The 121,896-nt window shown below is 41.1% G+C and overlaps 5 protein-coding genes across 5 annotated transcripts; 2 read left to right on the top strand and 3 right to left on the bottom strand.

Annotated features, from left to right (window-relative positions):
• Positions 1-763: 763 nt before the first annotated feature.
• ube3c (ubiquitin protein ligase E3C) lies at positions 764-34,087 on the bottom strand. The gene is given in 25 exon segments (XM_061666181.1): positions 764-2,331; positions 5,187-5,317; positions 5,538-5,604; positions 5,685-5,744; positions 5,746-5,874; positions 8,043-8,255; positions 14,931-15,178; positions 16,190-16,322; positions 17,157-17,254; positions 19,253-19,340; positions 19,424-19,528; positions 22,194-22,420; positions 22,850-23,007; positions 23,278-23,364; positions 27,068-27,255; positions 27,344-27,495; positions 27,623-27,843; positions 28,403-28,556; positions 28,924-29,081; positions 29,341-29,456; positions 29,545-29,676; positions 30,310-30,384; positions 30,505-30,558; positions 32,652-32,762; positions 33,996-34,087. Coding segments are annotated over 24 exon segments (3,231 nt in total). The 5' UTR covers positions 32,718-32,762; positions 33,996-34,087; the 3' UTR covers positions 764-2,160.
• Positions 34,088-38,860: 4,773 nt separating this feature from the next.
• On the top strand, positions 38,861-43,580 carry mnx1 (motor neuron and pancreas homeobox 1). Its single transcript, XM_061666775.1, has 3 exons — positions 38,861-39,362; positions 42,609-42,769; positions 43,278-43,580. Exons 1-3 carry the CDS (start codon positions 38,864-38,866, stop codon positions 43,578-43,580), a joined length of 963 nt encoding a protein of 320 aa, XP_061522759.1. The 5' UTR covers positions 38,861-38,863.
• Positions 43,581-45,133: 1,553 nt separating this feature from the next.
• nom1 (nucleolar protein with MIF4G domain 1) lies at positions 45,134-53,101 on the bottom strand. Its single transcript, XM_061665748.1, is given in 12 exon segments — positions 45,134-46,471; positions 46,839-46,948; positions 47,430-47,561; positions 48,207-48,339; positions 48,420-48,541; positions 48,800-48,958; positions 49,343-49,453; positions 50,086-50,385; positions 50,387-50,410; positions 50,549-50,744; positions 51,858-51,970; positions 52,046-53,101. Coding segments are annotated over 12 exon segments (2,385 nt in total). The 5' UTR covers positions 52,868-53,101; the 3' UTR covers positions 45,134-46,308.
• A 69-nt stretch (positions 53,102-53,170) lies between these two features.
• lmbr1 (limb development membrane protein 1) lies at positions 53,171-100,095 on the top strand. The gene is made up of 17 exons (XM_061665749.1): positions 53,171-53,394; positions 55,697-55,769; positions 56,131-56,170; positions 58,431-58,570; positions 60,932-61,035; positions 73,095-73,221; positions 73,996-74,064; positions 74,172-74,236; positions 74,701-74,773; positions 78,499-78,588; positions 80,872-80,948; positions 82,584-82,661; positions 91,934-92,010; positions 92,957-93,047; positions 93,749-93,815; positions 96,690-96,851; positions 97,509-100,095. The coding sequence occupies exons 1-17, from the start codon at positions 53,332-53,334 to the stop codon at positions 97,592-97,594; spliced, it is 1,482 nt and encodes a 493-aa protein (XP_061521733.1). The 5' UTR covers positions 53,171-53,331; the 3' UTR covers positions 97,595-100,095.
• On the bottom strand, positions 81,630-109,784 carry rnf32 (ring finger protein 32). Its single transcript, XM_061665750.1, has 8 exons — positions 109,770-109,784; positions 108,002-108,233; positions 107,782-107,924; positions 106,625-106,782; positions 105,694-105,802; positions 101,900-102,070; positions 101,090-101,328; positions 81,630-81,737 (listed from the first exon to the last, which is right to left on the bottom strand). The coding sequence occupies exons 1-7, from the start codon at positions 109,782-109,784 to the stop codon at positions 101,095-101,097; spliced, it is 1,062 nt and encodes a 353-aa protein (XP_061521734.1). The 3' UTR covers positions 81,630-81,737; positions 101,090-101,094.
• Positions 109,785-121,896: the final 12,112 nt, after the last annotated feature.

Here is a 121,896-nt window from a genome sequence, read left to right as displayed (position 1 = left end):
TAATTACAGCACTTTTCATTTTACTTCTTCCAGCCTGTTTTTTGTGAGGTTGTCCTGTCTCATGCAAATGAGCCAGTGCTCACCCCGCCCATTTCTCCTGCAGGCCCAATGAGAGCGTGGGTTTCGTTACCATGCTGAAATTTGCGACCAGTGGGAAGGATGAAGAACTTCCAACAGTGGATTAAAAAAGAAAGTTTGTGAAGTTTTGCGTAAAGACAAACAAAGACTAAGAGCTTTAATTTGCCCTTAAAAGGCTTTTACAGGCGGGCTAAAGTGTATTAGATGCCGAGGATGATTCACAGCATCCTGCGTTAACATTGTCAGTTATAATCCATCACCAGGTAATAGTTCGGAATAAATCTCGGGGTAATTGAGATGAATCCCTCATTTCAATGACAAGTCGGCTTTTTTAAGACCCAATTACTACTTTTGAGTCGCACGCAGTGAAGGTTTGGGGGCTCCTGAGATATGAGATGTTCCGAGAGAGGAGGAGGAGATGGCGTGGGTCCAAAAAAGCGATGGATGGCTGCGTTTGGATTTATGACAAACGCACACAAGCTTAATTTGCACCCAGCCCGGTAATGCATCTCAAGGCCAGAATAGTTCTGCTCGGTGATTCTTAACTGGATGTTTCTTTAATTATATGTCAGAGGCCATAAAAAGCCAGGACGAATCTCTCCCCCCCCCCTCCCCACACACACTTTATGTTGCCACCCTTACTTGCCAAGCAACAAGGAGAGAGCTGAAAAAAGAAAGTGGATTTATTCATTTCCATACGCTCTGTTGTTGTTACACTGAACTTTTGTAACCACGACACAATCTCGCTCTCAAACACATAGGAAGGAAAACTGTACAAATACTAAAGAAATCATGAATCGCACAAGAGAAAATGTCCATATTCACAAATCCATCAGCCTATTGAATAAACCCGCAAATCAGTCTTAACAAAAACCTTGCACGCGTCAGTTGCCACGGGTAAGAAACGATAAACATATTTGAAGAAATCATAAAATCAATGTTGTCGTGGCGCCCATTTCACAGTCACTCTATTCTTGTATTGCCTTTTTTAATATAATATATATGATGCCACATCATCTTTGGTGAAAAAAAAACAAAAAACAATATACACAACAAAGCACTACTGCTGCTTTTCCACTGCAGGGCACTACTCGCCTTGGTTTTGATTCACCGGCCAATTTTCCATCACAGGGACACTGCGAAGGACACGTAAATTAGCCATACTGTTACGTCACAATTTGGCTAAATTGACAGCAGCTCGCTCAGAGGCGAGGCCAGGCGGGGTAATGTGCTATTTGTATACATACATTTTCTATTTGTCCCCTTTAAACTTTTTTTTTCCCTTTTTAACTTGATTGTTTTAGGACTAGAATTGTGTCTAAAAGTGGGCATATATGTGTACGCATGTGTCTTTGATGTCCATCTCGCTTCTTCCACACTACACATTGTAAACCCATCAAAAAGTTAAATAAAATTGCCCAAAATATACAGTGCTGCCTTCAGATACGACTAACAGAGTTTTTCGAGATACGAGACGTTATTAGGCAAATTTCTTTGCTTTGACTTGCGAGCGTGAATTTTGCTGCATGCTTTGAATGTGGGGAAAGTGGTGCCATTTGGGGGACAAATATAATAATCTAATTCCGACACAATGGGTCCTTGGCTTATCCTGCCTGACATTTGATTGTTTATATTTATGGCCTGGGAATGTTTTTTATGCAAATATTTACTGTAATTATGACTACTGTGTTAGCATACGGTAGCGATAAGACTACGGCGCATTCCGACTTACAAATGTGTGTTTCGTCGCCATCAAAGGAATGGAACTCCGTCGTAAACTGAGGACCCCCTGTACTAGAGACAGTACCTCGTAATACCATTGGAAAAGCGTAATTTGCGAGTAGGTGTCATACAGTGGAAAATGGCTATTCATTTGTTTCCTGACGACCTAATTCTATATTAACTAAAAGCAACAGCAAGAAAAAAAATGGTGAAAAATGGTGACTACGCCCTCTTAATGCGAGGCTGGTCATCCCCTGGTGCTCAACACACACACACACACACACACACACACACACACACACACACACACAAAGCAGGAAATTCAGTGCGTGTCGTTCCCGAGATTCCGCCGCCGTAGCCTCAGCTCAACTCGAAGCCGGACGACGACTCGATGGCGTAGAGCAGCTTGATCCTCATCTGGTGCTGACTGTAGAACTCGGGCAGCTTGAGCAGGTTCATGCAGGTGCTGGCCGTGGGCAGCCGGTCCAGGTCGGTGCCGCCGTTGTGGACGCAGAAGGCCGGGTACAGCTCCTGGAAAAAGTAATTCGGCTGTGATAAAATGTGATAAATGTCAAATTCCACAAGGGAATAAATCTTAAACGTGGGGGACATTAAGCTAATACAGTGAATCCCCATCTTTTTTTTAAGTTTGGTATTACCAAATTCACTGATTTGTGGGTTCTTTTGTGCTTTCTAGAAGATGCCACAAAATTGCACCAAAACCATGTCTAAAAGTGAACTAGTAATTGGTGTAAAAGACATACAGTGTTCCCCCACTATATCAAGGTTCATCATTCGTGCCCCTGTTAAATCGTGTTCAGGGCGAGGGGGGGGAAGGGGGTTAGAGTACAGCGCAAGGATACATTTAGGAAGCAGACCGCACTTTGACCTAGCAGGGAATGCTCATTTCATGTCGTCTATCTGCCATTTTCCCCCCGCCACCTCATCTGCCGACTGTGACATTGAAACTTTCCATCACGAGCCGCTCCGATTTCCTCCCCGCTATTTCAAGTCAGCAAATACCCCATCAACCCGATTAAATGGCTCTTTGGGGGCTCAGCCGCAATGACCCCATTTTTCCGACAATTACCGTATTAAACTATCGTTGCTTATTGAGAAGGCATCGTTACGGCGGATATCGTTCCAGAGGAGAGAGAAGGAAAAAAAAAAGTGCAGTTTCCATCATCTTTTTTAAATGGCTCTGCCTGACAGCGCCTATTTCTCCGCTAATGAATCCCGGGCTCCTTTCACGACAGCTAATTAAGGCGGAGCTGGCACGAGCCGGGGGGCCGGGTCAGGGAGGCCGCCCCCGCCGGCCACAAATTAACGCCCGGAGAGGGAGGACCTCCCACGCGTGCCGGCCAAAGTCAAATGGATTAAAAAAGGAGGAGGCGACCGGAGGTAACAGCAGGGATTTTTAAAGAGTTTGGATCCTTCGTGCTACCACAGGACAACCATAAACTTTTAGAAAGCTAACGACGCTAATAAAAAGATACAGTCCCAATGGACGTCTTTGATACATCTCAAACCTTTTTAGCTCAAGGACCAAATTAGAAATGCGGTCTTGTAAAGTGCTTAACACACATGATTAGACCACCACCACATATTTAGTCTCAAAGACCATCCAGCGTCATTAAGTACTTTAATGTGAATTATTTCAATTTCAGTGAGCTCTGGATTTTTGACCACCAAAAAAAGTATGTATTTTTAAGACTCGTTCTTAATCCATAAATCAGCAAAAAGGATTTTTTATTTTTTTCCCCCCCAAGACAAAATACAAATACAGTGGTGGCTTGATTTAGGAGTTTAATTTTTTCTGTGACCATGTTTGTAACGCAAACTTCTTCCATCTCAAATCATCTTTCCCCATTGAAATGAACAGAAAGGCTATTAATCCAGTCTCTGTGTGCCTTTGCCACCAGAGGGCAGTGTAATATAGACACACAAGAATAAGAGTTTCACAACTGACTAAGCTGCAGTTATATGAGTTGTTTAATGCAGAGGATAAAGAATATATGCAGTATTGCTATATTGTCTGTCTACATGTGTGGCTGCACCGTCTTTGGTTAAATATCTGTTGCTTAAAGCATTGAATGATCATATTCAAGCTCATTTGGGTTCAAGATCCCTTATGGTGTATTAACCATTACATAAATATAAAACAATGATTTGGGAAATTACCAATGATGTTGAAGTAAGGCAGCGGTGCCATTGACCTTGCAGTACATTGTGTGGCGGTCTCATAAATGCCTTAAGCACTATATGTCACATACTGCTGTAACAACATACTGTATAGAAACTCATGTTTGAGACGAGAACACAAATGTTGCCTGCGTACCTGCTTGATGAGCAATAAAATAAGAGTTGAAAATCGGTGACCACGAAAAAAGAAACAAAAACTCCCAATGACCCAAAAATGTCATACTGTATATTCATCAAAATTGAAGGAGGATAAGACATTTTGGTCCCATGTTCCACTGCTATAAACATGCTCTTTTCCTTGTATGCTGCAGTATAAATCATCAACCAGCTTCCAATTGAGGCTCTCCTAATGCTGTGATTCAGCAACAATGCAGGAAATGATGTCACACAAAAAGTTCAAAAGTTCAGTCTGTTACTGACTTTTAAAAAAATTGCAATATTTGTCCAGACCAAGCAGAGCAAGGTCATGAACGGGGGCTGATAAGCCTATCACACCCGTCTTATCAGTGGCTGCTTTAAAGCAGTGATCTCCTTATTTGCATCACATACACATCAAACCCACGTTTTCACTTAATAGGACACTTCAGGTTGGTGCGCTACACATTGTATGCATTCTGTTACATTTCCTTTCAGATACTGTAAGCTTCTTTTACATACCTGTAAAAGCTGAGATTTTTTTTCTGCATATTATTATTAACAGTCAACTGTATATATTATTGAATATTTTATGTTTTTGGACTAGTATTGAGGAATAAAAGAGTAATGAAAAAGGTTAAATATTTGTTTTGATTTGTTTATATTTGTTTAACAGACCGTTTTATCACCTCATCATTATTCAAGTATTTTCTTGACATTTTATTATTTCAATTTGATGACTGATTTTATTTGTTGTTGAAACGAACACATTATTTTTTAAATTGCTTTTACTGTTATTTGAAATTAAAAATAAATCAGATGCAACTTTTACAGTGAATGCAATGACTTTAATTGGATGAGTTTCAGTGTCCAACCACTAACTGCTTTATCAACCTCACATAAGTGTATGATAGGTATATGAATGATCAACAATCAATATTGTTGTTGTGCTGTTTTGTATTGAATGGAACAGAACAAGAGGGCAAAATTGACCCGGCAATTTTCAATCTGAGCCGCAACATGAAATGATGCAGAAGATGGGGTCAAACCTTGAAGCCGAGCAGAGGAGGTCTGGAGCAGCTGGTGACGAATTTGAGCAGCTTGCGCTTCTCCTCGTCTGTGAAGCCCTCCACCACCTCCCAGAAGATCTGGATGACGGGGTGCGTGGCCGTGTAACCACCTAAGGAGACTCAAAAGACGGAGCACCGTCAGCCGTCGGCATACACTGACAGACACAGGGGTCAAACTTGAGCCTGAATCAGCGTCTCTGATGGTTGCAACCAAGTAGTGCTCAATTGCTTCAATACACTATTAATCAACCATCAATATCACACAATTAACAGAATTCTTTGTAATTTTCAACTAATCGACAACATTCATGGGGTAACATTATTTCTTACCTGAGTAGTTTGTGAACTTTTTCAGGTCATCAAGACAAATTGGCACATGAGCGCCGGATATCAGCACCTGTTTAAAAAAAACAATTGTTTAATTTGCCGAGTTGCATGGCGGGATTGACACAAGGTGTCCTTTCACATGCCAGCCACCTGGATCTCCTGCTGGTCAAACATGCGCAGCCACTCCAGGTTGACCACGTTGGCGAGGCCCCTGCCTGAAGGCCAGGCAGTGCGGCCGGATCTGTTTGTTGAGCCGGTAGTCGGCCACCAGGTGGATGTATGCGATGCGGTTGGCCGTGGTGACGGGAATGTCCTTCCCGTCCGGCTTCAGCTCCACCACCTGTGCAGACATTTTATGACGTACATCAGCTCCAAAGCAAACTCCCCAAATGGTGAAAAACCCACAAGTAATTGAGGCTAAGTTTTACAAGTTACAAATTGTCCTGTGTATGCTTCTGGTTTGGTCACACAGGGCATACACAAAGAGTCTGTGAACCTGTTGTTACCAGACTCTCTGTATTCTCTGGGCACTGGCATGATCATTTGAACAATATTTTAGAAAGTGCAGGTTCAAACGATCATGACAGCGACCCGCAAGCATACAAATGGAGTCTGCGAACCTAGAAAGAACACAAAAAACAACAAACAGATGAACTCATGAGTAGTGAACCGCAAACAGGCGGGGGTTTACTGTAATTGTGCGAGTTGGATGGAACTCAATCACAACGAGGTAATTAAAATGTTATCCCGGCGCACTCTGATTAAAGGTGCGTCTCCCCTGGTGAGTGCCCGCGGCTAAGTGCTTGGCTAAATATAGCACGCCAATGAACATCTGCTCCAATACAATTTGGCCCCGAGCTCTCTTTTCATTAGCTTTAGAGCAGTTAGCGCTTGATAAAATGTGCTCATCGCGGTTCATAAAGTCGGGTTTATGATGACATCATAATGTCTGCGGATAGGACAAGAAAGGCCGACAGCAGCCGGTGCGCTTAACAAAAGTCGTTTGCTGCTAAATACAAGATCACGTTTGTCAAATCTGACGTCCATTGTAATAGGCGCAGGTTTAAATGCAACAATTAAACACGAGGGGAAATTGAGCGGTATGGAGTTAAGTTGCTTGAAACGTTTAGAAAAGGTGCAGGTTTAAATGCAACAATTAAACACGGTAAACAAGGTAAGTAGAACATTGGATGAGTCTGATTTGAGAATGAAGTGTATGAATCATTTAGAAAATATATTTTTATAAAAATCCTCTTAACACGACATCTCATAATCTTTTGATACTTTCCAGGTGTCATTTCCATCTAAAAGATACACTTAAACTCAAAATGTTGACATCTGTATGATTAATCCCAGGTTTAAGTAGATATATAAATGCCCAAAGTGGTCATTTGGAAAGTAGGATTAAAGCTACATCCTGAAATTTTCTTATTTCTCCTGTGACCGAGACACACTGGCCAATTTATTTACTCAACAGTCAGATATTACACCAGAGTTGGATCAGGGCCTGTCTGACGTGGTCCAACAAAAACCCGATAGTGATAAGCTTCACAAGACTGTTGAGTCAGATTATACTGGAATGAAAGTTGTCGCTCATATTTTTTGGACTTCGGCACGGCGAAGAGTGCGATTATGTGCTAATGTACGAGAATTACAGTGCTTATCTGGCCATTCGCTATCTCGCTTGGGGGCAAACGGAGGGCAGGCTGCTCCCGGGTGTGTGCCTAATCTCCCGCAAATTGTTTTCCCCCCTATCGTGTTTGCCGAGGCAGCATTGCGACTCTGCCATTTTCAGGCGCTGTTTGACGAGAGCTAATAAGACGCATTAAGGCCCTGAGTAAACAGCTCTGGCTCTAGCTCGGAGCTTCGGGGCCGAGACGTGCCTAAGAGATGCCGGTTGCTTCTGTCAGGCGTGCTGAGATCATCTTGAGAGGAGAAGGTGGTGCGAGGTGGGGGTAGATGAGGGGCTGTCAACAGTATGGCTGTGCGTGTTCTCGCCACAGACGCTGAAAAATTGAGGAAAATGAATTTTTAACGCCATTGAAATGCTAGCTATGCCTACACGCAGGAAATATGCATCTTCCCGTTGGGAAATCCGCTGGCAAGGCCGCTTTAGAGCGCCGCAATGTCGGTCGTAAGGGCACGTACGTCACACAGACAAAGGAGGATGAGACAGAAGGGTAGGGCGGGGGTGGGTGTGTTCAAAATTGACAGACAGCGTGTGGACTGGGGCTTTGGGCTGGCATGGCCGCTCTAGAGCGCCTCGTTGTCGCTGCATGGAAAACATTTTAACAATTTTATAGAGGGAAAACTCATTTTGTAACTTTTATTCTGTTTTTATGATTTAATGTGTTTACTTTATGAGTAGTAAATAAATATTAGTATATGTTGCTGTTGTTTTAGTTGTAATATGGACAGTATAGGTCCTTCAGAACATTTTGATTGACTAAGATTTTTGCCACGTGCAATTCATGTAATTTATAGATCAAGGGAATGCATCCTTGTCACCTGAGCCTCTCCCAGATCATTGTTGACCACCGTGAAGTTAAGGCCCAGCTCCTCCACATCGCCCTCGTAGCTCTTGAGAAAGAGAAGGTTCCGGTACATCTCTGGGTCCAGAGAGGCCAGGTGGTGGATGTCCACGTCGGCGCTGGTGCCCAGCAGCTTCGACAGGAAGAAACTGGCAAAGGGCAACTCTACCAGCATGTTCTCGTACAAAGCCTAGGGAATCAAATCACACCCTGCCTTAGAAACACAAACACTGACTCGTTCTTAAATATGAAACCACTATTCTTTTTTGTTTTTGTTTTTTTTCTTTTAGAAGTAATGCATGTATTTAACCTTTTTATTTTGCAAATAAATAAATAAATAAAATAAAACGGGGGGGAAGAGAAAAAAATGTGACATTACACTTTTAATCTCACACAGCCCCTGGAAGAAACGTGCGCACCACCACTTTTTGGGAAAACGTGACCTACAGTACTCAGATGTGATTTTCTTTTTAAGCCACCAACTCGTTTCAACGTCCCAACGAAAATGCCGCAGTCCCTTCATCTGCACACGAGGGGGGGGGGAAATCCCCCAAAGCCTGTATTGGAGTTGGAAATTTCATTTGATCATGACGAATCCCTGATAGAGGGTAGCCTTTCCGAAATTTTAAAACCACGGAACATCACAACTAAATTGTTACACCCCCAACCACACAGAAAATGCAAAAAAAAAGTCTACTTTGGAGTTAAAAACAACATTACTGATCATTACGAGTCCCTGATCGAGTGCAGCCTTTCACAATTTTTTTTAAAGCCCTGTCAAGTGCACCCCCTGTCCCACGCACACACCCTAAAAAATAACAACTCTTTTTGAGTTGCTGGCAGAAAAGAGGTTTGGTGACGTGCATTATATAAAAAAAATAATTAAAAAAATACCTTTGGGCGTTCGAACATCAAGGTCCCACTGAATTAAAACAGATGGTGCAATACATCAAATCTCAGCGACTTTTTCCGCGATAAGATCGTAAATCCGCTCGTGCAACAGCCTGACTGAGAGCAAAACACAATCCATCTAAAGCGCACCCGGCATCTGCTCGGGCCGTCTCAAACTTTTATAAATGCCAATTCTCACCTTGACCTGAGACGCCATTAAGAAGCGGCGGCAAGCAGGTGACTCATAAAACCCCAAAGCTAATGCAGTGGAATAGTCCGAAAAAGGATCCCATTGGAGGCGCTAAAATATGCGGCGCTTTATAAATGATAGCGCTAAAAACCCTGACCGCATCAGCTAAATGGATTATAAATCTAGAGGATTTCCATAATGCATGCATCTTAAACACACACGCGTGGAGTCGTAAATCACAGCCATTTTCTAAACACGGGTTAATTGCGCAACTTCAAACATTGTCTATTTTTTATGCAAAATAATCCACTTAGTATTTCGGCAGTAGCCAGTGGTCATAGGGGACCATATGTGCCACGTGGCCCCTTGAAACCTATCAATAAAGCTCATGCCGGGAAGAAGCTAAGTTTATGGACGGGAAAGAAGGTGGGGTAAACTCCCCTCTTGTTTCTTTTTTCCAATGCCACTTACTTTATTTATGAGTGTTTATTGCCAGAAATTGTGCCAAAATGACTTGGGGACGTTAAGAATTAATTATTATGGCCCCCGGGCGTTTTAATATAAGTGAGTGCAGTGGTTGCGCAATTAAAGCAGATCGAGGCGCCATCAGGTGGAATAAATGCCAACAACATTGCAGGTGCATTCTGTTGGCTGCCAAATAAATCCCTTAATTTACAACATTAGCGATCAATAAAATTATAATGCCTTTAAAAGGCATCACCATCTATCAAAGGGGGGCCACCCACACAGCTGGGTGCACTCACCTTCATAGGGAGCAAAAAAATGAGGTTGAAGAAGCACATTCTGTGTCTTTAGATGTCATTAGAAATTCATTTATTAAGATGAAAACACAGTGTCGGGGATAGCTTTGGTAGGTTTGAGGGCAGCATTAGGAAAATACTGTGTCCTCTATATCACGGTTCATCATTCACGCCCTCACTATATCGCATATTTTTAAGCGATCGTTTTGACGGAATTTTCCAGTATAAAGGCAAATCCGAATTTAGAGTTGCATGCTGTGGGTGTAGCACCACGTTGTGCCGCGCAATGCCGGGCAGCACTGAGCTCTACTGCAAAAGACTTGCAGCGTAATTAAGAGCAAAAAGAAGAAGACATCCCCTCAGTGTAACACAGTACCGTGTTTTGCTTCGTTTTAATATCATTGCTCTCACACAGAATATGTCTTGAGTATTGTTGTATGTCTGTTTGTATGTATCGCTTCTCCGTGTGTGTTAAAGTAGCAGTTGTTTGAAGGTTTAGAATTACAGTGATAGGGACAGACCCCTGTGGTGAAAAGTGAAAATCTGTGTGTAATTGACGCACCACTCGGAAAGGTTTATAATCGCCTAGACACTTTGGCCTGAGCACAAAAGCACAAAATAGCTGACTTTTGCAGCGAATAACAGAGGATAGGTTCTAAAAAAAAATTTGCGAATGCCTAAACATGAATATGCGAGGGCTTACTGTATGGCAACTAACATCTATGCTAATTTCGTTACCGTCTACGGCACAGATGTCAAACTCAAGGCCGGGGGCCAGATCCGGCCCACTACATGATTTTATGTGACCTGCGAAGGCAAATCATGTGTGTCAACTTCCATGATTCTTGTTAAAATGTGTAACCAAGATTTCAAATTGTCATATTTCGTAAATAACATTGAGATATTGTAAGCATTTTTGTGTTACCAAAGTTGTGTTACCAAATGAACAATAATTGAAAAGCCCTTTAGCCTTGATTTCTGATTCCAAAACCAGTTTATAAATTTCGGGTGTAATAATATGATGAGGTGATGAGGCTGTTACAGCCGAACAGGACACACAAAAGAAATGATGAGGTGATTAAATATTTTTATGGTTTCACAGTCATAACGACCCTCTGAGGGAAACCGTAACTACAATGTGGCCCGCGACAAAAATGAGTTTGACACCCCTGGTCTATGGTATTTCACATGACCTAACCTACAATTCCATTACAACATGCTGGCAATTGTTTGACTTGAGTTCGTTGTCACATTTCTGTGGGGCCAATTATATATTACTCGTGCACTTACTGTAGTAGTCTCGCCACGCTGCACTATTTGCATATCTGTTGTTGACCAATACTGGCCACTCATGCCAGAGTAGCATCTGCTCCATTTGCACACTGATTGAGGAGGATCTGCAACATTTGCACAATCAACATTGTCCCAGATTATCCCGCTACTCGTCACTTTAAACCGCATACACTGCTTGAAGTCTCGGCACCCTTTGCACAATGGTCACTGCACCGGACTATTGCAATATTAGTCATTCGAACTGCTCTAAGTGCTAGAGGACTCTGCATCTTTTGCACAATTGTCAAAAATATTTAATAAAAATGTACCAGCATTATCAGACAACTAGCAACCCTTTATTGCTCAGTGACTGTTTTTTTTTTTTTTTGTCAATGTCTTTATGTCTCAAAAGTGTTCTCTGTCAATTGACTGTCTGTTGTCGTACTAGAGCGGCTCCAACTACCGGAGACAAATTCCTTGTGTGTGTTTTTTGGACATACTTGGCAAATAAAGATGTTTCTGATTCTGATGACATGTTAGCATGAAGCTAGCAGACTTTATGGTTCGACAAAATTATATGGTTTGGCTGAACATTTTGGTGTTTAAATATACGATAACTTCTCTTTTGTTTTATGTATCTGTTTTACAGTTAACTTCAACTAGGAGTGAAGAACATTCTGAGAACTGTGCGAGTCAGTCTTCTTTTGTTTCCTCAAAGTGATGTTATATGACAGTCTCCCAATTCTTGACAGAGTGAGAACAGGCACTAAAGTTAAAAGTTTGTCTTAACAATTAATTTTCTGTTTAAGTTTGAAGTGTATGGGAGCGATAAAACTATGAAATTTTTGATATGGTCTCTATATGCAGATTTTCACCTATTGCGGGATGGTATATAATTTATCCCCCAGGATACACAGGATTTCACTGTAACCCGTTTTCATGCTTGCGCCTTAAATCTTCTCACGTGTCACTTGGTATACAAGTGAGCGAGAAGGATGACGAGCGGCCGCTGCTTCTGATGCGCAATCCCATTTGGGTGAGTACTCCCACCAGACAAGCCACTCACACCTGTAATGCATCACCCTCCGCAACAATGGCACGCCTCCGACATTAATTAACTATATTAATCGCTCGTGTCCTTTGAGCCGCGCCGGTGATGCAATCCCAATCTATATAAAGGCTTTGCCTTTTATCCCGCCAACTAAACAAATACCGACGGGGCCGCTCAAAATGGCTGCTCAAAAGTCCATTTTTATGGAGAGAGGGAGGAACTTGAGGTAGGGTTAATTGAAAGTCAAACTCACATTTATTTCCCCAACCATTAGCGTTGGAGTATGAGAAGAATGGGGGTGTTGTTGTAGAGAATACACAAAATTGATGCTCTGATAAGTGGACTTTATGTTCGTCTAAACCAATAATTGGGCATAATTTGACCATTTTCCTCTGCTCAAAAGTCAACAAAAGCCAGATAACCGAACCGGATATCTCTGAAAGATTATCCTGCGGTGTACGGTGTGCTCAGGGTGAATTTTCATCACGATATACTAAGAAAATAGTCGGGCAATCATAAATGTGAAACCTGTTCAACATACACAGCACAGCTCTGTGAATGTGCACTTCCTCATGCACCCACTGGAGGATGCTCACACAGCCCCACAAGTGCAGCCACCAGAATCCCTGATGTAGAGCTGCTTTTTCCAAACCTTTTAAGGCAACCACTCCCTCATAATAATAAGGGAACCAAATTAATCCCTCATAATGCCACATAAATTGTTACCCTATTGGATAACAATTTACGTGGCATTATTAAACAACAAAATGTTCATGTGAGGTGAAGGTGTTCCTGATGTTTACTTGGGGTTGCCATCCTCATGTTCTGCAGTCCACACTATAGTACTCGTGACTTTGAGTGTGTTTGGCTTTAAAAGGTGGGGCCTGGCCTGGTGAGTGACATGGGAGCCAGCAAATGAGAGTGTAAAGTTGGCTGTTCTGCACTCAGGTTAGTGCCTGGCTGTTACACGGCTAAGTGTTAGCCAGTCTTCGTGTTGTTAAACGCCTGGGCGTCAGTTGTGGCCATAGCTGCTTCTGTATGAATGCGCCCATTTCGTGTGTATTTTGTTACTGTTTGATCAATAAAGTGATGAAAGTGCACCGGTGTCTATTCTTAACCACTTGTGGGGGCAATACAATACAATCATAGATGTGCTGTTGTGTAAGCCAGTTCTGCTTTGTAGACACATTGCACTTTACAGTACATATAAGTGTGAAATGATCCCAAACTCTGGACTTCTCTTTTTTTTTGGACTCTTTTCTCATCACCATTGCGCCAACTTATTTCTAAATGGAGTGGCGTGTGAGTGGTGAGTCTGCAGTAACATTATCGTAGTCCTTGTGGAAAAATGATCAGTCCGAAGCTTCGAAGCAGAGATTTAGTAGAAGCGGAGATTTTTTTTTTTTGTAATCGAATTATTCATGTTCAATTCATCATTTCAGCCTTGGTACATCATTTAGACAAAATGTTCATTTTATATCATTTAAACATTTTAAGAGCACACTAGGAAAACTTCGCACACCTCCTGTAGTATTCTTGCACACACCCAGTGGTACACCGCCATATTTTGGTAACCCCTGTTCGAGAGCGGCTTTTCACAAACATTTTAAGCCACGCGCACTTTAGGTTACTGAGCGAGCACACCACCTATCCACCGCACCTCCCCTAAAAAAAGCCTGTTTTTGACATTTATTCGTTGACATTTTATAAAGGAGGTTCTCATCGTAATATATTTCCATGACAACATAACTGCAATACATGATCGTCACTTGGGGTACCAGGAAGAAACCACTTTTCAAAAGCTTGATGTAAAAGTGAAAGCCGGATGTCATGACTGTAAAACAGATCAAAACACAATTAGCACATGGTTTGAACGCTTATTTATGTGCAGTCTGGGTGGGCGCTGATTTAGGGCCAACCAAACGACGATGACTACACAAACAAGAGGATAGGAATCATCAGCTAATGGAAGCCCTAATTGAGAAGCGACCACTTGTCATGAGGTAATTCGTCTCCGTTGGATATGATAGCCTTTCACTTTCACAAGGAAGCTATCCTGATCATCTAGCACATGCATTAAGGATGATTTAGAATTAGGCTAGTATAGCCCACATCAGGGGCAGAAAAACAATGCAGCAAACATTTATGATGAAGCATTGAGCTGATTCAACTTCTCTCCGACTTTGTTTTTTAAAGATATAAATTACAGGAAGTTCTCTAAACACTGCAGTTTCTAGAACAAACAGCAAGGGCAGCCTTGGCAATGATTTAAACTTCACCATGGCTCTTAAATCAAGCCTCTGCAGTTCTCCGGATAGAGAAACAGCACATTCACCCCGTTACAAATTATTACGCAACGGATATTTCTCTCAGATTTTCCTAAATATTCAAAATAATGCCGACTGTCATTTGCATCACAAAATTAGGCAAAAGCAACGAAAAATATCATTTGCATAATAATTTGGAGCATGCATCTTCATTTAGTCTATAGTACATGCCTTGACCACATTTTTGAAGCCACGCACCACCTTCAACATCCCAACTGAGTTGCCGCATTCCCTCCCTTCACACCACAGTTTGGGAATCCCTGATCTAAAGCAGACCTTTCCCAAGCATTTGAAGCCACGCATCCTAGTTCAGGCATCGCGTCGCAAATAAAAGTGCATTACGCTCCAAACATAAGGGTGCTTGAGAACTCACTTTTCCCAGGATCCTGCCAAGGAAGTAGTAGTGTCGCGTAAAGGACTCCCCCACCAGTGTCTCGGCAGCGGGGTTGGGGTACAGCAGGCCCTCGTTGGTGGTCTTGAACACACCCTGGTTTGGGTTGAAACCACACTTGAGGAGCTCGTTGAGGAACTCGCGGAAGATGCCGCCGCCGTCGATGCCCGCCTCATCCAGACCGTGGGCGTTCAGCAGGTGCACCCGAATCCTTTTCTTCAAGTCCGGTTCTAATAAAAAAAAAATATTACAACATCTGTACATGCGGCGAAGGCTCTCCGTAACTTGCACTAACAAAACTTATCTCCTCATCCTGGACTGGTCGCCAGCCAATTGAAGCGCACATATAGACAAACGCCTATGGATAATTTAATCTTCCATTAAACTATCATGCATGTTTCTGGAAAGTGAGAGAAAGCCAGAGTAACCAATTTCCAAACAGAAAGATTCAAACCCTCAAAACTGTGAGGCAGAGGCATTAACCACAAGTTCACCATGCTCTATTACAATGTACTATATAAAATAAGTTAAAAAAACAAAAAAAACATAAAACATTTTACAAGGGTGTTTTTGTTCAATTTGTTCACTTTTATTTTTATTTTTTGCACAAACCCTTTCAGCACCAGAACAATGTGCTACATAATAAAATAAGTAAACAAAAAATTAAAAAAAAAACATTTTTACATGGGTACTTTTGTTCATTTTTTTTACATCTTTTTTTGCACAAACCCTTTCGGCGCCAGAACACTGTGTTGACCCACGGAATACTCTAATCAACTTCCACAAAAGGTCATCTTTCAGAATAATTAATGCGTGGGGGTAAATCAGGCAGCTATAACTTATAGACACATAAATGATATAGATCTTGTCTTCAGCCTACTACTCTTTTTAATCAGTGGGCCCCCACTCGGGTGGCCTTTCTTATTCAAAACACAAAAGAGGTGCCTTAAAATAATTGATTCCGCCTTTTATGCCTTCCATTATAATAATCGGAAGCACGATTATGCGCATCATGCTTAAAATCCAATACACGGCGCAGTGCAGGGGGCGAGGCTAACCTTGATTTTTACCTTGATCCTCCATATAAAGATTTTATAGGGCCGAACAAGAGTTTTAGAAAGTGTGTGAATGTTTACAGCCCTGCGGTTGCACTGTCCTGCCAAGCGGGAGTCAAAGGGACAGTTTCTACCTCATTATAAGGGACTAGGGGAAAAAAAATAAGCATTCGAACATGGCCGTACCATTTTCTGGTGAGAGTTTGTCATAGGCGTCTTCGTAGATGTAGTTACGCCGGATGGTGACGACGATGCCGTTGGAGAAGGGCCCATCCCCCTGCACGTCCCGCTTGTCGGCATAGATTAACCTCTGGAATATCTAACACACCATATTGGAACATTAGATGGACAAATATAGAACTGAAACAAAGTAAAAATAAAACATTTTCAAATATGCAAAAGAATCTCAGTCCATTAAGATATTGATGAAAAGCTCTTTATTTCTGCAGATTCTTTAAACGCCAGAAAATACTTTTTCAGAAGGCCAATTCCTACCTCATTTCTTTATGAAAAATCTTTTGAATTGTTTGTATGTAATATTCAAACGACTTCAGATGGTGAATTTAGCATTTTCACTTAGTGTAAGCTATAATCATCAAAATAAAAAAATTAAAACTGTATTATGAAATATTTCACTCTGTCATGAATCTTTTGAGTTTCACTTTTTGAATTGAACTACAGAAATAAATTAACTTTTGAACAATATTCAAATTTATTGAGATGCACCTATACATAATAATAATCATATACATTAATATAGAACAAATAATATGTTTAATTACTAAATAAAAAATAGTGGAAAAACAGCAACTGAACAGAAAAGGGTTTCTACCGGTTTAAGGACGATGCATTTTAAGAGCTTTTTAAGGCAACTTTGTTGTTATGTTGCAATGACAGTTCAATTCAAACAATTTTTTTCTTGTCAGCTGGTTCGACACAACGGGACACTTAAAGAAAAACCTTTGAATTGTAGATTTCAGGATGAATTTGTCTCTTATTTTCTTGTCAGTTTTCTTTAAGCCAGTTTTTGTCTTTGTTAGTTTCTAGCACCTTTTGCACTGCCTGAACAAGCTGCAGTTTTATGCCTTTTTTTCCCCATGTCGCTGTAAAAACAGCACCAATATTACATTTTTTGTGATAGCGCGGGTATTACCTTGACTCGCTCTTCGAAGGGAACAACAAAAGGGAGCTCAGTAAGGATGGCCAGATGTCTCTCTTCGGACACGGACAGCTGCGGAGGCTCCGAGCCCACTGCAGAGGGAAGATACAGAAATGAAATGTGAATGTCTCGGTTACTTAAAGAAACTTCCCTCCAGCCCCTTAAATCACCCTTTTCCTTTGAGTTTTAGAAAGAATCCAAGTAAATCAGGGATCTCAAAATCAATTTATCTGAAGGCTGCTCACCCTTCCCCACCCCTGACTGAAGAATTAGTCTGGAAATTATTCATATTCTTTCTGTAAAAAGAGTTAACACAGCAAAACAAAAAATACAGTAATTTTAAAAAATGAGGGGGGGGGGGGTGAAATAGATACAATTTTTATACAAAAACAATTATGTTTAGTAAAAAAAAAATTAAATGAGAAAATACAGCGCCATGTGCTGTAGGTTCTCCACCCCTGACATAAGCAATATTAGGGAAACGATTCAGAAGTAAAAAAGAGACAACACAGCAAAACAAAAATACTGTACAAAAAAACATAACAAATAGGTAAAAGAATTCCAAATTATGTCAAATTTCATATATATATATATATTTACATTAATCACAAAAAATAAATACAGGACTGCACACCGCTGACTAAAGCATTAGTAGAAAAAGGATTGAGATTGTCTAAAGTAATAAGAGTCAACACGGCAAAACAGCAATGCCAGAAAATATTTTAAAACTATCACCAAACCAATGTTCATCAATATATTATGAGCCTTTGTGGACTAAATGTTTTTTTCCCCCAAATAACAACTCATCTGAGGTTTATGTACAGAGTACAGTATATGTATATGGCCCACGTGCCGCAGGTTGCCCACGTCTGCATTAAATCGAGCTGTCCATCCGCCTGCCGGGCATTCATCCATTAAACTGACGTTTGTTTTCTATTAAACTCCAGATTTAGACTGTTAAGCCCAAATAGGAAGGGGGAAGAAAACGCCGCAATAGCAAAAGTCCTCACTTAGCCTCCACTCCAGCTCAATTAATCTGCTCAATTAGTCAGTCTGATCTGCATTTTGCCATCAGGTTTCCATCTTTGAGGAGAAATATGGGCTGGTCAATACGTCGCTCGTTCATCAACTCGCAGGAGGAGGACGAGAGGTGGCGGGGGGGGGGGGGGGGGGGGGGGGGATGTCCATTTACGGAAATGAGAAAACGAGCGAGCAAACAGCGGGAGCAGATGTGGCCGAGTTCAGCAGGTACTTTCAGGCTAATTGAATGGAGGCCATACAGCCTGGGAGTGACATTAGGCAGCTCATACACACATTGTTATCAGCTTGTTTTCACACCACGCATTCACACACACACACACACACACACACACACACACACATAAACACACACGTCTGGGGAGGCCTCTTTTCTTACTATTAGAGAGAAACCTCGCTAATGTTTTCATGACCTTATTTAGCTAAAGGAGACTCAATAAGATACATTACAATAATATATTATTGTAGATTAACACAAAGAGAGGAAAACAAGAGAAGGAAAATGAATTTTAAATTTCTTATGTTGTTCCGCTCCGCGCCAGTAGATGGAAATAATGCTCATTTAGTTTATAAGTGAATGGTAACTGCTAAACAGCAATCCTTTCCCAAACCTTTTAAGAGATGCATGCCCATTTAACATTCCAACAGAATTGGTGCGCCTCCACCTTCCCCTGCACTCCGCCCATCGCATCAAACAAAGTCAACACGTCCTGTTAAGAGACCTAATACAGGCATTATATTTATTCATACAAATGCGATGAACTATTTGCTGAAAAATTGACTTATTCGTGTTTTTATGAGGTTTCGATTATGCTCAAAGATGCCACATGAAGGCGCAAAAGCCCCATCAAAATAGGAAATGGTCTCCAAGAAGTATGTTGATGTGGTACATCCCAACTTCGAGATGAGAAAGTTTAGCATGGGGCTGTTAGTGGAAGTTAGGAGAGTCTTTGCCACATGTACAATATAATTACATTTTAAACTCCAACATAGTCTTTATTATAAGTAAAAAAAATTCACATTAAAAAAAAAAAAAAGAAAAAAGAAAGTACCATCCAGTGTTGACTGAAGGGGTCCGATGCGGCCCATCCTTCGCGTTCGCCACATATGCCGGGCAGACGGCACGTAGAGCTGAGTGACCTAAAGATGCGAACAAGCATTAGCCACCGCTGGGATTTTTCAAACTCAATGAATGAAACAACTTTTTATTTAACAAACAGTACCTTATCGGCTCGGATGTTGACCTCTTGAGAGAGCCAGTGACCCGAGGGGCAGAAGGGTCGTCGGATGTCGCGAGCTTTCAACATCTTCACCAAATTCGTGATGACCTGTTAGGTGGATCGCACCCACAAGTTGGGGGTTAAAAAAACAACAACAAATTGCAGTATTTTTCAGAGCAAATGATATATAAGTGAAAGGGGAGGGAGATTAGGGGGAGAGAAGCAATTTGAGAATGAAGACATTAGTGCGTCGTTTATGAGGAGTGGAGAAGAAAAACGGCCCAGCCCCGCCTCTTAGACCTTGTTAGATACCAACGGGGGCTGCTGACATCAGCCGTCGGCCTGAGAATGCAAGACTGACTCACACGATCAACGGGCTTCCTGAAAGACCTGAACTAGACCATTTTATTTGTCGCTTTAGGGTGTACTCAAAATAGGTCATTTTCATCGCGCTTGAGCCCACTTGACACCTAAGTTCTGGTACATTTGGCTTGCGTGAGCACTTTGATGCATAGGCTACTCAAACTCAGCAACTTAGACATGTCACACTGCTAGCATTCCTTGTCAGTTATTCATGATACTTTTCATAATAGAAATATACAATGACTGGAAATAAACCAAAGAGTAAAAAAAAAAAAAAAGTCCACTGCACGTTCAATCACACATGGGCACATCTACGTGTGCAATCTATGTGTGAAATAATCAATGCTCCTGTTGTCAGTTATTCATGATAACTACCTCCGTGCACAATAGAAATAAACTGAACGACTAGAACTAACTCGTAAGCTGTAAATCGATGAACGACTGCACTAGAAATAATCCATAGACTCAACACAGAAATGTTCACGGCTCTATCTGTCATGCACAGCTACTTGCAATCGCTCCGCTTGCCAGTTATTCACCGTAACGCTCATCTTGCACAGTAGAAATCAACACATAACTTGGAACTAATTCACAGAGTCCGGAAAGTTGCAGTAATTCAGAGCTATAATGACGGCAAACCTAAATGCTTAAACATTGAGAAGGGACAGAGAGAGAAGGGGAATCTGTCAAATTTGGCATGGTTCCAAGGGCCTAGTGCAAGTACCCCTTTACTCGACCAAACTACAAATCCCAAGAACTAAAGGTTGCTGGAACTTTAGGTGGAAACGACAGCTGCGGTTTCACCTCACTTCCGAAATGAGTTCTTATGTCCAGCCATAACAGTTACGCCGGGACAATTTCCATATCACGCCCCAGCCGGATGGTCCAAATCGAAGAGTTCTCCCCTAAAGCACGTCATTTAAATAGGACGCCAATCAATGGCACGGCGTCGGGCAATAATGGCGAGTGCAAAACGCTGTAAATGGAGCGTGGCAATGAGTTCGGAGCATGGCTAGCCCCTGACTCACAGAATGAATAAGCATTCCTTAATTAGCCCATCGGGTTAAGTGCGAGCCTTAATGGGCCTTTCCCAAACTCCGGCGTGGCATGGTTCTCCAAACACGGCCAAGAAGAAAGTTCCATTAGCAATATTAATACAAGCTTAGTTGATCATTTTCATTCAATTAGCTTCTTTCAATTAAATAGATAGCTCGACAATGGGGGCGATAAAAGATGGGGAGGGACAGCTGATGACACGAAGCAAACATTAGCGTGTTAGGGGTCAGCGGCGTTAAAGCGACTGTAAATCCCACCGCTCAATTTGGAAAATGCACTTTCCCTGCTCCCCACTTCTTTAATGGGTCGTTTTAGCTGACAAGAGGCCTTTGAGCGGATCTTTTATGAAAATCAACCCCGGTCGGCTTTTCAGGTATTCGCCCACCATCCGCAAAAGAATGGTCACTTTCTACGCTGGCAGCGATAGCTACAAGGTCGCGTAATCACTTTTTTGCGCCATTACAGAAAGAGACGTGGAATGAGAGGGAAAGGGATGCATTTTCCGTCTCATTTCCTTTGGGTAAATAGCCAGCGGACGACCTCCACATCTGCTCCTCCTTGTATTTGCCCATTCATTCGTATACGCTTGATTTCCACCAAAGCACGGGTCACTATGCATGGAGGGCAGCACTGACAAAGCACTCATGCTAATGTGCTTCCTAATAAATCTACCACTGCTTATTTTTACTGTGTGTAATAACTTCCCACACGAAATATATCCGGAGTATAGTAATCCTTTGCACAGTTACAGTTCAATATATACATGAATTCACCTATTTGCGTTTTTTTCTGAGGAACCTAACCCCAGCTCCACAGAGAGGTAAACTCGACCATGGGTCAGTTTTGGATTCATGGATATTCCCCATGCATGGCCTGAATTAAGACAATTGTTCGGCTCCAAGAATGATTTGTGACGAATGCGCTGTGACTTGTGCCAACCTAAAAAACACCTGCTTCTGGCATTCAAAAATTCTCTAATCTAATCGGAAAGAATTTTTTTTTTTCCAGTTGTCATCATTACCTAATTTATTATTTTTTTGTTAGTCCATTCACAACATTAGTAAAGCTATGGGAACATGCTGTTTTGATAACATAAGTCAGAGCCAACGCTAGCTAGCTAACTACCTTCTTTTTTGACGTTTTTTTCCCCACTACTGCTACTACTGCTGCTAATGGTTTTGCAATGTGCACTAAATTAGCTTACAAGTCAGGACAAAGAGCATACTAGTAAACAGATAATTCAATGCACTAGTAGGAGAGTGAATAAATGCTCGAGTGGCTATCCATAAAGAGTGTGAGTACTTTAGCCACCTGTGTCTGTGTTCAAGGGTATCCCGCGAGGACACGCACTGACCTTAAAGAGCTGCACCCAGCGTTTCTGCTCGGCCTGGATGCGCTGTTGCACCTCCATGTTGGTCTTGACGCCAACGCTGCGGAAGGCCGCCATGTACTCCTCGCGGTGCTCCGTCTTGGTCTCGGGGTAGGCCAGCTTGATGATGCCGAGGCACGCATCCCTCAGGCAGCGGGACAGAGTCACCAGCTCCAACAGGGTGAAAGGCATCATGGACGACTGCGTCTGACCTGGTGAAAGGGGGGCACATGCTCGTTGAGAATGATGGCTGACAATAATTTGCTAAACCGGTGATTCCATACCACTGTGTTGATTAGGTTGACTGAAACAAGTTTCAATTTCTTCTTCAGTTATCGCAATATAGTGATGTAACATCATTGGTTGTCTTCCAATATATTGACGATCGCATTATCACTATAGCGTGATATTATCGTCCCATTGACAACTTTAAAAGGATGTAAATAAGAAATGTATGAAACGTTGAATGTGAGACTTTGACAACAGATGTTTGTATTATATGATAGAGGTACATTTGTTATAAATAAATAAATAAATAAATCATTGATTTGGGAATTTTCTCCTGGAAAATATGCACCTATTAAAAACGTTTTTGGAACGTTGAACATTTTCAGCTTCGAAAGATTTGTGAAAACTACTACCTTCCATTTCGTGTCCAAAGAACTCGCTGTCGTGCACGGAGATAAGCGAGTGGCTAAAGAGGGAACTGAAGAGGTAGAAGAGCGGAATGATGCGGTTGGAGTCTTCGTAGGACATGGGCGAGCCTCTGGAGATCAGCTGCAGCAGCGGAACCATGGAGCTGACGAACAAGAGGATATTTGTTTTGTGGCATTCCACTTGGCTGCACCGCTTCCAGTACATGTATATGTGGATGTTAGATTTTTGTTTTTGTTAAATCAGATTTCAGCCTCTGTATGCTGCCATGTAAATTTAATCTGCCCAGGGCCTTCAGAATCAGTAATGCAGTGCGATCGCTTAACAATACGGCTGTTTCTTTAACCAATCAGATTTCAAATTTGTCATTCACACAAAAAGCCAACAAGCAAGAGTTTAATCCACAAATGCTCACCCGGTAATCATTTTGGTCGTCATGGAGGTGATCAGGTGCCAGAGATGCCGCAGGAAACGTGCGTTGAAGGCTAAACTGTACAGAAGTCTGCAGGAGAGCAAAAGAGGAAGGGAGGGGAGGCTGCGTTCAATGTCAACATTCATCATTCAGCACTTTAACATCCCGCCGAGAAAAATTATAAAACGACTCTCCGCCGATGTGGCTGCTTGTGCGCCCTGTTAACCAAGCGAGGACACCCAAGAAATAAATGACACTGTTCACTAACGTGGAATCTTCTTGGCCTCCCCTCTCAAAAAGGAGATTAAATGAGCCATTAAGCTTTATTTAGGCGAGGCACCTACCATTAGTAAACTAGTTGCTGCTGCGAAGGGGGTCATAAACAGCCTCCGCGGCTTCCTGCTGCAGCCCCATTTAACTTAATGGCCAAAAGGGGAGATCAAGACAATGGAGGCCAGAGGAGGAGGAGGGGAGGTCCTGGCTGTGACCTCACACTGCCAAACGTGCTTGCACACTCACACGGAATTACGTGATAACACTGAGGAGGGCCCCGCATACCTCGCCTTTAGTGGTACGGCTGTGGCGTCGAGGTGCGAAGCGGCTCTTTGTTCATGATCTGTGTGTGTTTGTGAAAGCTCATACAATGCATCGGTCACACGGTGCGCAAGAGCAGGTGACAATAATGTGCTAAGTATGCCAGCAGGCCCTGCATATAATATAAAATAACTGCAGACCTCTCATTCACTAAGTACGAACGCAACGACTGGGAGTTTCACACCTGACACTCAATTCTCCTGCCCTGTTGTATTGAAAGCATTTATCTGAAGCATTTTACACATTTCACTGGCCATTTTTTGCCTTTGGAGGTAGTACTAGAGGCAATACAAAGGCAGGACGATGGCTGTGCGTCGGGGAATAACGGAAAGACGGGACAGAAGTGTGACGTTTTAACACTTGTCCCATCCTGTTGTGTTGAAAGCACTTGTCAAATACTAATATAATTGATGTTTTCCATTACTTAGAGACAAACTTCAATGTGATTGGTTCACTATTTATGATAGAAAGGTTTTGGAATGATTAATCTTGGTCTATTATTTTTCTATCACAAAAACCTGACATTTGAACAGGGGTGTGTAGACCTTTTATACCTACTGTATAAGGATGATTTTGTTTTGAAAGCGCATCAAGTGTTGAGGGAGCAAGAATGTGTTAATCTCAATGGCGCTGCTCAAATTCCGCCTCTCCAATCAACCGATTCAAAGGTCCCCCACGCCCCTGCCACGTGGAGCTAGCCCGAGGGTCGATAAGGAGGGCTTGAAAAATGGTCCGCGGCCCGCCACGCGCCATCTGCCAGCGCTACAAAGCTCTGGAGAGAAGCTCGGGGAGGACACCGGTGCAGTGGGCTCATAACAAGCCGTGTGGGTGTTTGATTGAAATGGGAAACAAAGCACTAAATGCCAGCTGACACGCTGATTTACAGCCCGCCAGAACCCCCAAACCCTTTTTCAATCACGGAATGAGCCGCTAATAAACAAAGTCAAAAGGGGTTGGGAGAAAGAAGGAAAAAAAAAAAAAAAAAAAAAGCAGCATGATGAATCATAGTCAGGATCATTTCATTTCAAGAGGTCTGAAGAGAAGATCCTGCCTCTGTGTTTTTTGTTGTTGTTGTTTTTTCCCCTCTCAACTCTTGCTTACAAACCTGATCAAAATCACAGCAGACGCCCAAAAGTGAACGAGAGGCTCGAGCACATCTGTGCATACTGTTTTTACAGCCCGGCTCCATGTTGCGGCGTGTAGCTAAACGACAGCAAATATCCAATGCTAAGTTATGCTAACCATCAAAATGGCATTACAAGGCAGGAGAGGGGATAATTAGAAAACCAATTAAAATCTATTTGAGGTACCGAGTCGGGTTTTAATCACGCTCCGACTTCAAGGATATTTATGAAAAACGTAGTGTTGGCAAGATAAACCCGGAAAGCCACTTTTTTTTCCCCTTCAGCAGATCAGAACAGTAAATCAAGGCCGGGATGAAATTTGCTCCCCTTAGCCTCTTGTAAAGCTATCCCGTCCACTCCTGCAGTGATTAATCTTCCTCGGCGAGCTAATTATTTTGTACAGATATCCAATAATGATGGAAGACGAAGGGCGGGATTTATGGGAAAAGTGGCGGGAAGGAAGGAGGAATGCCGTAAAAATATTAAGGCCATTAACTGAGCGCACTTGAGATCCTTCCGGAGAGGCAAAATGTACAATTATGAGTCAACCGTCTTGTTCGTGTTGTAAATTTTAAGCGCAGAGAACTAATAAGACACGAGGGGTTAGTCATGCTTAAGAATTTGGTCGATTGCGTCAAATAAGGAACAATCGGTCCAAATATGAGCATTTTCCCTCCTTTGCAATCATAGAAAAGGCCCGATTCTGATGTTTCTGAATTAGAGATAACAAATATAAAGAAATAATTGATCATTTTTCATTATTTCATATCTCCCAATGTGCGTCTCACTGCACACTTGTCCTCGCTTGGACTGTTTTTTGTTGTTTTGTTTTTTTAAATCAGTTTATTTGAAAGGGGACAATGCAATTTCACAAAACACATGAAATACACATGGTTAAAAAAGCCAGAATTAGCCAGAAGGCTAGTTTTCATCTGTAGTCCCCTGGCCATGATGTAAAAAAGCAGTAAAATACATCTACAAGACAATATAATACAGGATACATAATCAAACTATACTATTAAGAGAGAATAAAACCATCATTTTTTTTTATCATAACAAAAAAACAACATAACATACTTGTCTTTTAGTGTTGGCAGCTATAGGTGTTAACTAGCCACATTTTCAGTTTTTTTGTGAAGCACTGTTTAAGGAGGCCTTTTTAAGCACTGTTTAAGGAGGCCTCACATATACAAATCATGGGGCTTTTACTAATAACTAACTGGAGCAGTTGACCGAGCACGGAGCCTCAAACACAGGCAGGCAATCAGCACCTCCGACATCCTGGCCCTAATGTAATCAGCCTCCCGAGAAGAGGTAATTGCCCTCATCCAGCGCTGACAGCTTCACTGACATCTTCTGCTTCCTCTCACCGGTTGTAAATGCCAGCGAACTGCGCACCGCCGACAGCTGTCCCACCTACTCGCTCTTTGCGCCGTTATTTACATTACTGCTTACTGCACGGAAACCTGTCAGGATGCGCTTTTGCTGTCAGTGAGACCGCTGTGCAAGGCTGAGACCCTTTCGAGATACACACAGTGTTGTGTATGAAGTGCTGCCTCCACAAGTGAAAATGCTTTCATTGTCTTTACGAGTGCTTGCTTATTTTCTCACACTGCCGCAACTAGAAGCTATTGGCTTGCCTTAGATCCACCAGCGTCATCATGGTAACGGAATTTGTACTCGCCATTGACCCAGCGATAGATGCGCCAATATCCTAATTGACACCAACCGCCTGCATATGGCTGAATTATGTCATTAAGATTCAGCATTTTTCTCTTTATAAAATCGGAGAGAAACTGATGGAAATTGCCCTCTTTACTAATATAAACAAAAGTGAGAAAAAAACTGCACCTTAGCCAGTACTACTCTGCACCAGAATTTTATGGGTTCTTTGTTGGCCGCCCTACACAAAAAAAGTTATTTTATTAGATACTGCAAAGTCACAAACTTGGCAAACGTTAATCATTTGATGCTGATGCAAATAAAGTCTACCAAGGTAAGTGGCTTTCTTACCAAAAATTAGTGTACAGAATAGAATAGTTAAGTTGTTTTTTTTCGTCGCTGTTGTTGCTCACCTGACTTTGGGAACCAGGAGACGATGCTGCACCATGAGCGTATGACAGATGGACGCCATCATGGTGAACACCTCCTCGCTGGCCGAGTCCCTCCACACCAGGTTGAGCAGCGTGTTGGTCTGCTGTTTGGTGTCCAGCTTGCGCACGCATTCGTCGGTGATCAGCTGCACAGAGATGCGACTGTCATCCTAATCGGCGACAAGGAAAAAAATAATAAAAACGACGTTAGGTCAATGAACGTTCTCTATATATGTGGTGTGCGTAATCGTGCGGTACCTTCATGGGTGGCGGGTGGACGTTGGCGTCGTCTTCGTCCTCGGAGTCGCTGCCCAACTCGGGCCGGCTGCAGCTCTCGGTCACCGGCAGCAGAGGCAGCAAAGTCTGCAGGGCGCTTAAATACAGCAGCAGGCCTTCCTCTGAAAGTGAACCTGTCAACATAACACCAGTCGCGTATTATGCTCAGATTTTAAGTTGTGGGTAGGTTACGTACATGTGATGACAGCTAACAGAATCCATCAATAAATTTAATAGGTCGATGGTTCGATAATTACCCACCTAAGCAATTCTCTCCTGCAGAGAGGACAAAGTAAAATATCCAGGGCGCGCAGCTCTGCGCAACGGGAGAAGACGTGACGGTGCCCTGGAGGGAGCTGAGGAAGGCCTCGAAGGCGAAGGCCAGCCGGGGATCCGACAGGGCCGGGATGAAGAAGTGAAAGATCTGCTCGGTGAAGGGCACTGAAATGAACTCCTCGGTGAAGGCGGCAAAGACAAAATGCCTGCAAGGCAATATTTGTGAACACAACACATCAGGCGTACACATTGTAGTTATGTTTCACTGGAATTAAGATTATGAAGGGAATCTTGGGGGAGAGATTTGAGGGATCTCTGGATCCAAAAAGTTTGAGAACCAATTAAGAATTAAAATGAGTTGCAGACTTTATGATGTGCGAGGCGTGTTGGTCACTTCGCTAAATGACCACTCGGCTATTATCTCCCCAAACAGAGCTGCTTTGTGTGGCTCACATCTGGCGCCCCCTCCTCCTCCCCACCCTCCCCCCGAAGTCACATAATGAGCTGTCAGACAGTGTGTGTGTACACAAGTTCCTCTCACTCCCGCCTCGCTTTTCTTCAAAGAAGAAAAGGGAGCCCTCTCGACGTTTGCTCATAAGAATGTCTCAGACTCAAGGCAAACAGTCACGGATTCTGCTCGGAGGGGAACGAACATGGCTTGAGGGTGGGGGGGGCTTTTACAACTTGTTGTAAATTGACTACACCGTTGACTGTAAGAGGCAAACAATGCACACAAAAAAAAGAAGAAACTGTAGCTTGTCGTACCTGGCGCCCCCTGTGCAGGAGGAGTAGCTAAAGTGCAGAGGTTTGAGGATGTGATCCAATAGTGTGCTTGCCAGGGGAATGGAAGGAGAGTCGGCGTACTCCAGACTGGGAGGGAGGCGGTGATTCACCAGAATGTACAGCGACTTGTAGTATCCTAAAAAAAACAACGACAGAGATTTCAAGCAACCAGCTTCGTGTATTAGTCACAGGATGGATTTTAGCTCAGCGAAATGGAACCAGAATATTGTTAGCCAATAAAATCCACAATTAAAAGTGATATAGCAATATTCATATAAAATGCTCATGGCGCTTAGATTTGGCCCAAAATGTCAAGACTTTAAAATAAAGCTTTTTAAACAATATGATTTCTACTTCATCATATGACACATTTTAATATTTAATTTTTGCATTTCCCTCTGCTGATTGTGCTTTTTAAATGTATGTATGTAAAGTGAAATAATATGTGGCGACCATTTTGGCTGTTGATACACTAAAGGGACTGACTTTTGCTTCTTACTTACCTTTCTGGACCATATAGTGCAAAATCTGCTCAACTGTTGACGCCACTTGGTTGGCGTCGGCCAAGACGGGCAGGTAAACTCTCTCTGAGGAGAAGATTTCTAACATCCGCATGGGAACGGCCACGTTTAAGCTGTCGTCGCCGCAGTTCTGCAGGAGTCTAGTGGAACGAGAGCAAGGACATCCATCGTAAGGGTTGCAGTTGAGCTGGAGCCTATACCAGTTGACTTTGGGGCAAGAGCATAGCATGGTTTTAGAATGTGGGAGGAAGCGGGGGTACTCGGAGACAACTGGCGATAAAATGCAAACTCAACACAAGGAGGGCCCGAGTCGAGATTTGAATCCCGAACATCAGACGTGCAAACCCAACGTGGAACGACAGATTGGGCGCAAACGTCATCATTGGACTGTGACGGTACCTGCAGCAGAATCCCAGTATCCTCTTGATCTGAAACATACACGTCTGCCTGTGCGGACCCACCAGCAACTTGACGAACTGACAGTTGTGTTTCACCAGGTTCTGGCACAGCCATATCTGCGAAAAAACACACACAAATATAACATTGGAGTAACAAGAAAAAACAGAGAGTGAGAGCCGAGTGTAATGAAAGTTATCTTCTCACCAATCTATGCGAATCCACACTCTGTCTGTAGAAAAAGATGAGTTGCCTCGACAAGAGGCTGAGAGCGGGCGCTTCCAAAGTGTGCCGAGTCTGGCTAGCGCACTCGTCAAACGTGGCCCTCTGGATGGCGTACTGAAGCCAAAAAAGCGATTTAGGAACAACTCCTCTGCATCGTTTTAACTACAGCAGTACTAAGGAGAATTAAAACAAAACTGAGAAGAAAAAAATATATACTATGAGATTAAAGTCGTAATCTGAGGAGGAGGAAGCTGAATATTTTCGAGATGAAGAATCAAATATTTTTTAGATTAAAGATATGGTATTTCAAGATGAAAGACACAATATTTATATTTCCAAGATTTAAAAAAATTACTTTTTTTCGATAAACTGCCAGACATTTTAGAGAAAACGTGTATATTTTCAAGATAAAAGTCCTATTATTATGAGAATAAAGTTGGAGGTAAAAAAATTATTTTTGAGATAAAAAGATGGGTATTTTTAAGATTGAAGTCCTAATATTATATTTGAATATTCTAGATTAAGGTCAGAATATTACGAGAAAAGTCATTTATTTAACAATTTGTGTTAGTGGTGATAATTTGTAACCTGCAACAGATTAAATTCTATTGCCTTTATTGCCTATGGTGGTGGGAATTGATTTGAACAAACTGAAGGGGGAGCAGCATCCCAGGAAAAGCACACTGCGATCAACTCCTTAAAGGTTCCACTGATAGTGTAGAAGGAGATTCCGGCTTGATATCCTACCTGTCGTTTCAAGTCTTGGTAGCCGCGTACGTATGACTGAATGATGATGGCATTTTTCAGTCGTTTTCTATCATCCTGAGATGTGGGAGGGGGGAAAAAGCAAAACAAAGCAGGTGAAATTTTAAAACATCTTTTTAGTAGATTTTAGAGGTTGATATAGAATGTAAACAAAACACGGAATGACATATTAGTCACCTCTCTTTTTCTTCTTTCTTCTTGAGTCCGGTGCAGCAGGGATGCTTTGGCTTCCTGGTCAAACCACACATAAAGGCTCTAATTAAAAGTGAAGGTCCAGTATATCGCATTGGCAAAGATACAATACGTACATTGGATATAAAAAAATCTCCAAAGCCTTGTTCAAATGCCTGCTCAAACATCTGAACTTTATTTGGGGTGAATCGAGACACTAGATAGTGGCAGGTGTGTGCTGACACACATTTCACGAGTTTGTTTTTGCTTTCAATTGAGTTGTACAGGTTATAGGTCACAATAATTGTAGAAATTTGTTTTAAATGATCTAGTTTGGTCAATTTTTTTTTTATGTCACAACAACCGGTATTTGAAAAGGGGTGTGCGGACTTTTTATATCCACTGTCAATACAGAAAAAGCATTCGTTCGAGCCAGTGGGTGGTGCGGGCCAGTGATCAGAAAGGTACCACCTCGGCCGCAATTTGAACCCGTTAAAACCCCGACTTGGTTGTTTAATTTTATACTCGATCAGTGGGAAGGCACTCCAGCCACCCAAAAGCCATTTTTCTTTAATTATATCCTCTTAAAGACATAATTATTTTCATGTGATTGAATATTTCATATTAATATACAACCCCAATTCCAATGAAGTTGGGACGTTGTGTTAAACATAAATAAAAACAGAATACAATGATTTGCAAATCATGCGCAACCTATATTTAATTGAATACACTACAAAGACAAGATATTTAATGATCAAACTGATAAACTTTATTGTTTTGAGCAAATAATTATTAACTTAGAACTTTATGGCTGCAACACGTTCCCAAAAAGCCTGGACAGGGTCATGTTTACCACTGTGTTACATCACCTTTTCTTTTAACAACATTCAATAAACGTTTGGGAACTGAGGACACTAATTGTTGAAGCTTTGTCGGTGGAATTCTTTCCCATTCTTGCTTGATGTAAAGCTTCAGATGTTCAACAGTCCGGGGTCTCCGTTGTCGTATTTTACGCTTCATAATGTGCCACATATTTACAATGGGAGACAGGTCTAGACTGCATGCAGGCCAGTCTAGTACCCGCACTCTTTTATTACGAAACTAGGCTGTTGTAACAAGTGCAGAATGTAGTTTGGCATTGTCTTGCTGAAATAAGCACTGGCGTTCATGAAGAAGACGTTGCTTGGATGGCAGCAGTTTCTCCAAAACCTGTATGTACCTTTCAGCATTAACGGTGCCTTCACAGATGTGTAAGTTACCCATGCCATTGGCACTAACACAGCCCCATACCATCACAGATGCTGGCTTTTGAACTTTGCGTCCATAACAGTTCGGATGGTTCTTTTCCTCTTTGCCCCGGAGGACATGACGTCCACAATTTCCCAAAACAATTTGAAATGCGGACTCGTCGGACCACAGAACACTTTTCCACATTGCGTCAGTCCATCTTAGATGAGCTCGGGCCCAGAGAAGCCGGCTGTGTTTCTGGGTGTTGTTGATAAATGGCTTTTGCTTTGCATAGTAGAGTTTCAAGTTGCACTTACGGATGTAGTGCCGAACTGTATTTACTGACATTGGTTTTCTGAAGTGTTCCTGAGCCCATGAGCTTTACACATTGATGTCGGTTTTTGATGCAGTGCCGCCTGAGGGATCGAAGGTCACGAGCATTCAATGTTGGTTTTTGGCCTTGCCGCTTGCATGCAGTGATTTCTCCAGATTCTCTGAACCTTTTGATGATAATATGGACCGTAAATGATGAAATCCCTAAATTCCTTGCAATTATACGTTGAGGAACATTGTCCTTAAACTGTTCGACTGATTTCTCACTTGTTCACAAAGAGGTGAACTTCGCCCCACCTTTACTTGTGAATGACTGAGCAATTCAGGGAAGCTCCTTTTATACCCAATCATGGCACCCTTGGAACGTGTTGCAGCCATAAAATTCTAAGTTAATGATTATAATATATGATTATTTGCTAAAAAACAATAATGCTTATCAGTTTGAACATTCAATATATTGTCTTTGTTGTGTATTCATTTAAATATAGGTTGAACATGATTTGCAAATCATTGTATTCTGTTTTTATTCATGTTTAACACAAGGTCCCAACTTCATTGGAATCGGGGTTGTAGGTCCACCTGCATTTTACCTTTTTACTTGCTCCTCCGAGTGACACCTTGGGTCTTGTCTTGAACTCGCCCTCGAAACTAAACATCTTCACCTCTTTCCCATTGACTGATGCTGATATTGACACTTATTCCTGCAACAACAACAAAAATAAATACAAAGGTGGAATCCAGGTGTAGACACAAGCTAGTGGGAGATAAAATAAAGTTGCAAGGCACTTAGTTGTAACTAAGGCCCAACCGATGATAAAAATTGTCCCGTTTCAGTTTAACTCTCTTTCTCTGTACAGCATGTATTGAAAACAACTATGTCAAAGATGACATGGCTTGACATCTGAAAATGTCATCACTTCATGACAAAGAAATTAACGGAGTACAAGAAATGTTATTTAACATTAAAGGTCATCTTGTTTTTGCCAGCAACTTCACTCATTATGTTGCTTATATCCTGCATACATCAATGGCCTAGATCACAAGATAAATTCATTAGTTAATGCCTTTTTTGCATGTTTTATTACTTAAAAATTCCTCTCTGTTGTAAAGTTAAACAAATTCAACAGGACAAATTATTATTTTTTTAAAACAAACATATCGGTTGGGCCCTAGTTGAAATTCATAAACATTGACAGGTAGTTAATATACTAACACTCAACTTAATTGTTTTCTCTCCATGTGAAATGTCATTTGTTGTGATTCGGCGTCGACCATAGTGAGCTAACGGGCTTCCCGAGCTTGCAAATGACTCAGCAGGCAGGCTCCGAACGCGGCCATCTGCGTTAACTTCATCCATCCATCCATCCATCCATCTTTCGTACCGCTTCTCCTCACGCGGGTCGCGGGCGTGCTGGACCCGATCCAGGCTATCTTCGGGCGAGAGGCTGGGTACACCCAGAACCGGTCGCCAGCCAATCGCAGGGCACGTACAAACAAACAACCATTCGCACTCGCATTCACACCTACGGGCAAATTAGAGTCTTCAATCAACCTACCGTGCACGTTTTTGGGATGTGGGAGGAAACCGGAGTGCCCGGGGAGAACATGCAAACGCCACACAGGCGGGGCCGGGATTTGAACCCCGGTCGTTAGAACTGTGAGGCAAATGTGCTACTGCCTTAACTTGTGATGCTAAAAATGATATGAAATTGAGAGTGACATTTGTTTATTAGCGACACGTTTAGAGTTTACAGACGCGCCTATTCGCGTACCACGACTTTGTTGACGTTAGCGACGGAGCTAACTCGCTAACCGGGGAGTTAGCACTCGTTGGGGGCTACCCTCACGGTGTGGTCCCCCTTTTTTTAGACGTCTGTTATAGTTGCACGGAACGGAAGTAAAGGTGGTACATTGACAGCATGTGGAACGGTTACCTTTGACGTGTGAACTGCGTTGGGTTTATTAATATGGTGTCCGAACGACCTGTTTCAGTCTGCTCGCAAGAAGTCAACACAACACCGGGGTAAAGGGGGAGACCCAAGTGCTTCCGCTTCCCGTGACGTTCAGGAAGCCGATTGGATGAAGGGCACGTCAATAATGAGATTCAACGTAGAGCTGCCTTCGTGCACCAAATAAAATCGGATTTTGTAATTTTCAAAACAATACAGTCAGAACAACTTTGTCATCCCCTCGATGCTAAAGACAAACATTGTTGTGGGTAGTCGTGTATTTGGATGAGAATGGATGTGTTTGCCGGTGAGCTCCGCTGCTTCCTTTAAAATGTTGCAAAGCCCAAAAATTTTAACTTTGAAATTTGCGAGATTACGTGAATGCACCACCAAGGCACAGGCAAAAGACTCATTGAGAGCATTTTCTATGACGTAACATGGGCGGATAGATATACATACAGTATAATTATATTTGGCAAATAATTAAAATCAATTACGTTTCTACATTAAAATATATGTATAAATGGTATTGCATTTTTTTATGTTATGAATTATGCATACATATGTGGTAATTTTCATACTGTAACAGTAAAGACATGGCCCACTGAATATCATTTTGAAAATAAATTAATTTTACTGACATGACTATTTCAATTATTGGCAATTGTTATCCATCAGGTCCTAATTGTTTCTTAGAAAAAAAATATTCTGAAGTAGTATTTTTAAACCTTTTAATGTCAAATGTGTTTGCCGTTCATGATTTGCAGCATGTACGTGATATCAGGTAAAGGTTTCAGGCCAATACCAGCCTTATTTCAAGGTATTAGGGACTCGTGAAGGCTGCCGATATCAGCCACCGAAACTAAAAATCTGATTATGTCCTCCTAGCCAGTAGTTGGCGCCACACTGCGGCATTTTGACACATCGGCGACTCATCATGTGTGTCAGAAAGAAAGAAAGAAAGAAAGAAAGAAAGAAAGAAAGATCTTTGTTCATAATTATTATTAGGTTCATTGTGTTCAGTTAAAAGGTTCTAGTGGTATCGCCGGTACGAGATATAGGTGAGGACTTCTACTGGTATCGGTCTAAAATTTTACATTAAATTGTTAAATGTCATTTCAAAGACGTACAGGCTACTGTACGCTGTACCTAATGAAGTGTCTACTGAATATACATACGGAATGTGTTTATTTATGCGAGCATCATTAAACTCACTGACAATTGGTGGGATATTTGTCGCGTTCATGATTTCAAATCGTTAACTGTGGCGTCACATGGGAAAATGGCAATAAAAGCGACAGTAGGACTTGGCGTTTCAATAATGAGCACATGCCGTAATTGATAATCTAACAACTATGCCTATTTGTCATCTTGATTTGTATTGTAGCTAATTGTGCGAGTCATTAAGGGCGAGTCATATTAACAGCTTTCATGGAAGACGAGAGGTTTGGGTCTCCCCCTCATCCTTTTCTTGGATGTGATGGGGAAAAAAAGGAGGGTGTGTGTGGGAAGGCGGGGTTGTCATAAATTTGTCAGGGCCAATTGTAAATGGCTCCATATTTCACCAGCCTTAATAGAAATATTCACCCCATTTTTAATGAAATTAAAGTAGCAAGGCGTAGACCGTTACAATCATTATGGACAGCCTGGTCTGATTATTAAAACATATATAATAATATTGATAATACAGTACAATAAATGCATACTATACAATCAATGTATACAATTAAACATCTTATTGGGGCTGAATGAAAAATACCGATCATAAAATAAAAACACCAAAACACAGAAACATAATTATATTCACGATAAACTGATTATTAATTTTAATCATGACTATTAGAGATTTTATGTTTATAAAATGATATCAATTACGAATATAGGTCATAAAATATTTTATAAAAATCATAAAAAGAAAAAAAATCATGATTGTGCTCAGTAATTTTCACAATTCAATAAAAACAAATAAAATGTTATAGAACATTAAAACAACAATATCAATAAAAATACAAAAACTGCTGTATATATGTAAAACATTTTTTAAACACAAATAAAATAAAACACAAATCCAAAATGAGAACACTCGCAAAGAGCTGCTGTGAGCCACAACTCGCGCCCAGACGCTCACACCAACCTGCTCCAGCCCACTAGACCACGCCCCTTAAAGGCGCACATCCTTTACATGAATACTGCAGTACACACGGTATTACACTTTAGAAAATGATTATTTTTCACATTTTCTTTTACCGTTTTACATGTTTTTATACAAGTCTTAAAAATGTATCCCCCCAAAAAGTTTTCTTGGTGCAAAAAACCGAGCCATCCAATCATCCGCCCCTCCCCCTCCCCCTCCCCCTCTCATCCATCCATCCATCCATCTCATCCTCGTCCTCATAATGGCCGCTGATCATCAAGGTGCGCAATTAAATGGCGATCGTTCAGCGGCAAAAAGCGGCCGGTGACTTGTTGATTTCCCCCGAGCAAATAAAACGTCGCCGGCCGTGCAGGCGCTGACAAATGGGGCAAAACTAATCAGCTTTATTGGTGGACAGGTTAAGGCCAACGGGGGTGTCAATAATTCTGGCGGTGACCCCAGCCACCCCCTTCCTCTTCCATTAACTTTAAGTGGCTTATTAGACCCGCCCCGGAATCCCGATTGGAATTGGACTCATGTTCACACTCGCTTTTCATTTTCTCTTTATTTTTGTTGTTTTGCTCACATTATTAAGTGCTTCCAAATGTCACATCGGGAACGTGAGTGCATCGGCTCATTCATTTAGAGCGCACGTTTATTTATTGTGCGACAGCAAGAGAGCTTTCACTTCAATTTCCCAGTTGGCCTCCACCTCCTCACACGTCACCTCTGCATGTTCCCACGTGATGACATTTTTCTCCACCTCCTGATGGTTATGATTATGATAATAATTAGCAACTCCTATTTAATGACCCCGTGTCTGCACTTTTCTCTAATTTGTCATCTAAATCCAATTGGGGAAAGTGACAGTTCCCCTTTTAAGCGAGACCCATCATTCGTTTGTGGGAAGGATTATTTGAACATTATGCCAGCCTCCAATATTCATTTGCAACTGCCCTTAAATGTATTCGTTCGGTACACATTTTTAATTCACATTGGAAATTCAGTTACCTGCGTGAACATTCAGTTATGTGCATAGAATGCGTTTTGTAATCATGAATTCATATACATTGGGGTTCGTGTGCAGCATAGAGGTCCTATTTTTTAACCATTAAAAAAAGGAAAAAAGGGGTACAGCATTATTTAAAATATTTTTAAATTAAAATCTCCACAGATCATGAACAAACACCTCAACATCTCCAACAATATAGTAATACGGTTTATATAGTGTATTATATAGTCCCTGTTATTATACATTGTTCATTGATACTGTTTTTACAGTTTCTTAAACGTAACAAACCGAAAAAAATATAAATAAATCCTATATTAACATCATCTCATTTTTTGAATTCACATGCACGACCATGTATTCCAATAAATATTTATATTTATCAACAAATTCTCTGCTCACACCAAAATCCTTTTGTACATAACCTCATCTTTTTGTTTCCAAAAACACTGAATGAAAATGTATTTCATTACACACACACACACAAAGATGTACTCACAGATTTAAAAAAATATATTTATTTGATTAATTAAAAATATTTCCGTTGCACACATTAGCTTCTGGAGATAATAAACATTCTCCTTTTTGGAGATAATAATGCAATAAAATGCATTATTAAAATAAAATAGAAACTAGTAACAACATTTGAATGTGTCTCCACGGAGCTTTCAGTAAAAAATGCACTTATAATTTATTTTTTTGCTGCAAAATGGCATTCAAATGTATTTACTTAAACATTTTCCTGTACTCACATTCCAGGAAATCATGCACATATCCTCTCTCGTGCCCAAACATATGCATTGAAATGTTAATTAATCCACAAAATGTAACATTTTTGGGCTAACATGGCTCTCTTGAATCTAAATGCATCGAAATGTATTTGATTAGTTGAAATAAATCAGTAATAACAATAGTAAAAGTTCCCTGTATACTAACATGGAGTTTCCATGAAATAATGCACATATTTAGTAGCCAATACAACGCGATAAAATTTGATCAAGTAAAAACAAACATTTCCCCAAGTGGTCACGTGAGCTTCCAGGAAGTTAATGCAGCAGAAATTATCCACTTTTACAGCCCAAAATGCATTCAAATGTATACATCTCGTAAACACACTGAATACAGTACTTAATTTTGGGTTGTACATGATTAAAATGTGGTAAAATGACGTAATGTTGCCTTTTTTCTCTCTCTAAAATAACCAAAGAACATGTTAGTTTAACACATTTTAATCACCTGCAACCGATGCACACGCTCGAATTAAATAAATTCAAATGATTTTTTCCAGTGTATTTTGCAGACAAGAAAAACACTACAATGTATTTTAATGCATAGTGTTTTTTATTATTATTATTATTATAATGTGAGGCTATTTAAAATAATAATAATGCTGATAATACTAATATGTGTCTCGGGTGACCTTGGGGGGTGTGAAACCCTTCCAACGTGCTGCACTTTTAATTCCTTAAACGAATATTAACGATGATGCTATAAGTGTAAAATATGGCGGCTCGTTCGAACCAATTGACACTGGTGAGTATTTTTGGTGGAAGGTGAGTGGGCTCCAATTGAAATGAGGGCCGGAGGAGGGGTTAGTGGTTCTCCTCCGGCCAATCAGGCCGGCGGGACGAGCATTAAGTGCCACGCCGAGCTCCGTGCTCACACTCGGGGTCCGCTCCTAACTTCCGCGCGGTCATCTCTCGCTCCAAGATGGAGAAGTCGAAAAACTTCCGCATCGACGCGCTGCTGGCGGCGGACAGCCCCAAAGTGCAGACGTCCCCCCTGGCCCTAGTCACCACCGGCACCGGCAACGCCGCCTCGGAGCTCACCAACGCCGGGGAGCCTCTCCGCGCGGAGACGCCGTCCCCTCCGCGGATATCCGCCCACGGCCTCATCCCCAAGCCGGGCTTTCTCAGCGGCCCTCACGGGTTGGTGGGACTGCACCCCCAGAACGGCGGCGGAGGGATCCCCGCGCAGGCGCTCTACGGCCACCCCGTGTACGCCTACTCTGCGGCGGCCGCGCTCACCGCCCAGCATCCGGCCTTGTCCTACGCGTCGCCGTACCCCCACGGTTCGCATCACGGCCACCACCAGCACCACCAAGGCGGGGGGGACCCCATCAAGCTGAGCGCCAGCACCTTCCAGCTGGACCACTGGCTGCGGGTGTCCACGGCCGGCATGATGCTGCCCAAAATGGCAGACTTCAACTGTGAGTACGCTTTTGGCTCACAAATACAACATTAAATATGGATGTGGAAAATATGATATAGAAATTGTCAGTATGGTCAAGGAGACCAAACCATTAACAAAAAACGAATATAAAAAAACTGAAAACAAAAAAACGAGTAGATTAGTTCTTGGCTCCCGAAATGAAATCCAGACGTATATATTGATATGACTATTATAACACAAATATACATAGTCAGTAGTCAAGGGGATGGAACAAACCATTTTAAAAAAGGTAATAAAAAGCATACTTCTGAAGGCTCCCGAATATCTCCTAATAGTACAATTATTAATTATTACAAAAATACGACTTTTTGTAGGTCTTTTTTTCTTAAAATTATTTTAGTAAAATGAAAACATTTCTTTTTTTATTCCTAAAATTAACTTTTTTTTTTTTTTTTTTTTTTAAACACCCTACGGGACAAGCCAAAAGTCACAACAACATTGTGAAACAACTACAAAAAACAAAAACAAAATTGTTGTTGTATTATTATTGTTATTATTAGTTAGAGTCATTTCATTTTCTCCAAATGTAAAAAACAATCTGGATTTGGGAGTTATGTTGTCAATACAGATTATAGAATAAAAGAAAAAAAATATTTGTAATCTTGCATCAACACGTCTTTCAAACCAGTCAAAACAAGCACATAAAAATATCTCGATTTATTACAAGATTTATTGTCATTTTACATCACCATGGGTTCCAGGGCACAGGTATTAAAATATATATATTTTTAAATTTAACTATTAGAAGCAATTCAGTATAGTCGGTTTTGGCTCCCAGAACCCAAAAATTTCAACAATAAATTATAGCTATAATAAGACAATGTTCAGTATAGGACCAAACCATAAGAAAACAAATTCACTAACTCTACTAGATGAATAAATTCATTGTCCTTTTCTGATTTAAGTGAACATGTTTTAGATAACAATAACAAAGAAAACCAATGAGGCTTTCACATAATTTTTTTTTTTTTTTTTAATCAACTGACCACTGATAAATTGTGCTGTGTACACTTGTGTTTTTGAGCCAAAATGACTACATTAACTTTTTCCAAATATTGCTAATCCTTACGTTAATAAACTACTACTGGCTACTACAAAAATGTCTGCTGCCTACTGGTTGTTGTTGGGTGTTGAGCCAAACATCATGTAAATGATTATTTGTCGTTTTAAAATGGTTTGGTCCTGCTATCCATGGCTGCTTATAATTTATATCATTATTACATGATAATTTTATTTCTGTTCTCAGAGGCAGAACTAATTTCCTCTAGTAAATTTGTATTTTTTTTAAATTAGTGTAGTCAGAAGGTTTATCATTAGATTTTTTTCTCTCTCTTAATGCTATGCGACTTAGTGCTATGCAATGTGTTACAATAGTCATACCTTATTGTTGTTATAGTTTTATAAGGTTTTAGCTACAATAGACAACATATCTCGTAATAAGGCTTTTTTTTAATTTATTTTTTTAATATGTTTTGACTGGTTTGGATATATGTTGATGTAAAAGTGGTTCAAATAATTCATTCATGGAAAAAAAACTTATATTCTGCCATCAAGTAGGCTTTGATATATTATATTAACTCTTATAAAAATTAAGAAAGTGTCCGATTATATCAAAACTCGAATCTAAACAACTAGAATGTTTCTACAGCAGAATGTTAGTCTCTCCTTTGCCCCCGCCCCCCCCCTCCCTCCCAAATAAATAAATACAGTAATCCCTTGTTTATCACGGGGGCCGACCGCAGTAGGTAAAATCCACAAAGCAGTGACCATATATTCCCGCGAAATGACAGTTTATGTGCAATATGAATATGAAAAAACAAAACAAAACAAAAAAAAAACATCCGCAATGGACCGAATCCGTAATAGGTGAACCGTGATATAGTGAGGGAACACTGTACTGACAATAAACATGTAGGCCTTATAAGGTGCTTTAAAACAACAACAACTATGAAGATGTTTTGTACAGTGGTGTCAAATGGAGTTCATACGTACAAGGTGACACAGATGGATGATTTTTGGGAGAGGAACTAAAATGGACAGATAATGGACAGTGGGAAAGTGGCGGTGGGCTGTGAAAGCCACAGTGGACATGCTACTTGCTCACCGCGCACACTGCCCTTTTTGTCCACGCTCGTTTCTAACAGATTTGGGTCAAAAAACGAGCCAGTGGCGGATGTAGTTCGTTTTCTATGTGGACACTCTGCCGGAACAAATGGGGGAATGATGAGATCACGGGAATTGAAAAGGTGCCCGATAGGAAAGATGTTCTCAGTAAATGATCGCATTGTAGTACTGCAGTACATAATTTTGCCTCATTTTTGATGAATTTGGAGTATTTTTATTTTCTTGTGTTGGCTTGTTTTTGTTGTTGTTGTTGTGGGGAATCACCCTTCTGTGGTCATGTAACATTTCTTTTATTATACAATTGTACATATTTTCTTTCTAACATTTAACACATTTTTGGTATTTTTGTTTTATTGTGTCAGCTCTCTGTTTTTCCTTCGAGAATCTGAATCTACTGCCATCATTTGGGTCAGGGATAGAGAATCATTGACATGTTGTCACATTGGATATATTTGTATATTAAAATCATTTACATCATTTGGAATAATCTTGCCTGATTTTGAATGAATTTGGTATTTTTTTTGGTGTCAGACCTTATTACTTAGAAAATAATCATTTGTAGACTTGTTTATGTCAGGGGCGTGAAAGCTATGACCTTGAGTCATGTAGTACTTGTAGTAAATTTGACATCATTTGCAATAATTTTAACTAATTTTTAATACTTTTGTTTTGCAATGTTGAACCTATGTACTACTAGAATCTGAATGATTTACCTACTTAAGTTAGGGGTGGGGATGTTATGACCTGTGGCTCAAGTAGTTATTTTAAATATATATGTAAATATTTGTGATAAAATTGTAAATAACTTGGAATAATTTCACCTCATTTTTTATCATATTTTTGGTATTGTAGTTTCACTGTATCTGTTTGTTAATTGTACAGTTTAATGCCCAAACCAGGAGTGTGAAATCAAAGTGCATTTGATTCGGGCCACAATGCAGAAGAGAAACTGGGAAAAGAAAAAAAAAAAAAAAAGAAAACATCTATATCTCAAATGCTCTCGATATACAAATAATAAACATTAGTTTTATGATATTTAGTCCCGTAATAGAAAGTGACTGTTGTGTTTGTGTGTGCGTGTATGATGGCCCACATGCAGCCCAGGCGCAGTCCAACTTGCTGGGCAAGTGCAGGAGGCCGAGGACGGCGTTCACCAGCCAGCAGCTGCTGGAGCTGGAGCATCAGTTCAAACTCAACAAGTACCTGTCTCGACCCAAACGCTTCGAGGTGGCCACCTCCCTCATGCTCACCGAAACGCAGGTACTAAAAAGTACAAGACGTTCATCGATCGATGAATCCTACGCCTTTTCCGAGGTCAAAACCGAGCATCTATCCATCAGCTGTATCTAGCTGTACACACATTATGACCCATCTAAGCTTGCTGTACAGTATGTTTGCTTGCCATGATATGTCAATGATGTTTTGTAAAAAGGGCTGTTGTTACTAGGAAACAGAATTTCTCTGTGGGATTTATAAAGTAAATCTATCCATCAACATACCTTAATCCATATATCTATCAGTCTTTCTTTTGTGAGAATAACTAGTCAAACATCCAGCTAACTATGATATCTATTTGTCTGTCTTAGGTCAATTTGATCTATCCATCTGTCCATCTACAGTATCCACTCCATCCTACATCTATCTACATATCCATGTCTACCAATTTTCCATCTATCTGTCCGTCTAGTTGAATTCATCTATCTACCCTGGTTGGTAGGGACAGATGCTTCCCAACTTAATTCATTTTGTTATACTGGCTCGCCCCAAGGTGAAAATCTGGTTCCAGAATCGGCGTATGAAGTGGAAGCGGAGCAAGAAGGCCAAGGAACAAGCGGCGCAGGAGGCCGAGAAGCAGAAGGGCGTCAAGGGCGCGCACGGCGGCGACAAGGCCGAGCAAGACGGCGAGCAGTCGGACTACGACGGCGGCGGCAAGACGACGACGAGCAAAAACGGCAGGATACGAGACTTGAAGGACAGCGACGACGAGGGCGACCGCTTCCTCTACAACTCCTCGGACTGTTCCTCAGACGACGAGCGCAATCGAACGTGCGACCTCAGCCCGCAGCCTTGAGGGGGGAGGAGAACTTTGCATGGAAAGCCTTTTTATGGTTAACATTTTTATTTAAAATAAATATATATATATATATATATATATATATATATACAGAAAGAGGTCAGACATAAGCAATCTATCAATATACTTTGCCAACACATCAGCCGTAAGTGACACTGGCGATCAGTGAAACTGATGTGCGAAGAGAATACTAGAAAATATTTTCTTTCATAATTTTCATCATTTCCAGGCAAATTATAAGACAACATGAATAAGTCAATTGCAGTGACCTGTAATACAATATTGTGATACTTTGCCAACATAACAATAATGCAATATTAGCTGAAAACTATTACGATGCCTACATAACGAAAGGGCAAGAAAATTAAGCATATGTATGTATTTATTTTCTTTCATAAACTGATATCGCAACTACTTGTAATGATATTAGATGCTGGTGTATCATCATTTCTTTGTTTTGTGACACTACTAGCGTTTATGCAAAACTGAGCATTTTTACTTCCAGAGCCCACGATAAACATTTTTATTAAAAATATATCATGAATAACGTGTTAATGAATACTGTACGACAAATTTTACACACTGGGCTGCATGTTCTCTATTGAGGTGGGAATCACAATATTTTACTATGGGACTATTGTTACGATACATCACAATGTAGATGTAATTGAAGAAGGGTAAAGACATTAAGCATTGAAATACAGTATGTCCAATTCTTATGACAGTACTGAAATCAAAACTACTTGGACAGTGTCTGTCACCGTTGTAGGTCTATGCAAAACTGAGCATTTTTATTTTATTTTTTTTAACTTTATTCCATTTGCTTCGACAGCAATATCTTGTTTTATGTTGGCCTTATTATAGTGAATAAAAAAAAAGGTTCCGTTTATTTTTCTATACCGTATTTATAAAAGAAAAAAATGCATGCTGAATCTCTCGGTGCAAATAGTGCCAAATAAATAGTGTTTTTAAAAAAAAAAAAAAAAAAATGTGCGTGAGTTGCAGCGAGAGTTTGATTTATGGCGCAGGACACATGCAGCCTTGTGCGTTGACAGCCCGGGGTCATGGGAATGACTGTTAATGGCGCTGTCGGATGTGTGTAAACGTGCTGTGTGAACAAACAGCAAGAAGAAGAAACATTTCGCGCCACACCACCAATGGACTCGCATTGAGACACCCTGCGTAAAAAAAAAAGAAAAGAAAAAAAAAAGGCATAACTTTCTACTGAGACTAAATTGGAGTGATTCTAATTACTACAAAGTTGGTGTTTATTGTATTATGGAAACCACTTGTCACACAAAAAAAAAAAAAAAAAAAAAAAAAATATATATATATAATGTATGTTGTTATTTGAGAATCCACACATTAAGGTAAAATGTAAGTAAAATAACTATGCATTTTTAAATTGGCACAAAATATCTTTGTTTAGTTTTAGTCGTATTTGAGAATAGTTTTTTTTTTTTAGCAGTGAAAAAAAATGTTTTGCAACTTTTTGCAACATGTTTCTCATTTCAACACAGAAAGTCACAACCCATGAAAAAATACATGCATTTGTTTATTCTTTTTTAAATACATTTTGTAAAAATTCGAGATTCCACACAGTGGCGGCATCATGCTTTGGGGTTGTTTGTCTTCAACTAGAACTGGGGACTTAGTCGAGGTGGAGGAAATTATGAACAGTTGGAAAAGCAGTCAGTGTCTGCACAAAACTTGCTAAAAAGAAAATAAATGTCAGAAAAAGCCTACTAGAACATCTTAACTTTATTTGGGGTTAATCAGAGGCACTTAAGAGGCGGCAGGTGTGTGCTGACACCCATTTAACATGAGTTTGAATGTAATTGGTTAATTCTGAACAGTCACATCCCCAGTTATTAGTGTGCAACAACGATTATCTCAGTTGTTTTTGTTACTTCCCCTCTCAAAAACAATTACACAAAAAAAAGTCAATTGAGTTTTACAGGTTATAGGTCATTAATGGTGTAAAAAAGTTTTGAAACGATTAATCTTGGTATTCATTTTATATCACAAAATCCTAACACAGCAAGCTTGTGTAAGGTTTTTTTTTTTTTTTTTAAATATCCACTGTATAAAACAATTTAACTTTAGAATCCACACACTGATGAAACAAAATAATTAGAAAAATTAGTACAAACATTGGGACATGTATGGCTATTTTTGGTAGGATTTCACAAGTAATGGAAAGGCCTTGGCCTTCAACTCTTATTGTTGCGGGAGTAAATTTGGTCATTTTGTCACAGGCTGTTTCGTGAAGGACCACCGGCTTATCTTCCCGCCGTGTTTGCTTTGGCGGCCACGGATCAAGAGTTCAGGCCGGGGTCAGGCCCGACTGGGCCCGAGTGGGCCTAAAAAGTGCCACACAAAGGTCAGTGTGTGTGGCGCGCACACAGTGAGTCCATTGATCCCACTGTATACACCTCATGGCTTGCTCACACCACACGTGAATGCATTGGTGATCTACAGTGGAACAAATGAAGTCAAAATAAATGTATCTGTTCGTTTTTATTATACATTATGCTGAACTATTTCATTTACACATATCACTCAAAAAGTCATCTGGGATAGGTTCCAGCTCAGTCACAATCCTAATGAGGACAAGCGCTATAAAAACAATTGATCGGTGGATGGATAATTGTTATCATATTTCTTCTAGGAAGACGATGTTCCCTCTAGGAAAAAGTGTTCCAGGGTCCTGTTTCCTTTTCTATTACAGTTTGACTCTGGCCTCTTTGGCCTCCATCGCCTTGGTGGCGATGTGAGCGCGTTCTGTCAGTGCGGCGTCCTGCGGCCCGGCGCGTTTCAGCAGGAAGTGGCTGATGAAAAGCTTCAGGCCCTCGCGCAGCATTCCCAGCTGGGGAATTCCAGAAATCCTGGCAGGTGAGCAACAAATGAGGGGCGAGGGACGAGGGGGTATTGACGGTGGGCGGTCAACGGCACGGAAGAAAGACAAACGAGTGTCTGGGTTATCCAAAACCATCTCTCTGAACTTTTAGAATAATACTATGCAATCACACAACTAATAAAGATCATCTTTAATACTGTACTGGAAATTCATTTAGAACATGCTAAGTTTCCCCCAGACTGCTTACTTTGACAGGTACTGCGGTTTTGGTTAGAAAAGCAGCAAACACCTCTAAAGTCCATGTGTGAACAATAGCGCATGTAACCCAAGGTAATTATAGTTTTACTACCCTTTTTTTTTCCTAATTGAAAAAGGAAGGCGTTTATTTCTCTCACCTGGCAAAAATGCTGACGAGATCTTCAGGCTCGGTGTCTGTGAGCAGCCGAGTCAGGACTTGGCGCAGGAAGCGCACCTTGGGCTTGTCGAGCTCTCCAAACTCTATTACCTGAAACACCAAAAGCTCCCCTTTGTGAGCATCCAGAAAACATATCCAGACCTCCACCAAGGCCTGACCATCCTAAACCGTTTGACACACTCCACTACAGTCCTGTTTGTTATAAGGTGGGCGCCAATTGCCATACAGAATGCTTGTGAGTAAGATGGCTCCAATGTAAATTGGCGGTAATGGTGAGAAGTGGGGGGAAATAGCTTCGTGAGATAGTCAGTAAAATTTTATGTTTTCTTCTTTGGCTTGAACCCCCCCACAACGAAGTTTCGTTTAGTGTGAGCATGCTTAATAAATATCTTTACTGCAAACTTCAACTGGCAGTGGCAATAAACAGCTTGAAACAAGCACACTCGACCTCTTTGTTTGAAGAATTCTTCACTAGCGCACTAAGCAAAACAAATAAATAAATAAATCCCCTCAAAAAACTAAGTTGGGGCACTCGTAAGACAAGGTAACACTTCCAGATGTGATTGCTTACTTTGAGTAGTGAGAGCGAGAGGCACTTGTTCTGGAGGAGGCGTGTCACGAGCTGGATTAAATTGTTAAAATTCCTGTCAGGAAGGTTGGAAAGCTCCCGGAATTTATCCCACAGGTTGAACTGGAAGGTCATCTGTTAAAAATGGAAGGGAAGGAAAAAAAAACCCACAAAAAGTGTCAAAACCAATGAGAAGAAACTTAACGAGCTGACGCGTGAAAAGCAAACGTTCCCGGCGAGCTCTTTGTGAAGGACAATGAGTCGTCGGCGGCTGATGTGGTCGGTCCAAGGAGGAAGTGTTGTTGTTTGTGGTCACAGTTTGAGTGTGCTCATATCACAGGGGAAGAAGGTGTGAGAAGATCCCACCACATGGGTCACGCAAGTTCGAAAAGAAGGTAAGTGGAAGTTAGTCGTTAGCATGCAGACTTATTAGCACTCAATCAGGTGATTATGCTCAGTGGACTGTGGCTTTGATTGTTTCTTTTTTGAGGGCCTGAAAAATGACATCAATGGCTTTACATTGGGTGGGGAACATGTTTACCACAGGGCTTGTGAAACTTAAAGAGCATCACAGGATCAAAATATTAGAAACAGCTCTTATTATGATTCAGTGCAGCTGTAAAGCAATGCAAAGTACACAATCATAAACATATTGTTAAATGACTAACTCTCGAACAAAATGTCTTTGGAAGGCTGAATTTTGAATACAGCTCCTGTATTGGCCCTCAATTCAGTTCACCTGTGAGGTTTCATAATTTTGCTAAGCGTCGTCTTTGCTACCTGGAAACGGCGGTCGTGAGCGCAGAACTTCTCTCCCAACACGGCGTAGAAGCCATTGAAGGTTTTCTCCTGCAGGCAGCAATCCATCAGGACGTGGACGATCTCCCGCTCCTGCTTGTCTTTCAGCCCCATCCTTGACACAACCAATGAGATTCAATGTCAGAGTTCAACGTCACTACAACTTCCACCGCTTTCAATTCAACGTAAAAGCACCTCAGCAACTTGTGAAACGCATCCATGTAGTCCTCACTGGTCATGAGCATGCAGAAGATGTTCCTTCGGACCTCCGTGTTCATGCGCTGCTTTCGGGCCAGTTCCAGAACTTTGGCGGTGAACTAAAACAAAACGTGTGCGTGTGTGATTTTAAACTTTGTTGACAGTACTCAGAGAGCGCAGACCTCTGCTGAGGCTTAAACGTTTGTCACCCTCCATAGTCACCCACCAATAAAAAGCATGTATCCCCAAAGTTTTTTAAAGTATTAAGTAAATGACCATTTTTTTTCATCTGATGATAAAATGTATGTTCTTTGTGAGACAGAAACTATATTAAATCTACCTATCAATGTATACTTTAATGCCAGTGTTCCACTCACCTGTCCTTCGCCGACACTTTTGTTTTCTTGCTCACTGATCATGGGCGCACCACTCCACGACGAGCCCACAATCCACCAGCGGCCCACCTGGTCAGCCGACAGCAGGTTCTCCAGAGACACCCGCAGTTTCATGTCGCTGCCCGCCGCGCTGCGCTGGATCTGTATTGCAAAAATGTTGTATTTAAAAGGAATCTTATTAAAATGAATGATCGAGAGCCACACAGGGTGGATTTTGTCATTGGCAGCATCTGTCCAGCTCTCCAATGCACCAGCAGTCTTTAAAGAGAGCCACCTGGTGGCTGAAATCTAACCTATCATAACAACCTAAAACTGAATGTTTTTTTTCATGTTAATAATGGAGAAATCATTTGGAACAGTGATTCTCCATGTATAACATTGTACTTATATTACAATAATATTAAATATTACTTTTTAGGAATAAAAGCGCTGTCTCATTTTTATGAACATGTATGCCTACTATGCTACTGTATTTTACTGTTGGTCATGATGGCACTTGGAGTAAAACGCACTGAAGTCACCCACCAGAGTCCTCTGCAGCTTCTTCAGCTTCTCCACAGGCTCGGGATCGTAGCCCGGAATCTTACGCATGTCGTTGTTCTTCAAGGCCAGCATGGTTTCCAACATGAAGCGCACCTACAAACGTTACGTTAAAAGCATCATGTTGAAAGTGCAGTTTAAAGGCATAGGAGGTAGTTACCGTATTTTTGCAAATCTAAATTAAAAAAAAAAAAAATACTCCCCACCAAAAAGATTTCTCTAAAATACATTGTCATAATATTATAACTGTTTCTGAAAGATGACTATTCTTTTAAGATTAGGACTTATTTTTCCCCCAAAAAAATTCCCCTCTGAAAAGTGTGTGTTAAAAAAATAAACTCCCTCTTTTTCTGAATATGACTTTTTTTCTCGTTATGACTTTGTATCTAAAAAATATACTTGCAAGGTTACAACTTATTTCTGGGAAAATAAAAAGTTCAGGAAACTAGATTTTTCATTAAAAAAGGGACATTACTCTTAAAGAATCTGACTTAATTCTCATAATACTACAACTGTCTATGGAAAACGACAGTCACGATAAAGTTACTTTTATTCAATTCTAAACTATTCTTGTGAATATGATGTATTCCTGGAAAAATTAAAACTTTTTTCCTCCAAATTATTATTTTTTTTTATGACGCACCCCCAACTAATTTGCCGTCTGTTAAAGGAATGGCCACTATTTGAGGAAATAGACTATGTCGGCTATTTCACTCCTCACTACGTACTCTGGTTTGATCCTGGAACTTCTTCCCAACCTCGGCCGCCTTGCGCTGAGACTCAGCGATGAGCTCCTTGAGCGCCAGGGGGTCGTCCTTCCGCAACGAGAAACCGACATTTCGCAGCACGAACAGCACCAACCCGATGTCCTTCTCGCCGAACGCCGCCACCAGGCGCCGCAGGATGTCAAAGATGAGCAGTGAGTGCACCACTTGGAAGTTGTAGAGGTGTGACACGATGGCCACCAGGTTGTCACACACTTTGTCCTCGCTCAAGTGCTTGTACGTGTCGTCGAACCGGCGCACGACCTGTCTCCAGGAAATGGGCTCCTACCTGAAATGTTAAAGGTAAGAGACTATTTTTGATTCTTGAGATTATTTTTTTTAACAAATAATTGGGTCTCTGGAAAGCTGACCCACTCATCAAGTGTGAAATTAAACAACCACATGGCAAGGAAAAGGACTCCGTTACCTCCAAGCCCACAGTGTGATGGAGGACGCTGACCAGGAGGACGTGCTCCATCAGCAGCCGGTCGGGCATCAGTGCCGGCGTGACGCAGGCGGCCAGCATCACATCCGTCAGGGTCTCGTTCATGTCCTTCCTGCTGCGGCTCATGTAGAGTGCCTCCAGCTGGCCGCTGATGGACGACATGTTGGGCTCGCTCAGCCTGAAAAACACAAGAATCAATCAATCTTTTAAAATAAAAAAAATATACACAAAACCTGGTAACCGTGTTCATCATAAGTAGACCCACAAAAAAGTCAGGATGTCTGCTTAAAACACACAGGCTGTCTGCTTATTTTGGCTTGAAGCGCCATTTAGTTGTTGCTCATTTCCAAGGGTCCTTCAAATGCAACTCCTACCCAATTTGAACCAAGTATACAGTGAACCCGTGCGCATTCGCGGTTCCACCTTTGTGAATTTGCATATCCACAATTTTGTGGTGTTGGCGGGACCAATCATCATTTATTACCTGAAAATCTCACACAACTTCAGTTTTTGTGCTCAAGCCACAGCCATAAAATTATTACTTTGGCCCTGTCAGGTGGAAAGTAGGTGGTGTTGTTAGGTTTAAATCATTTGATAGTATTTTTGTTTTATTTGAGATGTCTTGATTTGTTGGCGCTCCTTGAAAACACTTTGAGCATTAAAAGTGAAAGTATGTTGCAGCTTCCCTCCTGACACAGCTACTGTTCGGCAACTTCCATGAGTCTTGCTAAAATCTGTACCAAATTTCAAATTCTCATATGTAACGAATAGTAACAATGACATATTGCAAGCATTTATTCTTACCAAACCCCTTTCTAGAGTAACTTGAACAATAGTTGAACAAGCTAATATATTTGACTTCTGATTTCAAACCTAGTTATCCACCAATTTGTTGTTTATATGTAATAGTATGATGAGGCGCTTAAGCATTTACACGGTTTCACAGTCATAATGGCCCTGGAACTACGATGTGGCCTGTGACAAAAATGATTTTGTCACCCCTGGTGTAGATACAATTGGATGAAGGGTACTCTGAAAAAGACGTGGGCGCCACCTACTGGCGAAAATCGATATATGTAATGAAACCACAAAATTCTTCAAACTCTGTTGGCCTCGTTTTAAGGCGTAACAAACGATGATTTTGAGGTTGCAGCAGGTAGGTGACCCTTATTTTTTGATAGCTACATTCCCACCCCGTAGTGTAGTTCAGTATATTCCACCTTGGGGAATATAATTGTTTGAGATCAAATTTCAAACGGTTAGTGTTACTCTAACTCGTATTACGTCGTACCTGTTGACGAGTCCCTTCACATTCTTGTTCAGTTTTTGCAGCTCAGCTTTGCGTTGGTCGCCTCCAGCGTCACGCATGGATGGAGGCACGTACTTGCCTGTCGCAGAGGTACCCTAAAATGAACATGAAATACATTAAATGAATGAGATGCTGTTGTGGTGATGATTTAATACATACTATGAACTCACAGTGTTTGAATTGGACTCTGCGGTCTCTTCTGTTTCTTCATCATCGTCATTTATTTCACTGTCGTCCTCGAGTTGCTCATCCATTGCCTCCTCTTCTTCACTTGGTATTTCCTCCTCCTCTTCTTGTTCTCCCACATCATCATTTATATCTTCTCGTTCATTCACCAAGTCCTCTTCGTCTTCACCTGAGTTGTCCCCGTCGAACTGCTCGAAGTTATCCTTGGCCAGGTCCATGTTGTCGTCGCTGTCGTACATCCCGCTGGCCAAAGTGTCTGAGTCGAGAGCACTCAGGATGTAGTCCAGTCCATCGGCCACAAATGACTGTGGCAGGCTTTTCTTGTTTTTTCTTTTGTTTAATTTTAAGTAGCGCTCAAGTTTCTTTATTTCTCGGTCCTCCTGTTCGTTGGCCTCCAAAAGTGCCTTCTTCCTCGACTCTTGAAGCTTGTTGGTTTTCTTGGGTGCCACTTTGGGCTTCTTTACATTAGTTTTTGGCCCTTTTTTAACCTCGTCCTTCTTGTTGCCACCATTTTCCATCTGTTTACGAGGTGTTACTGCCTGTTCAGCATCACCACTGGGCAGATTTCCAGTCATTTTACCTTGGTAGTGACTTTTCATCCTGGCTTTCTTCAGCTTCCGCTTCTCCTTGCGCAGCTCCTTCCTGCTTTTCCGTTTGACCGACCTCAAACCGGCGTCGTCATCCTCCGCTCGTTCAGCGCCGTTTTTGCTTTTGACAAACTCGCCCACCGCCACCATGTACTTCTGCAACACGGCGCTGGCCTTCTTCTTTTTGTCGTTGCCCCGCGGCTTCCATTTACCTTTCATGGCAGCGACTTTATACTAATGCTGAGCAGCTAGCTCTCGTTACATTCGACCCACGAAACGTATTCAAAATGCCACGTAAAAACCAAACATTTTTGCTAAAAAGATAACATCTCCCTACCTACTGTTAGGTTGAGTAAGGGAGGATTTGACCACAAAATTACAGTTGTTTAAAACAAATCTTGCGTACACATGTGCAGCCATGGAGGTATACGGAAATGTCCCGCATGACGTGAAATGTTGCTTCCGGCGCTGACACAACGATGGGCGTGTGGTGATGACGTCGATTATTTTGGAGATTTTTTTTTTCCCCCCACCTCAGAGCGGGCTTCTTCCAACGTAAACTGTCTTTTTTTAACCAGTCACGGTGGGCTAGGAGGAACGGAACGCGTACGACAGTGGGACAACTTTGAGCTATTATGTAGTGGAGTCTGGAGGCCCCTCTGGAAGCTTTTGCAATATGAAGAATGGAAGCAGACGATGTTACTATCAGGGAGCAGAATTTCCATAGCCAAGTCCGGGAGTACATTGTGAGTAGGGAAGCGGCTAACCGAGTGCTAGGCGGCTAACGACGTCCTCTAAAAAAATATGAACACTTATTGTGGTCGCGCTCGCTAAATGCTAACTAGCTCGAGCTGTCAGATGAACTGGCGTTTATGGCGCAACAACTTATTCAACACGTTCGCAATACTACCATTTTTTTTTTTCATTTGGTGACGTTTACATTCTACCACGCGCTTACTAACTAATTGAACAACCTGTTTTCAATTGTAATTGAATAACTATTGTTGTTATAAGTGGGGATTGTTTAGTAGTTATAGTGAAGCACGACAAAGACAGCAGTTTGTAAAGGTGTCGTAACATGACACACAAAACGAGGATTCACAAGAAAATAAAACACTTATCATTTAGGAATGACAGCCAATTTATGAAGAGTGCTGCACTCTTAACTCATTTGCTAGGAGTTAGCAAACATGACAGTGAGATGTTATGTAAGTATGTTCTGTTGTTTTTTTCATTGGCAGTGTCCACGTTGACACTGAAACCATGAAATTGGATTACAGCCAATAATCAGGTTGTCACCGGTCTGTTCAATAAAAAACAGCTCGTTGTTTCTTGTTAAAATGGCTCGAAATAGTGTGAAAGGGGTTTCCTATAAAAACGATATTTGTCCTTGTTTCCCTTGCCTCACAGTTCTGTATAAAAACACTGAACTCAGCACTAACTGAACGTTTTCTGTAATAAGTTGCCAGTTGCCTATCCCTACTTTAAGCAAACGTATCTATGTTAGGTATTAATTTAATATTGCCTACCATAGCTGTTTAGAATGTAGTGTAATGCGCCCACTAGTTGTCAAGGATAGACACAGCTGCCAGTGCACTTTTAATTGCTTTATTGAACAATCAGTAAGAAATCAAACACGTGATAATCACATTCATGCATGACTGACCGATGGGGACAACTAAAGTCGAGACACTCAACATGCGGAACCAACTCTACTGTCACTTTCAATGACACCCAGGTCACTCACCAGGCCAGGCCATGCCCTTTAAAGCCATACACATGCTTAAGTCACAGATACGACAGTAAAATGTGAGAATGGCGACCCCAAGTGGAAAAAACTAATACCTGTTACTGTGTTTAATAAAGCAAAAACACTTTTGAGCAGATGAATCAATGGGATAATGGGAAGAATCCTCGATTCTAACAATACTTGATGGCTGTAGCCTTACAAGTATCGCTTGTGTGAAAGTGTGGCTTATATCTACAGCTCAAATTGGTCCCAGCATGAACGAGGTAAAACTGTAACTGCACATCGACATCTCCATTTTGACTCCATGTCCCATTAAGGTGTGAAATACTGCCTGTCCGTGTTGACCATCCTAGGCTACAGCTCTTGTATTGCATGTCATTAGACTGTGTAGTTAATTACGCGGCTTGTGAGTGTGTTGTGAGGTGTCAGTTTATCTCCTCCCAGGGTGTTGTGTCATTATTATTTTTTTGTGCCGCTTTATCAGTTTTACGCACATGATCTCATCCTCTGTTTTTTGGGCGGCATCACACAGGCTGAGTCATGTCGTCACGCTGACATGTTGCGAAGTGCTTAAGTCGCAGCTTCTAAACCTCTATTAGTGGCGTCCCGCTCACTGTCACAGTAGGAGGGGGGAATGTGGAACGGGATCCTATCCGTCAGCATATTTAGATGTGACAAACACCTTGTGAACCCCATCTGTGGCACACTTTGGCCTAACTAATGTCATAAAAAGATGTGCTTCCCCCCCCATCTATAATGAGAAATAATGGCCAAGTTTATGATTTGCTCCAAGCACAAACAGTCGGAACCATAAAACCTTTATTAAGTGTACAAACAATGTTTTAAGTAACATTAAACAAATGTGACATCCTCCTACTTCTTGATTTGCATGAACATGTCGGCCATGTTTTTGTCACGTGTAGGAGAAGATTTCTTTACTCTTGTGAATGTTTTTATCCTCTGGTGTCATTTTCTCTGGGTCGATGTTGATTTATGGGGCCAATACAAGAAGTGGAGACAAAATTAAGTTCCAACTTTTGGGGCAGATTTTTTTTTTCTTTCAAAACGTCAAATTACTTGAGCCCTAATAAATGCCTTACTCCCATTAAATGCCTGGTACTTTGCAGTTGAGTAAATAAACACCCTCGGCGAATATATGAGGACACGTGAGCATAAGCTTCGAAAGAAATAGCTTTTTTTAAAATAGTTTTTCAAGAGTCAAAGTGTTATTAAGTTTTATATTTATAGCCAAGTGTACCAAAAGGCCACCACAAATATTCTTCATTATGCTGTTTCAGATATGCTTCCTTCTGTTTGCGGTACTCTACATTGTCTCCTACTTCATTATCACCCGATACAGGAGGAAGACGGGTAAGTGCCTCTTTGAAATCCTAGTGTCACGAAAACACCTTAAGCGGGTTACGCGCATACTGATTTTTAACATCTTGACCTTTTTTTTTTTTAACCACATATGTATATATATAACCAATGTGATATTTGGATTCAGAAAATCAAAAATCAAAAAATCCCTTGTCAATAAATTTGTTGTTGACCAGTGTAATCAGTCAGGATCATCTTTTATCTTTTATGAATCTTTTTATCTGATGAATGGGCCTTTGCTGACTTTGATTTGAAAATGCTTAAATTCGGACTGATTTTCGATAAGTGTGTTCTCCACTTTAGATTATCTGCAAGTGGCTTACTCAGTGATGTGCCTGCTCTACTTTTCCAGATGACCACGAGGATGAAGATGCTGTTGTCAACAGAATATCGTGAGTTGGACATGATGCTTCCATTGTATACAATATAGAAATAGGATAACATTTTTGGAAAATGGAAATTTCAGGCAGAAATGTTTTCGGTCCTCTGAAGGTTACATCCAGTATTTCAACGTGACACGCGGATGATAATAATGCAAAACAAATAAGAGATGGAAAAATACCAACTCATACAGAATACAAATTCAGTCACTGCATTTATCACCTGACAATCAAGACATAGAACTATGATATTGTGGAAAAGTTTTTTTTATTTTTTTATAAATGATAAGGTTGTAATATAATGAGAAAAACACAACACATAGTGATATTATTCAGAGGACATTTTTTCCATGTTTACGAAAATTAACAAAGTTTGCAAAAATGAAGTTTTTCCGTATAATATAATAATGAGAATAATCAAAGTTTATGAGAAGGAAGTCATGTTATAAGAACGTCGCAGTTAGGGAAGATAAGCGGTACGGAAAATGGATGGATGAATAATATCGTAATAATGAGAATGAAAATGAGAATGAAAACAAATTTCACGAGAATCAAATAAAAAAGTAATAAGCCTACACAAATGTTGCAGCCAGGGCCACATAGGTAGTCTCGTGAGCTCAGTTGGCTAGCTGCGCATAGCTTTATCCTGGGCCTGAATGTGTTTGGGTTGCTTTTGGAAATGGAACAAAAAACAAGCTGCATCATCTTTGAAATCAATGTCAGAGTACCGACTGTACCGTGGACCTCCATGATACAGATATCAATATAAAGTATTTTTGCTGCTTCTGTGCTGCACTGTGATTGGCCACTATGTGTTTTGTGGTGTGGCTTGGCAACAAGTCAAGGAAGCGATCCATTATTGGACATCTGGATGACAATTTCACAATCTAGGGACAGCAGCTGAGGACTTTGGTACTTGAGGCCTCGCTGTGTGCTTCTGTTTTAGGATTTGTGTTTTTTTTTTTGCATGCTATTTACCCAACATACTGGCAGACCACTAGGGGCTGCTCATGGCCCGCACAAAATTCTACACATACCACCCCTAACAAAGCATAACAAAATGTGGAAAAAGTGATGTGCTGTGAATACTAATTTACAAATACACTGTACAGTACTGTATCTGTTTATTTATGTATAGTTGTCACTCCACTGCTGGTAGTTATTTCAATCTCAACTGCTTATGTACAGGCCAATAGTTCTCAAACGTTTTACACAAAATAGCTCCTCAAAAAATACTTGGCTCTCCAAGGATCACCCTAATGACCAACATTAAGATACAGTTGGTAGTAGGCCCAGGTGTTCATCAAAAATAAGGCAGAGGTTTAATTCCTAAATATATTTAATACTTTTGTGAGCCACCGTGACATTATGCACAGTTGGAACATTAATACTGCGCTTAAATATAGGAAAACAAACACTATACTTAATGATTCAATTGAAACTGAACTGTACTTAACAGATGTACTGTATTTTTTTTTTTTTAAAAAGGTGGAAGCCACTTGAGCATTATGCACCGTTTCAAGATTTAATTCCTTGATTCTTTTGCGTACTACTAGAGGGAGCCCACGTAACACCAGCGGTACTCGTACCACACTTCGAGAATCACTGATATAGACTATTTACGGAAACATCTCTAGTTTGTTTTGCGACGAACGTGACAGTGCTGTTCACATTCACTTCTATGTAGGGATGTACCAACGCTTTTTTTTTAGACGGAGTACAATTACTTCCCCTTGAGTATTCATTGATACAGAGTACCGATACTTGCTAATGCCAATCCGTCTTGTAGTTGTGATGAAAATGTTTTATTTTAATCAAATATTGTTCAAAGACACAAAACACAAACTTTTCTTGAACAGGGCAAAAGACAAAACCCAAACAGAATATGAACACCTAATTATCAAGTATTCTGAACCATCAAAGAAAGCGACTAACCACTGTGCATGCAGAGCGGAGCGGAGCGGGCTTGAAACTCCGTTTGCCAGATGCCCTGGCAGAGTTTATCATCCATTTTGCAGAGCATCATTTGCAGTTGCCTAAAAGTGCTATCATTCGCGTATGTAAAGTATCTTCACATTGCTGAAATGGCTCCTATCTGGAAGGTATATGTCATGCTGGTGATGTGGTATCGGTTTGTAGTATTGGAGCATTTTTACGAGCACGAGTACAGATGTACAGTATCCTTACTTCTGTGTATATCGTATCTCTGTACTACTGTACCGTTGCCGCATACTCTTCTCCAACGTTACCTTTGTGTGTTTGATTCTTGCAGGTTGTACTTGTGCACGTTCACGCTCGCTGTGTCGGGCGGCGCCGTCTTCCTGCTGCCGTTCTCCATCATCAGTAACGAGATCCTACTGTCCTTCCCCAAGAATTATTATATCCAGTGGCTCAATGGCTCCCTTATCCATGGTCAGTCCTATCTATTTTACGTACACCCTTCAGTCATGTAGTGATTCAACGCGTATGTGTTTTCTAGCTTCCTTTTGGAATGGTCTATAGTTCTATAGTACTTTTCCTCATTAGGGTCGCTGATGAGATGGATGCTATCCCGGCTGACTTTAGGTGAGAGGCGGGATACACCCTGAACTGGTCGCCAACCAATCACAGGGCACATATAGACAAACAACCATTCATACTCACATTCAAGCTTATGGACAATTTAGAGTCTTCAATGAACCCAACATGGATGTTTTTGCTATTTGGGAGGAAGGCAGAGTAACTGGAGAACATGTAAACTCCAAAAAGGAAGGCCGGAGCCGAGATTCATCAAATTTTTTCTTCTTTAAGTCTTCTAAATTGTGCATTAGAATACCGCTTAAAGTCGGAAAATCAATGTTACCAAATGCAGGTTTCACTACATGTTGAAATTTAATAACACAATTGTTCTGCATGGAAGCTATGTCCTTAATTGGGAAATGTATTTAGTTTTCTTTTAAATGACCAAGGTTGCCAAAACCAGGTTGGTTCTTAGGCTTGCTGACGGTGAGATGATCCACCCATCCATCCTACATTCAAAGAAAATGGCTTATCGCAATCGTCAGCCATGTTTTTTTAAGTGTGACTGGTGAGCTCCATGCATACCGGGTGTTCTCTGTTTCCGATGTTTCGAGTGTACAGAAGGTATGCCTGAACTAATTTACACAGCAGCGTGAGAATACTTTGTCACGCAGCACAAGAAGGCACGCTCACTAAAAGCCATACTTCCTGTATTTTGTTGGATTGTTTTATATTTTATGGCCTAGAAGTATTTTTCATACAAATATTTACCGTAATTGAAAACACAATGAATGTCTCCAGTATTTACATTCATTAAATAGTAATACAGGTAGGCTAAAGCATAAAAAAAACTAAAGTTCTATAACAAAATATACATTTAGGACATACAATCTACATTATGCCTTTTCTACAGCATTACCCAAGGTTAGTGATGGCGCATTCCAATTTACAGAACTCTTGTCGCCAAGTGAGGAGGACCCCCTGTACTTTCCCGCTGTCTCAAATGCGACACGGACAGGCCGCTCTGTGTTGTCATGGCCACCAGGGGGCGTTAGAGTCCACCACATAGCCATGCCACGTCCTCCATCCCCCAGTTTGCCTGCCAGCTTGACCAGTATTTCCCAACCTTTTAAGGCACATACACTATTCATAGTCACTGATAGTGTACTGGTACATTCGCCTGACTTCGGTGTAGGCAGGCTGGGTTCAGTTCCCACTCAGTGACGGTGTGAATGTGAGTGCGAGTGGTTGTCTGTGTCTATATGTGCCCGGCGACTGACTGGCGACCAATTCAGGGTGTTGTCTGCCTTTCGCCCGAAGTCAGCTGGGATAAGCTCCAGCACCCCGCGGCCCTGAACATGGTAAACGGTATTGAGAATAGATTGGATACATTACTCATCACAACAAAGTTAGGATTATTGGGGTTTCGAGTGACATTTTAGAATACATTATAACCTTTCCAGGTGAGGTTAATTTGACCTCTAAGCTTTTGAATGTCCAACTGCAACGTTTCAGTATACTGTACAGGTGTTTGATTCATGAATCGACCAATAGATTTCCCAGTTCAGTTGGAATTGGTATTTAAATTCCTTGTCATCATGCTGTTCACATTTTGCTATTATGAGACCAGGACGGCACAGCTGATTCATTGATTAAGATTCACTCAGAGGTAAGTGGCCACTGAGCATAGTGTCGCACAGTGTCATCAAGAATGGAAGAGTCACAGAAAGGCAAAGCTGTGGACATTCTTGGAAATTTATCAGTCAAACACCTGTTGTGAATTTTGCTGTTCAGCTCCTTGTTAGAGAACAATAAGTTGCGCAAAAAGTATGGAAATGTTGAATAGTTGAGCATTCAAATGTTTAGAGGTCAAATTGAGTTCACCTGTAAAGGCTCTAGTGCATTTTGGTTTGTCCTGAAATTTGACCCAAAAGCAATATCCTTAACTTTTTTTGAGAAGTGAATTTTGTCAAAGAAAAAGTAGATATACAGGTTAAATATGTACCTACGGCCATCTAGTGGAAGAGGATTTAATTGTTCTGCTTGTCACTGTACACCTCTGGCATAAATATATTAAAGATGCATTATATTTGGTAAATTAATCATTTTTGGTCTTTTTAAGTGAAATCTGATAATTTCTCGTGGAAGCTCTCTCACATTACACTGCTTGGGAATCAGAGAGCAAGACTGATTCAAAAATAGAATTTTGGAATCTAGAAACTGGTAATAATAATTTGGTTGGTCAACAATTTGTTAATATTGTACTTTTTCCAGGTCTGTGGAATCTGGTGTCGCTCTTCTCCAACCTTTGCCTCTTTGTCCTGATGCCCTTCGCCTATTTCTTCCTGGAGTCGGAGGGCTTTGCTGGATCTAAAAAGGTAGAAATAATACACTTTAGACTGTTGGGCATTTCTGCATCTAAATGGCGGCGGAGGCAGCAGCAGCAGGTGCCTCGTTCCGTGCCCTCTTGCTGACTCACGCCGCTGACCGAAAGCTCATTAACCATGAAAGTGGGAATCTGGTCTTCGCCCTGCGCCACATCCTGACAAGGCCTCGCAATAAGGCGGCGTAGGCTGCAAACGCTTCAACGCGGCTGCATCGGCCCCACTGATTTAAAGCCTGATTCCTCGTCGCCCCCCCACTCCAGCCTCCCCTCCAACCCCCTAAAATAAAACTTCAAAAGGACAGGCTAATAATCGAGTTGTAAGGCTCGGCGAACTTCCTCGTTTAATTGATTACACCCCACCCTCTGAGAAAAAAAAAAAAAGAGCGGCTGGGGGCTCGTGTTCCAAGCGTCCATAAAGTGGCAGCAGCATGACAGCACAATAGAAGCTTGCAAAATGGAGGGGGAAAGATTTACTTTTAATACACCTCTATCCTGTGTCACAGTTTGAAACGCCCCTGGTTTATGTCCCTCCTGGCAAAAAGCACATAAAAATTGCTCTGTACTGTAGCTGCAAGGCCGGGTCTTTTGGTTCCTAATTTGTTTAGGCGGAATTTGTCCAGTGTGGGAAGCGGGAAGCGAGGGCCTCTTTGCATTTTTGTTCCGTTTTCTCGCTACCAGATTGTCCATAAACACACTTAAAGGCTCTGTTTTGTTCAGTGTTGGGCTGCACATCCAGGTATTTATCGTGTGCATGCTAAGCTAAGGCTGGAGGCCACAGTCACGCCGACAGCCCGTCAGTCATGCAGCTGACAGCAAATAAGTGTAATACATAGACACGCACTTATTTCTCAACACACTGATATTATCCCATTACCACCATGAGACTGAAATAATGCTTTGCAACAGTAATAACACCCTAGAGACTGCAATAAAGCTATGAGACCTCAATAACACTATGCGACCGCAATAACGCTACGTGACTGGAATACACCTATGAGACTGCAATATCACAGAAACCGTGATCAGTAACACTATGAGACCAATATGAGTAATTCTACATGAATGCATTAATAACCCTATGAGACCGCAATAACTAGCATCACAAGAGCGCAATACATAACGCTATGAGACTGGAATAATGCTATGACACTTCAATTATTCCCACTTTGAGACCGCAATAAATAACGCTATTAAAGTACAATAAATAAAGCTATGAAACTGCAATAAATTTCGCTATGAGACCACAAACACTATGAAATGGCAACAAATTACAATATGAAAATCAAAAAAGTTATGAGACAGTATTAACACAATGAGACTAAAATAATGTGAGAAAGAAATAATGCTATGAGACCATTTGAAATGACACGGTGAGACCTCAACATTAACGCTATGAGACCGCAATACATTACGCTGTGAAACTGTAATAATAATGCCATGAGACCACAATGCTATGATACCAAATCAATTACCGTTATGAGACCACGGTTACTATTGCTTTGAAGCCAAATTAAATAACACTATGAGGACAAAATGACTAACAGCACAAGACAGCAATGACGCTATGCGAACGCAGTGTCGTCGGGTTTTTATGTGGCATTTCAAGCTTGTGCGCTGGCGGCTCCCTTTGAGTGCGGAAATGAAGCGAGTGATGAATTTAGCGGCTAATGTTGCGAGTCAGCCTTTTCATGTGGCCGCGCTTACGTTTGACGACGCACTAAAAGACGCCACCGCGACAAAAAGATGGAAAACGCGGAAGTTTTAAAAAAAGAAATTTCAGGTTTAACTGTTCTGCTCGTTGTCGGGAGGCGGTGTCGGCTGAGTGATTAATAGTGTAACAAATTGTCCAAATTGTGGATGAATCGGAGCAACTTAAGTGTCCCGACGTCTGATGTTATGATCCGAGCTCTAGTTGCTGCTGTAAAATGTCTCCCGCTTTTACGGCCGGGTGCTCAAATCCTCGCAGAGGAGCTGCATCGCTGAGGCCTTTAGAGGTCATTCTTGGGTTCACCTTTTTTTAGCCAAGGATCTTTTTTTTCTTCTAAATAACACATTACAGTTGACCCACCAAGAACAAGAGTGGCCTAACTCTATATTTGTCATTTTGCGATAGAATGATTTAAAGTTTTGTTGTTCTGTAATAAAATCTTGGGGATTTATATCTTAGTGATTTATATGGCAGTGATTACTTCGACAGAAACTGGTTTTCCTGAGATTAGATCTAATCTGTCAATAGTTGGTGAAAGATGACAAATAACATTTACCTATATTAACATGCAGATGCATTGGCACCCGAGCTACAGCACTACTTACTTTCTCAGTCTTCTATCAATCTCTGAACCTCACTTTCTCAGGTATTTTTGCAGAAGGTAAAGCTTTTAATGGGTGAGGCCATCTTGGTAATGGGAGTTGGCCGAGTTCATTCACTGACGAATCAGACAAAAGTGCTGAGTGCAATAATGGACTGGCCCCTTATGTCAAATTGGAAATAAAACTTGATTTAGACCTGTATTCATCTGAAAGATATGCCCTCTCTATCGATTTCTGATCTTCACAAAAAAATAACAAAATGGAGTTAGCCCACTCTCGGTCTCAATGGCAGAATTTGACAGAGGCAGGCTATGCGTTTGGTACCTGGGCCTTCTGTGGAGACTTGTCCAACTTAACCCACCGCTTAATACCACCACCATCATGTCGCAATTATAGAATTAGAAAACATAAATACTGTAGAAAAACGCAACTGTGCCAAGTACATCATGCTGATTTTTAAATTTATTAACGTGTGCAGATTGCTACAGATGTGTTTTGCTAGTCAAACTTGACTTGCTCGGACCAACTAATGCTGACATGATTGTGGAGCAGCTAGCTGGTCGTCTGAGGTGAATTTGAAATCTAATTGGTTATTTGTTTAACCAGTCCCATGGCTAATATAGTCAAAGTGACATCACCCAGCAAAATTCATTCTGATCTGATTAGATTGACATGGCAGCATATACAAGCTGAAATCTGATTGAACAAAATATCTAGCGTCTACATACATGTACTGGAAACGGTGCATCTAAGAGAGATGCTACAAAATGAATTGACTATTGGGAATACATTAATATAATTTCATGGAACAAATATTAGAATTTAGGTTGTAGGTCAGTGCTTCTGAGAGTGTTTAGGTCCATCACTGCAATTTGATCTTTTCTGATGTTTTCGATTGCCTTCTGGTGGCCTCGTGACCGCTAGTACCGAGCAAGAGGAGCGTGTTCTGACTAAGTCTTTTGATATCATGGAATTAATGAAACGTTTAATTACCTGACGTGACGAGTGGCATATCTCAAAGGTATGTTTACTCAAAACAAGCTGCTAGCCTGTGCACGCACGCTCATCTTAGCTTTAATGTGGTAACCTCGACTGTCATTTACGATCTCCGGTGCAGTGGAACCTGAGGTCGTACAATTCATCATTCGGGACAAATACAAAGGACACTAAAGTCACAGCATAGACTGGATTTACTGGATGTGTGGTTCAAGTGACACAATTGGGTTATGTGTCATGGCAGCAAAAAAGGAGAAAATGCATAGAATTTGTTATTTTAAGTTTAGAGTCAGGCCTCCGTAATATGACACAAATAGAAGAATTTCATGAGTAGGGCTACAATGGGAAAATGGTTGAATCTGGTGAAAAACACTGAGCATGTCTTATCACTGTTTTTCTTATAAATGAAATGCTGACATTCGAAAATGCATGGTTTTATACTGTAATGGCAGCGGGATAAAAAACTGACGTTTTGCCATGAACGTGTCCAGACACAACATTTGGAACTATGCAAACAAACAAAAAAACCAACTAATTAAATCAATTTTGTTGCTAATCTTTGACGTGTCCAAGGCTCTAATCACCATGCCTTACTGTTTATTGCATTTGTCCCTCGCCATATTGCGGATCACTTTTTGCTGTCTCAATTTATTGCAGATTTGTAAATCATATCTAATTCTATAGCGCTGATTTTTCACTATTTCGTAGGATTTCGTGTTGATTTGTTTTCTACATGAACTAATGTTACTGTAGACTTATGGAACGATAAGCGCAAGGCGAGAAGAAAGTGTGCGTAGAAGACAGAGAATGTCCAAAGTTTGTAATAATTTCACACTTGTAAAAAGAAAATAAAGTGCAATGTGTCTATACTACAAAGCAGAACTGGCGTACGCAACTGCACATCAATGGTGAAGTAAACATTGGTAGCTATTTTCATATAGCCTACCACCACTAGTTACAAACGGTAACTGACTCAAATGTCACTCAACAGTCCAGGCCCCGCGTTTTAAGCCACACACATTCAAAGTTGCAGATTACAGTGTAGAAGCTACGGATGGTGACCCCAGGTGGACAAAAATATACCTGCACCGCACATGCATATTTGGTTTTGGTATTATGCACAAAGCTTTACAATATATATGAATAATAAAATAAATACAAGGTCACTACTTAGGGGGTTTTCATCTAACGCGGGGGGTTCTGGAACGTACCTCCTTCAATAAACTCGGAAATTTGAGGAGGGCACAAGGGTTAAAAAAAATGCCTGATGTAAATCTAACCAACATAGATAGTCGTCTATTAGACGACTATCTATTCCTGATGGCCGACAGTGGAATAATGCCAAGATTACCCTCATGGAACAAGAAAGTTAAAAAACACATTTTGTGACACAAATTGCTTTCGCATTTCACCGTCGTTAATATTGACCGTTTTTAATGCTTAATATTGCTAAAAAAAATTTCATTGTTGTTATTGTTAAAAATCTTAAAATTACTTGGGGTAGGGAAAAAAATTCTATTATGTTGACGAGCACCGTATTATTTGCATTATTTCCTATGAGAAATAATTGTTCCTAAATCAGCATCCCAGAATGAATTGTGCTGGAGTTTCGAGGTTCCACTGTCACGCTTTAATTTGATGTCATGTTTGGGGGATCACTTGTAGGATGGCTCTTGTCTTATTGGGGTGTCTTGTTGAGTTAAAAGTTTGCAGTGGTGAGAAAGTGCCGTGTTACAAATAAGGCCTTGCAGTGAAAAGTGGCCGCGTCTTCCCCTCGGTGTTGAAATGTTTTTGATCCTGAAACGAGTTGCAACCAGTCTGACCCCGTGACTGACCCAGCAGAGGGCCAACAGGTTTCATCTGGCAGTTAAAGAAACTCCTCATCAATCTCATCCTAAGCCGATGATGAGGAGTGTGTTTATTGTGGAGGGAGAGGTGTGCGGGGAAAAGGAGGGGTTGGTGGCGGGGCAGTAGAAAGTCTCGCCGAGCAAACCCCGCATGGTGTTACTAAGATACTCGTCGTCTTTGTTGCGGCTCCACAATGGGAGCCGGGATATTTATTTCAAATCTCCTGCACATGCAGACATTTTTCCCAGGCCTTCTTTTGGGCTGGGGCTGGCCGGGAATATAAAGTGGTGTTTACATACCTTTCTTTAAGGTCACAATGTCTCCCTAAAGCTGTCCGTTACAATGTTGGTTGCCATGGGAACATATTAGCTCCAGCCGGGAATTTAAAAAGAAAAAAGAGAACAAGCAAGTTGGTCAGGTTCTTTTTTTCTTCCTCCTCGATTGGCTTAGTTTTCTAAACCGTCCTGTAGCTTTCTTTCTTTTTTTAATTAAGATGTCATTAATTGACTAAGAGCCGTATACAGGGGGTCCTTGGTTTGCAACGGTTCCGACATGCGACATTTCTGAGTTACGAACAGAACATGGGGTAAGATAACCTCACTCTGTTACCACCGTACTTAAATTTTTTCATCGGAAGTGTTTTCCATACAGTTGTTTATTTTAGTCATTTTATGACTGCATTAACATTGGTTACATTCCAACTAACGTACAAATTCGTGTCACATCGCTGGTTTAGGAATGAAATGCTGTCGTAAACCGAGGACACCCTGTACAGTAAGAACAAAAGTATTAGCATTAGTGGGTATTCCACCTCGATAATTAAGGATTTTACGTCATGCTCTGTAGTCAGGTACTTTTTCAAACGAGAATTGACAAAATGCAAGCATTCTTACCGTTGGTATGCGAACATATAGCAAGATAGCAAAAATCGGTAAGGCAGATTTGACCTCATATACTTTAGTCAGGTCCGATTTTAAGAGAACATTTATAAAATTTTATAAAATGGTAACAGTTGGTATGCTAACTAACGTTTGTTCTCAAGGTGTCAACCTGAGAACAAACGGCACTAAGGCAGATGGATATGGATTTTTAATCATGCCTTGTAGTCTGGTACGACTTCAAAAGAACATTAATCAAATACTAATAGTTGGTATATAACAAGTAGTATAGCACGATAACCACTTGCGTACAGAAAACGCTAGGACAGATTGATATGAATTTCAGATTATGCCCTGTAGTCAGGTTGGATTGCAAATGAAAGTTGATAAATGCTAACATGCTAACAGATGGTATGCTATCATATAGCAAGATGGCAACCTGAGAATAAAAGTCGCTAAGGCAGACGGATAAGGATTTAAAATCATCCCATGTAGTCAGGTCGGACTTCAAGTGAAATTGATAAATGCTAACAGTGTGTATGCGACCATACAGCAAGAAAGCAATCTGATTCCCTGGAGTCTGCTACTACAGGTACCCCTGCTAGGCTAATGAGCCTGGATAAAGTGCTAACATTCTAAGAATTGGTATATATAGAGATGGCAATTTAAATACAGCTAATTTAGCTAAAATGGAGAATTAGGATTCAGAGAGGAAGCTCTGGATTGATTAATTGTTCACAAAGTTGATGTTGATGGCAAAGTTGTGGTCTTTAGCTTGAGGAAAAGCACAGAAGCAGAACAAGCTGTGGTCAATTTTTATGGACGGTAAACAAGTTGTTTTTATGCGACCAATCGCACGTTTGAACAATACGACGTGATGCCAATCATTTTCCATGCGCCCCGCGTCGTTATCGAGAAGTCTTATTAAGAGGCCTTAGAAGTCTATTCCTGCGCTTTACAGGCCTGCGTGTCCCCTCTCTCTCCTCTCTGCTTTGCGTCTCCCCACACGGTCATTGTGGCGTGGCCCTCGGCCCTTCAACGATGCGCTAATAAGGTCCTCGGGCATCTGGTATGTCTTTATCGAGGAGGGGCATGGAGCTTTTCTCCTCACCGCCTCCCTCACTTACACTCTTTGGCCCTTGTTCCACGCGCCTCTGACAGCCAGCAGACGGGCGGTCCGGCAAATTATCTCGGGCGCTAATGCTAACATGATATTTGGTATGCTAACATAGGGTACAGAAATCGCTAAGGCAGATTGATAATGATTTAACATAATGCCATGTGGTTGGGTCTGATTTTAAATGATAATGAATTAAAAAAACAACTTGCGTTTCACCTGTCGTTACAGCGCCATTATGATTTTTGAGCATGTCAATAACCGGTCAGTTCATCCTGTTAGCGGCAGATGCCATCGCTAATGTTACTCTATTGCGAATGTTGCATGACAGAATGCAATCGCTCAAGAAGGCGGCTATAAAAAAGTTTGTAAAAATTAAGGAGGTTGGATGGATCTACGTCTGAAACGATTAATTGAATAACTTGAATAACTAGATTAGGAAAAAAGATGAAGGAAAATCTCTGTCTTTAAGATTCATAGGGAGTATCTGCAACATTTGCACAATTGACATTGTCCCAGATTATCGCACTACTAGTCGCTTTAAACTGCGTACATTCCTTGAAGTCTCGTCGCCCTTTGCACAATGGTCATTGCACTGGACTATTGCTATATTAGTCATTGAAACTGCTCTAATTGCTAGAGGACTGTGCATATTTTTGCACAATTGTCCAAAAACAAAAAAAACAAAAAATGTGTTCCGGCATTACCAGATTATTAGCAACCTGTTATTGCTCACCGACTATTTTTATCAATGTCTTTATGTCTCAAAGGTATTCTTTGTCAAATGACTGTCTATTGGCGTACGAGAGCAGCTCCAACTCCCGGAGACAAATTCCTTGTCTGTTTTTTTTTTTTGAACATACTTGGCAAAATAAAGATGATTCTGATTCTGATGTAGGAATAGGTTGACATGGTGGCGAGCTATGGAGGAAAAGTGCGTGAAAGACAGAAAATGGATTAGGTTTGGGATAGTTTCACACTTAAAAAAAGAAGATAAAGTGTAATGTTTCAATTGCAAAGCAAAACTAACGGCCCACAGAAGGTCCACACAAGGCAATCAATGTTAGCTAATTTAATATAGCCTACCACCGCCTACCACCTTTCAATCGCTGACTCCCACGTCACTCACCAGGCTAGGCCCCACCTTTTTGAAGCCACACTTAAATCCACAGATATTATAGTGTGGAACACTACAATGGCGACCCCTAGTGGACAACAGTAATACCTGCACCTCAAATGCAAATTTTTTTGTTGTTTAGTTTGAAAATGCAAAACTAATTCTTACCCAATTACTTGATTAATCGATTGGATAATGGGTAGAATAATGAATTCTAAAAATGTTTCTTAGCTGCAGCCCTGGATGGATCACATGTGAACTGGCCTCAGAACTATACCGAGATTACCTCTCACAGGAAGGATTGGACCGGTTGATTTGGTCCGTTCGCTGCGTTGGGTTCATCCTTGTCCAATGATCTATCAAGAACAACTCAAGGGTGCTAGTTGAAAGCATCCTGCAATGTGACTGTTGAATACTCAGCTTGCTGTGTTTGTGTTGTATGTTACTTTCTGCCCTTTGGTCCCTACACGTGTTTCTTGGAAATCTTTGCGATTTGTGCACAAACCAAGCAGCTCTCTTGCTCAATGTCACGGTTTAGATCGGGGGATGCTGAATATTTCAGAGTGGCTATATATAGCCGTAGCTACACAATTAGAACCGCGAGAATAGAAACTTTCAGCTGGTCTTTTTTCCACCCTGCATGCCTTCTGCCGGTTGACAGTTCTTCATTTGATCGGCGACGTCTTCGTGGGACCTGCCTATTTATAAACCGTCATTTACAATAAAAGCTTGCTCGCCTTCCCGGGGATGAACAAAGCTCTGTGACAAGAATAAACTGGAGCAGAGATGACAGCAACGGAGGTGACAATCATTGCCTATTCCATAAATGATCTGAATGGCTAACATTGGGAGGCTTATAAATGATTGAGAAGGCCTAGCTAAAGGCAATACACCTTCGGGATGACATGGGCTGCTCTGTTAAGGTGGACCTGTGTGCTTCAGCGGATGCCGGGGCCTGCACACGCCTCCTTAAGAGTGCGGTTGCGGTCCCTGAAAGCATTCATCTCATTCTCTCTCCCTCTCTCACCTCTTCTGAGAGAGAGAGATATGCTCAGACACTGACTGCTTTCCTCTCCGTTTCTCCACATCCTACTCATTAATTCACAATCCAGTCCGCCCTGCGAGCTGCCCGATTGCCCAAATTGTCAACGCTCATTGCATTCATAAGCGTAAGTACATCTCATTGGTCAGATCCGCATTTAGTGAATTGACTATATTAAATATTAGAGCAATAAAATATCATCAGGTGGTGGCTGCGGTGTCCGGCTCGGCCACAGTGCGGCACTCCTCAACCTGCCCGCATTCCTTGCGGTAGCATCAGGAGAATTCTACACTTACTCACTCATGATAAAGATTTTATTTTAGCTGATCCAGACTTGAATGCTGTTTAAATCCTGCCTTTTAAGAAATGCTAGAACGTTGCCATGTCTCATAAAGGTTTAGGATAGTGCTGTGCTTTATTTACAAAATGTTACATCCCTATATAGGTAATTTTATATCCCGATAATGATATATATCCATATATCGTATTTTTGCTTAAAATTTCATGAAATGAATGGCAATTGTCTCTGATCCATTTATTTATAAAAAGTATATTTATATAGAAGAAATATTAAATGGATAATAGATAAAAATAGAATAAAACACAAATATCCAGTATGGAAAACAATCTGAAAGAAAATGCACATAAGCCGGGGATCGGGTAAAACAGAAATTGCGAATAAGGCGGGGTTCCCACAAATCCACGAATAGGTGAATTTGCGAATGCCGAACCGCAAATATGCGGAATCCACTCTATTTGCGGGTGATGTAAACTTTGCTACAGCAAAGGAGTAGCATTGCTGCAATTACATTAAACTTGAGTGTCCACGATGTCGGGCGTCTAAAGTCACTCTTGCCACACAAAAACTCACAAACTCATACTATCTTGGAAAGCTTGCGCAATGCACAGACCCAGTTTATTGAGCTATTTTACGATTGTAAATTGATTAGTCAAGCCAGGAGAGAGAGTCGCAATTAGATAATAGGAAGGGGACTGGTGTTGTGTAACTCTCTCAGATGCTACAGGAGTAAAGCAACAGAGCAAACCCAATAACCCAGACATCAAAATAACGATAGAGTGATAATTTATATCGTACGCTGCATGGTTTTAGATCGCAATACGATATTTTTCGATCGCACAGCACTAGGTTTAGATATACTGTATATGTGCTTGTAAAAGTGACTTGGGCTGGACTTAAACTGTAAGGTTCAAGTGACTACACCCTGCTTTTTTTGCTCACAGGTCACACAATTGTGATATGCATCATGGCAGCGTAAATAAATATAAAACAAAAACATGGAATTGGAGATTCTCAGAATCAGGCGTCTTCCAAATGAGTTAATGTTACTTAGTTTTACTAGTCCAACTGTTTCTACCCTTCCTTTGCTTTCCGATTTATATTGATATTAGGATATTGATTGTCATGTCATACTCAGTAATCCCTGCGTATTCACAGTTACACCAATTTGTGTTTTTTTCCCCTGTGGATTCCCAGAATAGCTCACCTATTAGCATGTTTTGTGTTCAATTTAAATTTCCTAAGATGCCACAAAGTGCCGCCAAGCATGTTAAAGTGATGCATCACGACTTAGAAATAAGCTTTCGTGTGTCATGGAGGGGCCAATTTAGCCTACATGCAGACTTCTGGGACATTTTTCTCGAAATTTAACATAAGTGTGTGGAAAAATTATTCCTGGGAAGCTACGAGGCAGAGAGTTTTCATCAACCTTTATTTTGCAATTCAATTTGAGTTATCCAATTAATTTTTTTCACCCCTAGTTTAAACACTACAAAAGAAGAATTTGTGAACATTGTCTGTACATCTTGTGTAGGAGGTATATCTAAGGCGTTTGGCCTTGACGCAGGGTTACGCTGTTGAGCAAAGACTTTAAAAAATGTTTATGCAATTGCAGAGAAAGCTGGTAATTTTGGACGGATTAAAAAAAAAAAAAAAAGCTAACTGTCTGATTTAATTTACACAATTCAGACCATTTTCACTCTTAAAAGGCTAGCCGATGATGAGTTGGGGCCGCTTTCAAAGGGAAACCCCCTTCGCGTACCTGTTGGCAAACGCTGAACAGCGACCGCACCGCCATTACTCTTAGCCGGTAACAAATTGCTCATGTGCAGCCAATTTAGGTGCAGCGCCCCACTTGTTGCCGTGCGCCTGGCCCGCCGAGCTGACATGTCTGCACCAGCGCCTATCTATCTTGCCACGCTAGACAGTGTGGCTCTCCAGCAGTGGGGGTAATGCAAACTGTGTGAACAGGTAGAGAGGGAGACTTTATTAACCACTCAGCAGTTTGTGACCCGGAAAACCCAAATTACCCCAAAAGCCTGCCGTCTGTGCCGCCCAGGATACAGCGGTGCTAGAGGAGCTCCTAATCGGGCCCAGATGGCAGGCCTGCTCTTGATCGCAGACAGTAGCTGACCTAGCACCCCCGCCCGCACCCCCTTCTTTTTTAATTTCACCTCTGCCAGTGCCCCGTTAGAGACGCTTTATAGAGCGCAATATGTATATAAAAGAGTCGTTTTACACAGGCATCAGCGGGAGCGTTTATATCATGTTTGTGTGCTGTGAGTGGAAAACGACGCAGTTTATTGTGGGAGTGTGGCGTGACGGGAGGAAACGGGACGTCAAGGAAAATGAAGCCTATTTAAAAAAATTAAACCTGATAGGATTTGAGGCTTTATGACCTGTGGCAAGACATTGAAAATATTTTTTTATTTTTATGCACTTTAGGGCATTAAGGCGCGTATTTTGGAGACCTTTGTGATGCTTTTCCTGTTGGCTCTGCTCATTCTGGGCATTGTGTGGGTGGCGTCGGCACTCATTGATAACGATGCAGCCAGTATGGAGTCACTCTACGGTACGTATACAGTTACATTCACCAGATTGCACATTAGTTAATTTATTAGCACATCACTAACACATGAAACAAGATCAAGTCAAATAGCCCAAAACAAGAACATTAGCTTCTTCATTAGCTTCATTAGCTGGTATTATGTTTCTGGAAGTGTTTTTATATTTTGCAAATAAATGTCATTTACAGTGGGGCTTTAAACATATTTGAGTGCATCTATATGAATGTGTTGAAACTTGTGTGGCATGTTAAAAAACTATGCTTCAGTTTGATCAAAGACTAAATAAATGGTTTTAGTGACAGTTGCAAAAATATGTTTTCGGCCTCAAAGTGGACAAACTTGACTCTTTGTGCCTGTTAAATTTAGTGATTATTATTTCTATTACATTTAATATTTAATTATCCATATTGTTTAATTTATTTTGAATGCATTGATTTTAGTAATATAAGGTTTTTATCATTTTGTCATTTTCATTTAATTGTATTTATTATTTTTATTATCCTATTTCCATGTATTAATTTTACTCATAGGGATTTAATAACTATACTTTAATAGTTTATTTTATTTTACATTGTATTATTTTACTAATTAAGGGATTTATTTAAAAAAACTGTATATCTTTCAGTTAATTTATTGCAATTTAGTTTTTAATTAAAATGTTTTGTTCATTTTTATTGTATTAATGTTACCTAATTTTCATTCATTTATGTTGACCTTTTTCCAGTTTTAATTTAATTCAATGTCTTTTTTTTATGTATTAATTTTACTAATCCCCATAGACCTCTGGGAATTCTACCTACCCTACCTTTACTCCTGTATATCTCTGATGGGAGGACTGCTCTTACTCAGTAAGCCTTTTCACTCAATATCATTTTAACGAGACTGTAGTACTTGACATTTTGATGCTTCATATTCAAACAATTGTTTTAATGTGATCTATTTGTCCGCCTTGTAGTGTGCACCCCTGTGGGATTGTCAAGGATGTTCACCGTCATGGGCCAGTTACTTGTCAAGCCAACGGTAGGTCATTAATGTTGTGCAGTATACTGGTACAAGAAAAGGTACCGCGATACCCCTCTTTACAAAATGCAACGATACCACATATTTTCAGTACTAGTACTTTTACGAGTGACTGTTCTGCTCTCTTGAATGTGCAGTGCGCAGGTCAGCTAATAGTAAAAATTGATAAAATGAGATGTCAACCAGTGTCCCACAACAGTGCCACAGGTCATAAAGCCTCAAATCCTATCAGGTTAAATTTTTTTAAACAAGGAGAATGTTTTCCCATCGAGTTGTTAAACTTAACTAGAATTTAGAAAGACTGAGGAGACTACGAGAGTCTGAAAAATGTCCGTCTCGGCTCTTTACGTATTCAGCCACGGACTACAAATAGGTCACCAACTCATCCTCCCATCTGCCATCTCTCCAGTCCCACTTCAGCCCTAATTATATCCCATTTTCATCTCCTCTCCCTCACTCTTCAGATCCTGGAGGACCTGGATGAGCAGATTTACTGCATCCATTTGCAAGAGGAAGCCCTTCAGAGGAGATTAAACGGTATGTCTGTCCGAGACGTGTTGGCACATTATACGGGAGGGGAAGGGGTCGGACGGCCCTATTTGGTCTGATGGAGCGCGCCACACTGGAATCAATTAACGAGGGAGATGTGGTCACGCACACGCACACACTTGACATCGAGCATGTGGTGCAAAAGCCCGCTTGAAATTTCTTAGTTCTTCATCGTCATGATGCCAAATAAATTACCATTTTGAGGGCTTTCCTACACCCCAAAACTCAAATTTTGCAGCCATGTTCATCCAGTTTCACTAAGGAACATGAGATAAGGTCTGTCTATCTGTCATGAGTAGACCCATGAGAAAGTTTCAAAAACCATTGCTTGAAAAGACACTTGAAGTCTACCATTTTCTTGAAGCGTCATTTTTTGGTGTCATTTTGGCAAACGTGAACAACTTGATAAAGACAACTGTTTAAACACGAACTCTAATTGAATCAGGAAATGTATTGGTCCATTGATGGTAGGGGTTTGAAGACTTTTTTTGTTGTCGATGCTAAGGTGACGTTAATGAATTGATGACATAATTTTTTTCAGTTGTCAACTCACTGTGCGCGTAACTATTTGCTTTCAATAATTTGGTCAGTAATTTACAAAAATAACAGACCCATATAAATATAGTATAGAATAGCCTTGTGAAAAATATGAAATTGATGCCACCTGTTGCTTTCGGTGAGGCGTCAGTGTTGTTAATGCCAAAACTTGATTGCCGATTAATTGACTTCAAGCACTAACCCTCATTGCGGAGTGGTAAATTTGATACTAGTTGGTTCAACCCCCCAAATTCATGGATCAAACACATGTAAATTTTGCCTACAAGCCTTTGAATGTGTTTTTCAGACAATTATTTACTGTAATTAAACTTTTATGTCGCAGCTGTAGGAATGGAACTCCAATATAAACCGAGGAACCACTACATACGTTTGATTTGAAAGATTCAGTTCAAGGCACTCTCGATTGCCTCATTTACTGCCAGGCCTAGAACAGTGTAGTCCAGCTAATGGGGTAGAAATTAATCTTTGATAAGAACTTTTGGCTCACTTCTGCCGTCACTGATTAACTTTTCACTTTGATATATAAAGGACACCAGGCGGAGTTCCCGCTGTGCCCTCGTTGACTTTGCTACAAAGCGAAAGTCTCGAGGAAGTTTGGGAAGGTGTTCTTTCTTCCGCCCTCGTCACCTGCATTTCCTTTTCATGTCCTGTTCTGTTTGCAAATTCTTTGTGGAACACTGAATAATCTCAAGAGGCAGGAAGTTTTGGCCACCTTCCAAAACCTACTTTACTATTAAGTCAAGCGCGCAACCAAGTGTACAGATGGGAGCGAATGAAGAGTCTTTTCACACCAGGGAGGTATAGGAGATCAACCCCTGTGATAGCGAGTGTGTTTTTAAATACTGCGCTGGCCACCTCCATAGAATGCCACCTGAGCGTTGTGCTTCCTTACGGCTCATTCCACGCTGCCACGCTTTGAACTAAACGACAGAATAATTGCAATCTCTGTCTTATCGCCCCCGGGAGCCGTTTGATCTATTCAAAGCTTCAGCGAGGGGCACAAAAGAAAACAGTGGTCAACGTCGTCATCGGTCCATTTTTGCCCTGTTCTCAATCGGGACATGAATGCGTTCAATGTACATATTGTGTACATGCTCACACAGCGGCTTAGAAATGTAGTTCAGGGAAAGTTCACGTGACACACTCCAAAGGTCTTGTCGCCTCCAGTTTGTGTAGACAGATACGCGCTGTTGAGCTCATCAGGTGAAGCATTTGTTTATTGATGTACACGTCTGAGCCGTGTGAACACTACCTGTGTGGTGCATTTCCGAAGAAGGCAACTGAGCTGTCTTAGCTGCTGTTACTTTGCACAGCACTCAGTACATCATATGTTTGCCTTAGTCCCACTTTGAAAGATGGATGTCCAAACTTTTTCCACACAGGGCTAAATACAGAAAAATAGGAAAGAAGGAAGCGGCACACACTTCACCTTGTGTTGAGGAAACATGCTAAAACCAATTCAATATGCTGTAGATCAGCATACTGATTGTATGGTAAGCAGCTAAACACATCGAAAGAAAAAACGGTGTCGAAATCTCTATTTTTGTAAACGTTAGCAATCGGTGTATTTTGATTATGCCAAGCTTGCATTGATGAGGTATATCCGATCTGTGTGTTTACGCTGACCTTATCGGCACATATCTGATATGTATGGGATTTTTACCCCCGTTTGGAGTAGACTTGATTGAGATCCAAAAATACCCGATTCCTTGCTATTTTTTTTTATAATTATTTTTTTAATATATATATCCCTTTCGTATATCCCAATTGTGCCAATTGAGAGCAAATAAATCTGAATGGTGTTACTTGAATCACAAATTGTAAATTCACCCTTATTGGGCTTCGTTTCAACAGGTTTGCTTAGAAGAATGTGGGAAAGAAATTTTTGTAAATTGAGCGTGTGTGTTGCCACAGTGTCCTTGAAAGAGCGTGACGCGCAGAGAACACCGCTCCTGTCCAGATGCTCTGCGGCACGACGACCTTGCCTTCGATTGTCTCGGCGTGCTGTTTTGCATATTTTTTTATTCCCCGGTGACGTCATTCTCCCGAACGTGGCACAAGGTTAGCGAGGATACGTCGCATTACTCTGGCCGCCGCTGGCTGCCAGAAGCCTCACTCAGCATCTCTACCTCACTGTAACTCAGTCTCTTACTTGATGTTGCCAGCAGAAGGCAAAGGCAGGATATATTTAACTTCAGCCGGGAGTGACGTCACTTCGGCTACTGCAGTTGAGACCCTGCCAAGGCTCCATTACTGCTTCACTCGAGTGATGATAGCGTCCTTTGTTTCCGTGATTTATTCGGTATTACGGACATAATATTTATCAGATGAACCATTTATCTGCCACGGGTGACATGCGGAGCCACGTTTGGATGTGTCATGCACACAAATAATACATTAGTTCTCTTTGGGATGAGAAGATTTGCGACTATTCGGTTCATCTCCAGGGAAAATACGTTTTCTTTGAACGGTCCGTTACAATTCCTTTTGTTTGCTGGCTTTTTAAAGTCTCAATTGTGCACCATTTTTACTATCATTTAAGTCAGCCCATTGCTACTAACGTGACTAAACAATCTAGAGCTATTCCTAATGCTTTAACATAGGAATACAATTGTGTAACATAGTGATCAGCATCAGGATAGGGGCTGAGCCCTGTCACGAATAGTGACAAATTGTGAGTAATTGTGGAGTTTATAATTGCCCATATAAAAAGTTTAAACTGTATAAATATACCACAAATTCTGATCCGACAATACTGTAATAACATTTCAAACTCATCTTACAATATTACCCTGAAAAATAAATTGTTTAGAGATGATTAGATTGTGTTTCTTTTTATAGTCAATTTGGAAATGTTACTTAAAACATTTAACTTTAAATAAAATTGGCCTCAATTTAATGGATTTGTGTTATTTCCTACGGGAAAATGCAAAGAAATCTGAGATTGACCAGAAAAAAGCTGTTCGGCATTAGAGGTTGCACTATATGTACTTTTGAGTTATTTTATGAGCAAAAAAAGATTCAAAGAAGTCTCATGTGAAGTCATGTTTGTTTGCGGTCTGAACTTGGTGCGACTCCAAATCAACTTTTAGGCTGCTCTAGTTTGAAGGGATCACTGGACATGGTATGCTAAAACCTGTTTTTGACTTGGTCAGGGTCATCCACCTGTGCATATACTCGAGGAAGCTTCACCCACCACCTCACTAAAGAACTGGACAGCATCAGAAACATGAGGAATAAACTGGGTATGTATTTGTGACATTATGTGACAGCACTGATTTTGCCCTAAAAAAAAAACATTGATTTTGTCCTCAATACAGTGTTCCCCCGCCATATCGCAGGTCGTCGTTTGTGACACCGCAATATCGCAGATTTTTTTTTTTTAAACGGTCTGTCGCGGAAATTGCTGCTATATTGCAAAAATCTCCGGTTTTACAGCATACTTACTGACTGTAATGGCCTCAGGTGGGACCGATGCACTTTTCATTTATTAAGCGCTTTTTCATTTATTAAGCGCTGGGAGATAAACATAAACACAATGAGCACACTCACATAGGAGCTGCTGTCAGCCACAGCTCACGCCCAGACTCTCACAATGGGGGCTTGCTGACATCACATGCCACCCCACTTGGCCCCCTCTGTTAAAGGCACATATCTAACACAAAAACACTACAATACATTTGCTCTGCCTGTGTGGCGTTTACATGTTCTCCCCGTGCCTGCGTGAGTTTTCTCCGGGCACTCCGGTTTCCTCCCACATCCCAAAAACATACATGGTAGGTTAATTGACGACTCTAAATTGTCCGTAGGTGTGAATGTGAATGCGAATGGTTGTTTGTTTGTGTGCCCTGCGATTGGCTGGCAACCAGTTCAGGGTGTAGCCCGCCTCCTGTCCGATAATAGCTGGGATAGGCTCCAGCACGCCCGCGACCCTAGTGAGGAGAAGCGGCTCAGGATGGATGGATGGATTGCTGACAGACACTCCCTTCCCCCCCGTCTGCTTTTATTTCTTAATTTGGACGTGGACCATACCTGCCTGATCATTTTCCATCCATTTTAGGATATTATAAATGAGGCTTTTGGGGAGCAGGCTTGCAGTGGTGGCCAGGGGAAGGGAGCCTACAGGCACTTAGGGATATTGGACAAGAAGCAAACTTTATATTGTAGCGAGCCTTTTAGTGATGTCATTAATTTAGAAGGATGGTGCTTCTAAAGTGCAGCTGGCAAACTTGTCGGCGGGGTGCAGGAGCAGCTGCACTTTGAGAATAAAGACTGACGAGGTTAGAAATTTAGCGCGGCAAGTCAATTTGGCTGAGGTCGTCGGTTACGTATCATGTGACTGATGACAGTGAGCTGCATAAAGATGTCAACCTAAAATCTGCCCGGGAAGACACAAAATGTACATCCCCTTCCTCCGTCTTCAGTTGATATCTTTTCATGCAAGATTTATGAGCAACAATTAAGTGATGAGCACTGCTAATTAAAGAGGAAGAGGGTGTTTTTTCTTTTTCTTTTTTTTTTTGGGGAAGAAAATAGCCAAGGGGGGTGGCTGTGATGAGAGAGGACAACGTGTTTGGTACACACGCCTGTGATTATCTGTGTTTGTGTGTGTGTGAAGGTCGAGGTTTCACCGATTAATTAATTATCTACCGGTGAGTAACTGGGAGGAACCCTATAATTATCGGTTTTCATTATAATTTATTATGTAACATGAGTTACACCTGTGCACGGCAAATTAAAGTTAGTTTTTCTTTGTACTATTGAAGAGGTTTATTTTATCCATTTTATTATCATTTGTATTTTTGAATTGTTTCCTGTATTTTGTTTGCCTTTTTTTTTAATGAGACAAAATATTATAAACAGTATGGCTATGGTTAGTATGTCACAATACCGGTTCTACCGTTATAATATTAAATATTATAACTCATGGTGTACACCATGGCTGTCAAACAATTTTTTGTTGTGCACCTCATCATAGTATTACAAACTGTATACAAACAAATTGATAACTAGTTTTAAAATTGGAAATAGGGAATAATTGTTCATCTATTGTTCAAGTTACAGTAAAAGGTCTGGTAGCAAAACAAATGCTTTCAGAATCTCAATGTTACTACGTATTAGATGAGACGATTTTAAATTATGGTACAAATTTTAGCAAGAATCATGGCAGTTGATACAAATTACTTGGTTTTGCATAAAATGATGTGGTGGACCAGATGTGGCCTCCGGACCTTGAGTTTGACTCCTGTGCCGTAGACCAACAACTAGAATTTGGCTCATCGAAAATCACAAGCAGCTACCCAGTCAGCAGCTAGCTAGCTTGTGGCTACTACAAAAAGTTAATGTAAAAGTCTACACATTCACTTAGTGCTATTTCTTGTCAAACATCACAGACTCGATGGACTCAAACGCACCTCAGCAATTACAGATCAAGTCCTTGGGTTTACCAAACACTGCTCGACACTGTCTGAGAGTCTTATCAAGCCAACGGGAATTTAAACGTTGTGGCCATATATTTATTTTTCCAGAGAGAAGAAAGCAAGCGTCTGGTTGGGAGAAGAACTTGCTGTACCCTATAGTGATGCTGATCCTGCTTGCAGGAACGGTGAGTGACCTATCGCTAAGCTGCAAGCTGTTTACCCGTGACTTGCACACCGCTTGGCTGCTGGCCACGCCGACCATCTTACACTTTTGCCCAGTCTGATTCCTTGGGTGTGATGCCCGTTTAAGATCATCCTCTATAGCCATCTTCAACAAGCGGGATGTCCACGAGATGGTATTAAATATCCGTATCTTAAGGGTTACCACAGCGAAACATTGCTGCTAGTTTCATTAGCCCATCTATGGCGTTTTGCATTGTGTGTTAGTATTAAGCAAGTGGACTTTGGTCAGACAAAGTTATGCGTTGTTTGGTTTAATGCACTAAAGTGTAATTCTCTTAGTTTTATTTATGGTTTTCCAATAAACTTTAACTGAGAGTGGCAATAAACAGCTTGAAGCAAACATTAGCCTCTGTTTTATAGAATTGTTCAAAATATGCTGCTTGTTGTGAAGTTCAGTGCCACCATCAAGCGCTTGTACTGTATTTCTTGCAACTCAAGACAAAAAAAGGGATGAACGATGGCTCGTATTTCGAAAAAGTTGTAAGTCGGGTCCCTCGTAAGTCAATCTACCACTGTCCTGGTATTACGTGTAAAATAATGCTACACTGTTGTAAGCACCAGCATTATGACTTGGTGGTTAGCAAAAATGCCTTAAAGTTCCAAGGTTCTGAGTTTGAATCTCTGCTTCCTGTGTGGAGTTTGCATCTACTCCCCATGCTTCTGTGGGTTTTCTCCAGATAGTCCAGCTTCCTCCTACATTCCAGAGCATACGTGTAGGTTCATTGAAGACTCTGAAAAAGAGATGTCAAACTCACCTAATAGAAAAATGATGCTTGTTATATTTTTAGATGGCGGAACGGTGGGTGACTGGTTAAAGAGTCAGCCTCACAGTTCTGAGGACCGGGGTTAAATCCCCGGCACCGCCTGTGTCGAGTTTGCATGTTCTGCCCGTGCCTGCGTGGGTTTTCTCCGGGCACTCCGGTTTCCTCCCACATCCCAAAAACATGCATGCATTGGAGACTCTAAATTGCCCGTAGGTGTGAATGTGAGTGTGAATGGTTGTTTGTTTGTGCATTTAGTGCTCTAAATGTGCCATATTGCTTTGTCTACATTGGTGTGTAAACGTGTTTGCCCCCTTCCTGCTTTCTTATTTTTTTGCATGTTTGTCACATGTAAATGTTTCTCATTATCAAACAAATTTAAATATGAGTCAAAGACAACACAAGTAAACACAACATGCATTTTTTAAATTAAGGTTTTCATTGTTAAGGAAGAAATAAAATTAAATCCTGGTAATACAATATGCAAAAAAAAAAAGAAATCAGGGAGGGGTCAAGCACTTTTTCACACCACTGTGTATGTGCCCTGTAATTGGCTGGAAACCAGTCCAGGGTGTACTCCGTCTCTCGCACGAGCTCACCAGCGACCCTAATGAGGATAAGCACTATAGAAAATGGATGGGTGTTGTTTGAAAGTTAACCAAAATGTTAACATTACGCTACTAATACGAGGCCAGGGGATGACTAGCAATGCTAAACTAAGCTGGTTACAAGCTTTGTACTGGGGGACCTCGTTTTACATCGGTACCAAAATACCAATGTCATGTTATGCAAGTACTGACTCATCTCTGTCCACAGACAATCTCAGTTCTTCTGGTGGCGCTGAACATCCTCTACCTGCTCGTGGATGAGACTGCCATGCCTAAAGGTTCAAAGGTAATCTTCAGCTTTGACCACAGTCGAAGTCACTAGTCCCCAACCTTTTTGTGCCACGGACTGGTTTCACATAAAGCCATGGGCAGACCAGGATGGAAACAAATTAAAAAAGGAAATAACGACTGTAATTCCTGTAATTATGAGCCCTGCACTTGTGTCTCTTCAGTGAGCCGGTCCCATCTTGGGGAAATGGGAAACAGTGACACCCAATGTGTGTTACTTCTCTCCAGTCTACTCCGCAATTGTGTTTCAGTCTCCGTCATTGCAGAAAATCCCATTTTACAAAGATAGGATGTAGGAAATGAATGGAAGGTATTCAGCTTTATTTGGCAGTTTTAAAGGCTTTATTGCCTCATTCATTGCAGTTTCTTGGAAGTTGTAGGCTCTTATTATGTCTTGTCATTTGGCTCTTTCCACTTTCCCATGACATTTGTTTTTATACTCATTTTTGTTAGCTTGTGGGCTTACGTTTTTTTTTTTTTACTTCCGTATCACGTGACCGAGACGAGCGGTCCGCGGCTCAGTGTTTGGCGACCGCTGGTCTAAGTGACATGTTTTTACCTCCCACACACCAAAAATGGAAAGCCGTATCTGACCTGCCACGTCCTGAGACATAAATCAAATTCCGGATATGCTCAGGTGCACGGTTGGAAGAAAAGGCCTGGGCAGATGTTAATCAGGGCCCCAACTTTTATGTTTTGGAAGCTCATTGAAAGTCACGTTGCAGCACTTTCAAAAAAAAAAAAATAATAAAAATCAGCGCACGCGGCGGCACGTCTCAAGTCCATGACGGCTGAAAGAGCGGCTCTTCCTCGCTTCAGAGATTTTCATCTCCGTCTAACATGCAATGTGTGTTAAACTCGGCTTATCTCGTTTCATCTACACTGACAGAGGTGTGTGTGTGTGTGTTGCATTCTTGTCTCGGCTGGGGCAACATCATGTATCGTATTTCCCCATCAATTCATTTTACGCTGTCTCGTGGACAACTGACAGGGCAAAATACCCCAAATTACCATTGTTCAGCCCACTAAATGCTTTATAGCTGGATATATGCCAGGCATCTCATCTTTAAGTAAATTGAGCCATTGCCTTTGTCATTAATAACAAGTCTGATACGGACCAATTGCCATGTAAAACAAGAAAATAGAGAGCTGGGTCCACTATAACCGCTTCCAATTTTTCTACCAAGACCTAATTTATGTCCACCGCTTCTGGTGTTTGATGGGCTTCTTCCACACTATACTCATCCAAGCACACCTTTATAGACCTTGGAACAGAGAAGGACCATCCCCAAAGTTTTCCCATCCAACGGGAAGCAGTACAAATGTTTTGTTTGATGAAGATGTAAGATTGATGGAGGACAAACAGGGGTCTAGCGCAGACCATTGAAAACTGTGTCTTAATCTCATTTTCAAAAAGCCTCCAAAAAAAACCCAAAAAAGTATCAATTTGGATCAATTTGACCAGAGCAGTTTAAACCTCCAGCTATTCTATCTATTTGGAAACAGATTTTAATTGTTTTTAAAACCCAATTTTATGTATATATTATGTTTTATAGAGATGAAACAGTGAAAAATTGACCCATAATAAAAAAGATGTGTACAACACAATGCACAGGACAGACTGAAATACATTATCATATTAATTTACTGTTATTTTAGTTTTATTGTCTTCACTTTTGGGATGTTTCCGGTCCAATTGACCAGGTAACACACAGGCGTCAAACTCAAGGCCCGGGGGCCAGATCCAGCCCGTCACATAATTTTATGTGGCCCGCGAAAGCAAATAATGTGTGTCAACTTCCATGATTCTTGTTAAAATCTGTTGCACATTTTTGTATATTCATATCTAATAAATAGTAATGAACTATTGTAAGCATGTTTTGCCTCCAAACCCCTTTTACAGTTACTTGAACAATAGTTGGACAAACCATTATCCTTGACTTCTGATTTCAAAACTAGCTATCCATCAATTTGATGTCTATGTGTAATGATATGATGAGGCGATTAACCATTGATATGGTTTTACAATCATAATGGCCCTCTGAGGAAAACCGTATCTACAATGTGGCCCGTGAAAAAAATTTGTTTGACACCCCTGAGGTAAAACACAAAACTTTTGAAAATGATTCTGAAATGAAATTTGTTTTTATAAACAAATAACATACATATGTTGTTGTTATCTCAATTTCAAACAATGTACTCCACCAAAGTTAACCGATGCTACAGTATATGTAAAAGTTGAAGTGGCCTCAAAAAAAAGAGTCCTAAAGTCATACATTTGACTTCCTTAGACATTGAACGGAAAAAGTAATTGATCTAGACAACCACAGTGGACATCTTTGAGTTGGTTATGATATTGATATATATGTAAAATCTGTCCACGTTTCAGTCGTAATGCCAGCTAGAACAAAACCATTGATTGCCTTTTGAATGACATGGAATTAAAATGGAATTTTTTTATATGTATGATGCAAGCACTTGGCGAAGAGGCAAGACTTAAAAACGTTTGCCCATATCCTGTATTATCGCTGGATTTAAATGATATAAAGAAGTCGCGAGAGTGTGTTGTCAAAGAAATCCATCCAGACTGTGGGAAAGTCAAATGAGGCTGATTGTTGAGTTTAGGGGGGGTGGGGGGGGCACAATAGAATTGCCCTGTCAGTGTTTGCCCTCTCCTTCCCGACTAAGCATGCTGAGCAGGTGGCTCAGCATGGCGGCGAAAACGGCATGGTGTGTTGATGAAGATGAGGAAAAGGAAGAGGGCGAGCAGGTGGATGACGACGAGGAAAGAAGCGGGAGTCTGTCAAAGGACACCTTGTTTTACAGCCTGATGAACAAGCACTAAGAGCGGCTAATAAAATTCTTACCGCAGGCCGACGACTCTGCTAGTCCAACACTTGACACTGTATTTCCTTAAGTGGACTATTAGCTGCGGGCTCAACTCCTCCTTTCTAAGCGCACGCATCAGTGCAACATTGCTGACTTACACCCCCCCCCCCCCCGTTGTTGCGTTGACGTCATATCAACATGGCGAACCCGAGCTTCACAATGTGACAATGATCCCGTATTGCGAGGGATCAAAAACTACTTGGCCGCAACCAGCAGAGGCACCATTTATTCAGTCTCAAAAAGCTTGAACGGTAGTGTATGCAGTGGATATAAAAAGTCCACACATTCCTGTTTAAAAGACAGGTTTATGTGATAGAAAAAAATGAGCTAAAGATAAATCATTTTAGATGAATAATTTCAAAAAATGTAAGTCGCCTACAACCTGTACAACTTCGCTATTTTTTCTTTTAAAAGGAGAAAAAAAACCATACAATAACTGGGTTGCATAAATACGCACACCCTCAACCACTTTTGGCTTTTATGACAGCACTCAGTCTTTTTGGTTGGGAGTCACATCTTAATGTGGCAGTATCTGCCCACTCTTCTTTTCAGAAAATGCTCCGAATCTCTTCACATCACCCCACAGATGTTCGATGGAATCGTTCACAGTTCCCTCCACCTTGTCTAAGGCTTAAGTTCCAGCTAAATAAAAAACAGCCCCAAAGCATTCTGCTGCCACCACAATACTTAGTGTAGGTATGGTGTTCTTTTGCTGATGAGCAGTGTTGTGTTTGTGCCAAACATAGCTTTTGGAATTATGGCCAAAGAGTTCAACCCTAGGCGTTTGGGATTTGTTGTTTTTTTCACTGTAAGATAAAGCTTCCATCTTGCCATCCACCATACCTTAGAAATATGACGAAGATGGGAAATTGTTGTCACACCGAATAAAAACCACGTATTTGCCAGAAATTCCTACACATCCTTCAGTGTTGCTGTCGGCCTCTTGGCAGCCACACTGACCAGTTTTCTTTTCATCTTTTCATCAATTTTGGAGGGACATCCAGGTCTTGGTAATATCACGCTTGCCATATTTTCGCCACTTGATGATGGCTGTCTTCATTGTGATACATGGTATATTTAATGCTTAGGAAATTATTTTGTACCTTTCTCCTGACTGATACCTTTCAACAATGAGATCCCGCTCATGCCGCGCAAGCTCTCTGCAGACCGTGACTTGTGCTGTAAGATGTGACTACAAAAATGTCAGGAAAATCCAACTAGAACAACCGAACTTTTTATGGGTTAATCAGAGGCATTTTAAATGGCAGCAGTTGTGTGCTAACACCCATCTAACTTGAGTTTAAATATGATTGTAAAACAGCCACAACCTCAGTTATAGGAGGGTGTGCACACTTGTGCAACCACATTATCTCAGTTATTTATTTTTACTTCCCCTCTTAAAGATTTCCTTTTTTTTTTTCAAACTGACTTGTACAAATCATAGGTCACATTAATGGTGGAATAAGCTTTGACTTGATTTATCTTGGGTTCATTTTTTATATCACAAAACAAAATGGCATTTGAACAGGGGTGTTTAGATTTTTTATATCCACTGTATACACAACGGTGTGTTTTCATGGAAAACATGAAATTGTCTGGGTGACAGAAATATTTTTCATGTACCAACGACAAACACAACAGGAGGGTTAAAATATTTGTTTTGAAAAAGTTTAAATAGCGATTAATCAATTAATAGACTGGTAATTTCCCCTGTAGTCAATCAGGAAATTAAACATCATATAATTACCTACTTGGCACAGTTCATTTTGGCCTGACCTGTCTGTGAAGACCTTTGAATGGCAGACATTTTAGCAATCTGTGGATAGCCTGCAAAGCCTGAACTTTTTACCGTGATAAGCAATATGACTTAACGTCATAAGCTTTATATCTCATGCTAGTTTGAACTGCGATGCCAAATTAACCCCAGTTAGTCCTCATTTAGCTACCATTATTTAATTGCCAACTTCAGGAAATTGATGACTAGAAAAAAAAGCAACAAGGTCTCACGGCGAAACTGTTGTCATCGTAAATTTGGGAAGGTCCTTGGCCTAAGGCAAAGATAACACAAATCTTCGCTGCAATTGCTTCTGTGAATGATGTTGCCGAGCAAACACTGTCTTTTTAGAATCCCCCCCCCCCCCCCCCACCATTCCTCTAAATTACACACTATGTATGTAAATGGATAGATACATCTGTCATTGGAAATAGGAGCTTGATGAAATTAACTTGCAATTTGACGAAAAAGCAAAAAGACACACTAATTTGCACATTAATAAATGGGGAGAACATGAAACGAAGATCCGTACATTTATCAGAGCGTAACCGCATCAAATTTTAATTGATTATTACCCCAAACTTTAACTTTCAAAAAGAGGAAAGCATAACTTCCTGGAACAAGGTAAAAGGATAGGGGGTTTGCATGATCCAGCTAACTAACAAACAACAGATAAATGAAAACTAACATGATAAAAACGTACCTTCCTCAACCGAGGTAAAAGTTAAACATTGATTCTGCTAACTAAAAAAAACAAGATCCAAAAACTAGCTTCCGTGACAATGTACAAATCTGAAGTCTTAGTGCTATTCGGCTAACTAAGGAACAAACAGAAGGTGATAAAAACTAACATTCTTGGCTATGGTAAAAAAAAAAAAAAAAAAAAATTCAGGGTGATCCATCTAACGAACAGACAACAAAAACCATAACTCCCTTGACCGAGGTAAAAATCAAAACTTTTTGCTTGATCTGGCTAACTAAAAAAAATGACGAGAGCTAATTTTGTTAGTGACGTCTAAATCTGAGATTTTAGTTAATCCGCCTAGCTAACAAACAAACAACAGATGACGAAAATGTTGCCTTCCTTGTTTAAGATACTAATCTGACTTTTTTGCATGATCTGTCTAATTAAGAAACTGATGAATGGTGATATTACATCCCCCCCACAAACGTAGTGTTTGCCTGCAAACAACAAGGTGTTAATGTGGCGACCGACAACTGTGATGACTGAAGTGCTCCAGGCTGTACAGGCCACCCTTAACCCCAGCCTACCCACACCCACCCGATCCGCCCCTCCGCTTGACCCCCCACTTCGCCCCGTCGTCAGCCTTCCTGCTACTGCAGTGAAAAGACGAGTTGAAAGGAAGTGTACTGAGAAAGTTTGCCATCCTCAGCCTATACATAAGCGAGCGCACACGCACACACACACAAAACCTTCCCACCCTCCTGTCTCCCTCCCTCCCTCCATTAATAAATGACATCACATGCCGTCTGGTAATTCCCGGTGTAAGAGCACTGCACCATGGCTCTGCAGTAAACTCACTCGGGATGACAGTTGCATAAAAAGGCATGAAACAACCTGCCAGACCCCCCCCACCCCGAGTTCTGGCTGCTTCACCAAACAAATCAAGATAATGACACTCACGGTGGCTAAGAAAGATATAAAACATAATTAGAAAGAATAATCTAAAACTTGGCCCTTACTCCTCTGAAGCCTAACTTGGGAGTATATTTGCCCTGGCCATTAGCTCTACTTTTATGAAAGCTGTCATTTGGCAGGTTTTATTGACGCCATCAGAAAGGTCATAATTCTACATCATGTTTATTATGGTGCTTGTACTCCGATGCTGGGCTGCATTTTGCTGAAAGGTGTTATAATAAGTTGAAATAGACACACCTCGCAATGCTCTGAACTTTAAGACAACTGCATGTTACGGTGTAATCACAACCAGAATACTGCTAGGGGGAGCAATCCATATTTGGACTAAAAAACCCAATTTGGATTGTACATTTATCTGCATTTATTTTTCAATAAAACTGGCAAAACACCATGCCTTCAAATTCTGAGAAAGGTAAAAAAAATCATAAAAAATAAAAATACACTACAATACATTACATTACTGTCCAGAAAACAATGGAAAATGTCCTTTGCTTGCGATGTTAAAAAAGTGTGTTCGTGTGTGTGTGGGGGGAGGGGGGGATAGTATATAAATGTTAAATATGACCCCATTTCTAACATTTGTAAAATAGTGTTGTTGTTTTTTTTATGTGAATATTCTGAAAGTGAGGAAACAAAACTTAGTTAACTGACTTAGTAAACTGCTCCATCCGGACATTCATCACAGTGTAATCACATCGAAATTGTATGCATTATTGCACAAACGTCCACAAAAATTAGGTGATGTAGTTTTGGCATTATTCTCCCAAAGATGATGTAGAACTTGAAGTTTTTGCCAATCCGCCTAACATAAACATACATTTCTTGTTTGCTTTTTTAAAATGTGGCGTTTTTGTCTGAATCCTACAAACTAACCATCTACCAACAGGCAGAACACGCAACTTCCGCGACTAAGGTAAAAATAAGATGTTTTTGCGTGATCGAGCAAACGAATAAAACAACAGGGTACAAATAATAGATTCCATAACTTCTGTGACTGATTTAAAAATCAGTTTGATCCTGCAAGGTAAAAGTCTGAAGTTTTTCAGGATCGAACCAACAATGAAATTGTAACTTCCTTGACTGGGGTGAAAGTCAGATCGAACAAATGAATAAAACAACGGGACGAAAACGTATGTAACTCCCACGTCTGGAGTTAAAATCTGTGTGATGGTGCTAACAAGCGAACAAACATCAAGCAATGACCCCCCCCCCCACCCCCCCCAAAAAAAAATTAGAAAGAAATAAGAATAAAAGCACTTAAAACATAATCGTTGACTGAAGTAAAATTGTGAAGTTTTTGTGTGATGTAGCTAACTAATAAAACGGGGGGGGAAAGGAACTTCGTTGCCTGGCGTAAAAATCTGCATGATCCTGCTGAAAAATGTCAAGTGATTAAGGCGGCACGTGCTCGACTGAGGTAAAAATCTGAAGTTTTAGCATCATCAGCTAACTCTTGACGAAACAAGAAGCGATTAAAAGCATAGTCTTTGACTGAGGTAAAATCTGCATGATCCTGCTAAAACACAAGTGATGAAAACTTAAAGTCCTAGACCGAGGTAAAAATCTGAAGTTTTAGCATCATCAGCTAACTAACGACGCAACAATGTGATTAAAAACGTAACTTCTTTGACTGAGGTAAAAGTCTGCGTGAGCCTGCTAACCAACAACAAACGATTAAAACATAACGTGCTTGGATGAGGTAAAATAAATAAATTAAATAAATCAGTGCGTCTTAGCCAAGATTGAAAAGAAAAGTGAGCCATTGACAGTCCCGTCTTCCTTGTGGATTCAATGTGAGTGCGAGTGGAACGTACAATACAGTGTTCCTCCCAAAGAGCAAACGACCGTGCCAAGTGTTGGAAAAGCAAATATTTATCAAGTGACTAGAGCGATGCAGGCTCTGTGCAGAGCATGTCGATGGATGTCTTTTTTTTCCCTGCTTCTATTTCAAAAGCCTCGAGGAGGGGCGGGGGTAGTGGTGTTGGTGTTGGGTGCTGGATGTATGTGTGTTTGCGCAAGTATTTGTTGTATTGTTTTTAAGTTTTTGGCACGCTCGCGCCTTGAACGCTCGCCTCAACGAAAAGCATTTTTTTTGTTTGTTTGAACACCTGGTCACATTGTATGATGGGCCGTGATTTGAAAAGAATCCTCTTTCATCTTGTTCCATTCATGATTTTGATTGGCTCGCCGCACAAGTAGGGAAATTCTTTGAGGCACAAATTACTTTGCACGATCGTTCTGTCTCGCTGGATTTACACTGCAGCTCTAAGTGCCCAATTCCCTGTATGTTTATGCCGACATTTTCAGTCAGTCATATCTGATTTCTGTTTTCAAGAAAATCTGAATTGTGTCACTTGTAGTGAAAATCCTGTCTCATTGCGTGTGTGCAACGCCGCTATTTTTAAAAGGTTTTGTGACGGCTAACAAACACGGCATCCCTTCCTCAACCGAAGTAAAAATCTATTTTCCAAAATGTGAAGCTTTGGCATTATCATGCTGACTAATGAACGTGCGACAGAAAAATTACAGTTGGCTTAGAAAAAAATATTAATTTCTTGCATTATCGCGCTAACTAGCAAACTGACAACAACAACAACAACAACAACAACAAAATGGCGAAGGAGGTAAAGTTCTTGAGTTTTTGCGTGATCCGGCTCACCGATGAAAACAACTTGCTTGGTTGAGGTAAAACTTGCAAGGTTTTTGCATTATTTTGCCAACGAACAAACATATCTGAGGCATCATAAAAATATGTTTTTGCGTTATCGTGCCAACTAATGAATAGGCAGCAAAGAAAAACTGTCACCTGACGTAAAACTCAAGTTTTTGCATTACCGTGCCAACAAACAACGTAAAAATACCTGTTGACTAACGAACAAACAACAGGTAATGTTTTTGATTGGTGATGTGTTACAACATTGACTAACCGAGTTCTTCCACCTTCCAGGACCGAGGAGGCATCGGGAACACCTCTCTGTCTACCTTTGGCGTAGTCCAGGCCGTGTTGGAGATCATCCTCATGTTGTATCCTTTTAGTGACCATCCACCCCCACACCTCTACCACATCCCCATGCTTTTTGTTTTGTTTTGTTTTGTTTTTTAGCATGCTCCACGGCCAAGAGCAACACTGCCACTGTTTACCCACGACATAGTTGAGCCAGAAACCTTCCGGAAGGCATGTTGTGTGCCGTTTCGTCACCCTTTTATCAAACAGTGAAAAGGTGACGACTCGGAACGGCTACAAAAAGTCAATTAAAGCTGCTCTGCTGGCAGAGGTGCTTTTTTCCTTCATTTAAAAAGCCAGTTTCTCTTAGCATTATAACATTTGGTAAAAAATATTGATTTGGATATCGTAAGATTCGGTTTTAATCAGACTTTTTGTAAAGGATTAACCACGAAAACCAAGGTTCTACTGTATTTCATTCAAACTAGTTCAGGGGTCACATCCAGCGTAATGTGATGACAAGTGGACTGAACCAGTAAAATCCCAATATAATGAAGTTTCTGTTTTTCTACTTTCTTTTAATAGAAAGCAGTACAAGTACTGTACATGTGAAAATCTTTGCATATAATGACCCTATCCGTTTACAAAACAATAAGAACAAAATGAAATTTCTTAGGAAAAATGTGCAGATGTTTTTTCACTTTCAAATTTGTCCTACGGGCCGAAATTAAACCCCGGTTTGGGTCGTATGTTTGACACCCCTGGTTTAAATGTATGCAATGTTTCTTTTTTTTCATACAAATGTTTCTCGTAATTCTGACTTTATTACCGCATTAGCGTAAGTTAGTAATACACTCCTATGTGGTCCGACTTGCGTACAGTTTTGGTTTTCGTTGCAGCCTTTGTAACGGAACGCTGCCGTTAACCGGGGACTCCCGTGTCCTTTGCTCGTCGTCTGAGGGGCCATTTATTGCTGCTTGTAGCTTGATCATCATTTTCTCGCTCCTTGACTGATTCGATGCCCAGTTATTTGATGGCTTCCTCCGTGGTTGGCTTCTATAGCCTGCGCCTCTTTGAGGGTCTCACTCCTAGGAAGGATGATACAACCATGACAACGGTAAAGACAGGGTGCACAAGGGTTGGGGGGTGTGGTGGGGGGGTCAGGGTGAAGTGGGGGCAAGGGTGCTGAGAATGTTCCGAAGGTGCCCCCCTCTCTGTGTTTCATCTATTTCCTCAACACCCCTTCCAACCTCCTACTGCTCACTAATGTTTTCCTCCGGGCCTTTCAATGGCTTTAGTTGATCGCTCCAATATTTGTTTGTGGGGTGCGCAAACACCAGCAAAGTGCAAGCTCTTTTCTTGACATCAGAGGGTGGGAGTTTTTTTTTTTTTTTCTGTCAGAGAAAGGGGGTAAGAGGATGTGAGTTCTTTTTGGCCCATAGTGGCACCTATTCACTTGGTAATGAGTTTGGGAGTGGTGAGGCTTGTTAACTGGCTGCGACGCTCCGGTGAAAGGACAATAATACACAGAGAACGTGGTAATGAGCAACTTCACAGGCACCAACTGTACAATATGTTGAGCCCATTTAACATCAAGTGCTGTGTGCATGTGTGTGGCCACGTCAATTAGTGCCACTTTCTTTTTTTTCTTCTTACCCGCCCACTTCTTAGTTTTCTCTGAAGTAGTGATGGGCATAATAATCGATTAGTCAAAGTGATAATCAATTGCGTGGAATTAATCGCCAATTAATCTTGATGTAATGATGAGAAAATGGAGTGCACTCATTTGATGACTCACTCAACTCTCCTATTTTGTAGATCATTGGATGCTGTGTGTCCATCCTAGTGCTGAGTTCAGCCCTGCCAGTAATGTCCAGAACATTAGGTGAGTACCGGTGTCTACCTTTACCGTCGCAGTAACCACCGCGTTTATCAAGACAATAACGCACACAGCGGCGGCACGGTGGACGACCGGTTAGAGCGTCAGCCTCACAGTTCTGAGGACCCGGGTTCAATCCCCGGCCCCGCCTGTGCGGAGTTTGCATGTTCTCCCCGTGCCTGCGTGGGTTTTCTCCGGGCACTCCGGTTTCCTCCCACATCCCAAAAACATGCATTAATTGGAGACTCTAAATTGCCCGTAGGTGTGAATGTGAGTGCAAATGGTTGTTTGTTTCTGTGTGCCCTGCGATTGGCTGGCATCCAGTTCAGGATGTACCGCGCCTCCTGCCCGATGACAGCTGGGATTGCCTCCAGCACGCCCGCGACCCTAGTGAGGAGAAGCGGCTCAGAAAATGGATGGATGGATGGATAACGCACACAGTATAGCAAGGATCTCTCCCCGCCCCTAATGACAGTTACATTCTCCCAATGCTTCCCATAGTGACATTAGAAATGAAAGGAACGCTGGGAGTGGATCTTAAAAAGTAAAAAAAAAATGACAGGAGCAGCACTGTCACATAACACTGGGACTAATAAACATGCAGTGCAAAGCACAGCTGTTCAAATAGCGTTTGTGTGTGTGTGTGTGTGTGTGTGTGTGTGAGTGCATACAGTGACTCACTTGGAAGCTTTACAAAATATCAACAGGTTCTGCTTTGTGATGCTGAATAGATGAAAAGGAGTCAAGGCATGAGATTGAGTTGAAGAGCAGGGTTGGGAGGGTTACTTTAAAAAAAAAATTCTGATACAGTTACTAGTTACCTGTAAAAAAACGTAAGGTAACGTCAGTAACGTAATTCAAGTACTACATTAATGTAACTTCATTACTTCCAATTCATTTGGGATATCACAAAATAAATTCAATATCAATAAATTATGTATTCATGTAGTATATTTTTCAAACGTTCTTGTCATGTAACTGAAAGAACAAATTTTTGTGCCAATTTTCCATTTAAAACAGTCCTGCAAATAGGTTAGCCACTACGCTACGAGGAAGGACTGTCTCGCTATCCACTACATAGTTTCTGCTAAATTTCCGTATCAGAGTTGTAACTCTCGAGCCATAATTTAACTGCCTGTGCCTTACCCACGTAACCCAGTGAAGCCGGTCATTGCGTTGTCTTGTTTCATGCAGTGGGTATTACCTTCCACAATAAGAATAAAATAGTGTAACAGAATATATGTTGGGCAGCAACAATTTCTTTCAACACAACGTGGGACAAAAATTAAAAAGCTATATTGTTGTCTTAGTCATCTTAAATCTTAAAAAATTCCAACGCATGGGACAAGTTGAGTCTCGGGTGTTAAACTTCACATTTTTCGCCACTGATACAACTTCGGAATCCAGGAATGTCCCCTCTCATTCCTGGTCGGTACCTTTCACACAGACCAGCAACATGGGAAAAAGCTGGCTTTGACAGACAGACGGGTCAGTATCTGGCATTACTGTTCGGCGTTGGCGGAGGTCTACGCTCTACTAATGGCACTTGTGGTGTGTAGGATTCGTCTTGGTAATTCCGCCTGTCATGATGTTGTGGCTCTGAAACCTTGCATGATTCTGTGGCAGATCAATGTCTCCCGTTCTGTAAGTCTTTTCTCCCACAATTGGATTTTGACAGAAGAATAAAACTGAGCTCAGATCAATTGGCGGTAACGATAAAAGAATAGAAAAGTCAACCAAGGACCACAGTGGTAAGCTTTCTCGAATGGGGTCACCCATCATCCCTGCCCACTGTCTCCTCACAGGCAATTTTGTTAAAGGTCCTTGATGCCTCCGAAGTGCTTACTATGGCTGTAAATAGAACTTTGGAGACACTGAATCGATTGGGCAATCCATTTGACCATAGAGGCTAGGAAGATGTCACAGGACCCTCCCTCAGTCTGATTTCTGCATATAGACGACCAAGAGGAAACATTATTGGAGTACTTATGCTCAATAAAGATATTTCTGCAATTGTGTCCTTGATGCCTGTGGCTCATAAGGCCAGCAGTGTGTTCAAGGTCACACTGAAAGGCCATCGATGGACTCGTTTTACTATTAGGTGTGAGAGGTTATACCGAACTCACAAAACGTTAGGGATATTGGACTTTTAGGTGAAATTTCAGGATGAAACTAAAACGCAATACTATAATCTTTAGGAGCTGAAAGGCAAAGATCACGACAGCTATTTGATGCACGACTGGACCAATACGTTTCTTGGTTCAATTAGAATTGGTATTTTATTTCTTCATTTGGCTGTTCACATTTTGACATCATGAGACTAAGACAACACCTAACAACTGGTCAACAGTAACTTGCCATTGCAAGGTTTTAAACAGGATGATCTCAGAGGGAAGTGGCCACTGAGCTTAACGTCACAGAGATACAGAGAGACTAGAAAAGAAGTGGACATTCTTGGAAATGTTCATGGATCAAACACCAGCTCCTTGTTAGAGAACAGCAAGTGGTCCAGAAAGTACTGAACCATCGCACAGTTGGACATGCACATTCCAAAGTTTAGTGAAGGTAAAAAGAAGTTTCGCTGTAAAGGTTTTCCCCCAAAAGCTGAAGTACTGAAGTCTAATGTCCACTTTTCATGGGATCACCCAAGATGCTTTAGAATACCAAGATCGAACAAGAGGAACCACACCTTCATCAGTCCAAAGAAGGTCTTTGTGGAGTGATGAGTCCTCCTGTATAACTGCACTGCTTAGTCACCCTCCCCATTTTCAAACCACCGCAGAGGCTGTTAATTATGTCCCAGGATTCTCACTCTTCCGGGCAACTCGATGACATGCACTGACTCTGCCTTTTTTGTCGGCTCGTTTGTCAATTCACCAGGGATCACCAGGTTCGATCTGCTAGGAGATTTCGGGAGATTCAACTGGCTGGGAAACTTCTACATCGTCCTCTCATACAACATGTTGTTCGCGGTGGTGACCACGCTGTGTCTGGTGAGGAAGTTCACCTCGGCAGTACGGGAGGAACTCCTCAAGGCCTTAGGTAAAAGGACACGGCCAACAATGACATCACTGTTTTACTGTCAGTCTGTTAGCATCCACAAAACAAAATATTTGGAAGCCATTGACCACTCATTCAATTCTAATTTGGGGTCCACTTTTTTCCACGCACACATACATTATGTTCCGGCACGGTTCTGTTGAACCGTGTGCAAATGTGGTGACACAGACAGTTCTCAGGACTGTTTGAATCTACCTTTTGAGCACTGTTACCACTGTCCCATAAGAAAGACACACATTTATGGCATGTACAGTTTCAGGATTCCCACCATTATACCACCATTTTCCTTGATTTGACACATACTGTTAAATTAAAAATCTATTGTAGTAGACACGGAACAGCCTCAATGTACACAAACTTGTACAAAGGAATAACATACTGTATGTTTTCATGTAACTGTATTATGTGTCACTTTATGAAAAGTTGTCAAACAAATTTCAGGGTGAAAGAATGACATTTCTATTGTTATTGATGTCCAATGTCAAAACAGGTGAAATGTGAATCGCATAGTATGTCAGGGTTAAAGGCTTTGTGGATGCTTGATGGTCTGGCTCGGACGGGGGTTAGAAGATGTCAGTCAGAGGCGCAGGCAAATGCTTTTCTTAATGAAATCTCTCTCCCTTATCTCACCCTGCCCAGGTCTAGATAAATTGCAACTGTCATACAGCCCCACGGACCCAGAATCTGGGAAGATCTCGGCCAACGGGCATCAGAAAACTCTGTGAAAGGTTTGACAGGAGGAAGATTGCCACAGCGGCGGCCTGACTGCTGAAAGGTGAAAGGGGATTGGCGGGTAACTTGATGAACCCGAGCGGCGTCTGGCAGGCGCTGCAAATGGAAGCCGGGGGCCATTTCGCTTCGTGACATTCCGTCCCCTGCGTCTCAGATGGGAGCTGGGACGCAGCCGAGAAGAGACTGAGGGGTTAGATGGAGCTCCCTCGCCGCAGTCTGCTTGACCTCGACTCGCTCGCCCTCCACTGTGCTTCACATCCTCAAGTTCTCTTTGGCCACGTTTCCACTAAGTTGTCAGTTCGGAACAGGTCAATCAAGTGTGTTTAGCCCAACGAGGCTGCACCAAAAAAATGGATGGCTCCAATATTTTGGAAACCTTAAAAACAAAATGCCAGACTTACCGACCTGAACCCTTGATGGGAATGAGGCTTTGATAACTTAATAAAAAAAATAAAAAAAAAACACGACATCAAGCTTCACTATTCAGTTTCTGGTCTTATCACTTCAGTGGGTTCGTTGTTTGTTTCTTTGAGAATGTTTGTAAATGAAATAATGCGGTCACAACTACGCCACTTTTCCACCGCACTGTGCTGCTACTACTACGCACACCACTTCGGAATGGTCAGTTTTCCAGTTGCAAAAAACACGCCGCGTTGAACGCATCAGTCAGAACTCGGGTTGCTGGAAACTTTCCATTTGAATGCACCAGGAATTTACAAAAAATTAGGGTTGGGTCTTAATAGGGAATTTAATACTTAGGGAACGACTATTTAGACATAATCTTGATTAAATGGCCATGCAATTACAGTGGTAACTTAATTTACAAGTGCTCAAATTTGGGATTTTTTTCAAGATTGGTGAGCTATATGCTGCGAGGCAAAATTTTAGTTACTAATGAGATTCAGATATGCCGCCGCTCGAGTAAGGTGGGGGAAAAACATTTGCAATTAAGGTACTGTAATTCCCTTACGTGTGGGCAAGGAGCGCTATCCATCTATTTTTCATGGATCCCTGCTCATGAAATTTTTTTTTAATTTGTGCTCGAATACAATACCTTTTCCATTAAATTACCCTCCATTCCCTGTTAATTCACATAATTCCCATGAAACGTTTCCAATTTTTATTATTTTCACATTTCTCCCATCTTAAATTCCCTTGGAAATTTAACGGAAACCTTTCTTACCAAACATTTTCCACCTCTTTGCAACCGTAGTCAGAACCCGACTAACAAAAACAATGGAGATTGAGGGTCAGTTCCGTGCAGTGGAAAAGGCATGTTGGATTTGAGCATTTTGCTGTCTGAACTTTTTTAGGTGCTCCATATTTGAGTTTGAGCCAGTTGATATGCAAGGACTTTTATTTTATGAAGTACAAGAATCTTTTGCTTCCACACACACACACACACAAACACACACCAAAAAAAGGGCACTATAGATTATTTTTGGGTGCAAATTGTATTCACATGTACATATGTTTCATAGCTCTTTTTGCATTATTTGGAAGTATATGTGGCGAGCGCATACCGAGCAATGTGTACATACTGCCCCAACCCGAGTCCCATGCAAACAATCAAATGCACAAACACACGAAAACAATGTGCAGGTTGAACTCAGGCCGTCACGTTAACCGGTCGCCCTCGGTCCCGAGAAGCACCGTGAATGCCTTAAACGGCGAGCCTGTCGCAGGCTTAACGTTAAAGGTCGTGTCGTGTCTTTTTTATTTTTTATTTTTGTTTTGTTTTGTGTTGCTCTCTAGACAGTTCCACTGTGATCCTAGCCAGGTTAGTCTGAAGCCAGCGACGTACGATGCGCACTCTTTTCTTTTCGCCGTCAATGTTGTCATAGAAACGGTCACCAGCCTGGAGGCCTGTAAAGGCGAGTGACAGATTACGGCGTGTATACTGCGGATGTGTTGTCATGGCGACTCATACGATGTCAAGAAAGGAAGTTGTTTAAATGTGTGTGTGTGTGTGTGTGTTATGTGTGTGTGTACAGTGTGTGTGTACAGTATATGCATTTTGTGTGATTGAGGCATGGACTACTTTATGTCAAAAATGCAGCTCTAATTGGATGTGAAAAGCAGAACAGGACCAAAGATCTGGTTTTAGGGGTGTATAGAGAAATACTTTAGATTGTCAAATAGAGTTGTGCCATTTGAAAACTACGGGGAAGAAAAAAATCAAAAGCACAGCTCAAAAAATTTTTCTGCAAAGTGGGCTATCTGTCAGGGAAGTCGGTGCCAGCCTTTTTCGGGTGAGCAGGCCATCGCACCTCTAATAAAACATCACAGCCCTACTTGGGTTTTCTATTCATCTCTGTGCTGTGTGGGTGTGTGGGCATTTACTTTTAAAGTGATGCAGCTCAGTCTTTATGCGTGTCTATGTTTTCCCCAGGGGGTACTTGTTTTGTGAATGTATTTTTTTAAAACAATTTCTCAGTCGGCTGTTTTGTTTATTTTTTATGTTTGTGGGTTTGCAAATAAAAATTCAAAGATATCCCTGTGATTGTCATCTTTGTGTTCTGACGTAAAACAGGAATAGCTTGATATTTCACAAAAACTAAACTATAAAAATAGAGGCTGAAAGACACAATATTGCTCCAGACCTGACACACAATATTAGAACTCGGGATGCACAGATACTGATACAGGTGCTAATAATGTTCGTCTGTACTCATACTCGGATTTGAAAAAAATGCTCTGATATTAACAAACCGATTCAGGATTTACATTTTTTTCAATTTACGGAAATAATTATAATCTCTTTAGGGTAAATCCAATTTCTGTATTGTTATTCCAGCAACTGCATCGCCTTTTGGCCATACTCAAAAACTTGAAATCATTCATCCATCCATCCATTTTCTGAGTCGCCTCTCCTCACTAGGGTCGAGGGTGTGCTGGAGCCTATCCCAGCTATCATTGGGCAGGAGGCGGGGTACACCCTGAACTGGTTACCAGCCAATCGCAGGGCACCTATAAACAAACAACCATTCGCACGCACATTCACACCTACGGGCAATTTAGAGTTGTCAATTAACCTAGCATGCATGTTTTTGGGATGTGGGAGGAAACCGGAGTGCCCGGAGAAAACCCACGCAGGCACGGGGAGAACATGCAAACTCCACACAGGTGGGGCCGGGGATTGAACCCCAGTCCTCAGAACTGTGAGGTAGACGCTCTAACCAGTTGCCCACCGTGCCGCCTTGTTGAAATCATATCCTGGCAAAAGTTTATTTTAAGGGTCTAGGATGCTACCTAGAGAAATGTAAAATTTTAAGCCGGGCACTAGTGTGTATGACTGACATAAAATTCCGCACATATGTTAATTAATCTTGATAGGACACACAAAAATTAACAAAGACAGTTTCCAAATTTGAGGGTTTCCCCCCTCCTAGTTGGGCAAGGCTAATACAATGACATCTATTCCATCGTATCCTTTAGTGTTCTATCCTTATTTCCCTAACAGCAATAACCCAAAAGATATTCTCTACCTGCTTCAGATGAGCTTCTTGTGATAGGTGGATCTGCACAGGGGGCACGCGGGGATGCGGTCCGCAGTGAAGGCCTCGAAGGCGTCCAGGCAGACCTGGTGGAAGAGGTGGGAGCAGGACAAGAGCACTGAGCGTCTCCCTCGTTGATGGAGCTTGAAGCCGGAGGACCGCGGAGCAGCTCCCGGGATGCGCAGCGCCATCAGGCAGATGGGGCAGTCGCTGGCCCCGCGCTGAGTCACCTGGTTTGACAACAACGTTAGTTCAGTGTAAGCATCTGCTCCAAGCTCTTTGTGAGTGTTTTCATTTTATATTTGTGTGTTGTGACTGTAGGTCCCATTAAATAAATGGCTGAAAGTGCCTTGCGACTGTGGCTGTTCATTTTTCTCCCAACATATCTGAAGCTCGCTCGGAAGTAAAATTTTGGCTCGTACATAAAGGAACATGTTTTTTTTTTTTAGTTTGGGCACTCGTAAGTCAAGGTATCTCTGTCCATACTTTTTCAACAGGAGACATAATAAAAAACAGCAATAAGTGCTCTGGCACCAATTTTATCACCAAAAGTCAATCAACAGGTGGGCTTAGTTCTGGCCACAGACAATTGTCACTGCATACTCTCTTTGTGGAACATGGACAGGCCCATCATGCTTTTTAAAACTGGCATGTGATTTGTGTAAAAACAGGCATATTGATTATTTGGGTAAATTAATGATCACCTCTGGACGGATGTGTTCTTCCCTGTCGTGCCCGTGCAAGTGTGAACATGTCACGGTAAAGGCTATAGAAGGAGGAGGATTTTTTTTCCCCCCTGACCTGACTCTGTATGCGCTCCCAGTCGTCCTCCTGAGGCTCAGGGACATGTTTTTTGCTCTCCAGCTGCCGGAACACTCGGCGGCTCGATGACAGCGAAAGGTCGATATCGCTGAGAAAAGCCTCGACGTCGATGTGACAGCGTCGCACAAAGCTGTCGCTCAGCTCCTGCAGCTGATGAGAAGAAGCATTTTATTGACACGGGGGCATACGGTCATACACAATGCACTGCTGTGTTTTCAAGGGAAGGCTAATTTTGTGGATTTGTGTATCGTGATGGATCAGTACAAGTCCACTAACAAGGACAATTCATGGAAAGCGGTACAGAGAACGAGACGGTGCTGGGAGACATGGGAAAACACTCACGCAGATATGTCTATTTGAATACACGCAAATTGTTAATCATTCACTTTGCTGAGTGTGGGCCGAAACAAAACTATCACCATGACAACAGAGCAAACTGATTGAAGACCATTACTTTTGTGAAATGCTGGGGAATTTAATTGAACATTTTGAAGTTCTAATGGTCTGAATCGGCCAAGAATTGTGGAAGGAGGAGGTGAATATGTAAAGTATCTCTTTGGGACCTATATTATGAAAATGTGGGAATTTTGGAAATGTGATAAATAGTTCCGTAGATGTTCTGAGTGAGACCAACAGTTTGCAGTTGGAATGGTTTGAATTGGTCGAAAAATGTGGAAGACTGGCAACATGTGAAATGTCTGCATTAGTTTGGGAATGTTGACATGGGAAATGTGGAAAATTTTTTTTAGATGGGATGTGATAAATAGTTCCATAGTCCAAAGTGAGACAAACTATTTGAGGTTGGAATGGTTTGACCGAACCAAGAAATGTGGAAGGAGGTCTGATTTTTTTCTGAAGGTCTCATTCATTTGGTATATTTTCTTGTGGAAAATCTGGAATTCTGGGATAAAATTTGGGAACATGAAAAATACAAACCCACCTGTCCTGAATTTTGTGAGTATTTTGAAGTTTGAATGATTTGAATTGTTAGAGAACTGTGGAAGAGTGGTAGGACACAAAAGTGGGGAAATAATAAAAACAAAGAATTTTTGACTGGTGTACACATTGGACTGGTCACCAGTCAATCACAGGCGACATATAGACAAATTACATTAACCTAAGTAGCATATATTTGAGGTGTGGGAGGAAACCAGAGTACCCGGACTGTGAGGCAGATGTTCGAACCACTATTCGACCGTGCTGGGTCTTCAGCTGAAGACGTTAGGGAATCCCTGGACCGTCAGTCATTACCATGAAGCTTACAGAAGCGTCTGAACACGGTCGTTACCGTAAAGCCTGTAGTAACATCTCAACATGCTCACGTTACACAACATGTGGTCTTCCGAGTATGAAGCTGTCAGAATTGCTTTACAGCTGGCCTTTTATCACTAATTCAACAACGGTTAAGCGCCCGGGTGGAGGCCGTTTTACGAGGCGGGCCGATTTTTCCGACGAGCCGAACAAACAGTCGGGGCCCGTGGTGAATTTTGACACAGGAGCGGAAACACGAAGGGGAAGAGGAGGCGGAGCGCAGAGGACGTTATCTCCTCGTCAACAGAGAAGATAGAACAGGGGCGGTCAAACTTGGATTTTTAAAATCTGAGTTTTGAACACATGGGCCAGGTCATTTGAGAATCGATTAGTTGTCAATTAATCAATGAATCGTTACACCTCTACAACGCATAGTACAGGACTCTTACTAATGTAAATATGCTCAGTGGGCTGGATTAAAGAACATACTTTACCCACCCTTTAAATAGAACTTCAGTGTGTTGACTCCGGGTCAGGACTTTGAATTGGACAAAATGGAAAGCTGAGATTTGTTGATTTCTTGTTCATTTTGTTGTCTTCATTCTACAAAGACGGTTTATTGCCATGAAAAGGCTCGCAAGGGCCCAGCCCCGGCCCAGCACCAACATGCCTGTTTGCATTACAGTCAGCTAAGCAAACAAGACCCCCCACCCCCCTACTACCTCACCCGCCACCAATCACCCACCCGGCCTTCAAAATGGGAGTCGATCAGACCTGTCAGCGCCGTGTTCTTGAAGATCATCCCGAGAGCGACAAAAGATATGAGAATCTCGTGACCACCCACACGACCGCTAAATCACACCGGTGATTGACAGGCAACGGCGACTTGGTGGGCGGGGCCTAATGTGTCACGGCCGACTTAATGGGCTCAGTAAATGTCTGCGTTTGATGTGCCGCGGCGGGATTTAACAAGCGCGGTGATGGAGGGCGACGGCGGAGACGTTCATTAAAAAGCGGCGGCCCTCGTCCACCTGTCACTCGTGCCTCGTCTGCCACCTCCAAGCGCAAAGCACTTTGCTGATTACGCGTGGAGTGGAATGACCCTCGTGGAAAGTAGGACTGGCTGACAGGGCCTAAAGATAAAGTCTCTGAATTTTTTTTCCCCCACAAAATTTCAATTTCCGATTTTAGTCGATTTTTTTTATCCGTGCGCCACATACACACAGTGTGGTGTATGAAGTGCAGACGTCACATGCAAAGGCACATGCATGTATCTAACAGGCACAATCTACTATACCGATACTACAATATGTACAGTAGTTCTTTCCGGGCGCCACGGTAGACGACTGGTTAGCATATCTGCCGCACAGTTCTGAGGACCGGGGTTCAAATCCTGGCCCGCCTGTGTGGAGTTAGCATGTTCTCCCTGCGTGCCTGTGTGAGTTTTCTACGGGTACTCCGGTTTCCTCCCACATCCCAACAGCATGCACGGTAGGTTAATTGAGGACCCTAAATTGTCCGTAGGTATGAATGTGATTGTGAATGCTTGTGTTTATATGTGCCCTGCGATTGACTGGCAACCAGTTCAGGGTGTACCCCACCTCCTGCCCGCAGTTAGCTGGGATAGGCTACAGCATACCCACGACCCTAGTGAGGATAAGCGGTGTAGATAATGGATGGATGGATGGATGGATGGATGTTCTTTCCGTTCAAATGTGTTTCCGATGTGTTCATAAAGTGTGTTTTAATACGTTTAAATGTGGTGAATGCGTGTGGGAGGGGTAAAACTATTTTTTTAAAGTTTTTATATGGTCTCCTTATATCATGGATTTTCACCTATTGCGCAGGGGTCTGGAACATATTCACTGTTCAGATGTTGACTTTTCTGTTTTGTTTGTCTCACAAATTATTCGGAAAGCTTAAGATGCACAACAGCGTCAAGAACTACGCTCATCCAAGACCTGGGTCAGGTTCACTAGGTGGCAATGTTCCCTTGTTGCTACGAGGCACCTTGAAGGCGACGCCATCATTCAACACGCAAACAAACACAGGTCAGAATGTGACACACGGCTCCCTGGGCCAGATATCCAAACACTACAGTCGCCTCTTGAGCCACACAACACACACAAACACGCACGCACACATTAATCGATGACGGAATAGCAGACCCAAACAAGTGCGGGAGGCATTGTGCTTTTGTATGGAGTCTGGAATGTTCAGACTGTTTGACTAAAACACAAAAACTCTCTCCGTATTAGCGAACAAACATGGAGAAGTTCACAAAGCATCAAAGGGGCTTGAGAGGGTGAACGCAGGTGAAGGTGTGTGTGTGTGTGTGTGTGTGTGTAAACTTGGGGTCAGAGAGTGCCTTCAACACAAAGTCTGTGATGCAACATTTGTCTTTATTTGACCCATTAAGGTAAAATAAAGTTCCATGGGGAGACAAGAACAAGCATGTATGTATATGACCCATTAAAAGGCTCATTGTGATGATGTCATGCCCCGATCGAAGACAAACTCACCTTTGCTTCGAAGAATTTGCGCCGGAGGTGCTTGTCTTTCGGGCAGACGGTTCTCCGAATGTTCCCGTACCACTTCCGGGTCACGTAGCCTCGCCAGAACGCTTGAATTCTGAATGTATAAAGTGACATCACCAGCAATTAATACATGTACACTTCCCTAAAACATTACGGGACGCAATTTAATGAGATCTATTGTAAGTGATGAAAATGAGGAAAAGGGCGATGATGACCATCCCAACCAGGAATGGAACTTCATCTATCTTTTCGTACAATACAATTAATGTCCATGTATACATAAATTATTTTTTACCAAGCAGTTTCCAAAGTAAATACAGTGGAGCCTCAGTTTTTGTATGTACTAATTTTCGTACGATGTGGTTTTCGACAGTTTTTTTCACGCAAATCTTGTCCGGGTTTTCGAACATCCACTCATACAGTTGAAAATGGTCCGTAGCAAACTTACCCGCATGCCCATGTGACTCTGGCACTAATTTCCTCGAATCAAGTGCACGCACAAAGCAACCTTATTGCATTTCCTTGTTAAGTTCCAAATGCCGAAGTTTGATAACGAAGACGAGAAACACCAAAGAATTCAAAAAACGACTTGAAGTAGGAAAATAGAGGATTACACTTCCAATCAAGGAACTCTCCTCTTCGCCATCTACTGTATTTATACACCATCAACAGTTTTCACGAAAGGCAAAGTGATGTTTAATGTTCATAAATGTATATTTCGTCATAGTGGCTGTTTGTCGTCATACTAGAGCGGCTCCAACTTCCAAAGACAAATTCCTTGTGTGTCTTTTAACATACTTGGCCGATAAAGCTGATTCTGATATATCAATTTTATTAATCATTTATATGTATTTGTTTTTGTATGTTAAACTATGGTTATTCTCTATAAAATGTCTTTTTTGTTAGTCATATACACCTGGCGGCGCACTGGTTTTGGAAGAGGCGCGCGGCGTCGTGGATCACCCGCGTTTCGTACGGCTCCCGGCGGCACATGGGGCAGCGCTTCCTGCCGGAGAACCTCTCGAAGGCCTGGAGACACGCTCTGTGGAAGACGTGCGAGCAGGACAGCAACACCTAAGGAGAGGAGACACAACGAGGATGTGAAAAGTAACAGCACACACACATGCAGATACAGTGGATATAAAAAGTCTACACACCCATGTTCAAATGCAAGATTTTTGTAATACCGCATAAAAAATGAGACCAAGATAAATCAATTCTAAACTTTTTCCACCATTAATGTGAACTGCTGAAAAACATGGAACTCAATTGAAAATATTTTTGGAACCTTTTCGAGAGGGGAAGTAAAAATCAATACCTGAGATAATGTGGTTGCACAACTGTTCACACCCTCTTTTACCTGTGACATGGCTGTGTTCAGAATTAACCAATGCGTGTGTGTGTGTGAGCTTCCAGCTTAAAGACATGTGTATTCGGGCACATATGTGAAAGTGTGTAGCTAAGTGTTATTTACCAAGAGGACAGAGGGACTCAGGAGGAGTCTCTGTGTGCCGGCTGGAACCTGGACTACCTGCGAGAGGACCTCTGTAATGCTCTTTCAAGCAATCCGACTTGACACACAAGCCAGTTGACTTAGATCTCTACAGGGCAAGCGAGTGGAATGGGGGTTGGGGGCGAGAAGCGTATTGATTTTCCATTGTTTTGGGCTTGGTCAACACACTCCATCACTGGAGAAAAGGCCCCCCTGCTGTGTACAATTTCCAGCAGCACCACAAGCCACTGGAGCGGAGACTACAAGCGACAGTCTGACACATATATTGCACATTCAACATTGATCTAGGGATTATTTTTTTTTTTTTGTAAAAAGAAAAATTACAGGCAATTCATAATGGAAGTGAAATGAATCTGTTGGTTTTCAACGGCCTTGCAATTGGCTGGGGACCTGTCCAGGGTGTACCCCACCTCTCGGGCAGAGTCAGCTGGGATAGAATCCAGCTCATTCGTGATCCTAATGAGTGTAAAAGCAGGATTGAAAATGGATGGATGGAGATAAAAACGCTGCTTTTTTTTTTGCACACCTGTCAGACAGGCAAACTGAATCGGAGTGACTACCTGAGGCTGAAGGCAGAAGGGCTCTCTGCATATTGCGCAAGGCTGCTCGGATTCCCGTTGCTGGACGGACCTTGCCTTAACCAGAGTCCACTCGTCCTCGCTCAGCCTCTCCGGGGGCGAGGCCACCAAGCCCATCCTCTGAGCTGGCAAATAAAAATATGGAAACACAAGTGAGACATTACCAGACAGATCCAATCGTCCCAAAGTTAGGCCTATCTACCTAACGTCAGAGGTGGCGGAGTGGGATCGAGCACATATTCTCGCGCTTCTTCGAGTCTCTGAGGGGCATCCCTTCGGTTCCTTCTCTCTCTTGCGTGGGGAATTGTGTGCCCTTTGCTTTTGAAGGTCAGCAGCGGGTTCGAAAGCAAGAAATCGGGTTCGAGAAGGTTCTTGGTGATGTGATCTTGAAGGGCCACTGAGGTGATCACCAACCTGCTGCTTAATTTGGAATCCTGTCAAATAGGGAAACATTTTCAACCTCACGTTTAGGCATGCATCCATCCATTTTCTATACTGATTATTGTCTTTATTTTTTGGTTGATTGAACCAACTATTTACTCTCGTTCACACCTATGAACAAATAAGTCATCACTTAACCTAACATGCAGGTTCTGTTCGATTCGATTGGAACAACGACCCTCAGGACTGAGAGGCAGACGTGATAACCACTCCTGCACCGTACTACCACCATAAAAATGTCACTCTCAAATCTTGTATATTTAACTTTGGAATTAACTAAAAATAATTAATATCATTATTATATGTTGTCAAGTTCTGTGTTTAGCAAAGCTTTCCAATAACAAACCTTTTGAGAAAAAAAAGGATACAGATTAAGAAAGTTACTAACATTTCATTCATTCAATCATCTTCCGTTCGGTTTATCCTCACTAGGGTCGCGGGCGTGCTGGAGCCTATCCCAGCTATCCTCGGGCGAGAGGCGGGGTACAACCCGAACTGGTCACCAGCCAATCGCAGGGCACATAGAAACAAACCACCATTCACATTCACACCTACGGGCAATTTAGTCTTCAATCAACCTACCATGCATGTTTTTGGGATGTATTAAGAATGGCATGAAATTGTTGCATTTTCATGGGTTTTAATCATCCATCCATCGATTGTCTGAGCCACTTCTCCTCACTAGGGTCGCGGGCGTGCTGGAGCCTATCCCAGCTATCATCGGGCAGGAGGCGGGGTACACCCTGAACTGGATGCCAGCCAATCACAGGGCACATAGAAACAAACAACCATTCGCACTCACATTCACACCTACGGGCAATTTAGAGTCTTCAATTAACCTCGCATGCATGTTTTTGGGATGTGGGAGGAAACGGGGAAAACATGCAAACTCCACACAGGCGGGGCCGGGGATTGAACCCCGGTCCTCAGAACTGTGAGGCAGATGTGCTAACCAGTCACCCACCGTGACGCCGTTATTAAAATTTTAAACTCAAATTTAACAGAAGACTTAGTATTAAGAATGGCATGAAATTGTTGCATTTTCATGGGTTTTAGTCATAGCTTTGTTAACATTTCTCACAGGAAAATGATACTTATCACTAGAAACGTATTCTAATGCCCTGTGTCATGTAAATCAGTCAATTAAACACACACGTATTGTATTCATGAACTGACAAAGACACATTGGGGTACATAGCAAAGATCTTAACTACAGTATATTTCACGTGTGGTTTTAAAGTTGAATATTTAATACTTAAATAAAAGATCAAATGTTTCACTTTTTATGTTTTTTACCGTAAAGGGCTCGCGGTACACAGGTGTTTTAGCATTTAATTAAGCTAGCCAACAGAGTTACACACTCAAAACGACGTCACTATTGATTAAACAAACAAAATGTGTCCCGCTACTTAGAGGAAATATGTGTGTGTACCCAAGCCCCAAAACGAGACGCTGTTTCACACACTTACTCAAACCGGGACACTTTTCATGTATTTTCCATAAAAGTTACAAAGAGATGAAAGCCAAACCTTCCGCGTTGCCATCCTATCAGCGCAGAGTTTGGGACGGTTGCTAGGTAATTTAGCGCTGGTCCCTCCTGTCCCTACTTCACCACTTCTGATTGGCTGAGCCGGCAGAGCAAGTTCAAGTGTAGTACATTTCAAAATAAAAATAAAAATCGATTACATCGTGTTTAGGATGTTAAAACTGTGACACAGTTCACTATATATAAACGTATCAGTCATTATAAATTATTATTATTTTTTTTAATGCTGTAGGTTCCTTGACTTAATTATTGTGACTGTGTTGGTAACTATCATACACTCAAACAGTATCCTGAAATATCAAACTAAAACACCCCCGACTGTACATCGGAGGAAATAATTATTTATTACCCTGCTGAATTTTTATGTTTGTCCACTTAACTTCTCAAGATGATTGCAGATTGCAATTGGCAGTGGTAGACGTTAATAGCCGATCAGCTGCTCAACGTAAACAGTAAAGTAAACTAAAGCTAAAGAGTCATTCGGGATTCGTGGATTTCAATAATGAGAGCATATATGTATCGCCTAGTTAAAAATGTAATAAAATGGCTAATAGGAAAGTATTAATTGGTATTGTGACAGATTTGACATACAGCCGTATTTTTAAAAAATCTAATCATTTACTTTTAAGGGTAACGTTTTGAGATAAGTTTGAAATTAAAGTGTTTTGGTGTATATTTTGTGTTACAAGGTGCCATGTCATCAATTTCTTATTTTATTCTTTATAATCTTTTATGTCATTTTATCAGGTTTGCAATATAATTTGGGTTGGAAATGCACAGAATGCCCTTTTTCAAGCTATCCGAGTTGGTCTTTTACACCTGACAGATGAGATGGCCGGATTTCTCATTAATATTTGACATGTAAATATTAGCTTTGCACTGATTGGATTGCGGTTATCTTTAATTTAAATATGGCATATGACCACGGCAGTAGTGTGGTCACCGAACGTATATTCGCTTCTACAACTGGCAACTGTAAAAGAAAAAAGCAGCACTTACCGGAGATGACAACGATCATTTCATCAGCCGTTGTTTTAGGATGTTGTGAGTGAATCTACGCCACAACAACGGCAAAATCAGATGCACTCCTTTTGCAAGCCGTTTGTTTTTCAAAGGCTATTGCTTATACAATTGACAAACTGCATAGATGTCAAGCTTAAACCATGTCACATACTCATTTTGACCGATGTTATGCATAAAAGAGTAGAAAATTTGGATTTTGATGGCATGGGAACTTTAAACTATTAAACGAGGTAATTTAAACGTTTTTAGGGTGGGGCGTCCATTACTCGCAAATTTTGACTATTTGCGCCAGGGCTTGGTCGATCCCTAACCCTGTGAGGGTTCACCATATTGCCATAATAAAAAAAAACAACAACCATAATTACTGGAGACAATTTCTTTAGAAGTGAGCAACCTTACAAATTCAGAAAAGGGTCAAATAATTATTTCCCCCTGTTTTTCAAACTACATACCGTGCATTGAAAACCTCCATGCCGTGTCTCAATCTCTTCTAATGATTATTTTATTGTCATGCAGTTGTCAGTCAGTGCATAGTTGGAACCTGACCAAAGGAGGCTAGTCAATGTGACTCACCTAGCCAGCTGTCGTCAGAACAAAGCTAAGCTGCTCATACCTGTGCTGTGAGCTCAGGGATCCTTCCCAGGTCACCTTCACATTGGAAAAATCAGACACACAAACACCATCACCATCACCAAAAAGGTCTCGATGAAAAGTTTGCTCAATATCTAGTGGCGCGGGGGTGTACAGCATTTATTTATTTATTTTTTTTTTTTAAACGCTTTGCGGCCTTGACTGACACTGATGTGCTCAGGCGCAATCGGTGAAAAGCAAGACGGCTAACGGTGAGGCCTGTCAATCCGTGCAGCCGTCCTAAGAAAACAAAAGCCGAGACGCGACGCACGGGAGTGGAGGAAACCTGCGAACATTCTCAAGAGGCTGCCACATTCTTGAGATTAGGGCAAGAAAAACGGAGACCACTGGCGCTAATGCCGCAGACAAAGGTGTGGAACAATTTATTCGCTAAGAATTCAAGCCCAGGGCTCAATCAAAGGCCTCGACGTCCAACCCTGCCAGACTTGGGGCTTTGGTTTGTTGTTTTAAGTAAATAATCACGCTTAAAAGATATGGCAAAGATGGTGCTCAAGTCCCCTCCTGCATTCTTCCAACTGTCATCAGAATGGATTTCAGTGTGTGCTTTTATTTTCAACAGCGAGCGTGTTTGTCTTTGCCGTTTTTAAAGGGCTTTTTATTTAACTTTCTTCCCCCCGTGGATCTCTTAACCTGATCTGTGGTATTTCTCAAAAGACAACTCACCTTGACGTGTAAAGAGCTGATGACTTAAGTTACAAAAAAAAAGGGGGAAAAAAAAGAAAGTATCAGTAAAGTAGAAGTAGAAGAGCAGGTTTGGAATGGGAAAATATAGTTCTGCTACTCAGTGCTTCCATGTATGGATGCAGCAGTAGTTGACTTGAATGGAATATGTTCTGACTAGAAATCCTCGAATCTGATTGGACCTCCTTATATCATATCTTAGAATAAATGGATGAGTGTGACTGTTATATATGAACGGGCCAACTGACTGTTATATATGAACGGGCCAAATCATTAGGTACACCAGCACGGTCTCATACTCATCTCTGAATGTGTGTCAATCAACATGAGCGTTATGTAAGCAGAATTATTCCTCTTCATTTAAATATACTTGATTACATTAAAATGTAGACATACTTAATTATTCAAAATTATGACTTATTTTTTGATTATGATTAATTATTATGTTTATGTTTTACAAAGTGTGGCATTTTTATAAATTTCATAATTTATTAGAATTTGTTCATGCTGAATCTTTAAATTAGTCAAAACCAAAATTATAATATATTATTACACGTTCCTTTTCTACTAATCATTCCAAAGTTATAAAGACAGCTTTTAATACAAATACATCACGTTAAACCATTGTAACCTCACCACATAGATGGTAATTGTGAGCCTGGCTATGGCATTTTGCATTGTGTGTTAGCATTGAGCTAGCAGACTTTAAGGCAAAGCGATGTGGTTTTTTTAAATACACAATGTGTGATTGTCTTTGTTTTATGCTTAATTTGACAGTAAACTCAAATGAAAGTGTCATTAAATAGCTCAAAGCCTCTTTTTGGATGAATTGTTCACTATCTGCCAAACTGCTACTTGTTGTGAAGTGAGTTACTTTGGCTTCTCTGCTATCTCAAATTTATGCTTGCAAGCCAAAGCAAAAACTGGGCTGAACGCCTAAAAACTAAAACTAAAAAAGTTGACTTTATCTTTTATGACAGCAGTCCTGGAACTTTTCAGACGCACGTTGTTAGGCATGTGCACAGACATTTTGGGGGGCAGGTGCTCAAGCCAAAAAAAGGGGACCAATCCCCAAAATTATTCATACAATTAAGGAAAAAAACAGTAGTGTATGTATTATGTATTTATATCAACACAATCAAGACAGTCAATAATCCAACTATTAACAAAGAAGGTGAAGGGCAGCTGCTTTACAGTGGATATAAAAAGTCTACACAATCCTTTTTTTCATCCAGGGCAAGGCACCTGCCCTAGGTGCTTGAGCACCACTTGGGGTCTATGTGTGCACGTGCCTGCATGTACAGTACACAGATACACATCATCATCATCAGCCACTCTGATGTATTGCATTGTTGTCAGGCGAGTCCTTGTGCCGAGATATAGATGAGAGAGGGCAGCCCGTAATGGCAAATGAACAATTACTGTACGTCAGCCAGAGAGATGACCAAGAGAGCAATCGGTAAATGCGATTATTTTATGACTTGACCTATAATGCCTCCCCTAACATGACTTTAATCGCTCACGTGCAGTCCCGTGTGGTCCACGCGGGAGGAAACCAGTCTGCGTCTATAAAAGAAGCGCGTCGTCATTAGAGCGCCTCGGTTGCTTTTCAGGGAGATGGAGCTCCAAATGATTAGACGTGTCCTTTTGTAAATGAAATACAAATCACCCTGCAGGCTTTTGGCTTTGACTTCATTTACTAAGTGCTACATTACCTCATACTTTGGATCTAACAATAGATTTCCTATAAATCTGTGGCAGGTTGAAATGATGGAGGGGCTCGCATATCACAAAATGTGCCAGCGCTTATTAGCACTTGAGAACTTATTGATCCGCCATTGTGATTAATATCAGTTAGGGGGGAGGGGGGGGGGGGGGGGACGGTGGCGTTGGTGGCGGGGCGACTGACTCAATTAGGTCGGGTTTGTGCTGACTGCTGCCAGAGCCGACGCTGCGTGAGTGTCCCCTTTGCCAGGAGTGACTCAACCTGCCCCCTCACCCCCACCGCCATCATTGTCCAGACCGGTGTATCAGCACCACACTGTCAGCAAAAAAGCTCAAGCTCAATTCATGCCAATTTGACACACGCTCCGCCTCCCGTTTGTTCGGATTACGAAACCATTTTTGCCATAGGGAAGAGTAGAAACCCAAATTGTCGAACCGTTACCATCATAAGACATTTTTTTTTCAGTGGACAGGCAACTTTTAAGTGCAAGAAGTGACAAAATATTACTCGAAGAATAAATTTACTTTTTTTATTGATGTAATAATATGCTAACAATGTGTATTTCATTGAATTTTCCAAACATTATTAAATGGATTCTTTTTAACGTTATTTAAATTTTTGTCAAATAATTACTATTAGATTCCGAGTTTTGAATTCAATTTAATTACTGTGCAATAAAACATTGTAACAAATTTATTATAAATGGAGTTTATTTTAATTGGAAATTTCAAGCGTTTAAGAGTTGAAGAGAGAAGGACGTTAGGCCCTATTGACATTAAGACCACACTAAAAAAAATTGCTTTTTATTTTTTATTTATTGATTCTATGTAAATTAAGTGAAATAATTCAGCAACTATATATATATATATATATATATATATATATATATATATATATAGTGGAGAGAGAGAGATAGATAGATAGATAGATAGATAGATAGATAGATAGATAGATAGATAGATAGATATCATTGTACTGTATATGATGACTATACGTGGAATATATTACTGTATAGTTTATGGTTATTTTTTTGGAACAAACAGCAAAAAGACAAGTACTGTGAGATTGAGCTGCTCACATGCCTAAAGACCCCACATATCCGTAATGTTCCAGAAGGGTCAAAAGTGGACGTGGATTTGTATTAAGGGGTCAAAAGGCAAAAATGTCGGGAAGCGATGTATTAATTTTAGCAGCGAGACAGTCCCGCCTTGTGTTCCTGACATGAGCGCATTGTGGTCGGCGACGGAATCGCTAATTTGCCGGGCGGCCTTGATGGTGGCCATCTTTCTCCGTAATGGACAATAATTGAGCCGAATCCATCAGGATTGCTCAAAATAGGCCCACGTAATGGCCGTAAATTGTAGCCCGCCCACCCGCAGCGCAAATTCTCCGAGCACTTCCTTTTAATCCCTCGCAATTACGACTCCATGCTGCTTGTGTAACAATGCATGGAACATGAATCCAATCATACCTTTTAAGCTCCTACTGGCAGCACGAAAAAAAGAAAAAGAAAAAAATCATTACTAGAAGCCTTACGCTAGCATACATGTTCTCAAAGAAATGTCCCCCATATCTCATTATAAATCTACAGTGGATATAAAAAGTATACACACCCTTGTTCAAATGGCAGGTTTTTGCGATAACATGGAACAAAATCATTACCAAACTTTTTCCACAATTAATGTGACCTATAACCTGTACAACTCAATAGAATATGATATATATACTTTTTTTTGGGAGAGGGGAAGCAAAAATAAACAACTGAGGCAATGTAAGAAATATAAAAAGAAACAACTGGGATGTAGCTGTGTTCAAAATTAATCAATCACATTCAAACTCAGAGTCATAAAATTGACCTCTGATGTTAAAAAGAAAAAATAGTGCACTCCAAACACTAGCATAGCTCTTGTGTCAAAACAGCGTATCAGATAACCATAATAATTACAGAACATATACACCATACATACCACGGTAATGAGAAATTGCTACAAAACGTGGATTTTTTTTTTTAGTTGTTGGTTTGTCCTGCGGCGCAGAATCGTTTTGTAAAGTGTAAGCTTGAACTTACTGATGTTTAATTGTCAACCACTTAATTGCATTGCCCCGCGTCAAGGTGACGACAGACGACTATGGGAAAAGTTGACTTATACACGACACTACATTGGAATCGAGATGAAAGGTGGGAGAGGTTGCAGTCGACGTTACTCGCGACTGACTCAACTGACCATAACAAATGTAACACACATCTCAAAAATCATGTCTTTTGTCTCTTTAGGACCATTGTGAAGAAAATTATTATTATTAAAAGTATTCAATTATATAAGAACAATTATTGAGAAATACAAGTTGTGATTTTATGAGAACAATAGCGAAATATTCCAAAATAAAGTAACGAAGTTATGGGAACAAAGACATAATTATAGTACACGAAAATTATATGGCAATACTATGAGAAAGATATTCATAAAATAATGCGGAAAATTATAATTTCATGAGAATAATGATGAAATATTGAGGAGGGGAAAAGTCATAAAATGATGTTGATGTCATTTTCTAAGAATATCAAAGTATTATGAAAATAAATAAACAAATTATGGGGAAAAAAGATAACATTTTACTGTCTGATAACCATTTCGTACCTATCTATCTTGGAAAAAGTCATCTTTTATGAGAAAAGAAGTAATAAAATGAAGTTTTTATATTACAATATTAAGGTTGAAATATTGTGAGGAAAAACATCATTAAATTACAGGAAAAAAATCAGAATCTCATAAGATTAATGTTGAAAAAGTCCCAAAATGATGGGACAATCAATGTTGTCATCCTAAATATCATAATCAAATTATGCAAAAAAGTCACACCTAAAAGAGAACAATTGGCCTAATTATTATTATCAGTCGGGATGATATATGGATAAAAGCGTAATATTATGAGAATAAAGTCATACTATACCAAGTATGAATGTATCTTGCAACTTGCTGATATTGTTTTCATAACATAACGACTTTATTCTCATAACAACAAGGCCTCAATACTCCTCCTTTGCTGTTCATGTCAATAGAGGCTTTTTTTGTTTCTTTTTTTGACACTGAAAAACAGACTCCCGCTCCACAACAAAAAAGAAGTTTGTCCCACGGTGAAACACAGGCTGCCTCAGCTGTGGAAGCCAAGATGTCACACAAGCAGTAAACTATTTGCCCGCCAACCTTTGAACTGTCATTTGTGCAGAGGGAAAAAAAAAAAAAAAAAACACCAAACAAGCTGACGTGTCAGCAGACACCTCGAAGGTCATGCAAGGTGGGAACATTTGAAAGCTCCCCCCCTGACCACGCACACACGATGGAGGATTATTTACACCCTCGCTGTACTGTACACGCAAGCACACGCACGCCTTCAAAAGGAGATAAAACAAAAAAGCAAATGCAGACACATCAAGCCTCGGCGTGGCCTTTCGAGCTTAATTATACCTGTTGCCGCGCTGAGAGACACATCACACAACCTAGTGATTAATAAACAAACGCCGCGTCCCATAAAGGCCCCCCGACAAGTCGCTGCTCATCGCCCACCCCTCCATGAATCAAAGTGTATCAAACAGAAATCAAGTTGCGATGCACCGCCGCCCCCACTTGTCCTGCACGGGACGAGCTCCAGCTGTCCAGGTCGGATGAGAGCATCGCGCCGAGCTTTCATCTTCCACCGGGCAGGCCCGAGATCACTCCACAGTGTCGCCCTCGCCGCCGTTTAGTAAACAGACACGCCTTTGAGATGAAGTTACTAACTACTGCAGCTCGGTTGCTGAATGAAGGGACATATTAGATAACACGCACGCACGCACGCACGCACACACACACACACACACACACATCACCCAGTTTTCCCTGGGTGAGAAAGCAAGACAATGCTTGGGGAGAAGTACTGTGCATGAAGAGCATTGGTTGGTGAGGCAACAGTAACAAGAAAAAAGTAATAATATTAATTGTATTATTATTGTTATTATCATAAGCATCACAAGAAAAAAAAACAACTGAAAATTATAGGGGAAAATTGCTAATTTTAGGACAACCCTTCATACAATTATATTCTAGTAAAGTGAAATTAAATGCCTTGTAAATTTGACACAACAGAGAGAAAAGTGTTGTTAACAACCCTGCCATATTTGAAGGATTACAAAAAAAAAAAATCACTAGGCATTCAAAATGAATCTTCCAAATGTCCACTCTCAAACGCTTAATGCGCCGAAACCACGCTTGGCTCAACTGTCAACTGTCAAATCCCACTACTACGACCTGGAAAAATGAATGCTACTTCGCCGAGCGTCTTTCTTCTGCCAACACATCCCAAAATGTTTGGGCCATGAAAATACTGTATATCTGCCTAAAGCCTCCGGTAGCTGGAATATATATATATATATATATAAATACAAATATAAAATTAAAAAAAATATATATAAAATAATTTATTTGACCAATTAATTAATTTGACAAAAGTTATGCTGAAATAATATGAGGAAACAAACAATGAATTCTATTGAGCTGTTACAAGAGAAAAGTCCAAATGATCAGGGGAAAGTCATCATTTTACGAGAAATTGTTGAATATTACAACTCAACTCAACTCAAGGGAAACAGCAATACATTATGGTAGACGAGACATCATATTAAAAGAATAATGTCAAAATATGACCAGAAAATAAGTCATAAAATATTTTGAGAAGAAAAGTCACAAAATTAGGGGGTAAATGTTTATTTTATAAGCGTTGATGTGTAAATATTGTTAGGAAAAAAGCAATACAATTTTGGGAATATATTTCGACAATATTGTTGAACTATATGAAAAATAAGTGATGAAAAAGTCAGAAATAATGTTGAAATATTACAAGAAAAGAAATCACAAAATAAAGGGCGGAAAGTCATAATACTACGAGACAAAATGTATGAAATTATGTTTGTCATAGTGGGAGGAAAGTCCAAATTTATGAAAATTTATAAAAAATATATATAATTATTGGGAAAAGTAAACATTTTTAGTGGTTAGAGCGTCAGCCTCACAGTTCTGAGGACCCGGGTTCAATCCCCGGCCCCGCCTGTGTGGAGTTTGCATGTTCCGGGCACTCCGGTTTCCTCCCACATCCCAAAAACATGCATGAATTGGAGACTCTAAATTGCCCGTAGGTGTGAATGTGAGTGCGAATGGTTGTTTGTTTGTATGTGCCCTGCGATTGGCTGGCAACCAGTTCAGGGTGTACCCCGCCTCCTGCCCGATGACAGCTGGGATGGGCTCCAGCACGCCCGCGACCCGAGTGAGGAGAAGCGGCTCAGAAAATCGATGGATGGATGGAAGTCATAAAATAATGGGGATAAGTTCTGCTTTAATGAGATAAATGGTGTATATAAATGTATAATATTCATAAATTGAGGGGGGAAACAAAAGTCTAATTATGGAAAGAAAATGGAATTTTAAAAGAATAGTGTCAAAAAATATGAGATAAAAGTCATAAAATGAAGGGGGGAAAGTCTTAATTTTATGAGACTAATGTTGAAAAATTTGAAATGAGTGAAAAAAGTAAGAAATTATGGCAGGAAAAGTCATAATTCCATGTAAATAATGTCAAAATATTATGTGAAAAAGTCTAAGTGATGGTGAAAAAGTATTAATTCTGTGAGACTCATTTGACAATATTTCCAGAAAGAAATATACAATTATCAGAAAAAAAAGTCAGAATTACATATATGAGCATAACATCAAAATATCATGAGGGGGGAAAAAAGTCATAAAATTATGCAAAGCAAAGTCAGACTTTTAAGGGAATATGTTGAAATTTCACCCCCCAAAAAAATCATATAATTCTGAGGGGGAAAAAAATATTAGATCCAGATTGGGCATTTTAATCACTGCTGACTCATCATTGGATGGGACACATTATAACAGCACAACTGATTGGCTTTGTGCATCTCGTTACATGCAGGAGGAGCCAGTGAGGATTACTTATGACCCCATAGTACATCACACCACTATTTATGGAGCAGTTTAATTTCCTATTTGGACCACTGTTCTGTATTAGTTTTTTTCTTTTTCTTTTCTTTTCTTTTTTTTTCCAATTACACGAACATCCACCTAGGAACACATGATGATGTTTGTTCATTCACACTTTTGGTATTTCTTAAGCTTGCTCCTCAGTTTTAAGCTGCTTTGGCCTAACAAATGTGCTTGAGCCTTAATCATTCCACTCAAACAAGTTGCTATTGTTTGCCGTGTTTTTCCACTTTGTGCTTTCGCGTCGTTCGCACGAGCATCTCCTGACGAATCCGTTTCAAACGGTGGGCAGCAGCCGTAAAACTCACTTCTGCTGCAAAATGACAAAAATGGAGTCAGCCCGCTCTAGTTCTCAGTGGAAAGTAGACAATGGGAAATGTGACAACGTGATACATGAAGCGTCCCATTTCAACCTTTCGCTACGATATCAAAGGCGGAGGAATTAATGATGAGCGAGTGCGAGGGCGGACGCAACAATAGTTATTTTGCTATAAACCTGTCAGCGGTCAATCACGTTACGTTCAGGGCTTTCCTCGCGCAATGGAAGATTTATGAGACGCGGGCCCGTCCCTGCACGCGCTGTCTGTCTGCGCAATATTTCAAAAAAGACTTTGATGCTTCCCATTTGTCATCAATATTATTGCTTCATATAAGCTACTTACAGTTGAGCCACAAAGAACATTCAGGAACTGATAACGATGATAAATCAGACAAATGTTTGGACTTAGACCACTGTCGCGCTCAATATTGAATGGCAGTCGTTGGGCAGCAGACATAAAACTTTGAACCGTTTTCCTGTAAAATGACAAAGGTGGAGTTAGCCCACTCCACTTCTCAGTGGCTCCATTAAGAGTCACATAACGGTCTTCGTTTGACAAGAAAATATTTCATGTCATATGTCATAACTTGGTGGAGACAGCATACGGCAACTTTGAATAGGGAAAACCCTGGGAAGAAGAGGAAGACGAAGAAGAAGAAGAAAATGTATATAGCGTTATTTTTATACCATTGTTTTTATTTTCGGTTTTTGATTCATCGGCTTCATTGCATTTGTTCCCAGGAAAAAAGGCTCCATACTACAATAGCTTTTTTTTTTAAACTATACTAATTTTAATATATAAGGTGACATTTATTTGTAAATTAATATTGAATTTTTTTACCATTTTTTAATAGTACTGTTTTTTTTTTTCCCCGCTCCCAGCTTCCGCTTGCTTTCCACACTGCTGCTTTGAAGCTAAATATGAAAATCGCAGCTTTTAATATGGTCTTTCACTAAGATTAACTTAAACACATAGCCAGGACTGTAATTTTTTTACGTTAGGGGGGGGGGGGGGGAAATCCCCCCTAAGTACAGTATCATGATTTCAAATAGCTGATGATCAGTGGGAGCTGGCGCGGCAGCCATCTTGTCTCTGGTGGTGTTATTAAATGGTGTAATCATAGACGGTGTGAATAACTGTCTTTGGCATACTTTGAAATGGTTTGGGCTCGGTGTATGCGTGTGCATGCGCGCGTGTGTGTGTGCGTGTGCATGTGTTGTCTATTTTTAGCCCGATACATGGCCTCCCGTTGCGTCTATTTACGGGCTGCTTTGATTTTGGATGAAAATAGCAGAAAAAATATTTTGTCATTAAATAAAATGAGATCTTGAGTGTTTCTATGAAGTCTGCTCGTCGGGAAGACGAAGACGAAAGCGGTTGGCGTGGGGGAGGCGGGGGGGGGGGGTGTTTCGTAAACAGACGGGGGTGCGTGACAGATGGGCCTGGGCAAACTGGACCCGTTGACCTTTCAACTCCACTGTCCGGCTCTCCCGGTCCCCTCTGTAAGTCCGACATGCCAAGGAAATTCCAAGGAGATTACCGTCCCCTTTATGTCTCCTTGGTGCGGCGGCACTTGCGGTCGTTGGGGGAACGCAAGGAAGCGACAAAGCGACGCTAGGTCGTTAGCTAGCTAATGAGCGCGCTTTAGAACCTTGCTTTGCTAACATCCGCTAATGT

This window comes from Phycodurus eques, chromosome 21 (genome assembly GCF_024500275.1).
Source record: "Phycodurus eques isolate BA_2022a chromosome 21, UOR_Pequ_1.1, whole genome shotgun sequence".
Classification (NCBI taxonomy): Eukaryota; Metazoa; Chordata; class Actinopteri; order Syngnathiformes; family Syngnathidae; genus Phycodurus; species Phycodurus eques.
The sequence above is the reverse complement of the archived record's forward strand: the minus strand, read 5'-3'. Positions and strand labels throughout refer to the sequence as shown.

Bases quoted from the DNA above. Each gene is read 5' to 3' on its own strand.
- mnx1 (XM_061666775.1), top strand. From the start codon at position 38,864: ATGGAGAAGTCGAAAAACTTCCGCATCGACGCGCTGCTGGCGGCGGAC. The intron at 39,363-42,608 runs GTGAGTACGCTT...GCCCACATGCAG, and splicing joins CAAAATGGCAGACTTCAACT to CCCAGGCGCAGTCCAACTTG. The intron at 42,770-43,277 runs GTACTAAAAAGT...GCTCGCCCCAAG, and splicing joins TCATGCTCACCGAAACGCAG to GTGAAAATCTGGTTCCAGAA.
- lmbr1 (XM_061665749.1), top strand. From the start codon at position 53,332: ATGGAAGCAGACGATGTTACTATCAGGGAGCAGAATTTCCATAGCCAA. The intron at 53,395-55,696 runs GTGAGTAGGGAA...ATGCTGTTTCAG, and splicing joins GCCAAGTCCGGGAGTACATT to ATATGCTTCCTTCTGTTTGC. The intron at 96,852-97,508 runs GTAAAAGGACAC...CACCCTGCCCAG, and splicing joins GGAACTCCTCAAGGCCTTAG to GTCTAGATAAATTGCAACTG.
- rnf32 (XM_061665750.1), bottom strand. The intron at 106,783-107,781 runs GTAGTCACTCCG...TCCTCTCCTTAG, and splicing joins CCTTCTGCCTTCAGCCTCAG to GTGTTGCTGTCCTGCTCGCA. The intron at 102,071-105,693 runs GTGAGTTTGTCT...TCTTCTCATCAG, and splicing joins GCAAATTCTTCGAAGCAAAG to CTGCAGGAGCTGAGCGACAG.